Below are 143,846 nucleotides of genomic sequence, written 5' to 3'. Positions count from 1 at the left end.
CGAGGTTTCTGTTTGTGTTTCAGTGCCTTCCCATCGTGATCACTAAGGCCTTTTTTAAGAGAGTAGGCAGGAGTATTTTGGGGTTTGTGTGGGCGAATAAGACCCCGACAGTAAGGAGACGGTTCCTGGGACGCAGTAGGGACCGAGGAGGGTTGGCGCTGCCAAACCTGGGGAGCTACTGCTGGGCAGCAAATGTGGTGATGATCCGCAAGTGGGTTATGGAGGGAGAGGGGGCGGCATGGAAGAGGATGGAGATGGCGTCCTGTAAAGGAATGAGCCTGGGGGCGTTGGTGACGGCACCGCTGCCGCTCTCGCCGACAAAGTATACCACGAGCCCGGTGGTGGCGGCAACGCTAAGGATCTGGGACCAGTGGAGATGGCACCGGGGTGCAATGGGAGCATTGGTGTGGTCCCCGATCAGGGGTAACCACCGGTTTGTCCCGGGGAAGATGGACGGGGGGTTCCAGAGCTGGCATCGGGCGGGGATTGGAAGAATGGGGGCCCTGTTCATCGACGGGACGTTTGCGAGCCTAGGGGCACTGGAGGAGAAGTTCGAGTTACCCCCGGGAAATGCCTTTAGATATATGCAGGTGAGGGCCTTTGTGAGGTGACAGGTGAGGGAATTCCCGTTGCTCCCGGCACAAGAAGTTCAAGATAGGGTGATCTCGGGTGTATGGGTCGGGGAGGGCAAGGTGTCGGAAATACACCAGGAGTTGAAAGAAGAGGGGGAAGTGCTGGTAGAAGAGTTGAAGGGTAAATGGGAGGAGGATCTGGGGGAGGCGATCGAGGAAGGTCTGTGGGCTGATGCCCTGGGTAGGGTTAATTCCTCCGCCTCATGTGCCAGGCTCAGCCTGATACAATTTAAGGTGGTCCACAGAGCGCACTTGACGGGGGCGAGGTTGAGTAGGTTCTTTGGGGTAGAGGACAGATGTGGAAGGTGCTCAGGGAGCCCGGCGAACCATGTCCATATGTTTTGGTCATGCAGGGTTTCTGGAGAGGAGTGGCGGGAGCAATGTCTCAGGTGGTGAAAGTCCGGGTCAAGCCAAGCTGTGGGCTCGCAATATTTGGAGTAGTGGACGAACCGGGAGTGCAGGAGGCGTCCTAGTAGCCCGGCGAAGGATCTTGCTAATGTGGAAGGAGGCGAAGCCCCCCAGCCTGGAGGCCTGGATAAATGATATGGCTGAGTTCATAAAGTTGGAGTGGATTAAGTTCGCCTTGAGAGGGTCTGCGCATTGGTTCTACAGGCGATGGCAACCGTTCCTAGACTATCTCGCGGAGCGTTAGAGGAAGGTTGGTCAGCAGCAGCAGCAACCTTGGGGGGGGGGGGGCTGGTGGAGGGGACATCCTGGGAGGGGGGGGAGGGGGGGGGAAGGGGGGACTGCCTGGGAGGGTGGATGAGCAAGAGATAACATGAAGGGTTGGGGAAACTGGCATGTACGGGTGAGGGCCAGTGTACAAAGCTGTGTAAATATATCATTTTGCCATGTATATATCTTGCTCTGCGCGATTTCTCAGTTTTTTTTTGTTACGAGGGGGGGGGGGGGGGCTTATTGTTTGTAAGGGAGAAAAATTGCGTTAAAAAACTTTAATAAATATATATTTTTTTAAAAAGGTCAAGCTGACCACCGCCCCGGTACTGGCGTTTTTCGATCCTGGAAGGGAGACGAAAATCTCGACTGACGCCAGCCAGTCCGGCATTGGGGCAGTCCTCCTGCAACGAGATGACGCCCCATCATGGGCCCCAGTCGCTATGCGAAAAGGGCCATGACCCCCACAGAGCAGCGCTATGCGCAGATTGAGAAGGAGTGCCTAGGCCTGTTGACTGGCGTTGATAAGTTCCACGACTATGTGTATGGCCTTCCCCAGTTCACTGTGGAGACTGACCATCGCCCGCTGGTTGGCATCATTAAAAAGGACCTCAATGATATGACCCCTCGCCTCCAGTTCAAACTCCGGAGGTACGACTTTCAACTTGTCTACACCCCGTGTAAGCACCTCATCATAGCAGATGCTCTTTCCAGGGCAGTCAACACATCATCCGACCCTGAGGGGTTCGTTTGCCAAGTCGACGTATATGTAGCCTTCACTTCTGCTAATCTGCCGGCCACTGATGCACGCCTGGCCCACATTTGACGTGAGACTGCGGCCGACCCCTTTCTGCAACGTGTGATGCGCCACATGACGGACGGGTGGCTCAAGGGACAATGCCCATAGTTTTACAACATTCGGGACGACTTGGCAGTCGTTGATGGTGTCCTCCTGAAGCTGGACCGCATCGTGATCCCACACAGCATGCACCGGCTTGTTTTAGAACAACTGCACGAAGGCCATCTCGGCGTTGAGAAGTGCCGGCGGAGGGCCCGAGAGGCTGTGTACTGGCCGGGAATAAGTGAGGACATTGCTAACACTGTGCTCGATTGCCCCACCTGTCAGAACTACACCTAGCACGACTGTTCGCCCTTACTACCATCTCCCACACGGCCACCTGCTGGTTGGAGGCCGCATGCCATCCAGCTGTGATATTGCTTACAGGCATATCACCACACCTATCCTTTTGTAAAACAAACCCCTCCAGAATTGTGGGGCCCTGCCCGCCCAAATAAAAGAAGTGATCATCTTATTGACTCTCGCGAAGAAAGATTTTGGAAGGAAAACTGGAAGGCACGGGAACAAAATTAGAAATCATGGAAGATATTCATTTTAACCGGCTAAAACCTTCCCTCCAAAGTCAGCGGGAGGCTATAATGGAAGCTGGACCTAGCCAAGCTTTGTAAGGGCCACGAAGAATCCAGCACGAGTTTTAGGGATACAAAGTAATAACATTTATTTACTATAACGTATATACATAACAGTAGCAGTAACTTCCCTTGCTACATACTCCTTCCTGCTGGTTCCTGAACTGGCCAGCTTTATTTATACTAGGAGTTTACTAGTGGTTTCTCCGCCCCCCTCATTGGGGAAGCTCATACTCCCACAGGATTGTGGGATAGTCATTAGTCCCCAGCCAATGGTAAGTAGGCAGGTTATAACATTCCTCCCCCCCAAAGTCCAAGGAATCCACAGAAGACCCTGGCGAAGGAAGGTGTCGGACTCGTTTGGCCGCAGGCCGGACACCATTTCCATGCGGCGCTGGATCAGGTGGTGTGTAACGAGACGGAGACCGGCGCTTCCATGATGAACGGCGCAACGGTTGTACATCCACGGCCTGTGAACCCGAGGATTCCCCCTCTGATGCATCCTGTGTCTCCATCTCGGAGTAAGAGTCTGCTGCCTCCGTCATGTCAGCGTCTCTATCTCCATTCGGTCCCGTAACGACCTGCGCAGGCTTCGAGTGAGGCACCAGTGGAAGATTATGAGGACTACTTTCCCTTGTCTCTGGTCTCTGCGGCTGTAGAAATGAGCTCCGGGGGCGGGGAATCTTTTGAGGGGATAGTCTTCTGGACCGAACGTGGTCTACATGTTTTCGCTGGAGACGGCCCTGGGCTTGCACTTAACATAGAACATAGAAAATACAGCACAGAACAGGCCCTTCGGCCCACGATGTTGTGCCGAACCTTTGTCCTAGATTAATCATAGATTTTCATTGAATTTACAGTGCAGAAGGAGGCCATTCGGCCCTTTGAGTCTGCACCGGCTCTTGGAAAGAGCACCCTACCCAAACTCAACACCTCCACCCAACACCAAGGGCAATTTGGACATTAAGGGCAATTTATCATTGGCCAATTCACCTAACCCACACATCTTTGGACTGTGGGAGGAAACCTGAGCACCCGGAGGAAACCCACGCAGGCACGGGGAGGACGTGCAGACTCCGCACAGACAGTGACCCAAGCCGGAATCGAACCTGGGACCCTGGAGCTGTGAAGCAATTGTGCTATCCACAATGCTACCGTGCTGCCCTTGAGAACAAATAAATCTACACTATATCATTTTACCGTAATCCATGTACCTATCCAACAGCTGCTTGAAGGTCCCTAATGTTTCCGACTCAACTACTTCCACAGGCAGTGCATTCCATGCCCCCACTACTCTCTGGATAAAGAACCTACCTCTGATATCCCTCCTATATCTTCCACCTTTCACCTTAAATTTATGTCCCCTTGTAATGGTTTGTTCCACCCGGGGAAAAAGTCTCTGACTGGCTACTCTATCTATTCCCCTGATCATCTTATAAACCTCTATCAAGTCGCCCCTCATCCTTCTCCGTTCTAATGAGAAAAGGCCTAGCACCCTCAACCTTTCCTCGTAAGACCTACTCTCCATTCCAGGCAACATCCTGGTAAATCTTCTTTGCACCTTTTCCAAAGCTTCCACATCCTTCCTAAAATGAGGCGACTAAAACTGTACACAATACTCCAAATGTGGCCTTACCAAAGTTTTGCACAGCTGTATCATCACCTCACGGCTCTTAAATTCAATCCCTCTGTTAATGAACGCGAGCACACCATAGGCCTTCTTCACAGCTCTATCCACTTGAGTGGCAACTTTCAAAGATGTATGAACATAGACCCCAAGATCTCTCTGCTCCTCCACATTGCCAAGAACTCTACCGTTAACCCTATATTCCGCATTCATATTTGTCCTTCCAAAATGGACAACCTCACACCTTTCAGGGTTAAACTCCATCTGCCACTTCTCAGCCCAGCTCTATCAACAACTCCACCAATCTTCGTATCGTCTGCAAATTTACTGACCCACCCTTCAACTCCCTCATCCAAGTCATTAATGAAAATCACAAACAGCAGAGGACCCAGAACTGATCCCTGCGGTACGCCACTGGTAACTGGGATCCAGGCTGAATATTTGCCATCCACCACCACTCTCTGACTTCTATCAGTTAGCCAGTTCGTTATCCAACTGGCCAAATTTCCCACTATCCCATGCCTCCTTACCTTCTGCATAAGCCTACCATGGGGAACTTTATCAAATGCCTTACTAAAATCCATGTACACTACATCCACTGCTTTACCTTCATCCACATGCTTGGTCACCTCCTCAAAGAATTCAATAAGATTTGTAAGGCAAGACCTACCCCTCACAAATCCGTGCTGACTATCCCTAATCAAGCAGTGTCTTTCCAGATGCTCAGAAATCCTATCCTTCAGTACCCTTTCCATTACTTTGCCTACCACCGAAGTAAGACTAACTGGCCTGTAATTCCCAGGGTTATCCCTAGTCCCTTTTTTGAACAGGGGCACGACATTCGCCACTCTCAATCCCCTGGTACCACCCCTGTTGACAGTGAGGACGAAAAGATCATTGCCAACGGCTCTGCAATTTCATCTCTTGCTTCCCATAGAATCCTTGGATATATGCCGTCAGGCCCGGGGGACTTGTCTATTCTCAAGTTTTTCAAAATGCCCAACACATCTTCCTTCCTAACAAGTATTTCCTCGAGCTTACCAATCTGTTTCACACTGTCCTCTCCAACAATATCGCCCCTCTCATTTGTAAATACAGAAGAAAAGTACTCGTTCAAGACCTCTCCTATCTCTTCAGACTCAATACACAATCTCCCGCTACTGTCCTTGATCGGACCTACCCTCGCTCTAGTCATTCTCATATTTCTCACATATGTGTAAAAGGCCTTGGGGTTTTCCTTGATCCTACCCGCCAAAGATTGTTCATGCCCTCTCTTAGCACTCCTAATCCCTTTCTTCAGTTCCCTCCTGGCTATCTTGTATCCCTCCAATGCCCTGTCTGAACCTTGTTTCCTCAGCCTTACATAAGTCTCCTTTTTCCTCTTAACAAGACATTCAACCTCTCTTGTCAACCATGGTTCCCTCACTCAACCATCTCTTCCCTGCCTGACAGGGACATACATATCAAGGACACGTAGCACCTGTTCCTTGAACAAGTTCCACATTTCACTTGTGTCCTTCCCTGCCAGCCTATGTTCCCAACTTATGCACTTCAATTCTTGTCTGACAACATCGTATTTACCCTTCCCCCAATTGTAAACCTTGCCCTTTTGCACGTACCTATCCCTCTCCATTACTAAAGTGAAAGTCACAGAATTGTGGTCACCATCTCCAAAATGCTCCCCCACTAACAAATCTATCACTTGCCCTGGCTCATTACCCAGTACTAAATCCAATATTGCCCCTCCTCTGGTCGGACAATCTACATACTGTGTTAGAAAAGCTTCCTGGACACACTGCACAAACACCACCCCATCCAAACTATTTGATCTAAAGAGTTTCCACTCAATATTTGGGAAGTTAAAGTCGCCCATGACTACTACCCTATGACTTCTGCACCTTTCCAAAATCTGTTTCCCAATCTGTTCCTCCACATCTCTGCTACTATTGGGGGGCCTATAGAAAACTCCTAACAAGGTGACTGCTCCTTTCTCTATTTCTGACTTCAACCCATACTACCTCAATAGGGTGATACTCCTCGACCTGCCTTTCTGCAGCTTTTATACTATCTCTAATTAATAATGCCACCCCCCCACCTCTTTTACCACCCTCCCTAATCTTATTGAAACATCTATAACCAGGGACCTCCAACAACCATTTCTGCCCCTCTTCTATCCAAGTTTCCGTGATGGCCACCACATCGTAGTCCCAAGTACCGATCCATGCCTTAAGTTCACCCACCTTATTCCTGATGCGTCTTGCGTTGAAGTATACACACTTCAACCCATCTCCGTGCCTGCAAGTACTCTCCTTTGTCAGTGTTCCCTTCCCCACTGCCTCATTACACGCTTTGGCGTCCTGAATATCGGCTACCTTAGTTGCTGGACTACAAATCCGGTTCTCATTCCCCTGCCAAATTAGTTTAAACCCTCCCGAAGAGTACTAGAAAACCTCCCTCCCAGGATATTGGTGCCCCTCTGGTTCAGATGCAACCCGTCCTGCTTGTACAGGTCCCACCTTCCCCAGAATGCGCTCCAATTGTCCAAATACCTGAAGCCCTCCCTCCTACACCATTCCTGCAGCCACGTGTTCAACTGCACTCTCTCCCTATTCCTAGCCTCGCTATCACGTGGCACAGGCAACAAACCAGAGATGACAACTCTGTCTGTCCTGGCTTTTAACTTCCAGCCTAACTCCCTAAACTTGTTTATTACCTCCACACCCCTTTTCCTACCTATGTCATTGGTACCAATGTGCACCACGACTTCTGGCTGCTCGCTCTCCCCCTTAAGGATCCTGAAGACACGATCCGAGACATCCCTGGCCCTGGCACCCGGGAGGCAACATACCTTCCGGGAGTCTCGCTCGCGAACACAGAATCTCCTATCTATTCCCCTAACCATTGAATCTCCTACAACTATTGCTTTTCTATTCTCCCCCCTTCCCTTCTGAGCCCCAGAGCCAGACTCAGTGCCAGAGACCTGGCCGCTAGGGCCTTCCCCCGGTAGGTCATCCCCCCCAACAGCATCCAAAACGGTATACTTGTTTTGAAGGGGAACGGCCACGAGGGATCCCTGCACTTTCTGCCTGTTTGTTTTTTTCCCCCTGACTGTAACCCAGCTATTCTTGTCCTGTACCTTGGGTGTGGTTACCTCCTTGTAACTCTTCTCAATCACCCCCTCTGCCTCCCGGATGATCCGAAGTTCATCCAGCTTCAGCTCCAGTTCCCTAACACGGTCTTTGAGGAGCTGAAGTTGGGTGCACTTCCCGCAGGTATAGTCAGCGGGGACACCGGTGGTATCCCTCACCACCCACATCCTACAGGAGGAGCATGTAACTGGCCTAGCCTCCATCCCCTCTTACCTGACAGAATATAGCTGCCCTGTGGACTAACTAGATCTCCGCCCTCCGACCCTGCTCCCAGTCAGCTACACTTTCTGTAAACTCCTGGCTCTCTTTGCACTCTTTGCGGAAATGTCGGAAACAAAATGAAACAAGCACCTTACTCCCTCCTCACCTACCTCCCTCGGTCACCAAACTCTCACTATCGCACTCAAATGCACCAAATTCAGCACTCCCTCGGTCACCAAACTCTCACTATCGCACTCAAATGCACCAAATTCAGCACTCAGTGCAAACAAAGTCTGCACTGTAGGGGATCACTTTTATACTGTGAATCTAGCCTCTGAAAACTGGCCTAATCCAATTAACTAATTAACAAGCTCCAGCTGCAAGTGCCTACAAGTAGAAGCCTGTTTAAAGCTTATTGAAAATTCACCTTCTTCTGAACCAAACAGCAACTTTTAAGTTAATTAACTAAATAAAAGAAAGACTAAACTTTAGATAAAAATGAAACCTTATACTCCCTCGGTCACCAAACTCTCACTATCGCACTCAAATGCACCAAATTCAGCACTCAGTGCAATACCACTTGGTAAGATATAGTGTCCGTTTGGCGAAAGATTACACCAGGAACCCATTGGGCACCACCAGCAAAATCCCGAACGAACACTGGGTCACCGGGCGCAAACTGCCGAATCGGCCGATGCCGAGAAAATCCCTGTCCCTGCCGTTCTTGTGTGCGGCGTAGTTTTGCGCCAATGTCCGGGAAAACCATACTAAGGCGGGTGCGAAGTCTCCGGCCCATTAGGAGTTCTGCGGGAGCTACCCCAGTCACTGCATGGGGTGGTCCTGTACGTAAACAAAAAGCGAGCCAGTCTCGTGTCCATTGATCCGGAAGACTGCTTCTTTAGGCCTCTTTTGAATGTCTGCACTGCGCGTTCTGCCAACCCATTTGAAGCCGGGTGGTAAGGGGCAGTGCGGATATGATGTCTGCCGTTCATCTTCGTGAATCTCGCAAACTCCTCACTCGTGAATGGAGTGCCGTTATCCGTGACCAGCACCTCGGGGAGGCCATGCGTACTAAACGACAAACGCATCTTTTCAGTTGTTGCTCAGGACGTTGTCGCCTGCATCTTATGCACCTCTAGCCATTTAGACTGGGCGTCAATTAGTAGAAGGAACATGGATCCTAGAAAAGGGCCTGCAAAATCCGCATGCAAGCGTGCCCAAGGCCGCCCTGGCCATTCCCAGTGATGTAGGGGCGCGGCCGGCGGAAGCTTCTGATGCTCCTGGCAAATGGAGCAGTTTTGGGCCACCTTCTCAATATCGGTGTCGAGGCCTGGCCACCAGACATAACTCCGGGCCAACATTTTCATTTTGGTCATGCCTGGATGCCCATTGTGCAAGTCTGTTAGTATCAGCTCCTGGCCTTTTTCCGGGACAATCACACGCGTCCCCCACAAGAGGATGCCGTCTTCCACGCTGAATTCTGACAGCTTGGAGGAAAATGCCCGCAACTCGCCTGGGAGCTGTCTATGCTGCCCACCATACAGGACTATGTGCCGAACCTTTGACAGGACTGGCTCCATCTGGGTCCACTCACGGATCTGTGATGCCGTGACAGGCAAGGTGTCCATAAAGTTTAGGGTTGCAACCACCTCACCGGTCGTGGGGGTCGACATGGGGCCGGTCGATAAAGGCAATCGGCTCAGTGCGTCAGCATTTGCTATCTGCGTACCTGGTTTGTGCTCCAGAGAATACTCGTATGCAGCAAGCAACAAAGCCCAGCGCTGGATCCGCGCAGAAGCAATGGGCGGTATTGGCTTATCCTCTCTGAAAAGTCCCAGCAGGGGCTTATGATCAGTCACGATAGTGAAATGGCGGCCGTACACGTACTGGTGGAAGCATTTCACCGCAAAAACCACTGCCAGGCCCTCCTTCTCGATCTGCGCGTACTTTTTCTCCGCTGCAGTCAATGTGCAGGAGGCGAAAGCTATCGGTCGCTCGGCCCCGTTCTCCATCTTGTGGGACAGGACGGCCCCAATACCATACGGGGATGCATCACATGTGACGAGCAAAGGCTTTCCAGGATCATAGTGGGTTAGTAACCCAGACGACGACAATTGTTGCTTTACCCGCCGGAAAGCGGTTTCTTGCGGCTGACCCCAAACCCAGGTGTGATTTTTCTTTAGCAGCAGGTGCAAGGGGACCAGCGTAGTTGCCAGATTGGGGAGGAACTTCCCGTAATAGTTTACAAGACCGAGAAAAGAACGAAGATGCGAAGTGTCAGTCGGGGTGGGGGCCTGTTGAATTGCACGCACCTTCTCTGCGACAGGGTGCAGACCTTCGCGGTCCACCCGATAACCTAGGTAGACTACTTCCTTTGCCTGAAATACGCACTTTGTGCGACGTAAACGGACTCCAGCCTCCGAAAGGCGTCTAAGGACAGCCTCCAGATTTTCCAAATGTTCCTGCTCCGACGTCCCTGTAATCAAAACGTCATCTCGGTAGACAGCCACACATGGTAAACCTCTCAAAATGCCCTCCATAACACGTTGAAAAATTGCGCAGGCAGAGGATACTCCAAAGGGCAACCGTGTATATTCATACAGGCCCCGGTGTGTATTAATCGTTACATATGGTCGGGAGGCAGGGTCCAGCTCCAACTGCAGGTAGGCGTGACTCATATCTAATTTTGTGAATGAGAGTCCACCTGCAAGTTTCGCGTAGAGATCCTCTATGCGAGGCATTGGATATCGGTCGAGTCGGGAAACCGTATTCACTGTAAGTTTATAGTCGCCACACAAGCGAACTGTGGCATCTGGCTTCATTACAGGTACAATTGGTGCTGCCCAGTCAGCAAAACGGACGGGCCTGATAATGCCCAAACTCTCCAAACGAGTGAGCTCCCCTTCTACCTTCTCGAGCAAGGCATAAGGCACTGGGCGCGCCCGGAAATAGCGTGGCGTGGCTCCTGGTTCAACTTGGATATGGGCTACGGCCCCTTTTATTTTCCCCAAACCAGGCTAGAATACATCTGGGTATCGTCCTAGCACCTCAGTCAACCCTTCAGAAACTGTTTGGAGGATGTGCTGCCATTGCAACCACAAATGGCGCAACCAGCCCCGACCCAACAGGCTGGGCCCATGGCCGCGCACCACGATAAGTGGGAAACGCCCCTCCTGGCGTCCATAGACAACAGGGGTCATTGTAGTTCCTGCAATGTCCTGTGGTTCCCCCGTGTAGGTGGCCAACCTGGCCTGTGAGTCGGTTAATGTAAGGGTCTGTATACCCTGCTTGATGCGGTCGAATGTCCTCTGGGCGATCACGGAGACCGCTGCGCCAGTATCCAACTCCATCTCAAGCGGGTGGCCATTGACCCGTACTGTCACCTTAATGGGGGCCACACGGGGAGCTGCCACACAATGCAGCTGCAGGCAGTCGTCCTCCGTCTCCACGTCCTCAGGAGTAGTCGCCGCAGGTTCATCCACATGGAAGGTACGGCCTCTGGGCTGGTCCCAGTTACGGCCCCTGGGCTGGTCCCAGTTTCGGTCGGAACGACGGCGCCTCTGGCGTCCCCAGGACCGCCGTCCGTGACGGGGTCGGCGCCTACAAGTCTGACACGGACAAGGCTCCTCATCCATTGGCTCTGGAGAAGACTCCCTTCGGGGAGGAATGTCCGACGGCCACTGGCGTCGGTCCGGACGTTGCCTCGCCCAAGGTACCGGAGGAGTGCGGGGGGACGTTTTTGGGCGGAAAGGGTAGCGCCCCAAGGCATGCACTTCCATTCCCTGTAGCTCCTGTACTCCTCGCTCTGCGCTCTCTCGGGACAATACTATTTGAATGGCCTGTTGAAAAGTCAATGTTGGCTCCGCTAACAACTTTCTCTGGGTGGCCGCATTGTTAATACTGCAAACCAAACGGTCGCGTAACATTTCTGACAAGGTCTCACCATAATCACAGTACTCCGCAATCCTGTGTAGCCTGGATAGAAAATCGGCAAGGGATTCTCCAGGGGTCCTCTCAGCAGTATTAAACCGGTAACGTTGGACTATCGTGGACGGGGTTGGGTTAAAATGTTGCCCCACTATATTCACAAGTTCATCAAACGTTTTGGTGTCCGGCGCAGCTGGGTACGTAAGGCTCCTAATCACCCCAAAGGTATGCGGGCCGCAGGCGGTGAGCAATATGACCACCTGGCCCTCGTTTTCGGTGATATTGTTTGCCCGGAAATAGTAACGCATCCGTGTGTGTACTGGTTCCAGCTTTCCAGCGCAGCATCAAAAACATCCAAACGTCCGTACAGAGGCATGGTCTAATAGAAAACACTTCCAACCTGTATCCAATAAAAATCCAGAGAGGTGGCTTCAGCAGTGTAGACAGCTATTCACTTTAACCTTCGTCGCCAGTTTTGTAAGGGCCACGAAGAATCCAGCACGAGTTTTAAGGATACAAAGTAATAACATTTATTTACTATAACATATATACATAACAGTAGCAGTAACTTCCCTTGCTACATACTCCTTCCTGCTGGTTCCTGAACTGGCCAGCTTTATTTATACTAGGAGTTTACTAGTGGTTTCTCCGCTCCCCTCATTGGGGAAGCTCATACTCCTACAGGATTGTGGGATAGTCATTAGTCCCCAGCCAATGGTAAGTAGGCAGGTTATAACACCAAGCGAAAAGGCTACTTCCCCAGGTGGGCCCCCCTCCCTGGAAGACACACCGGAAAGCATTTGCTGTTACCCAGGCTCAATGTTTACTCCGAGAAGGAATCAAACGTCTCAAGCACCTTCGTTGTTTCACCTGCACTGGAGAGAGGGTCCGTCACATTCAGCAACAGATCGTCCGCATACAATGGCACCCTATGCTCCCTTCCCCCTCTCTCTGTCCCCCCCCCAATTGGCGGATGACCCCAATGCAAAGGCCATGAGCTGTGCGATCACACGAAAGGTGGCTCCTGCCTGGAAACTCCCACCTGGACCTTTTTCACCCAAAGAACAGGCACCAAACCAACCGACCCCCCTGTCAGCAACTCACCAGATTGGACATGCCGGAGAAGCAACAGACACGTCGCAAGGGGAGCAGAAGCAGAGAGGGAAAGACCCCAACATCAGATCCGGGGTACCCACGTGGCAGCGTGAATCCGAACATGGCGGACCCAGCAGAGTCACCAACGCCATCCCTGTCATTGTTGGAGGGGCTGATGAAGTTCATCTCAACTGTGCAAGGCTCTGGTCAGGCCCCATTTGGAGCATTGTGAGCAGTTTTGGGCCCCGTATCTAAGGAAGGATGCGCTGGCCTTGGAAAGGGTCCAGAGGGGCTTCACAAGAATGATCCCTGGAATGAAGAACGTGTCGTATGAGGAATGGTTGAGGACTCTGGGTCTGTACTCGTTGGAGTTTAGAAGGATGAGGGGGATCTTAATGAAACTTACAGGATACTGCGAGGCCTGGATAGAGTGGATGTGGGGGGATGTTTCCATTGGTAGGAAAAACTAGAATCAGAGGACACAGTCTCAGACTGAAGGGACGATCCTTTAAAACAGAGATGAGGAGGAATTTCTTCAGCCAGAGGGTGGTGAATCTGTGGAACTCTTTGCCGCAGAAGGCTGTGGAGGCCAAATCACTGAGTGTCTTTAAGACAGAGGTAGATAGGTTCTTGATTAATAAGGGATCAGGGGTTATGGGGAGGAGGCAGGAGAATGGGGATGAGAAAATATCAGCCATGTTTGAATGGGGGAGCAGACTCGATGGGCCGAGTGGCCTAATTCTGTTCCTATGTCTCATGGTCTTATCTCAACAGAACTCCAAAAGCAGAGGGAGGAGACAAAGGAGGATCTCCTGTCAGCAATCGGGACTGTGCTGGCCCCCTTCGGGGAATGGTGGACAGGGTGGAGCAACAACTGGAGACCCAAGGAACGATGATCCGGGAAGTGGAGAAAGCGGCCACCGAGCAGGACGATCGGATCGCCTCACTCAAGGCTGAGATATTGAGGTTCGTGGAACCCAAAAGACACTAAAGGCCAAGCATGATGACCAAGATGGTTTGAGTTATAAGGAGAGGCTGGATAGACTGGGACTTTTTTCCCTGGAGCGTAGGAGGCTTCGGGGTGATCTTATAGAGGTCTATAAAATAATGAGGGGCATAGATAAGGTAGATAGTCAACATCTTTTCCCAAAGGTAGGGGAGTCTAAAACTAGAGGGCATAGGTTTAAGGTGAGAGGGGAGAGATTCAGAAGGGCCCAGAGGGGCAATTTCTTCACTCGGAGGGTAGTGAGTGTCTGGAATGTGCTGCCAGAGGTAGCAGTAGAAGCGGGTACAATTGTGTCTTTTAAAAAGCATTTAGATAGTTACATGGGTAAGATGGGTATAGAGGGTTATGGGCCGTGTGGGCAACTGGGACTAGCTTAATGGTAAAAACTGGGCGGCATGGACTGGTTGGGCCGAAGGGCCTGTTTCCATGCTGTAAACTTCTATGATTCTAGGACAGGTCCCGGTGTCAAAACCTGGGGCTACTAGAGGGCACGGAAGCTAGGAGCCCAACCGAGTTCATATCAAAGATGCTTGGGAAACTAGTCAGGCAGGAGGGCTTCACCAGACTCTTGGAGGTAGGCCGGCCCACAGGTTGCTCCGCCAAAAGCCGAGATCGAGGGAACCACCGCTGGTAGTATCCATAATACTGCACAAGTACAGGATAAAGGGGTGGGGGGGGGGCGTTCACGTTTCGCTCCATGGTTGTTGAGTAGGTATTGTCACGGGGATTGTCACTGTGAACTAGTGCACAGAGCTCGTGGGACATCAGGGGTTCGAGCCATATGGCGGGATCCTATACACAGCAGGGTCAGGCCAGCGGGCCTAGGAGGGCACTCCTCCTTGGGCATCAAGGCTGCCCCCTCCGCAAGCTTCAGACAGGGCATTGCTAAGGAGAGGGAGGGCAAAGAGGCACGGCCGGGGAGGGGTCAGAAGGGTTGGGATTATAGGGTTCCTTTTCCACATTAGTGAACATAATAATAATAATCTTTCTTATTGTCCCAAGTAGGCTTACATTAATGCAATGAAGTTACTGTGAAAATCCCCTAGTCACCACATTCCGGCGCCTGTTCGGGTACACAGAGGGAGAATTCAGAATGTCCAATTCACCTAACAGCACGTCTTTCGGGACGAGCGGGAGGAAACCCCAGCTTCCAGTTCCTCTCTTTCCTCCCGTTCCACCACCGGAACAGCCAAACCGTCCAAACACTCTAATGTTGAGAATGCATCATCTAAGAGCTCCGACTCGTAAAGTTTCCGCTAAAATGCCTTAGAAGGGGCAGCACGGTGGTGCAGTGGTTAGCACTGCTGCCGAGGTGCCAGGTTCGATCCCGGCTCCGGGTCACTGTCCGTGTGGAGTTTGCACATTCTCCCCGTGTTTGCGTGGGTTTTGCCCCCACAAGCCAAAGATGTGCAGGGTAGGTGGATTGGTCACGCTAAATTGCCCCTTAATTGGGAAAAATTAATTGAGTACTCAAAATTAAATGTTAAAAATGCTTCAGAAGCCTCATTAACCTTGGCGGGAGCAGAGACCACTCTTGCCCCCCCCCACCCCCCCACCCACCCCCCCACCCCCCTGCCACAGAAAGGGAGAATGCATCGGACACCAGGAAAATCGCCCTCCTCCTCTCCACGGCAGGGCAACACGCCATCCACATCTACAACTCCCTGGTGTTCGCGGAAGGTGAGGACAAGACGAAGTACAAGACGGTCCTTCTAAAACTTGAGCAACACTTCAGCGTCGAAGTGAATGAGAGCTTCGAGAGGTACCTCTTCCAGCAGCGCCTGCAGGGTAAGGATGAGCCTTTTCAATCTATTTTGACACACCTCCGTACACTCGCGCAGTCCTGCGGCTATGAGGCCACCTCCGATTCCATGATTCAGGACCAGATAGTTTTTGGGGTCACCTCGGACACCCTACGCCAGCAGCTGCTCAAAATTAAGAGCCTCACCCGAGCCACCGCCATCGAAACCTGCGTCCTCCACGGAAATGCGACCAGCCGGGACTCCCAATTCCAGGCAGGGGTCCTACGAGGCCGAGCGGGTCCAGTCGATCGAGTTCCTCCCGGCCTGTGGCCCGGATGAGGGCGGCCATTTCGCGCGCTTTCCGCGGCCTCCCACGCTTGTACGCAGGACCGAACTGTGCATGCGAGGTGGCACAACGAACGCCATGACGTCACGACATGCGGCAACCGTGGATCCGCACATTTAAAGCGGCAATGTCGGCAAAAAAAAGCGGCAAAGAATCGACAATGCCTCCGCTGTGGCAAGATGGGCCACGACGCTCCTGCTGTCGAGCAGCTCAGCCTGCCAACGTTCCCCAATTCCGCCAGCCTCGCAGGGACGTGCGGGCCATTCAGCCTCCATACACCGAGTCATACCCTGACGATGTACAGACCGGTGATACCGACGACCGGGAAGCCTTCCGTGTTGTGGTCATTGACAGGAATCGGATGTCCCCAAACAGGGCCCACCAGCTGATGCCAGTGAACAGCGTCAATCCGGGTGATGAATGGTGTGCCACCCTAACGGTCAACCGATCACCAATCACATTCCGTTTAGACACTGGTGCCTCCGCCAATCTCATTGCATGGTCAGCCTTCTACGCCTTGAAGGTCAGACCACCAATTCGGCCATCCCGCTGTCAGTTGGTCGATTACAACAGCAATGTTATCCCGGCCATGGGATCTTGCCAGCTCGAGGTCACACACAATGCATACACAGCCACACTGTCCTTTGAGATAGTTGGATCCTCGAAGGACTCCCAGCTAGGCGCACAGGCGTGCAAGGTTCTCCACCTCGTTCGGCGGGTACACACTGGATGCAGACTTTAGGGCACAGCTCCACTCGCTCCTCGCCCACAACCAGGAGGCTTTCGAGGGCATGGGCACACTGCCCTACACTTACAGAATACGGCTCAAACCAGACGCCACCACGGTTATTCACGCACCTTGTAGAGTCCCAGCACCACTCAAGGACCGCCTCAAGCAGCAGCTGCAGGATCTCCAGGACCAAGGAGTGCTTTCCCGGGTCACGGAGCCTACGCCATGGGTCAGCTCCATGGTGTGCGTTAAAAAGCCCCCTGGCGAACTCCGGATCTGCATCGACCCGAAAGACCTGAACAACAACAACATGAGGGAACACTACCCCATACCCAAACGGGAAGAGATCACGAGCGAGATGGCCCGGGCTAAAATCTTTACAAAGCTTGATGCATCAAAGGGTTTTTAGCAGATTCAACTGGATCAGTCCAGCAGGAAGCTGTGTACTTTCAACACTCCCTTTGGCAGATACTGCTACAATAGGATGCCGTTTGGCATCATATCGGCATCCGAGGTGTTTCACAGAATCATGGAACAGGTGATGGAGGGCATCGAAGGGGTGCGCGTCTATGTTGACGACGTCATCATCTGGTCCACCACACCACAGGAGCACATCAGTCGTCTCCAGCGCATCTTTGCTCGGATACGAGAACACGGCCTGCGCCTCAACCGAGCCAAGTGTTCTTTTGGCCAAACTGAGCTAAAGTTTCTGGGGGACCACATATCCCGGTCAGGAGTGCTTCCGGATGCAGACAAAGTGACAGCTATTACAGCCATGCTGCAGCCGGCAGACAAGAAGGCAGTGCTCCGCTTTCTCGGGATGGTCAACCTCCTGGGGAATATCATTCCCAACCTTGCCTCCCACACAACGGCTCTTCGCCACCTGGTGAAGAAGTCCACGGAGTTCCAGTGGCTGCCCGCACACCAGAAGGAATGGGAGGAGCTCAAGATTAAGCTCACCACAGCCCCGGTCTTGGCGTTCTTCGACACTGCTCGAGATACGAAGATCTCGACTGATGCCAGCCAGTCCGGCTGTGTGGGGCGGTACTCCTGCAACGGGACGACACTGCATCATGGGCCCCGGTCGCCTATGCCTCGCGGGCCATGACCCCCACAGAACAGCGCTATGCGCAGATTAAGAAGGAGTGCCTGGGTTTGTTAACCCGCATAGATAAATTCCATGACTATGTGTATGGTCTCCCTCAGTTCACCGTGGAGACCGACCATCGTCCCCTGGTCAGCATCATACAAAAGGACCTGAACGAGATGACCCCTCGCCTCCAGCGCAATCTGCTCAAGCTCCGGAGGTACGACTTCCAACTGGTCTACACCCCGGGAAAGGACCTCATCATCGCGGATTCCCTGTCCAGAGCAGTGAGCACACCGCCCGAATCGGGGGGGTTCGTCTGTCAGGTCGAAGCGCAGATGGCCTTCACATCAGCCAATCTGCCAGCTACTGACGCACGTCTGGCCCACATTCGCTGTGAGACTGCGGCTGACTCCCTTCTACAACGTGTGATGTGCCACATGACGGAAGGGTGGCTCAAAGGACAGTGCCCACAATTCTACAATGTCCGGGACGACTTGGCCGTCATTGACGGTGTCCTCCTAAAGCTGGACCGGATTGTGATCCCACACAGCATGCACAGACTGGTCCTCCAACAATTACACAAAGGCCATCTTGGGGTTGAGAAGTGCAGGCGGAGGGCCCGAGAAGCTGTGTACTGGCCGGGCATCAGTGACGACATCGCCAACATGGTGCTCAACTGCCCCACCTGCCAAAGGTTTCAGCCGGCGCAACCCCCTGAGACGCTTCAGCCCCATGAGTTGGTAACGTCCCCCTGGGCGAAGGTGGGTGTGGACCTTTTTCATGCGCTTGGCAGGGACTACGTCATCATTATTCCTAAACTCGGCCATGCTCCAGTACTGTAGTAGCATTGTGGATAGCACAATTGCTTCACAGCTCCAGGGTCCCAGGTTCGATTCCGGCTTGGGTCACTGTCTGTGCGGAGTCTGCACGTCCTCCCCGTGTGTGCATGGGTTTCCTCCGGGTGCTCCGGTTTCCTCCCACAGTCCAAAGATGTGCAGGTGAGGTGGATTGGCCATGATAAACTGCCCTTAGTGTCCAAAATTGCCCTTAGTGTTGGGTTGGGTTACGGGGATAGGGTGGAGGTGTTGACCTTGGGTAGGGTGCTCTTTCCAAGAGCCAGTGCAGACTCGATGGGCCGAATGGCCTCCTTCTGCACTGTAAATTCTATGATAATTGATTATTTTTCAAATTATCCAGAGGTCGTACGCCTACACGATTTGACATCGTCAGCTGTCATCAGGGCATGCAAGGAAATCTTCGCTTGCCATGGCATTCCGTTTACCATCATGTCGGACAATGGGTCCTGTTTTGTGAGCCAAGAATGGTCTTCTTTTGCCGCTTTGTATGGCTTCACATACGTGTCGTCCAGCCCTCTGCATCCCCAATCAAATGGCAAGGCGGAAAAGGGCGTCCATATTGTCAAGCGGCTTCTCTGCAAGGCTGCTGATGCCGGATCTGACTTCTGTTTAGCCCTGCTGGCCTATCGCTCGGCCCCACTGTCCACGGGCCCCTCACCAGCCCAGCTGTTGATGGGTCGCGCCCTCAGGACCACTGTGCCACCCATTCATGTTCCTAAACCCGGCCATGCTCCAGTACTGCAGAGGATGTGACAGCAGCGTGCTCAGCAGAAGGTGGCACATGACACTCGGGCAACTGATATTCCTGCCTTGGCGCCTGGAGACAACGTCCCCATCCACCTACCAGAACTGGTCGGCAACTGCCGAGGTTCTCCGCCGCGTGGCTCCCCGCTCATTCCTGGTTCGCATGCCTGATGGCTCCATTCGCCGGCGCAATCGGCGGGCCCTTCGGCTGCTTCCGCGCTCGCTACGTGATCATGCACCGGTGCCACGCCCTCCTGTTGTCCCTGATGTCGACTTCGTTGAGCTTCCTGCCACTCTGCCTTTTCCTCTCTCGCCCGTGGCCAGGCCCATTCCTCAGCCGGTGGATCCTAACCCACACTTGAGTCAACCCAAATTTGTCGCCCACCTACTAGGCTGGACTTATGAGCCTGTTTGCACATTGGACTCACTAAAGTGTTATGCCACAATGTTAATGTGTTTTTCTTTTTGTCGTTACAGGAGTTCGTTTTCGATGTTTGATGATTGTACTTGTTTTGTTAGTGGTACAACCTCGTTGCTCTGTTGTACCTGACACCTTCCTATGTATATAGTTTAGCCTCATGTACATGTTGTAGATATTGCACACACATACTCAGATGCACTCAGTGCACACCAATATTTATTACCATGTAGGCACATATTCTTGTAAAAAAGGGGGGATGTCATGATATTCAGATAAACATATCATGGTGCAAACACACATACACACTGATGGAGAGATCAACGGACCAATCAACACACACGCAACATCCCAGCCAATCTCCAGTGAGAGCATACGCACTATAAAACGGGGAACACCACAGTTCCCGCTCATTCCAGCAGGAGACAGCACAGAGCACAGAGGTCACAGCAAGCCACTCAGACATCCACCACGTGCTGAGTGCCTCTCTAAGATAGTGTTAGGGCTGGGTCCACAGGTTAACGGGTAATGAACGAACCACAGTAACAAGTTTACAGATGTTGTTGTTAAAAGTAATAAAACAGAGTTGTACCATCTACAACCGTGTTGGTTCATCTGTATAGCGGAACACCCAACACGACACTAACCTCCGCGGGGGACACAGACCTGAGCCCGGCCCAACCACCACATCCACATAATGCAGAGCGCGCTCAGAAATCACTATCGCCGATTAACCCCCCCCCCCCCCGGGAGGCACAGACACCCGCACCACAGTCTTCAGCCCAAATTTCCTGTGCTGTCTGGCGCAAGGAGCTTAAACAACGGTCTCTGGCAGATTGCGGCCACATCATGTGCGACCATCATGCAGAGGGAGTCCAGTACTGACCCTCTGACAGTGCAGCGCTCCCTCAGTACTGACCCTCTGACACTGCAGCACTCCCTCAGTACTGGCCCTCTGACAGTGCAATACTCCCACAGTACTGACCCTCTGACAGTGCAGCACTCCCTCAGTACTGACCCTCTGACAGTGCAGCGCTCCCTCAGTACTGACCCTCTGGCAGTGCAGCACTCCCTCCGTACTGACCCTCTGACAGTGCAGCACTCCCTCAGTACTGGCCCTCTGACAGTGCAACACTCCCACAGTACTGACCCTCTGACAGTGCAGCACTCCCTCAGTACTGACCCTCTGACAGTGCAGCGCTCCCTCAGTACTGACCCTCTGGCAGTGCAGCACTCCCTCCGTACTGACCACCTTGACAGTGCAGCACTCCCTCAGTACTGACCCTCTGACAGTGCAGCACTCCCTCAGTACTGACACTCTGACAGTGCAGCACTCCCTCAGTACTGACCCCTGACAGTGCAGCACTCCCTCAGTACTGACCCTCTGACAGTGCAGCACTCCCTCAGTACTGACCCTCTGACAGTGCAGCCCACCCTCAGTACTGGCCGTCTGGCAGTGCAGCACTCCCTCAGCACTGACCCTCTGACAGTGCAGCATTCCCTCAGTACTGACCCTCTGACAGTGCAGCACTCCTTCAGTACTGACACTCTGACAGTGCGGCACTCCCTCAGCACTGACCCTCTGACAGTGCGGCACTCCCTCAGTACTGACCCTCTGACAGTGCAGCGCTCCCCCAGTACTGACCCTCTGACAGTGCAGCCCACCCTCAATACTGACCCTCTGACAGTGCAGCACTCCCTCAGCACTGACCCTCTGACAGTGCGGCACTCCCTCAGCACTGACCCTCTGACAGTGCAGCACTCCCTCAGTACTGACCCTCTGATAGTGCGGCACTCCCTCAGCACTGACCCTCTGATAGTGCAGCACTCCCTCAATACTGACCATCTGACAGTGCAGCACACCCTCAGTACTGACCCTTTGACAGTGCAGCACTCCCTCAGTACTAACCCTCTGACAGTGCAGCACTCCCTCAGTACTGACCCTCTGACAGTGCAGCACTCCATCGGTACTGACCCTCTGACAGTGCAGCACTCCCTCAGTACTGACCCTCTGACTGCAGCATTCTCTCAGTACTGACCGTCTGACTGTACAGCACCCTCTCAGTACTGACCCTCTAACAGTGCAGCGCTCCCTCAGTACTGACCCTCTGACAGTGCAGCACTCCCTCAGTACTGACACTCTGATCGTGCAGCACTCCCTCAGTACTGACCCTCTGACAGTGCAGCACTCCCTTAGTACTGACCCTCTGACAGTGCAGCCCACCCTCAGTACTGGCCCTCTGGCAGTGCAGCACTCCCTCAGCACTGACCCTCTGACAGTGCGGCACTCCCTCAGCACTGACCCTCTGACAGTGCGGCACTCCCTCAGTACTGACCCTCTGACAGTGCAGCCCACCCTCAATACTGACCCTCTGACAGTGCAGCACTCCCTCAGCACTGACCCTCTGACAGTGCGGCACTCCCTCAGCACTGACCCTCTGACAGTGCAGCACTCCCTCAGTACTGACCCACTCTCTCCCTGTGTAGGGAGCAAATTTGGGGCAGGTAGTGACCCAGGGAGAATTGGTAATGGTGGGTGGTTGATTTTGGGTTGTGGGAACGAGTGCGATGCCATCTCGAGGGAGGTGTGTACAGGGGGCGGTGCTTAGTCAGGTCCTGCCCCTGGGTTTGGATTGGATTTTCACATCTGCCGATCTGTGTGTATGCGAGCAGACTGTTTGCTGCAATACACTGCCACCTGCAGACATGCCGAGCACTCGGAGACAGCAGTGTATATTCCTCCTGCTGGCTTCCATCGCTGGTGAGTGGATTTCTGAGGCCTCTGCTCATTAGTGGTGAATGATATCGTGCACAGATTGAGAGGGAGTGGGAGATAGTGTCACAGAGTGGGGCGGAGAGAGACAGAGAGAATGAGGACATTTGAGAGTGGGTGAGTGAGTGAGGGAAAAAGGCAGAGACAGCTTGATGGAGGGGCAGAGGGAGCAAGCGAGATATCAAGGGGAGCGACAGAGAGGGAAACAGCGAGGGGGAGACAGCGAGACAGGGGGAGAGTGAGCATGAGAAGATGATAAAGAGTCAGGTCAAGACGGAGGAGGGAGAGAGAGTAAGCGAGGGAGGGAGCAAGAGAAAGCGAGAGAGACAGAGAGGGGAGTGAGAGGGCGAGAGTGTGAGGGAAAGTGAGAGAGAAAGACAGAGAGATCCAGAGAGAGGAGGGGACAGAGAAGCGGACAGGCAGAGATAGTGTGAGTAAGGGAGTGACAGCTGACAGATTGAGGGAGGGAGCGCTGACAGATTGAGGGAGGGAGAGCTGACAGATTGAGGGAGGGAGAGCTGACAGATTGAGGGAGGGAGCGCTGACAGATTGATCGAGGGAGAGCTGACAGATTGAGGGAGTGACAGCTGACAGATTGAGGGAGGGAGAGCTGACAGATTGAGGGAGTGACAGCTGACAGATTGAGGGAGGGAGCGCTGACAGATTGAGGGAGGGAGCACTGACAGATTGAGGGAGGGAGATCTGACAGATTGAGGGAGGGAGAGCTGACAGATTGAGGGAGGGAGAGCTGACAGATTGAGGGAGGGAGAGCTGACAGATTGAGGGAGGGAGCGCTGACAGATTGAGGGAGGGAGCGCTGACAGATTGAGGGAGGGAGCGCTGACAGATTGAGGGAGGGAGAGATTGAGGGAGGGACAGCTGACAGATTGAGGGAGGGAGAGCTGACAGATTGAGGGAGGGAGAGATTGAGGGAGGGAGAGCTGACAGATTGAGGGAGGGAGAGATTGAGGGAGGGAGGGAGCGCTGACAGATTGAGGGAGGGAGCGCTGACAGATTGAGGGAGGGAGCGCTGACAGATTGAGGGAGGGAGCGCTGACAGATTGAGGGAGGGAGAGATTGAGGGAGGGAGAGCTGACAGATTGAGGGAGGGAGAGATTGAGGGAGGGAGAGCTGACAGATTGAGGGAGGGAGAGCTGACAGATTGAGGGAGGGAGAGCTGACAGATTGAGGGAGGGAGCGCTGACAGATTGAGGGAGGGAGAGCTGACAGATTGAGGGAGGGAGAGCTGACAGATTGAGGGAGGGAGAGCTGACAAATTGAGGGAGGGAGAGCTGACAGATTGAGGGAGGGAGAGCTGACAGATTGAGGGAGGGAGCGCTGACAGATTGAGGGAGGGAGCGCTGACAGATTGAGGGAGGGAGAGCTGACAGATTGAGGGAGGGAGCGCTGACAGATTGAGGGAGGGAGCGCTGACAGATTGAGGGAGGGAGAGCTGACAGATTGAGGGAGGGAGAGCTGACAGATTGAGGGAGGGAGAGCTGACAGATTGAGAGAGGGAGAGCTGACAGATTGAGGGAGGGAGCGCTGACAGATTGAGGGAGGGAGCGCTGACAGATTGAGGGAGGGAGAGCTGACAGATTGAGGGAGGGAGCGCTGACAGATTGAGGGAGGGAGCGCTGACAGATTGAGGGAGGGAGAGCTGACAGATTGAGGGAGGGAGAGCTGACAGATTGAGGGAGGGAGAGCTGACAGATTGAGGGAGGGAGCGCTGACAGATTGAGGGAGGGAGCGCTGACAGATTGAGGGAGGGAGCGCTGACATATTGAGGGAGGGAGCGCTGACAGATTGAGGGAGGGAGCGCTGACAGATTGAGGGAGGGAGCGCTGACAGATTGAGGGAGGGAGCGCTAACAGATTGAGGGAGGGAGCGCTGACAGATTGAGGGAGGGAGCGCTGACAGATTGAGGGAGGGAGAGCTGACAGATTGAGGGAGGGAGCGCTGACAGATTGAGGGAGGGAGAGCTGACAGATTGAGGGAGGGAGCGCTGACAGATTGAGGGAGGGAGCGCTGACAGATTGAGGGAGGGAGCGCTGACAGATTGAGGGAGGGAGCGCTGACAGATTGAGGGAGGGAGAGCTGACAGATTGAGGGAGGGAGCGCTGACAGATTGAGGGAGGGAGAGCTGACAGATTGAGGGAGGGAGCGCTGACAGATTGAGGGAGGGAGCGCTGACAGATTGAGGGAGGGAGCGCTGACAGATTGAGGGAGGGAGCGCTGACAGATTGAGGGAGGGAGCGCTGACAGATTGAGGGAGGGAGCGCTGACAGATTGAGGGAGGGAGCGCTGACAGATTGAGGGAGGGAGCGCTGACAGATTGAGGGAGGGAGAGCTGACAGATTGAGGGAGGGAGAGCTGACAGATTGAGGGAGGGAGCGCTGACAGATTGAGGGAGGGAGCGCTGACAGATTGAGGGAGGGAGAGCTGACAGATTGAGGGAGGGAGAGATTGAGGGAGGGAGAGCTGACAGATTGAGGGAGGGAGAGCTGACAGATTGAGGGAGGGAGAGCTGACAGATTGAGGGAGGGAGAGCTGACAGATTGAGGGAGGGAGCGCTGACAGATTGAGGGAGGGAGCGCTGACAGATTGAGGGAGGGAGAGCTGACAGATTGAGGGAGGGAGAGCTGACAGATTGAGGGAGGGAGCGCTGACAGATTGAGGGAGGGAGAGCTGACAGATTGAGGGAGGGAGAGCTGACAGATTGAGGGAGGGAGCGCTGACAGATTGAGGGAGAGTGCGCTGACAGATTGAGGGAGAGAGCGCTGACAGGTTGAGGGAGGGAGAGCTGACAGATTGAGGGAGGGAGAGCTGACAGATTGAGGGAGGGAGAGCTGACAGATTGAGGGAGGGAGAGCTGACAGATTGAGGGAGGGAGAGCTGACAGATTGAGGGAGGGAGCGCTGACAGATTGAGGGAGGGAGAGCTGACAGATTGAGGGAGGGAGAGCTGACAGATTGAGGGAGGGAGAGCTGACAGATTGAGGGAGGGAGCGCTGACAGATTGAGGGAGGGAGCGCTGACAGATTGAGGGAGGGAGCGCTGACAGATTGAGGGAGGGAGCGCTGACAGATTGAGGGAGGGAGCGCTGACAGATTGAGGGAGGGAGCGCTGACAGATTGAGGGAGGGAGAGCTGACAGATTGAGGGAGGGAGCGCTGACAGATTGAGGGAGAGAGCGCTGACAGATTGAGGGAGGGAGAGCTGACAGACTGAGGGAGGGAGAGCTGACAGATTGAGGGAGGGAGCGCTGACAGATTGAGGGAGGGAGAGCTGACAGATTGAGGGAGGGAGCGCTGACAGATTGAGGGAGGGAGCGCTGACAGATTGAGGGAGGGAGCGCTGACAGATTGAGGGAGGGAGCGCTGACAGATTGAGGGAGGGAGCGCTGACAGATTGAGGGAGGGAGCGCTGACAGATTGAGGGAGGGAGAGCTGACAGATTGAGGGAGGGAGCGCTGACAGATTGAGGGAGAGAGCGCTGACAGATTGAGGGAGGGAGAGCTGACAGACTGAGGGAGGGAGAGCTGACAGATTGAGGGAGGGAGCGCTGACAGATTGAGGGAGGGAGCGCTGACAGATTGAGGGAGGGAGCGCTGACAGATTGAGGGAGGGAGAGCTGACAGATTGAGGGAGAGAGCGCTGACAGATTGAGGGAGGGAGCGCTGACAGATTGAGGGAGGGAGCGCTGACAGATTGAGGGAGAGAGCGCTGACAGATTGAGGGAGGGAGAGCTGACAGATTGAGGGAGGGAGCGCTGACAGATTGAGGGAGGGAGCGCTGACAGATTGAGGGAGGGAGCGCTGACAGATTGAGGGAGGGAGCGCTGACAGATTGAGGGAGGGAGCGCTGACAGATTGAGGGAGGGAGAGCTGACAGATTGAGGGAGGGAGCGCTGACAGATTGAGGGAGGGAGAGCTGACAGATTGAGGGAGGGAGCGCTGACAGATTGAGGGAGGGAGCGCTGACAGATTGAGGGAGAGTGCGCTGACAGATTGAGGGAGAGAGCGCTGACAGGTTGAGGGAGGGAGAGCTGACAGATTGAGGGAGGGAGCGCTGACAGATTGAGGGAGGGAGCGCTGACAGATTGAGGGAGAGAGCGCTGACAGGTTGAGGGAGGGAGAGCTGACAGATTGAGGGAGGGAGTGCTGACAGATTGAGGGAGGGAGCGCTGACAGATTGAGGGAGGGAGCGCTGACAGATTGAGGGAGCGAGAGCTGACAGATTGAGGGAGGGAGAGCTGACAGATTGAGGGAGGGAGCGCTGACAGATTGAGGGAGGGAGAGCTGACAGATTGAGGGAGGGAGCGCTGACAGATTGAGGGAGGGAGCGCTGACAGATTGAGGGAGGGAGAGCTGACAGATTGAGGGAGGGAGGGAGCGCTGACAGATTGAGGGAGGGAGCGCTGACAGATTGAGGGAGGGAGAGCTGACAGATTGAGGGAGGGAGCGCTGACAGATTGAGGGAGGGAGAGCTGACAGATTGAGGGAGGGAGAGCTGACAGATTGAGGGAGGGAGAGCTGACAGATTGAGGGAGGGAGAGCTGACAGATTGAGGGAGGGAGCGCTGACAGATTGAGGGAGGGAGCGCTGACAGATTGAGGGAGGGAGAGCTGACAGATTGAGGGAGGGAGCGCTGACAGATTGAGGGAGGGAGAGCTGACAGATTGAGGGAGGGAGGGAGCGCTGACAGATTGAGGGAGGGAGAGCTGACAGATTGAGGGAGGGAGCGCTGACAGATTGAGGGAGGGAGCGCTGACAGATTGAGGGAGGGAGCGCTGACAGATTGAGGGAGGGAGCGCTGACAGATTGAGGGAGGGAGAGCTGACAGATTGAGGGAGGGAGAGCTGACAGATTGAGGGAGGGAGCGCTGACAGATTGAGGGAGAGTGCGCTGACAGATTGAGGGAGAGAGCGCTGACAGGTTGAGGGAGGGAGAGCTGACAGATTGAGGGAGGGAGAGCTGACAGATTGAGGGAGGGAGAGCTGACAGATTGAGGGAGGGAGAGCTGACAGATTGAGGGAGGGAGAGCTGACAGATTGAGGGAGGGAGCGCTGACAGATTGAGGGAGGGAGAGCTGACAGATTGAGGGAGGGAGAGCTGACAGATTCAGGGAGGGAGAGCTGACAGATTGAGGGAGGGAGCGCTGACAGATTGAGGGAGGGAGCGCTGACAGATTGAGGGAGGGAGCGCTGACAGATTGAGGGAGGGAGCGCTGACAGATTGAGGGAGGGAGCGCTGACAGATTGAGGGAGGGAGCGCTGACAGATTGAGGGAGGGAGCGCTGACAGATTGAGGGAGGGAGCGCTGACAGATTGAGGGAGAGAGCGCTGACAGATTGAGGGAGGGAGAGCTGACAGACTGAGGGAGGGAGAGCTGACAGATTGAGGGAGGGAGCGCTGACAGATTGAGGGAGGGAGCGCTGACAGATTGAGGGAGGGAGCGCTGACAGATTGAGGGAGGGAGCGCTGACAGATTGAGGGAGGGAGCGCTGACAGATTGAGGGAGGGAGAGCTGACAGATTGAGGGAGGGAGCGCTGACAGATTGAGGGAGGGAGAGCTGACAGATTGAGGGAGGGAGCGCTGACAGATTGAGGGAGGGAGCGCTGACAGATTGAGGGAGGGAGCGCTGACAGATTGAGGGAGGGAGCGCTGACAGATTGAGGGAGGGAGAGCTGACAGATTGAGGGAGGGAGCGCTGACAGATTGAGGGAGGGAGAGCTGACAGATTGAGGGAGGGATCGCTGACAGATTGAGGGAGGGAGCGCTGACAGATTGAGGGAGGGAGCGCTGACAGATTGAGGGAGGGAGCGCTGACAGATTGAGGGAGGGAGCGCTGACAGATTGAGGGAGGGAGCGCTGACAGATTGAGGGAGGGAGCGCTGACAGATTGAGGGAGGGAGCGCTGACAGATTGAGGGAGGGAGCGCTGACAGATTGAGGGAGGGAGCGCTGACAGATTGAGGGAGGGAGAGCTGACAGATTGAGGGAGGGAGCGCTGACAGATTGAGGGAGGGAGAGCTGACAGATTGAGGGAGGGAGCGCTGACAGATTGAGGGAGGGAGAGCTGACAGATTGAGGGAGGGAGAGCTGACAGATTGAGGGAGGGAGCGCTGACAGATTGAGGGAGGGAGAGCTGACAGATTGAGGGAGGGAGAGCTGACAGATTGCGGGAGGGAGAGCTGACAGATTGAGGGAGGGAGAGCTGACAGATTGCGGGAGGGAGAGCTGACAGATTGAGGGAGGGAGAGCTGACAGATTGAGGGAGGGAGAGCTGACAGATTGAGGGAGGAGGAGCTGACAGATTGAGGGAGGGAGATCTGACAGATTGAGGGAGGGAGAGCTGACAGATTGAGGGAGGGAGCGCTGACAGATTGAGGGAGGGAGAGCTGACAGATTGAGGGAGGGAGCGCTGACAGATTGAGGGAGGGAGCGCTGACAGATTGAGGGAGGGAGCGCTGACAGATTGAGGGAGGGAGAGCTGACAGATTGAGGGAGGGAGAGCTGACAGATTGAGGGAGGGACAGCTGACAGATTGAGGGAGGGAGCGCTGACAGATTGAGGGAGGGAGAGCTGACAGATTGAGGGAGGGAGCGCTGACAGATTGAGGGAGGGAGAGCTGACAGATTGAGGGAGGGAGAGCTGACAGATTGAGGGAGGGAGAGCTGACAGATTGAGGGAGGGAGAGCTGACAGATTGAGGGAGAGAGCGCTGACAGACTGAGGGAGGGAGAGCTGACAGATTGAGGGAGGGAGAGCTGACAGATTGAGGGAGGGAGAGCTGACAGATTGAGGGAGGGAGCGCTGACAGATTGAGGGAGGGAGCGCTGACAGATTGAGGGAGGGAGCGCTGACAGACTGAGGGAGGGAGAGCTGACAGATTGAGGGAGGGAGAGCTGACAGATTGAGGGAGGGAGAGCTGACAGATTGAGGGAGGGAGCGCTGACAGATTGAGGGAGGGAGCGCTGACAGATTGAGGGAGGGAACGCTGACAGATTGAGGGAGGGAGCGCTGACAGACTGAGGGAGGGAGCGCTGACAGATTGAGGGAGGGAGAGTTGACAGATTGAGGGAGGGAGAGCTGACAGATTGAGGGAGGGAGCGCTGACAGATTGAGGGAGGGAGAGCTGACAGATTGAGGGAGGGAGAGCTGACAGATTGAGGGAGGGAGCGCTGACAGATTGAGGGAGGGAGCGCTGACAGATTGAGGGAGGGAGAGCTGACAGATTGAGGGAGAGAGCGCTGACAGATTGAGGGAGGGAGAGCTGACAGATTGAGGGAGGGAGAGCTGACAGATTGAGGGAGGGAGCGCTGACAGATTGAGGGAGAGAGCGCTGACAGATTGAGGGAGGGAGAGCTGACAGATTGAGGGAGGGAGCACTGACAGATTGAGGGAGGGAGAGCTGACAGATTGAGGGAGGGAGAGCTGACAGATTGAGGGAGGGAGAGCTGACAGATTGAGGGAGGGAGAGCTGACAGATTGAGGGAGAGAGCGCTGACAGATTGAGGGAGGGAGCGCTGACAGATTGAGGGAGGGAGCACTGACAGATTGAGGGAGGGAGAGCTGACAGATTGAGGGAGGGAGCGCTGACAGATTGAGGGAGGGAGCGCTGACAGATTGAGGGAGGGAGAGCTGACAGATTGAGGGAGGGAGCGCTGACAGATTGAGGGAGGGAGAGCTGACAGATTGAGGGAGGGAGCGCTGACAGATTGAGGCAGGGAGCGCTGACAGATTGAGGGAGGGAGAGCTGACAGATTGAGGGAGGGAGCGCTGACAGATTGAGGGAGGGAGCGCTGACAGATTGAGGGAGGGAGAGCTGACAGATTGAGGGAGGGAGCGCTGACAGATTGAGGGAGGGAGAGCTGACAGATTGAGGGAGGGAGAGCTGACAGATTGAGGGAGGGAGAGCTGACAGATTGAGGGAGGGACAGCTGACAGATTGAGGGAGGGAGAGCTGACAGATTGAGGGAGGGAGAGCTGACAGATTGAGGGAGGGACAGCTGGCAGATTGAGGGAGGGAGAGCTGACAGATTGAGGGAGGGAGCGCTGACAGATTGAGGGAGGGAGAGTTGACAGATTGAGGGAGGGAGCGCTGACAGATTGAGGGAGGGAGCGCTGACAGATTGAGGGAGGGAGCGCTGACAGATTGAGGGAGGGAGCGCTGACAGATTGAGGGAGGGAGAGCTGACAGATTGAGGGAGGGAGAGCTGACAGATTGAGGGAGGGAGAGCTGACAGATTGAGGGAGGGAGAGCTGACAGATTGAGGGAGGGAGAGCTGACAGATTGAGGGAGGGAGCGCTGACAGATTGAGGGAGGGAGAGCTGACAGATTGAGGGAGGGAGCGCTGACAGATTGAGGGAGGGAGAGCTGACAGATTGAGGGAGGGAGAGCTGACAGATTGAGGGAGGGAGAGCTGACAGATTGAGGGAGGGAGAGTTGACAGATTGAGGGAGGGAGAGTTGACAGATTGAGGGAGGGAGAGCTGACAGATTGAGGGAGGGAGAGCTGACAGATTGAGGGAGGGAGAGCTGACAGATTGAGGGAGGGAGCGCTGACAGATTGAGGGAGGGAGAGTTGACAGATTGAGGGAGGGAGAGTTGACAGATTGAGGGAGGGAGAGTTGACAGATTGAGGGAGGGAGAGCTGACAGATTGAGGGAGGGAACGCTGACAGATTGAGGGAGGGAGAGCTGACAGATTGAGGGAGGGAGCGCTGATAGATTGAGGGAGGGAGAGCTGACAGATTTAGGGAGGGAGAGCTGACAGATTTAGGGAGGGACAGCTGACAGATTGAGGGAGGGAGAGCTGACAGTTTGAGGGAGGGAGAGCTGACAGATTGAGGGAGGGAGAGCTGACAGATTGAGGGAGGGAGCGCTGACAGATTGAGGGAGGGAACGCTGACAGGTTGAGGGAGGGAGCGCTGACAGATTGAGCGAGGGAGAGCTGACAGATTGAGGGAGGGAGAGCTGACAGATTGAGGGAGGGAGCGCTGACAGATTGAGGGAGGGAGAGCTGACAGATTGAGGGAGGGAGATCTGACAGATTGAGGGAGGGAGCGCTGACAGATTGAGGGAGGGAGCGCTGACAGGTTGAGGGAGGGAGAGCTGACAGATTGAGGGAGGGAGAGCTGACAGATTGAGGGAGGGAACGCTGACAGGTTGAGGGAGGGAGCGCTGACAGATTGAGCGAGGGAGAGCTGACAGATTGAGGGAGGGAGAGCTGACAGATTGAGGGAGGGAGCGCTGACAGGTTGAGGGAGGGAGCGCTGACAGATTGAGCGAGGGAGAGCTGACAGATTGAGGGAGGGAGCGTTGACAGATTGAGGGAGGGAATGCTGACAGATTGAGGGAGGGAGCGCTGACAGATTGAGTGAGGGAGTGCTGACAGATTGAGGGAGGGAGCGTTGACAGATTGAGGGAGGGAGCGCTGACAGATTGAGGGAGGGAGCGCTGACAGATTGAGGGAGGGAGAGCTGACAGATTGAGGGAGGGAGCGCTGACAGATTGAGGGAGGAGGAGCTGACAGATTGAGCGAGGGAGCGCTGACAGATTGAGGGAGGGAGTGTTGACAGATTGAGGGAGGGAGCGCTGACAGATTAAGGGAGGGAGAGCTGACAGATTGAGGGAGGGAGAGCTGACAGATTGAGGGAGGGAGCGCTGACAGATTGAGGGAGGGAGCGTTGACAGATTGAGGGAGGGAGCGCTGACAGATTAAGGGAGGGAGAGCTGACAGATTGAGGGAGGGAGCGCTGACAGATTGAGGGAGGGAGCACTGACAGATTGAGGGAGGGAGAGCTGACAGATTAAGGGAGGGAGAGCTGACAGATTGAGGGAGGGAGCGCTGACAGATTGAGGGAGGGAGCGTTGACAGATTGAGGGAGGGAGCGCTGACAGATTAAGGGAGGGAGAGCTGACAGATTGAGGGAGGGAGAGCTGACAGATTGAGGGAGGGAGAGCTGACAGATTGAGGGAGGGAGAGCTGACAGATTGAGGGAGGGAGCGCTGACAGATTGAGGGAGGGAGAGCTGACAGATTGAGGGAGGGAGCGCTGACAGATTGAGGGAGGGAGCGCTGACAGATTGAGGGAGGGAGAGCTGACAGATTGAGGGAGGGAGCGCTGACAGATTAAGGGAGGGAGCGCTGACAGATTGAGGGAGGGAGCGCTGACAGATTAAGGGAGGGAGCACTGACAGATTGAGGGAGGGAGCGCTGACAGATTGAGGGAGGGAGCGCTGACAGATTGAGGGAGGGAGAGCTGACAGATTGAGGGAGGGAGCGCTGACAGATTGAGGAAGGGAGAGCTGACAGATTGAGGGAGGGAGCGCTGACAGATTGAGGGAGGGAGCGCTGACAGATTGAGGGAGGGAGCACTGACAGATTGAGGGAGGGAGAGCTGACAGATTGAGGGAGGGAGAGCTGACAGATTGAGGGTGGGAGAGATTGAGGGAGGGACATCTGACAGATTGAGGGAGGGAGAGCTGACAGATTGAGGGAGGGAGAGATTGAGGGAGGGAGAGCTGACAGATTGAGGGAGGGAGAGATTGAGGGAGGGAGAGCTGACAGATTGAGGGAGGGAGAGATTGAGGGAGGGAGAGCTGACAGATTGAGGGAGGGAGAGCTGACAGATTGAGGGAGGGAGAGCTGACAGATTGAGGGAGGGAGAGTTGACAGATTGAGGGAGGGAGAGCTGACAGATTGAGGGAGGGAGAGCTGACAGATTGAGGGAGGGAGCGCTGACAGATTGAGGGAGGGAGTGCTGACAGATTGAGGGAGGGAGCGCTGACAGATTGAGGGATGGAGCGCTGACAGATTGAGGGAGGAGGAGCTGACAGATTGAGGGAGGGAGCGCTGACAGATTGAGGGAGGGAGAGATTGAGGGAGGGAGAGCTGACAGACTGAGGGAGGAGGAGCTGACAGATTGAGGGAGGGAGAGCTGACAGATTGAGGGAGGGAGAGCTGACAGATTGAGGGAGGAGGAGCTGACAGATTGAGGGAGGGAGCGCTGACAGATTGAGGGTGGGAGAGATTGAGGGAGAGAGCGCTGACAGATTGAGGGAGGGAGAGCTGACAGATTGAGGGAGGGAGAGCTGACAGATTGATGGAGAGAGCGCTGACAGATTGAGGGAGGGAGCGCTGACAGATTGAGGGAGGGAGCGCTGACAGATTGAGGGAGGGAGAGCTGACAGATTGAGGGAGGGAGCGCTGACAGATTGAGGGAGGGAGAGCTGACAGATTGAGGGAGGGAGCGCTGACAGATTGAGGGAGGGAGAGCTGACAGATTGAGGGAGGGAGCGCTGACAGATTGAGGGAGGGAGCGCTGACAGGTTGAGGGAGGGAGCGCTGACAGACTGAGGGAGGAGGAGCTGACAGATTGAGGGAGGGAGCGCTGATAGATTGAGGGAGGGAGAGCTGACAGACTGAGGGAGGGACAGCTGACAGATTGAGGGAGGAGGAGCTGACAGATTGAGGGAGGGAGCGCTGACAGGTTGAGGGAGGGAGCGCTGACAGACTGAGGGAGGGACAGCTGACAGATTGAGGGAGGGAGCGCTGACCGATTGAGGGAGGGAGAGCTGACAGATTGAGGGAGGGAGAGTTGTCAGATTGAGGGAGGGAGAGCTGACAGATTGAGGGAGGGAGAGCTGACAGATTGAGGGAGGGAGAGCAGACAGATTGAGGGAGGGAGAGCTGACAGATTGAGGGAGGGACAGCTGACAGATTGAGGGAGGGACAGCTGACAGATTGAGGGAGGGAGAGCTGACAGATTGAGGGAGGGAGCGCTGACAGGTTGAGGGAGGGAGCGCTGACAGACTGAGGGAGGAGGAGCTGACAGATTGAGGGAGGGAGCGCTGACAGATTGAGGGAGGGAGAGCTGACAGATTGAGGGAGGGAGAGTTGACAGATTGAGGGAGGGAGAGCTGACAGATTGAGGGAGGGAGAGCTGACAGATTGAGGGAGGGAGAGCTGACAGATTGAGGGAGGGAGAGCTGACAGATTGAGGGAGGGAGAGCTGACAGATTGAGGGAGGGAGCGCTGACAGATTGAGCGAGGGAGAGCTGACAGATTGAGGGAGGGAGCGCTGACAGATTGAGGGAGGGAGCACTGACAGATTGAGGGAGGGAGAGCTGACAGATTGAGGGAGGGAGCGCTGACAGATTGAGGGAGGGAGTGCTGACAGATTGAGGGAGGGAGAGCTGACAGATTGAGGGAGGGAGAGCTGACAGATTGAGGGAGGGAGAGCTGACAGATTGAGGGAGGGAGAGCTGACAGATTGAGGGAGGGAGAGCTGACAGATTGAGGGAGGGAGAGCTGACAGATTGAGGGAGGGAGAGTTGACAGATTGAGGGAGGGAGAGCTGACAGATTGAGGGAGGGAGAGCTGACAGATTGAGGGAGGGAGCGCTGACAGATTGAGGGAGGGAGAGCTGACAGATTGAGGGAGGGAGAGCTGACAGATTGAGGGAGGGAGAGCTGACAGATTGAGGGAGGGAGTGCTGACAGATTGAGGGAGGGAGAGCTGACAGATTGAGGGAGGGAGCGCTGACAGATTGAGGGAGGGAGAGCTGACAGATTGAGGGAGGGAGAGCTGACAGATTGAGGGAGGGAGCGCTGACAGATTGAGGGAGGGAGAGCTGACAGATTGAGGGAGAGAGCGCTGACAGATTGAGGGAGGGAGCACTGACAGATTGAGGGAGAGAGCGCTGACAGATTGAGGGAGGGAGCGCTGACAGATTGAGGGAGGGAGCGTTGACAGATTGAGGGAGGGAGAGCTGACAGATTGAGGGAGGGAGAGCTGACAGATTGAGGGAGGGAACGCTGACAGATTGAGGGAGGGAGAGCTGACAGATTGAGGGAGGGAACGCTGACAGATTGAGGGAGGGAGAGCTGACAGATTGAGGGAGGGAGCGCTGACAGATTGAGGGAGGGAGAGCTGACAGATTGAGGGAGGGAGCGCTGACAGATTGAGGGAGGGAGAGCTGACAGATTGAGGGAGGGAACGCTGACAGATTGAGGGAGGGAGAGCTGACAGATTGAGGGAGGGAGAGCTGACAGATTGAGGGAGGGAGAGCTGACAGATTGAGGGAGGGAGCGCTGACAGATTGAGGGAGGGAGCGCTGACAGATTGAGGGAGGGAGAGCTGACAGATTGGGGGAGGGAGAGCTGACAGATTGAGGGAGGGAGAGCTGACAGATTGAGGGAGGGAGAGCTGACAGATTGAGGGAGGGAGAGATGACAGATTGAGGGAGGGAGAGCTGACAGATTGAGGGAGGGAGAGTTGACAGATTGAGGGAGGGAGAGATGACAGATTGAGGGAGGGAGAGTTGACAGATTGAGGGAGGGAGAGCTGACAGATTGAGGGAGGGAGAGTTGACAGATTGAGGGAGGGAGAGCTGACAGATTGAGGGAGGGAGCGCTGACAGATTGAGGGAGGGAGCGCTGACAGATTGAGGGAGGGAGCGCTGACAGATTGAGGGAGGGAGAGCTGACAGATTGAGGGAGGGAGAGCTGACAGATTGAGGGAGGGAGAGCTGACAGATTGAGGGAGGGAGAGCTGACAGATTGAGGGAGGGAGCGCTGACAGATTGAGGGAGGGAGCGCTGACAGATTGAGGGAGGGAGAGCTGACAGATTGAGGGAGGGAGAGCTGACAGATTGAGGGAGGGAACGCTGACAGATTGAGGGAGGGAGAGCTGACAGATTGAGGGAGGGAGAGCTGACAGATTGAGGGAGGGAGAGATGACAGATTGAGGGAGGGAGAGCTGACAGATTGAGGGAGGGAGAGTTGACAGATTGAGGGAGGGAGAGATGACAGATTGAGGGAGGGAGAGTTGACAGATTGAGGGAGGGAGAGCTGACAGATTGAGGGAGGGAGAGTTGACAGATTGAGGGAGGGAGAGCTGACAGATTGAGGGAGGGAGCGCTGACAGATTGAGGGAGGGAGCGCTGACAGATTGAGGGAGGGAGCGCTGACAGATTGAGGGAGGGAGAGCTGACAGATTGAGGGAGGGAGAGCTGACAGATTGAGGGAGGGAGAGCTGACAGATTGAGGGAGGGAGAGATTGAGGGAGGGAGAGCTGACAGATTGAGGGAGGGAGAGCTGACAGATTGAGGGAGGGAGCGCTGACAGATTGAGGGAGGGAGCGCTGACAGATTGAGGGAGGGAGAGCTGACAGATTGAGGGAGGGAGAGCTGACAGATTGAGGGAGGGAGAGCTGACAGATTGAGGGAGGGAGAGCTGACAGATTGAGGGAGGGAGCGCTGACAGATTGAGGGAGGGAGAGCTGACAGATTGAGGGAGGGAGCGCTGACAGATTGAGGGAGGGAGAGATTGAGGGAGGGAGAGCTGACAGATTGAGGGAGGGAGAGCTGACATATTGAGGGAGGGAGCGCTGACAGATTGAGGGAGGGAGCGCTGACAGATTGAGGGAGGGAGAGCTGACAGATTGAGGGTGGGAGTGCAGACAGATTGAGGGAGGGAGAGCTGACAGATTGAGGGAGGGACAGCAGACAGATTGAGGGAGGGAGAGATTGAGGGAGGGAGAGCTGACAGATTGAGGGAGGGAGAGCTGACAGATTGAGGGAGGGAGAGATTGAGGGAGGGAGAGCTGACAGATTGAGGGAGGGAGAGCTGACAGATTGAGGGAGGGAGCGCTGACAGATTGAGGGAGGGAGCGCTGACAGATTGAGGGAGGGAGAGCTGACAGATTGAGGGAGGGAGCGCTGACAGATTGAGGGAGGGAGAGATTGAGGGAGGGAGAGATGACAGATTGAGGGAGGGAGCGCTGACAGATTGAGGGAGGGAGAGTTGACAGATTGAGGGAGGGAGAGTTGACAGATTGAGGGAGGGAGAGTTGACAGATTGAGGGAGGGAGAGCTGACAGATTGAGGGAGGGAGAGCTGACAGATTGAGGGAGGGAGCGCTGACAGATTGAGGGAGGGAGAGATTGAGGGAGGGAAAGCTGACAGATTGAGGGAGGGACAGCTGACAGATTGAGGGAGGGAGGGCTGACAGATTTAGGGATGGACAGCTGACAGATTGAGGGAGGGAGAGCTGACAGATTGAGGGAGGGAGCGCTGACAGATTGAGGGTGGGAGAGCTGACAGATTGAGGGAGGGAGAGCTGACAGATTGAGGGAGGGAGCGCTGACAGATTGAGGGAGGGAGCACTGACAGATTGAGGGAGGGAGAGCTGACAGATTGAGGGAGGGAGCGCTGACAGATTGAGGGTGGGAGAGCTGACAGATTGAGGGAGGGAGCGCTGACAGATTTAGGGATGGAGCGCTGACAGATTGAGGGTGGGAGAGATTGAGGGAGGGAGCGCTGACAGATTGAGGGAGGGAGAGCTGACAGATTTAGGGATGGACAGCTGACAGATTGAGGGAGGGAGCGCTGACAGATTGAGGGAGGGAGCGCTGACAGATTGAGGGAGGGAGAGCTGACAGATTGAGGGAGGGAGCGCTGACAGATTGAGGGTGGGAGAGATTGAGGGAGGGAGCGCTGACAGATTGAGGGAGGGAGAGCTGACAGATTTAGAGATGGACAGCTGACAGATTGAGGGAGGGAGAGCTGACAGATTGAGGGAGGGAGCGCTGACAGATTGAGGGAGGGAGAGCTGACAGATTGAGGGAGGGAGAGCTGACAGATTGAGGGAGGGAGCGCTGACAGATTGAGGGAGGGAGAGCTGACAGATTGAGGGAGGGAGCGCTGACAGATTGAGGGAGGGAGATCTGACAGATTGAGGGAGGGAGAGCTGACAGATTTAGGGATGGACAGCTGACAGATTGAGGGAGGGAGCGCTGACAGATTGAGGGAGGGAGCGCTGACAGATTGAGGGAGGGAGAGCTGACAGATTGAGGGAGGGAGAGCTGACAGATTGAGGGAGGGAGCGCTGACAGATTGAGGGAGGGAACGCTGACAGATTGAGGCAGGGAGCGCTGACAGATTGAGGGAGGGAGAGCTGACAGATTGAGGGAGGGAGCGCTGACAGATTGAGGGAGGGAGAGCTGACAGATTGAGGGAGGGAGCGCTGACAGATTGAGGGAGGGAGCGCTGACAGATTGAGGGAGGGAGCGCTGACAGATTGAGGGAGGGAGAGCTGACAGATTTAGGGAGGGAGATCTGACAGATTGAGGGAGGGAGAGCTGACAGATTTAGGGATGGACAGCTGACAGATTGAGGGAGGGAGCGCTGACAGATTTAGGGATGGACAGCTGACAGATTGAGGGAGGGAGAGCTGACAGATTGAGGGAGGGAGCGCTGACAGATTGAGGGAGGGAGCGCTGACAGATTGAGGGGGGGAGCGCTGACAGATTGAGGGAGGGAGAGCTGACAGATTGAGGGTGGGAGTGCAGACAGATTGAGGGAGGGAGAGCTGACAGATTGAGGGAGGGAGTGCAGACAGATTGAGGGAGGGAGCGCTGACAGATTGAGGGAGGGAGAGCTGACAGATTGAGGGAGGGAGAGCTGACAGATTGAGGGAGGGAGAGATTGAGGGAGGGAGAGCTGACAGATTGAGGGAGGGAGCGCTGACAGATTGAGGGAGGGAGCGCTGACAGATTGAGGGAGGGAGCGCTGACAAATTGAGGGAGGGAGCGCTGACAGATTGAGGGAGGGAGCGCTGACAGATTGAGGGAGGGAGCACTGACAGATTGAGGGAGGGAGAGCTGACAGATTGAGGGAGGGAGCGCTGACAAACTGAGGGAGGGAGACCTGACAGATTGAGGGAGGGAGCGCTGACAGATTGAGGGAGGGAGCGCTGACAGATTGAGGGAGGGAGCGCTGACAGATTGAGGGAGGGAGCGCTGACAGACTGAGGGAGGGAGAGCTGACAGATTGAGGGAGGGAGCGCTGACAGATTGAGGGAGGGAGCGCTGACAGATTGAGGGAGGGAGAGCTGACAGATTGAGGGAGGGAGAGCTGACAGATTGAGGGAGGGAGAGCTGACAGATTGAGGGAGGGAGAGCTGACAGATTGAGGGAGAGAGCGCTGACAGACTGAGGGAGGGAGAGCTGACAGATTGAGGGAGGGAGCGCTGACAGATTGAGGGAGGGAGAGCTGACAGATTGAGGGAGGGAGAGCTGACAGATTGAGGGAGGGAGAGCTGACAGATTGAGGGAGGGAGCGCTGACAGATTGAGGGAGGGAGAGCTGACAGATTGAGGGAGGGAGCGCTGACAGATTGAGGGAGGGAGAGCTGACAGATTGAGGGAGGGAGAGCTGACAGATTGAGGGAGGGAGCGCTGACAGATTGAGGGAGGGAGCGCTGACAGATTAAGGGAGGGAGAGCTGACAGATTGAGGGAGGGAGAGCTGACAGATTGAGGGAGGGAGCGTTGACAGATTGAGGGAGGGAGCGCTGACAGATTGAGGGAGGGAGAGCTGACAGATTGAGGGAGGGAGAGCTGACAGATTGAGGGAGGGAGCGCTGACAGATTGAGGGAGGGAGAGCTGACAGATTGAGGGAGGGAGCGCTGACAGATTGAGGGAGGGAGCGCTGACAGATTGAGGGAGGGAGAGCTGACAGATTGAGGGAGGGAGAGCTGACAGATTGAGGGAGGGAGCGCTGACAGATTGAGGGAGGGAGAGCTGACAGATTGAGGGAGGGAGAGCTGACAGATTGAGGGAGGGAGCGCTGACAGATTGAGGGAGGGAGCGCTGACAGATTGAGGGAGGGAGAGCTGACAGATTGAGGGAGGGAGAGCTGACAGATTGAGGGAGGGAGCGCTGACAGATTGAGGGAGGGAGCGCTGACAGATTGAGGGAGGGAGCGCTGACAGATTGAGGGAGGGAGAGCTGACAGATTGAGGGAGGGAGAGCTGACAGATTGAGGGAGGGAGAGCTGACAGATTGAGGGAGGGAGCGCTGACAGATTGAGGGAGGGAGCGCTGACAGATTAAGGGAGGGAGAGCTGACAGATTGAGGGAGGGAGAGCTGACAGATTGAGGGAGGGAACGCTGACAGATTGAGGGAGGGAGAGCTGACAGATTGAGGGAGGGAGCGCTGACAGATTGAGGGAGGGAGCGTTGACAGATTGAGGGAGGGAGAGCTGACAGATTGAGGGAGGGAGAGCTGACAGATTGAGGGAGGGAGAGCTGACAGATTGAGGGAGAGAGAGCTGACAGATTGAGGGAGGGAGAGCTGACAGATTGAGGGAGGGAGAGCTGACAGATTGAGGGAGGGAGCGCTGACAGATTGAGGGAGGGAGAGCTGACAGATTGAGGGAGGGAGCGCTGACAGATTGAGGGAGGGAGAGCTGACAGATTGAGGGAGGGAGAGCTGACAGATTGAGGGAGGGAGCGCTGACAGATTGAGGGAGGGAGAGCTGACAGATTGAGGGAGGGAGCGCTGACAGATTGAGGGAGGGAGCGTTGACAGATTGAGGGAGGGAGAGCTGACAGATTGAGGGAGGGAACGCTGACAGATTGAGGGAGGGAGAGCTGACAGATTGAGGGAGGGAGCGCTGACAGATTGAGGGAGAGAGAGCTGACAGATTGAGGGAGGGAGCGCTGACAGATTGAGGGAGGGACAGCTGACAGATTGAGGGAGGGAGAGCTGACAGATTGAGGGAGGGAGAGCTGACAGATTGAGGGAGGGACAGCTGACAGATTGAGGGAGGGAGAGTTGACAGATTGAGGGAGGGAGCGCTGACAGATTGAGGGAGGGAGAGCTGACAGATTGAGGGAGGGAGCGCTGACAGATTGAGGGAGGGAGCGCTGACAGATTGAGGGAGGGAGAGCTGACAGATTGAGGGAGGGACAGCTGACAGATTGAGGGAGGGAGCGCTGACAGATTGAGGGAGGGAGCGCTGACAGATTGAGGGAGGGAGAGCTGACAGATTGAGGGAGGGAGAGCTGACAGATTGAGGGAGGGAGCGCTGACAGATTGAGGGAGGGAGCGCTGACAGATTGAGGGAGGGAGAGCTGACAGATTGAGGGAAGGAGCGCTGACAGATTGAGGGAGGGAGAGCTGACAGATTGAGGGAGGGAGCGCTGACAGATTGAGGGAGGGAGCGCTGACAGATTGAGGGAGGGAGAGCTGACAGATTGAGGGAGGGAGCGCTGACAGATTGAGGGAGGGAGCGCTGACAGATTGAGGGAGGGAGCGCTGACAGATTGAGGGAGGGAGAGCTGACAGATTGAGGGAGGGAGCGCTGACAGGTTGAGGGAGGGAGAGCTGACAGATTGAGGGAGGGAGCGCTGACAGATTGAGGGAGGGAGCGCTGACAGATTGAGGGAGGGAGAGCTGACAGATTGAGGGAGGGAGAGCTGACAGATTGAGGGAGGGAGAGCTGACAGATTGAGGGACGGACAGCTGACAGATTGAGGGAGGGAGAGCTGACAGATTGAGGGAGGGAGTGCTGACAGATTGAGGGAGGGAGCGCTGACAGATTGAGGGAGAGAGCGCTGACAGATTGAGGGAGGGAACGCTGACAGATTGAGGGAGGGAGCGCTGACAGATTGAGGGAGGGAGAGCTGACAGATTGAGGGAGGGAGAGCTGACAGATTGAGGGAGGGAGAGCTGACAGATTGATGGAGGGAGAGCTGACAGATTGAGGGAGGGAGACCTGACAGATTGAGGGAGGGAGCGCTGACAGATTGAGGGAGGGAGAGCTGACAGATTGAGGGAGGGAGAACTGACAGATTGAGGGAGGGAGTGCTGACAGATTGAGGGAGGGAGAGCTGACAGATTGAGGGAGGGACAGCTGACAGATTGAGGGAGGGAGAGCTGACAGATTGAGGGAGGGAGTGCTGACAGATTGAGGGAGGGAGAGCTGACAGATTGAGGGAGGGAGAACTGACAGATTGAGGGAGGGAGTGCTGACAGATTGAGGGAGGGAGAGCTGACAGATTGAGGGAGGGACAGCTGACAGATTGAGGGAGGGAGAGCTGACAGATTGAGGGAGGGAGTGCTGACAGATTGAGGGAGGGAGCGCTGACAGATTGAGGGAGGGAGAGCTGACAGATTGAGGGAGGGAGAGCTGACAGATTGAGGGAGGGAGAGCTGACAGATTGATGGAGGGAGAGCTGACAGATTGAGGGAGGGAGAGCTGACAGATTGAGGGAGGGACAGCTGACAGATTGAGGGAGGGAGAACTGACAGATTGAGGGAGGGAGAGCTGACAGATTGAGGGAGGGAGAGCAGACAGATTGAGGGAGGGACAGCTGACAGATTGAGGGAGGGAGAGCTGACAGATTGAGGGAGGGAGCGCTGACAGATTGAGGGAGGGAGAGATTGAGGGAGGGAGAGATGACAGATTGAGGGAGGGAGCGCTGACAGATTGAGGGAGGGAGAGTTGACAGATTGAGGGAGGGAGAGTTGACAGATTGAGGGAGGGAGAGTTGACAGATTGAGGGAGGGAGAGCTGACAGATTGAGGGAGGGAGAGCTGACAGATTGAGGGAGGGAGCGCTGACAGATTGAGGGAGGGAGAGATGACAGATTGAGGGAGGGAGCGCTGACAGATTGAGGGAGGGAGAGTTGACAGATTGAGGGAGGGAGAGCTGACAGATTGAGGGAGGGAGAGCTGACAGATTGAGGGAGGGAGAGCTGACAGATTGATGGAGGGAGAGCTGACAGATTGAGGGAGGGAGAGCTGACAGATTGAGGGAGGGACAGCTGACAGATTGAGGGAGGGAGAGCTGACAGATTGAGGGAGGGAGAGCTGACAGATTGAGGGAGGGACAGCTGACAGATTGAGGGAGGGAGAGCTGACAGATTGAGGGAGGGAGTGCTGACAGATTGAGGGAGGGAGCGCTGACAGATTGAGGGAGGGAGCGCTGACAGATTGAGGGAGGGAGAGCTGACAGATTGAGGGAGGGAGCGCTGACAGATTGAGGGAGGGAGAGATTGAGGGAGGGAGAGATGACAGATTGAGGGAGGGAGCGCTGACAGATTGAGGGAGGGAGAGTTGACAGATTGAGGGAGGGAGAGTTGACAGATTGAGGGAGGGAGAGTTGACAGATTGAGGGAGGGAGAGCTGACAGATTGAGGGAGGGAGAGCTGACAGATTGAGGGAGGGAGCGCTGACAGATTGAGGGAGGGAGAGATTGAGGGAGGGAAAGCTGACAGCTTGAGGGAGGGACAGCTGACAGATTGAGGGAGGGAGAGCTGACAGATTGAGGGAGGGAGCGCTGACAGATTGAGGGTGGGAGAGCTGACAGATTGAGGGAGGGAGCGCTGACAGATTTAGGGATGGACAGCTGACAGATTGAGGGAGGGAGAGCTGACAGATTGAGGGAGGGAGCGCTGACAGATTGAGGGAGGGAGCACTGACAGATTGAGGGAGGGAGAGCTGACAGATTGAGGGAGGGAGCGCTGACAGATTGAGGGTGGGAGAGCTGACAGATTGAGGGAGGGAGCGCTGACAGATTTAGGGATGGAGCGCTGACAGATTGAGGGTGGGAGAGATTGAGGGAGGGAGAGCTGACAGATTGAGGGAGGGAGCGCTGACAGATTGAGGGAGGGAGAGCTGACAGATTTAGGGATGGACAGCTGACAGATTGAGGGAGGGAGAGCTGACAGATTGAGGGAGGGAGAGCTGACAGATTGAGGAAGGGAGCGCTGACAGATTGAGGGAGGGAGAGCTGACAGATTGAGGGAGGGAGAGCTGACAGATTGAGGGAGGGAGAGCTGACAGATTGAGGGAGGGAGCGCTGACAGATTGAGGGTGGGAGAGATTGAGGGAGGGAGCGCTGACAGATTGAGGGAGGGAGAGCTGACAGATTTAGAGATGGACAGCTGACAGATTGAGGGAGGGAGAGCTGACAGATTGAGGGAGGGAGCGCTGACAGATTGAGGGAGGGAGAGCTGACAGATTGAGGGAGGGAGAGCTGACAGATTGAGGGAGGGAGCGCTGACAGATTGAGGGAGGGAGCGCTGACAGATTGAGGGAGGGAGAGCTGACAGATTTAGGGAGGGAGATCTGACAGATTGAGGGAGGGAGAGCTGACAGATTGAGGGAGGGAGCGCTGACAGATTGAGGGAGGGAGAGCTGACAGATTTAGGGAGGGAGATCTGACAGATTGAGGGAGGGAGAGCTGACAGATTGAGGGAGGGAGAGCTGACAGATTTAGGGATGGACAGCTGACAGATTGAGGGAGGGAGCGCTGACAGATTTAGGGATGGACAGCTGACAGATTGAGGGAGGGAGCGCTGACAGATTGAGGGAGGGAGCGCTGACAGATTGAGGGAGGGAGAGCTGACAGATTTAGGGAGGGAGATCTGACAGATTGAGGGAGGGAGAGCTGACAGATTTAGGGATGGACAGCTGACAGATTGAGGGAGGGAGCGCTGACAGATTTAGGGATGGACAGCTGACAGATTGAGGGAGGGAGAGCTGACAGTTTGAGGGAGGGAGCGCTGACAGATTGAGGGAGGGAGCGCTGACAGATTGAGGGGGGGAGCGCTGACAGATTGAGGGAGGGAGAGCTGACAGATTGAGGGTGGGAGTGCAGACAGATTGAGGGAGGGAGAGCTGACAGATTGAGGGAGGGAGTGCAGACAGATTGAGGGAGGGAGCGCTGACAGATTGAGGGAGGGAGAGCTGACAGATTGAGGGAGGGAGAGCTGACAGATTGAGGGAGGGAGAGATTGAGGGAGGGAGAGCAGACAGATTGAGGGAGGGAGCGCTGACAGATTGAGGGAGGGAGCGCTGACAGATTGAGGGAGGGAGCGCTGACAGATTGAGGGAGGGAGCGCTGACAGATTGAGGGAGGGAGCGCTGACAGATTGAGGGAGGGAGCACTGACAGATTGAGGGAGGGAGAGCTGACAGATTGAGGGAGGGAGCGCTGACAAACTGAGGGAGGGAGACCTGACAGATTGAGGGAGGGAGCGCTGACAGATTGAGGGAGGGAGCGCTGACAGATTGAGGGAGGGAGCGCTGACAGATTGAGGGAGGGAGCGCTGACAGACTGAGGGAGGGAGAGCTGACAGATTGAGGGAGGGAGCGCTGACAGATTGAGGGAGGGAGCGCTGACAGATTGAGGGAGGGAGAGCTGACAGATTGAGGGAGGGAGAGCTGACAGATTGAGGGAGGGAGAGCTGACAGATTGAGGGAGGGAGAGCTGACAGATTGAGGGAGAGAGCGCTGACAGACTGAGGGAGGGAGAGCTGACAGATTGAGGGAGGGAGAGCTGACAGATTGAGGGAGGGAGAGCTGACAGATTGAGGGAGGGAGCGCTGACAGATTGAGGGAGGGAGAGCTGACAGATTGAGGGAGGGAGAGCTGACAGATTGAGGGAGGGAGAGCTGACAGATTGAGGGAGGGAGCGCTGACAGATTGAGGGAGGGAGAGCTGACAGATTGAGGGAGGGAGCGCTGACAGATTGAGGGAGGGAGAGCTGACAGATTGAGGGAGGGAGCGCTGACAGATTGAGGGAGGGAGCGTTGACAGATTGAGGGAGGGAGAGCTGACAGATTGAGGGAGGGAACGCTGACAGATTGAGGGAGGGAGAGCTGACAGATTGAGGGAGAGAGAGCTGACAGATTGAGGGAGGGAGCGCTGACAGATTGAGGGAGGGACAGCTGACAGATTGAGGGAGGGAGAGCTGACAGATTGAGGGAGGGAGAGCTGACAGATTGAGGGAGGGAGCGCTGACAGATTGAGGGAGGGACAGCTGACAGATTGAGGGAGGGAGAGCTGACAGATTGAGGGAGGGAGCGCTGACAGATTGAGGGAGGGAGAGCTGACAGATTGAGGGAGGGAGAGCTGACAGATTGAGGGAGGGAGCGTTGACAGATTGAGGGAGGGAGCGCTGACAGATTGAGGGTGGGAGAGCTGACAGATTGAGGGAGGGAGAGCTGACAGATTGAGGGAGGGAGCGCTGACAGATTGAGGGAGGGACAGCTGACAGATTGAGGGAGGGAGCGCTGACAGATTGAGGGAGGGAGCGCTGACAGATTGAGGGAGGGAGAGCTGACAGATTGAGGGAGGGACAGCTGACAGATTGAGGGAGGGAGCGCTGACAGATTGAGGGAGGGAGCGCTGACAGATTGAGGGAAGGAGAGCTGACAGATTGAGGGAGGGAGAGCTGACAGATTGAGGGAGGGAGAGCTGACAGATTGAGGGAGGGAGCGCTGACAGATTGAGGGAGGGAGAGCTGACAGATTGAGGGAGGGAGAGCTGACAGATTGAGGGAGGGAGCGCTGACAGATTGAGGGAGGGAGAGCTGACAGATTGAGGGAGGGAGCGCTGACAGATTGAGGGAGGGAGAGCTGACAGATTGAGGGAGGGAGAGCTGACAGATTGAGGGAGGGAGCGCTGACAGATTGAGGGAGGGAGAGCTGACAGATTGAGGGAGGGAGAGCTGACAGATTGAGGGAGGGAGAGCTGACAGATTGAGGGAGGGAGAGCTGACAGATTGAGGGAGGGAGCGCTGACAGATTGAGGGAGGGAGAGCTGACAGATTGAGGGATGGAGAGCTGACAGATTGAGGGAGGGAGCGCTGACAGATTGAGGGAGGGAGAGCTGACAGATTGAGGGAGGGAGTGCTGACAGATTGAGGGAGGGAGCGCTGACAGATTGAGGGAGGGAGCGCTGACAGAATGAGGGAGGGAACGCTGACAGATTGAGGGAGGGAGCGCTGACAGATTGAGGGAGGGAGAGCTGACAGATTGAGGGAGGGAGAGCTGACAGATTGAGGGAGGGAGAGCTGACAGATTGATGGAGGGAGAGCTGACAGATTGAGGGAGGGAGAGCTGACAGATTGAGGGAGGGAGAGCTGACAGATTGAGGGAGGGAGAGCTGACAGATTGAGGGAGGGAGAACTGACAGATTGAGGGAGGGAGAGCTGACAGATTGAGGGAGGGAGAGCTGACAGATTGAGGGAGGGAGTGCTGACAGATTGAGGGAGGGAGAGCTGACAGATTGAGGGAGGGACAGCTGACAGATTGAGGGAGGGAGAGCTGACAGATTGAGGGAGGGAGCGCTGACAGATTGAGGGAGGGAGAGCTGACAGATTGAGGGAGGGAGAGCTGACAGATTGAGGGAGGGAGAGCTGACAGATTGAGGGAGGGAGTGCTGACAGATTGAGGGAGGGAGAGCTGACAGATTGAGGGAGGGACAGCTGACAGATTGAGGGAGGGAGAGCTGACAGATTGAGGGAGGGAGCGCTGACAGATTGAGGGAGGGAGAGCTGACAGATTGAGGGAGGGAGAGCTGACAGATTGAGGGAGGGAGAGCTGACAGATTGAGGGAGGGAGCGCTGACAGATTGAGGGAGGGAGAGCTGACAGATTGAGGGAGGGAGAGCTGACAGATTGAGGGAGGGAGAGCTGACAGATTGAGGGAGGGAGAGCTGACAGATTGAGGGAGGGAGAGCTGACAGATTGAGGGAGGGAGAGCTGACAGATTGAGGGAGGGAGCGCTGACAGATTGAGGGAGGGAGCGCTGACAGATTGAGGGAGGGAGAGCTGACAGATTGAGGGAGGGAGCGCTGACAGATTGAGGGAGGGAGAGCTGACAGATTGAGGGAGGGAACGCTGACAGATTGAGGGAGGGAGAGCTGACAGATTGAGGGAGGGAGCGCTGACAGATTGAGGGAGGGAGAGCTGACAGATTGAGGGAGGGAGCGCTGACAGATTGAGGGAGGGAGAGCTGACAGATTGAGGGAGGGAGCGCTGACAGATTGAGGGAGGGAGCGCTGACAGATTGAGGGAGGGAGAGCTGACAGATTGAGGGAGGGAGCGCTGACAGATTGAGGGAGGGAGAGCTGACAGATTGAGGGAGGGAGCGCTGACAGTGTGATGGAGAGTTGAAGTGGGGGGTACATAGCTGTTTGCAGTGTGACTCAGTGGGGGAAAGAAGGGAGGGGTGCTAGAATAGCGGGGGGAGGGTGCAGTCACATAGTGGAGTTTGCGGTTCCCCCATAGATCAGTCACCTCACCAAACACTGACACTGCTAGAATTATATCTCAAGCCAACCCTCCAACCCCCTACCTCCAACCCTGGCTCCTCTAATCCCCCTACCTCTAATTTCACTTCCGTCCAGCCCCCTTGCCTCCAAACCCCCTTCCCTCAAACCCCCTTCCCTCGAACCCCATTCCCTCCAATCCCCCTTCCCTCCAACCCCCTTATCTCCAACCCCCTTCCATCCAAACCCTTCCCTCCAGTCCCCCATCCCTCAATAGGGGCTGCTTTAGTTGTAATGCAGAACAAGCCCAGCAGCACGGGTTCAATTCCCGTACCGGCCTCCCCGAAGAGGCGCTGGAATGTGGCGACTAGGGGCTTTTCACAGTAACTTCAATAATAAGCGATTATTATTATTACCCTTCCCTCCAATCCCATCTCCTACAAACCCCTCCCCTTCAAACCACCTTCCCTCCTCTCCACTCCCTTTTACTTTAAAAGCCACTTCCAAACACCCTCCCCTCCAACCCCCCTCCCCCCAATCCCCCCCCTCCATTCCTCCCTTCCCTCCAATTCCCCTCCCCCAATACCCTCCCCCCAATCCCCATCCCCCCAATCCCCCGCCCCTCCATCCCCCCACCCACCAATCCCCCACTCCCCCAATCACCCTCCCCCCATCCCCCTCCTCTCCAATCCACCTCCCCCAAATCCCCCTTCCCTCCAAACCCTTTCCCTTGAAGCTTTCTCTCCAATCCCCCCACCAGTGTGTGTGTGTCAGGGTGAGTGTGTGACAGGGTGAGTGTGTGTGTGTCAGGGTGAGTGTGTGTCAGGGTGAGTGTGTGTGTGTCAGGGTGAGTGTGTCTGTCAGGGTGAGTGTGTCTGTCAGGGTGAGTGTGTGTCATGGTGTGTGTGTGTGTGTCAGGGTGAGTGTGTGTCAGGGTGAGTGTGTGTCAGGGTGAGTGTGTGTGTGTCACGGTGATTTTGTGTCACGGTGATTGTGTGCAAGGGTGAATGTGTGCCAGGGTGAGTGTGTGTCAGGGTGAGTGTGTGTCAGGGTGTGTGTGTGTCAGGGTATGTGTGTGTCAGGGTGAGTGTATATCAGGGTGAGTGTGTGTCAGGGTGAGTGTGTGTCAGGGTGAGCGTGTGTCAGGGTGTGTGTGTGTCAGGGTGTCTGTGTATCAGGGTGAGTGTGTGTCAGGGTATGTGTGTGTCAGGGTGTGTGTGTGTGTCAGGGTGTGTGTGTGTCAGGGTGTCTGTGTATCAGGGTGAGTGTGTGTCAGGGTGTGTGTGTGTCAGGGTGTGTGTGTGTCAGGGTGTATGTGTGTGTCAGGGTGTGTGTGTCTCAGGGTGTGTGTGTGTCAGGGTGAGTGTGTGTCAGGGTGTGTGTGTGTCAGGGTGTATGTGTGTGTCAGGGTGTGTGTGTGTGAGGGTGTGTGTGTGTCAGGGTGAGTGTGTGTCAGCGTGAGTGTGTGTCAGGGTGAGTGTGTGTCAGCGTGAGTGTGTGTCAGGGTGAGTGTGTGTCAGGATGAGTGTGTGTGTGTCAGGGTGAGTGTGTGTCAGGGTATGTGTGTGTCAGGGGGTGTGTGTGTGTGTCAGGGTATGTGTGTGTCAGGGTGAGTGTGTGTGTCAGGGTGAGTGTGTGTGCCAGGGTGAGTGTGTGTGTGTGTCAGGGTGAGTGTGTGTGTGTCAGGGTGAGTGTGTGTCAGGGTGAGTGTGTGTGTGTCAGGGTGGGTGTGTGTCAGGGTGAGTGTGTGTCATGGTGAGTGTGTGTCAGGGTGAGTGTGTGTGTGTCAGGGTGAGAGTGTGTCATGGAGTGTGTGTGTCAGGGTGAGTGTGTCAGGGTGAGTGTGTGTCAGGTTGTGCATGTGTCAGGGTGAGTGTGTGTGTGTCAGGGTGAGTGTGTGTCAGGGTGAGTGTGTGTGTGTGTCAGGGTGAGTGTTTGTCAGGGTGTGTGTGTGTCAGAGTATGTGCGTGTCAGGGTGAGTGTGTGTGTGTCAGGGTGAGTGTGTGTCAGGGTGAGTGTGTATGTGTCAGGGCGAGTGTGTGTCATGGAGTGTGTGTGTCAGGGTGAGTGTGTGTCAGGGTGAGTGTGTCAGGGTGAGTGTTTGGCAGGGTGTTTATGTGTCAGGGTGAGTGTGTGTCAGGGTGTGTATGTGTCAGGGTGTGTATGTGTCAGAGTGAGTGTGTGTCAGGGTGTGTGACAGGGTGAGTGTGTATCAGGGTGAGTGTGTGTCAGGGTGTGTGTGTGTCACGCTGTGTCTGTGTCAGGGTGAGTGTGTATCAGGGTGTGTGTGTGTCAGGGTGAGTGTGTGCCAGGGGGAGTGTGTGTCAGGGTATGTGTGTGTCAGGGTGAGTGTGTATCAGGGTGAGTGTGTGTCAGGGTGTGTGTGTATCAGGGTGAGTGTGTATCAGGGTAAGTGTGTATCAGGGTGTGTGTGAGTGTGGGTCAGGGTGTGTATGTGTCAGGGTGTTTATGAGTCAGGGTGTGTATGTGTCAGGGTGTGTGAGTGTCAGGGTGTGTTTGTCAGGGAGAGTGTGTGTCAGGGTATGTGTGTGTCAGTGTGTGTATGTGGCAGGGTGTTTGTCAGAGCGAGTGTGTGTCAGGGCGAGTGTGCGTCTTTGTGTGTGAGTCAGGGTGAGTGTGTGTCAGGGTGTGTGTGTGTCAGGGTGAGTGTGTGTCAGGTTGTGTATGTGTCAGGGTGTGTGTGTATGAGGGTGAGTGTGTGTCAGGGTGTGTGTGTGTCAGGGTGTGTGTGTGTCAGGGTGAGTGTGTGTCAGGGTGTGTGTGTGTCAGGGTTTGTTTGTTGCAGGGTGTGTGTGTGTCAGGGTGTGTATGTGTCAGGGTGAGTGTGTGTCAGGGTGAGTGTGTGTCTGTGTGTGTGTGTCAGGGTGAGTGTGTGTCAAGGTGTGTGTGTGTGTGTGTCAGGGTGAGTGTGTGTCAGGGTGTGTGTGTGTCAGGGTGAGTGTGTGTCAGGGTGAGTGTGTGTCAGGTTGTGTATGTGTCAGGGGGTGTGTGTGTCAGGGTGTGTGTGTGTCAGGGTGTGTGTGTGTCAGGGTATGTGTGTGTCAGGGCGACTGTGTGTCAGGGCGAGTGTGTGTCAGGGTTTGTTTGTGTCAGGGTTTGTTTGTGTCAGGGTGAGTGTGTGTCTGTGTGTGTGTGTGTCAGGGTCTGTATGTGTCAGGGTGAGTGTGTGTCTGTGTGTCAGGGTGAGTGTGTGTCTGTGTGTGTGTGTCAGGGTGATTGTGTGTCAGGGTGATTGTGTGTCAGCGTGTGTTTGTGTCAGGGTGAGGTTTCAGGGTGAGTGTGTGTCAGGGTGAGTGTGTATATCAGGGTGAGTGTGTGTCAGGGTGTGTGTGTATCAGGGTGTGTGTGTCAGGATGAGTGTGTGCCATGGTGTGTATGTGTCAGGGTGAGTGTGTATCAGGGTGAGTGTGTATCAGGGTGAGTGTGTGTCCGGATGAGTGTGTGTGTGTCAGGGTGAGTGTGTGTCAGGGTGTGTGTGTGGCAGGGTGTGTGTGTGTGTCAGGGTTTGTTTGTGTCAGGGTGAGTGTGTGTCAGGTTGTGTATGTGTCAGGGTAAGTGTGTGTCAGGGTTTGTTTGTGTCAGGGTGAGTGTGTGCCAGGGTGAGTGTGTGCCAGGGTGAGTGTGTGCCAGGGTGAGTGTGTGTCAGGGGGAGTGTGTGTCAGGGGGAGTGTGTGTCAGGGTGAGTGTGTGTCAGGGTGAGTGTCAGGGTGTGTGTGTCAGGGTGAGTGTGTGTCAGGGTGAGAGTGTGTCAGGGTGAGTGTGTCAGGGTGAGTGTGTGTCAGGGTGAGTGTCAGGGTGTGTGTGTCAGGGTGTGTGTGTGTCAGGGTGTTTGTGTGTCAGGGTGTGTGCGTCGGGGTGAGTGTGTCGGGGTGAGTGTGTCGGGGTGAGCGTGTGTCAGGGTGTGTGTGTGTCAGGGTGAGTGTGTGCCAGGGTGTGTGTGCAAGGGTGAGTGTGTCGGGGTGAGTGTGTCGGGGTGAGTGTGTCAGGGTGAGTGTGTCTCTGTGTATGAGATTGAGAGAGTCAGGCTGATTCTATTTTTGATGGCTTCACTCCAGGGAGCTGGGACAATCAGAACAACATAAATAACAGCTGGTGAGTGACTCATCACCCTCATTAATCTGCACAGTGTTCATTTGACATTGATTCTTGTCAACATCCTTCAATAGTATAGATTTTTATAGTCAGAGAAAAGCTCCCTCTACACTGTCCCCATCGAACACTCCCAGGACAGGTACAGCACGGGGTTAGATACAGAGTAAAGCTCCCTCTTCACTGTCCCCATCAAACACTCCCAGGACAGCTACAGCATGGGGTTAGATACAGAGTAAAGCTCCCTCTGCACTGTCCCCATCAAACACTCCCAGGACAGGTACAGCACGGGGTTAGATACAGAGTAAAGCTCCCTCTTCACTGTCCCCATCAAACACTCCCAGGACAGGTACAGCACGGGGTTAGATACAGAGTAAAGCTCCCTCTACACTGTTCCCATCAAACACTCCCAGGACAGGTACAGCACGGGGTTAGATACAGAGTAAAGCTCCCTCTACACTGTCCCCATCAAACACTCCCAGGACAGGTACAGCACGGGGTTAGACACAGAGTAAATGTGAGTATCGAGAGATGTTAAGGATAATATCAAATTAAGGGGGAGGCAAAAGCGTTGCAATATGTAGTTGTCCTGAGGTTTACGAGGCTTATAAAAATCAACAAAGAAGCAGAATATTGATAAAAGAAAGAGAAAATAGATTATGACATTAAACTAGCGAGGAGGCTAACAACGGACTGGAAAAGCTTTTCTCGGTACGGAAGAAGGTAATGATTAGTCGAGACAAATGTGGGCCCATTAGGAAGTAGAATTGAGATTTTACAATTGTGAATACGGAAATTACAAATAACATTTGTGCCAGACAAGTGCCAGGCAATGACCATCTCCAAGAGAGGATCTAACCATCCCCCTTGACATTCAATGAGATTACCATCACTGAATCCCCCACAATCAACATCCCCGTGCTGTGAGCCAGGCCCCCGTGCTGTGAGCCGGGCCCCCGTGCTGTGAGCCGGGCCCCTGTGCTGTGAGCCGGGCCCCCGTGCTGTGAGCCGGGCCCCCGTGCTGTGAGCCGGGCCCCTGTGCTGTGAGCCAGGCCCCTGTGCTGTGAGCCGGGCCCCTGTGCTGTGAGCCAGGCCCCTGTGCTGTGAGCCAGGCCCCTGTGCTGTGAGCGAGGCCCCCGTGCTGTGAGCCGGGCCCCCGTGCTGTGAGCAAGGCCCCTGTGCTGTGAGCCGGGCCCCTGTGCTGTGAGCCGGGCCCCCGTGCTGCGAGCAGGGCCCCCGTGCTGTGAGCCGGGCCCCCGTGCTGTGAGCCAGCCCCCGTGCTGTGAGCTGGACCCCGTGCTGTGAGCCGGGCCCCCGTGCTGTGAGCAAGGCCCCTGTACTGTGAGCCGGGCCCCTGTGCTGTGAGCCGGGCCCCAGTGCTGTGAGCCGGGCCCCCGTGCTGGGAGCGAGGCCCCCGTGCTGTGAGCCAGGCCCCCGTGCTGCGAGCCAGGCCCCGTGCTGTGAGCCAGGCCCCCGTGCTGTGAGCCAGGCCCCCGTGCTGTGAGCCAGGCCCCCGTGCTGCGAGCCAGGCCCCCGTGCTGTGAGCCAGGCTCCGTGCTGTGTGCCAGGCCCCCGTGCTGTGAGCCAGGCCCCTGTGCTGTGAGCCAGGCCCCCGTGCTGAGAGACAGGCCCCCGTGCTGTGAGCCAGGCTCCGTGCTGTGAGCCAGGCCCCCGTGCTGCGAGCCAGGCCCCCGTGCTGCGAGCCAGGCCCCCGTGCTGCGAGCCAGGCCCCGTGCTGAGAGCGAGGCTCTTGTGTGCGAGCCGGGCCCCCATGCTGCGAGCCAGGCCCCGTGCTGTGAGCCAGGCCCCCGTGCTGTGAGCCAGGCCCCCGCGCTGCGAGCCAGGCCCCGTGCTGAGAGCGAGGCTCTTGTGTTGCGAGACACGCCCCCGTGCTGCGAGCAGGGCCCCCGTGCTGTGAGCCAGGCCCCCGTGCTGCGAGCCAGGCCCCGTGCTGCGAGCCAGGCCCCCGTGCTGTGAGCCAGGCCCCCGTGCTGTGAGCCAGGCCCCCGTGCTGTGAGCAAGGCCCCTGTGCTGTGAGCCGGGCCCCTGTGCTGTGAGCCGGGCCCCAGTGCTGTGAGCCGGGCCCCCGTGCTGGGAGCGAGGCCCCCGTGATGTGAGCCAGGCCCCCGTGCTGCGAGCCAGGCCCCGTGCTGTGAGCCAGGCCCCCGTGCTGTGAGCCAGGCCCCCGTGCTGTGAGCCAGGCCCCTGTGCTGTGCACCAGGCCCCCGTGCTGCGAGCCAGGCCCCCGTGCTGAGAGACAGGCCCCCGTGCTGTGAGCCAGGCTCCTTGCTGTGAGCCAGGCCCCCGTGCTGCGAGCCAGGCTCTGTGCTGTGTGCCAGGCCCCCGTGCTGTGAGCCAGGCCCCCGTGCTGTGAGCCAGGCCCCCGTGCTGCGAGCCAGGCCCCCGTGCTGAGAGACAGGCCCCCGTGCTGCGAGCCAGGCTCCGTGCTGCGAGCCAGGCCCCCGTGCTGTGAGCCAGGCCCCTGTGCTGTGCACCAGGCCCCCGTGCTGCGAGCCAGGCCCCCGTGCTGCGAGCCAGGCCCCCGTGCTGTGAGCCAGGCTCCGTGCTGTGTGCCAGGCCCCTGTGCTGCGAGCCAGGCCCCGTTCTATGAGCCAGGCCCCCGTGCTGAGAGACAGGCCCCCGTGCTGCGAGCCAGGCCCCTGTGCTGTGAGCCGGGCCCCCGTGCTGTGAGCCGGGCCCCTGTGCTGTGAGCCGGGCCCCCGTGCTGTGAGCAGGACCCCCGTGCTGTGAGCAGGACCCCGTGCTGTGAGCCAGGCCCCTGTGCTGTGAGCCGGGCCCCCGTGCTGTGAGCTGGACCCCGTGCTGTGAGCCAGGCCCCCATGCTGCGACACAGGCCCCGGTGCTGCGAGACAGGCCCCCGTGCTGCGTGAGAGGCCCCCGTGCTACGTGAGAGGCCCCCGTGCTACGTGAGAGGCCCCCGTGCTACGTGAGAGGCCCCCGTGCTGTGAGCCGAGCCCCCGTGCTGTGAGCTGGACCCCGTGCTGTGAGCTGGAACCCGTGCTGTGAGCCGGGCCCCCGTGCTGTGAGCCAGGCCCCCATGCTGCGACACAGGCCCCGGTGCTGCGAGACAGGCCCCCGTGCTGCGTGAGAGGCCCCCATGCTGCGAGACAGGCCTCTGTGCTGTGAGCCAGGCCCCCGTGCTGCGAGCCAGGCCCCCGTGCTGCGAGCCAGGCCCCCGTGCTGCGAGCCAGGCCCCCGTGCTGAGAGACAGGCCCCCGTGCTGCGAGCCAGGCCCCGTTCTGAGAGCCAGGCCCCCGTGCTGTGAGCCGGGCCCCCGTGCTGTGAGCTGGACCCCGTGCTGTGAGCCAGGCCCCCATGCTGCGACACAGGCCCCGGTGCTGCGAGACAGGCCCCCGTGCTGCGTGAGAGGCCCCCGTGCTACGTGAGAGGCCCCCGTGCTACGTGAGAGGCCCCCGTGCTACGTGAGAGGCCCCCGTGCTGTGAGCCGAGCCCCCGTGCTGTGAGCTGGACCCCGTGCTGTGAGCTGGAACCCGTGCTGTGAGCCGGGCCCCCGTGCTGTGAGCCAGGCCCCCATGCTGCGACACAGGCCCCGGTGCTGCGAGACAGGCCCCCGTGCTGCGTGAGAGGCCCCCATGCTGCGAGACAGGCCTCTGTGCTGCGAGCCAGGCCCCCGTGCTGCGAGCCAGGCCCCCGTGCTGCGAGCCAGGCCCCCGTGCTGCGAGCCAGGCCCCCGTGCTGAGAGACAGGCCCCCGTGCTGCGAGCCAGGCCCCGTTCTGAGAGCCAGGCCCCCGTGCTGTGAGCCAGGCCTCCGTGCTGTGAGCCAGGCCTCCGTGCTGTGAGCCAGGCCCCCGTGCTGCGAGCCAGGCCCCCGTGCTGCGAGCCAGGCCCCCGTGCTGCGAGCCAGGCCCCCGTGCTGCGAGCCAGGCCCCCGTGCTGAGAGACAGGCCGCCGTGCTGCAAGCCAGGCCCCCGTGCTGCGAGCCAGGCCCCCGTGCTGCGAGCCAGGCCCCCGTGCTGCGAGCCAGGCCCCGTGCTGTGAGCCAGGCCCCCGTGCTGTGAGCCAGGCCCCCGTGCTGTGAGCCAGGCCCCCGTGCTGCGAGACATGCCCCCGTGCTGAGAGCCAGGCCCCCATGCCGAGAGCCAGGCCCCTGTGCTGTGAGCCAGGCCCCCGTGCTGCGAGCCAGGCCCCCGTGCTGAGAGCCAGGCCCCCATGCCGAGAGCCAGGCCCCCGTGCTGTGAGCCAGGCCCCCGTGCTGCGAGCCAGGCCCCCGTGCTGAGAGCCAGGCCCCCATGCCGAGAGCCAGGCCCCCGTGCTGTGAGCCAGGCCCCCGTGCTGCGAGCCAGGCCCCCGTGCTGCGAGCCAGGCCCCGTGCTGAGAGCCAGGCCCCCGTGCTGTGAGCCAGGCCCCCGTGCTGAGAGCCAGGCCCCCGTGCTGCGAGCCAGGCCCCCGTGCTGAGAGCCAGGCCCCCATGCCGAGAGCCAGGCCCCCGTGCTGTGAGCCAGGCCCCCGTGCTGAGAGCCAGGCCCCCGTGCTGAGAGCCAGGCCCCCGTGCTGCGAGCCAGGCCCCCGTGCTGCGAGCCAGGCCCCCGTGCTGTGAGCCAGGCCCCCGTGCTGCGAGCCAGGCCCCCGTGCTGCGAGCCAGGCCCCGTGCTGAGAGCGAGGCTCTTGTGTTGCGAGCAACTCAGATTTACTAGACTGATTCCTGTGATCAGAGGATATGCCGCTAGAGGAGAGATTGACTGTATTTTGCTCTATGGAGTTTAGCAAAATGAGAGGGAGCAGTTAAAATTGAGAGCATAGCTGCTGACTGCTACCACACCCTGGGCTCGTGCATGGTCAATCCCGACCCACGTGTCCCTGAGTCACATCGCAAGGGAATTAACCAACAATTCTTATAAAAATACCCAAAGGATTTTGCCCTTGGCTACTAGGTTTGTAAATGTAAATACAATTCCAGTTTATTTATAACAAGAATGATAATAGAATACGTAGCAGATACAGTTGGTTAACGATAAACTAACTCCCACTAGAAATCTACATGCACACATACACACACAAGACAGACAAAGACAGAAGGGTGGGAAGGGTTAAAGATCGTAAGTGAAAGGAAAAATAAACTTTCTTTCACATGATGATTCTTAGCACACATTTCTTCACAGTAAGCTTGCAGATAATAGTCTTTGGTTTACAGCCTGTAATGATCTTCTGCTTGAATTAAAGATACAGGCTTCATGCCTTAAAGGGACATGTCCGCTAATCATCCATGGATCAAAATATGAATGGCAAAATAAAATAAAGGGGACACAAGGGGAAGAAACAGAAAGAACCCTGACATGAGAGACTCTTTCTCTCCTGGTTGGGGAATCTAGAACTGGGTGACTCACTGTCTCAGGCTGGGGAGATAAGGGGGTGGCCATTTTGGACTGGGACGAGGAGCAATCCTTTCACTCGGAGAGTTGGGAATCTTTGGAATTCTCTACCTCAGAGAGCTGTGAATGCTCTGTCAATGAGTAGATACGAGACCAAGAGCTTTCCAATACTGGGAGAATACAGGGAACTGTGGAGTGAGTGTGGAGGTGGGCCTGACGCAGAGGATAAGCCACAAGCTTGTCCACGGGGGAGGGCGGGACAGGAGCTACGGGCCGCAATCTGCTCCGATCTCTTGCGCTCTTTCTCTGTTTCAGTACATGTGATATTGTTCATGCCCACAGGAATATCGAGCATCCGGCTGGTTCGTGTCCCCAGGGGGCCTCTCTACAGGGTCGAGGGGGCCCACACTATCATCCCGTGCAATGTGACGAATGACGAGAGGAGTGGCGATCAGGACTTCTGGTGGTCAGTCTTCAAGCACAATGCCGCCATTGCCTCGGTCGGAGTGATCAGCACGCGGGACTCAGAATACCCGGACTCCAGCTACGTACCCCGTGTGAGGGCGAAAGAGATCTACATCCAGAAGCTGTCACGCACCTCCGTGCAGCTACACCTCGTGCACCTTCAGAAGGACGATGAGGGAGAGTATGAGTGCAGGACGGACAAGAATTCCAGGGTCTACCTGGCCTCACCCAATGCCAAGGTGGAACTGAAAGGTTGGAATGGGAACCGGGCGGCAAGTGAATTGGGTCCATTGGCATTGTGGACAGTGGGAGTGAATGGGAAGGGCTTTGGGTCCATTGGGATTGTGTACAGTGGCAGTGAATGGGAAGGGGTTGGATCCATTGGGATTGTGCACAGTGGGAGTGAATGGGAAGGGGTTTGGGTCCATTGGGATTGTGTACAGTGGGAGTGAATGGGAAGGGGTTTGGGTCCATTGGGATTATGTACACTGGGAGTAAATGGGAAGGGGTTTGGGCCCTTTGGGATTGTGTACAGTGGGAGTAAATGGGAAGGGGTTTGGGTCCATTGGGAATGTGTACAGTGGGAGTGAATGGGAAGGGGTTTGGGTCTATTGGGATTGTGTGCAATGGGAGTGAATGGGAAGGGGTTTGGGTCCATTGGGATTGTGTACAGTGGCAGTGAATGGGAAGGGGTTTGGGTCCATTGGGATTGTGTACAGTGGGAGTGAATGGGAAGGGGGGTTGGGTCTGTTGGGATTGTGTACAGTGGGAGTGAATGGGAAGGGGTTTGGGTCCATTGGGATTGTGTACAGTGGGAGTGAATGGGAAGGGGTTTGGGTCTATTGGGACTGTGTGCAATGGGAGTGAATGGGAAGGGGTTTGGGCCCATTGGGTTTGAGTACAGTGGGAGTGAATGGGAAGGGGTTTGGGTCCATTGAGATTGTGTACAGGAGTGAATCGGAAGGGGTTTGGGTCCATTGGGATTGTGTGCAATGGGAGTGAATGGGAAGGGATTTGGGTCTATTGGGATTGTGCACAGTGGGAGTGAATGGGAAGGGGTTTGGGTCCATTCGGATTGTGTGCAATGGGAGTGAATGGAAAGGGGTTTGTGTCCATTGGGACTGTGTACAGTGGGAATGAATCGGAAGGGGTTTGGGTCCATTGGGATTGTGTGCAATGCGAGTGAATGGGAAGGGGGTTGGGTCTATTGGGATTGTGCACAGTGGGAGTGAATGGGAAGGGGTTTGGGTCCATTGGGATTGTGTGCAACCGGAGTGAATGGGAAGGGGTTTATGTCCATTGGGATTGTGTACAGTAGGAGTGAATGGGAAGGGGCTTGGGTCCATTTGGATTGTGTGCAATGGGAGTGAATGGGAAGGGGTTTGGGTCCATTGGGATTGTGTACAGTGGGAGTGATTGGGAAGGGGTTTGGGTCCATTGGCATTGTGTACAGTGTGAGTGAATGGGAAGGGGTTTGTGTCCATTGGGATTGTGTGCAATGGGAGTGAATGGGAAGGGGTTTGGGTCCATTGGGATTGTGTTCAGTGGGAGTGAATGGGAAGGGGTTTGGGCCGATTGGGATTGTGTGCAATGGGAGTGAATGGGAACGGGTTTGGATTTATTGCGATTGTGCACAGTGGGAGTGACTGGGAAGGGGTTTGTGTCCATTCGGATTGTGTGCAATGGAAGTGAGGGAAGGGGTTTGTGTCCATTGGGACTGTGTACTGTGGGAGTGAATCCGAAGGGGTTTGGGTCCATTGGGATTGTGTGCAGTGGGAGTGAATAGGAAGGGGGGTTGGGTCCATTGGGATTGTGTCAGTGGGAGTTAATGGGAAGGGGTTTGGGTCCATTGGGATTGTGCACAGTGGGAGTGAATGGGAAGGGGTTTGGGTCCATTGGGATTGTGTGCAATCGGAATGAATGGGAAGGGGTTTGGGTCCATTTGGATTGTGAGCAATGGGAGTGAATGGGAAGGGGTTTGGTTCCATTGGGATTGTGGGCAATGGGAGTGAATGGGAAGGGATTTGGGTCTATTGGGATTTTGCACAGTGGGAGTGAATGCGAAGGGGGTTGGGTCCATTTGGATTGTGTGTAATGGGAGTGAATGGGAAGGGGTTTGGGTCCATTAGGACTGTGTATAGTGGGAGTGAATGGGAAGGGGTTTGGGTCCATTGGGATTGTGCACAGTGGGAGTGAACGGGAATGGGTTTTGGTCCATTGGGATGTGTGCAATTGGAGTGAATGGGAAGGGGTTTGGGTCCATTGGGTTTGAGTACAGTGGGAGTGATTGGGAAGAGGTTTGGGTCCATTGGGATTGTGTACACTGGGATTGATTGGAAAGGGGTTTGGATCCATTGGCATTGTGTACAGTGTGAGTGAATGGGAAGGGGGTTGGGTCCAGTGGGATTGTGTGCAATGGGAGTGAATGGGAAAGGATTTGGGTCTATTGGGATTGTGCACAGTGGGAGTGAATGGGAAGGGGTTTGGTTCCTTTGGGATTGTGTACAGTGGGAGTGAATGGGAAGGGGTTTGGGTCTATTGGGATTGTGTGCAATGGGAGTGAATGGAAAGGGGTTTGGTCCCATTGGGATTGTGTACAGATGGAGTGAATGGGAAGAGAGAGTCGGTCCATTGGGATTGTGTACAGTGGGAGTGAATGTGAAGGGGTTTGGGCCCATTGGGATTGCGTACAGTGGGAGTGAATGGGAAGGGGTTTGGGTCCATTGAGATTGTGTACAGGAGTGAATCGGAAGCGGTTTGGGTCTATTGGGATTGTGTGCAATGGGAGTGAATGGGAAGGGGTTTGGTCCCATTGGGATTGTGTACAGATGGAGTGAATGGGAAGGCGGGTTGGGTCCATTGGGATTGTGTACAGTGTGAGTGAATGGGAAGGGATTTGGGTCCATTGGGATTGTGCACAGTGGGAGTGACTGGGAAGGGTTTTGGGTCTGTTGGGAATGTGTACAGTGGGAGAGAATGGGACGGGATTTGGGTCCATTAGGATTGTGTGGAATGGGAGTGAATGGGAAGGGATTTGGGTCGATTGGGACTGTGTGCAATCGGAGTGAATGGGAAGGGGTTTGGGTCAATTGGGATTGTGAGCAATGGGAGTGAATGGGAAGGGATTTGTGTCTATTGGGATTGTGCACAGTGGGAGTGAATGGGATGGGGTTTGGGTCCATTGGGATTGTGAGCAATGGGAGTGAATGGGAAGGGGTTTGGGTCCATTGGGATTGTGAGCAATGGGCGTGAATGGGAAGGGGTTTGGGTCCATTGGGATTGTGTACAGTAGGAGTGAATGGGAAGGTCTTTGGGTCCATTGGGATTGTGTGCAATGGGAGTGAATGGGAAGGGGTTTGGGTCCATTGGGATTGTGTACAGTGGGAGTGAATGGGAAGGGGTTTGGGCCCATTGGGATTGTGTACAGTGGGAGTGAATGGGAAAGGGTTTGGGTCCATTGAGATTGTGTACAGGAGTGAATCGGAAGGGGTTTGGGCCCATTGGGATTGTGTACACTGGGAGTGAATGGGAAGGGGTTTGAGTCCATTGGGATTGTGTACAGTGGGAGTGAATGGGAAGGGGTTTGGGCCCATTGGGATTGTGTACAGGAGTGAATCGGAAGGGGTTTGGGTCCATTGGGATTGTGTGCAATGGGAGTGAATGGGAAGGGGTATGGTTCCATTGGGACTGTGTACAGTGGGAGTGAATGGGAAGGGGTTTGGGTCCATTGGGATTGTGTGCAATGGGAGTGAATGGGAAGGGGGTTGGGTCTATTGGGATTTTGTACAGTAGGAGTGAATGGGAAGGGGTTTGGGTCCATTGGGATTGTGTACAGGAGTGAATGGGAAGGGGTTAGGGTCCATTGGGGTTGTGTGCAATGGGAGTGAATGGGAAGGGATTTGGGTCTATTGGGATTGTGCACAGTGTGAGTGAATGGGAAGGCGTTTGGGTCTATTGGGATTGTGTACAGTTGGGGTGAATGGGAAGGGGTTTGGGCCCATTGGGATTGTGCACAGTGTGAGTGAATGGGAAGGCGTTTGGGTCTATTGGGATTGTGTACAGTGGGAGTGAATGGGAAGGGGTTAGGGTCCATTGGGGTTGTGTGCAATGGGAGTGAATGGGGAGGGATTTGGGTCTATTGGGATTGTGCACAGTGTGAGTGAATGGGAAGGCGTTTGGTTCCATTGGGACTGTGTACAGTGGGAGTGAATGGGAAGGGGTTTGGGTCCATTGGGATTGTGTGCAATGGGAGTGAATGGGAAGGGGGTTGGCACTATTGGCATTGTGTACAGTGTGAGTGAATGGGAAGGGGTTTGGGTCCATTGGGATTGTGTACACTGGGAGTGAATGGGAACGAATTTGGGTCTATTGCGATTGTGCACAGTGGGAGTGAATGTGGAGGGGTTTGGGTCCATTAGGATTGTGTGCAATGGGAGTGAATGGGAAGGGTTTTGGGTCTATTGGGATTGTGCACAGTGGGAGTGAATGGGAAGCGTTGAGGTCCATTGGGATTGTGTGCAATGGGAGTGAGTGGGAAGGGATTTGGGTCCATTGGCATTGTGTACAGTGTGAGTGAATGGGAAGGGGTTTGTGTCCATTGGGATTGTGTCCAATGGGAGTGAATGGGAAGGGGTTTGGGTCCATTGGGATTGTGTGCAATGGGAGTGAATGGGAAGGGGGTTGGGTCTATTGGCATTGTGTACAGTGTGAGTGAATGGGAAGGGGTTTGGGTCCATTGGGATTGTGTACACTGGGAGTGAATGGGAACGAATTTGGGTCTGTTGCGATTGTGCACAGTGGGAGTGAATGGGGAGGGGTTTGGGTCCATTAGGATTGTGTGCAATGGGAGTGAATGGGAATGGTTTTGGGTCTATTGGGATTGTGCACAGTGGGAGTGAATGGGAAGGGGTTGAGGTCCATTGGGATTGTGTGCAATGGGAGTGAGTGGGAAGGGATTTGGGTCCATTGGGATTGTGTGCAGTGGGAATGAATGGGAAGGGGTTTGTGTCCATTGGTATTGTGTACAGTGGGACTGAATGGGAAGTGTCTTGTGTCCATTTGGATTGTGCACAGTGTGAGTGAATGGGAAGGGGTTTGTGTCCATTGGTATTGTGTACAGTGGGACTGATTGGGAAGTGGCTTGTGTCCATTGGGATTGTGCACAGTGTGAGTGAATGGGAAGGGGTTTGGGTCCATTGTGATTGAGTGCAATGGGAGTGAATGGGAAGCGGTTTGTGTCCATTGGGATTGTATACAGTAGGACTGAATGGGAAGTGGCTTGTGTCCATTGGGATGGTGTGCAGTGGGCGTGAATGGGAAGGTGTTTGGGTCCATTGGGATTGTGTACAGTGTGTGTGAATGGGAAGTGTTTTGGGTCCATTGGGATTGTGTACAGTGGGAGTGAATGGGAAGGGGTTTTGGGTCCATTGGGATTGTGTGCAATGGGAGTGAATGGGAAGGGATTTGGGTCGATTGGGATTGTGCACAGTGTGAGTGAATGGGAAGGGGTTTTGGGTCCATTGGGATTGTGTGCAATGGGAGTGAATGGGAAGGGATTTGGGTCGATTGGGATTGTGCACAGTGTGAGTGAATGGGAAGGGGTTTTGGGTCCATTGGGATTGTGTGCAATGGGAGTGAATGGGAAGGGATTTGGGTCGATTGGGATTGTGCACAGTGGGAGTGAATGGGAAGGGGTTTGAGTCCATTGGAATCGTGTACAGTGGAAATATATAATGATACATTTTCCCTTGCTGACTTTTATTCTTGTCCTGTCTAACCTTGTCCCTGTGTATCTGTCTCTTGTTCCCTGAATTATGTCTTTGTCTTCCTCTCCACCTCTCTCTTTCTCCCAATATCTTCCTATCCCACGCAGTTCTGACAGATACCCTGCTTCTCACCGGGCCCTCGGACGAGCCCCCCAGACTCGCACTGCGTGAGGGGGAGCCTCTTGCCCTCCAGTGTCGAGCCGCAGCCCTGACAGCGCTGCACACCCACCTCTCGGTCACCTTCAGCCTCAGCAGGACCGGCCACCGAGGCCGCGAGACGGTCATCGGCATCGGACGGGACCTAACGGTGCAGAGCCAGGAACAGGGGATGTATTGGGCCCGGTACGCACGAGGTCAGATCGGAGTCGAGAAGGTCAAAAGTGATGCCTACCATCTGAGGGTGGACCACGTGAAGCCGCAGGACGCAGGACTGTACCACTGCACGGCAGCAGAGTGGATAGAAGACCCTGATGGCAGGTGGAACAAAATTCTTGAAAGGACAATCCCTTTGGCAGAGGTCTCCGTACAGGCAAATGGTGAGAGAGAGACAGACCTGTTCCTCCGAGGTCAGGTATAGCACAGACTATCAAATGGTGCAGGGAGTGAAGAGGGAGAATGCGATTAGACTGGGTGGGATATTAAAGTGAGGGGGGTGAGTGGGATTAGACTGGGTGGGATATTAAAGGGTGTGCGGAGTGAGGGGGTGAGTGGGATTAGACTGGGTGGGATATTAAAGGGAGTGGGGAGTGAGAGGGGTGAGTGGGATTAGACTGAGTGGGATATTAAAGGGTGTGGGGAGTGAGGGCGAGAGTAGGATTAGACTGGGTGGGATATTAACGGGTGTGGGGAGTGAGGGGGAGAGCGGGATTAGACTGGGTGGGATATTAACGTGTGTGGGGAGTGAGGGGGAGAGTGGGTTCAGACTGGGTGGGATATTAAAGGGTGTGGGGAGTGAGGGGGAGAGTGGGATTAGACTGGGTGGGATATTAAAGGGTGTGTGGAGTGAGGGGGAGAGTGGGATTAGACTGGGTGGGATATTAAAGGGAGCGTGAAGTGAGGGGGAGAGTGGGATTAGACTGGGTGGGATATTAAAGGGTGTGGGGAGTGAGGGGGAGAGTGGGATTAGACGGGGTGGGATATTAAAGGGAGCGGGGAGTGAGGGGGAGAGGGGGATTAGACTGGGTGGGATATTAAAGGGTGTGCGGAGTGAGGGGGAGAGGGTGATTAGACTGGGTGGGATATTAAAGGGTGTGTGGAGTGAGGGGGAGAGGGGGATTAGACTGGGTGGGATATTAAAGGGTGTGGGGAGTGAGGGGGAGAGTGGGATTAGACTGGGTGGGATATTAAAGTGTGTGCGGAGTGAGGGGGAGAGGGGGATTAGACTGGGTGGGATATTAAAGGGAGCGGGGAGTGAGGGAGAGAGGGGGATTAGGCTGGGTGGGATATTAAGGAGTGTGCAGAGTGAGGGGGAGAGGGGGATTAGACTGGGTGGGATATTAAAGGGTGTGGGGAGTGAGGGGGGTGAGTGGGATTAGACTGAGTGGGATATTAAAGGGTGTGGGGAGTGAGGGGGAGAGTGGGATTAGACTGGGTGGGATATTAAAGGATGTGCGGAGTGAGGGGGAGAGGGGGATTAGACTGGGTGGGATATTAAAGGGTGTGCGGGGAGAGGGGGATTAGACTGGGTGGGATATTAACTGGTGTGGGGAGTGAGGGGGAGAGTGGGATTAGACTGGGTGCGATATTAAAGGGTGTACGGAGTGAGGGGGAGAGTGGAATTAGACTGAGTGGGATATTAAAGGTTGTGGGGAGTGAGGGAGAGAGTGGGTTTAGACTGGGTGGGATATTAAAGGGTGTGCGGATTGAGGGAGAGAGTAGGTTTAGACTGGGTGGGATATTAAAGGGTGTGCGGAGTGAGGGGGCGAGGGGGATTAGACTGGGTGGGATATTAAAGGGTGTGGGGAGTGAGGGGGAGAGTGGGATTAGACTGGGTGGGATATTAAAGGGTGTGGGGAGTGAGGGGGAGAGGCGGATTAGACTGGGTGGGATATTAAAGGGTGTGGGGAGTGAGGGGGGAGAGTGGGATTAGACCGGGTGGGATATAGAATGGTGTGCGGAGTGAGGGGGAGAGGGGGATTAGACTGGGTGGGATATTAAAGGGTGTGGGGAGTGAGGGGGGAGAGTGGGATTAGACTGGGTGGGATATAGAAGGGTGTGGGGAGTGAGGGGGGAGAGTGGGATTAGACTGGGTGGGATATAGAAGGGTGTGCGGAGCGAGGGGGAGAGTGGGATTAGGCTGGGTGGGATATTAAAGTGTGTGGGGAGTGAGGAGGAGAGTGGGATTAGGTTGGCATAGATATTGAATGAAAGCCGCCAGAATCCCAGACAGGCTGCTCCTGGCTTTAGGGCAGCACGGTAGCATTGTGGTTAGCACAATTGCTTCACAGCTCCAGGGTCCCAGGTTCGATTCCTGCTTGGGTCACTGTCTGTGCGGAGTCTGCACATCCTCCCCGTGTGTGCGTGGATTTCCTCCGGGTGCTCCGGTTTCCTCCCACAGTCCAAAGATGTGCAGGTTAGGTGGATTGGCCATGATAAATTACCCTTAGTGTCCAAAAATTGCCCTTAGTGTTGGGCGAGGTTACTGGGTTATGGGGATCGGGTGGCGGTGTTGACCTTGGGTAGGGTGCTCTTTCCAAGAGCCGGTGCAGTCTCGATGGGCCGAATGGCCTCCTTCTGCACTGCAAATTCTATGTTAATCTATGTCTTTGAGAGCTGGCTGGTGGTAACCTGAGGATCACCACATATTGGGCGAGGTGCAAGGTTGAGAAGGCATGGGTAACTTCCGTCGGTACGGGAACTGAACACAAACTGTCACGTATCTGCCATCCAGCCAATGGGCTACGTTGGATATTAAAGGGTGCGGGGAGGGAGTGGGCTGCTGTGGTTGGAATGCAGACAGACCTGTGATTGTGATGGGATCTTACTGTGCCTGATGCCTCTGTCCCCTCGCCCGCCAGATGTGAAACTGGGCGCTGTGGCTTCAGTTGCCCCCGCCACCTTCTATCGGGGAGATTCCGTGGACCTGCACTGTAACGTGACCTTGGGGCCTGAGCAAGAGGACGCAGTGCTGCTGTTGTCGGTGGGCTGGTGGGGAGCGGACGAGGAGCCACTGGCACTGGTGGACCACCGGGGTGTCAGCCTGCCCACTGTCCTGCGCGGGATGAGCGCAGCGGGGAGCGAGGTCAGCACGGACCGCCCGTCACCCCTCTGCTTCCGCCTCCGTATTCACAGAGCCAAGAAGGGGGACCAGGGCCTCTATCGCTGTGAGGTCACCTGCCGGGCACAGCGGCAAGGCACAAGTGGGTACCAGGTGGCATTTGCCCGGTCAGAACCCGTCACCCTCTTCCTCTACTTGTCAGGTGAGTATCGACACACCCTCTGTGTCATGCAGCTTGTGGGGTGTCCCACACCTTCGGGGGTGTTGGGGGGGTGAAGAGACCCACAGTTTGAGTGGGGGTGGTGAGGAGTCTCACAGTTTGAGGGGGGGGTGAGGAGTCCCACAGTTTGAGGGGGGGTGGTGAGGAGTCTCACAGTTTGGGGGGGTGGGTGAGGAGACTCACAGTTTATGGGGGGGGGGTGAGGAGTCCCACAGTTTGGGGGGGTGGTGGTGAGGAGTCCCACAGTTTGGGGGGGGGGTGGGTGGTGAGTAGTCCCACAGTTTGAGGGGTGGTGGTGAGGAGTCCCACAGTTTGGGGGGGGGTGGTGAGGAGTCCCACAGTTTGAGGTGGTGGTGAGGAGACCCACAGTTTGGGTGGGGGGGGGTGGTGAGGAGTCCCACAGTTTGAGGGGTGGTGGTGAGGAGTCTCACAGTTTGAGGGGGGGGGGTGGTGAGGCGTCCCACAGTTTGGGGGGGGAGGGTGGTGAGGAGTCCCACAGTTTGGGGGGGGCAGGGTGGTGAGGAGTCCCACAGTGTGGGGGGGAGGGTGGTGAGGAGTCCCACAGTTTGGGGGGGTGGTGGTGAGGAGTCCCACAGTTTGGGGGGGTGGTGGTGAGGAGTCCCACAGTTTGGGGGGGTGGTGGTGAGGAGTCCCACAGTTTGGGGGGGGGTGGGTGGTGAGGAGTCCCACAGTTTGAGGGGTGGTGGTGAGGAGACCCACAGTTTGGGGGGGTTGGTGGTGAGGAGTCCCACAGTTTGAGGTGGTGGTAAGGAGACCCACAGTTTGGGTGGGGGGGGGGGGGTGAGGAGTCTCACAGTTTGGGGAGGGGGGGGTGAGGAGTTCAAGTTTGGGGGGGGATGAGGTGTCCTACAGTTTGAGGGGGGGTGGTGAGGAGACCCACAGTTTTTTGGGGGGAGATGAGGTGTCCTACAGTTTGAGGGGGGGGGGGTGAGGAGTCCCACAGTTTGGGGGGGGGTGTGGTGAGGAGTCCCACAGTTTGAGGGGTAGTGGTGAGGAGACCCACAATTTGGGGGGGGGGGGGGTGAGGAGTCCCACAGTTTGAGGGGGGGGGGATGGTGTGGAGTCTCACAGTTTGGGTGGGGTTGGTGGTGAGGAGTCCCACAGTTTGAGGGGTGGTGGTGAGGAGTCCCACAGTTTGAGTGGGGGGATGGTGAGGAGTCCCACAGTTTGAGGGGGTGGTGGTGAGGAGTCCCACATTTTGGGGGGGGGGGCGTCGTGAGGAGTCCCACAGTTTGAGGGGGGGTGGCGAGGAGACCCACAGTTTGGGAGGGGGGGTGGTGAGGAGTCCCACAGTTTGAGGGGTGGTGGTGAGGAGTCCCACAATTTGAGGGGGGGGGTGGTGAGGAGTCCCACAGTTTGAGGGGGGGGGTGGTGAGGAGTCCCACAGTTTGGGGGCAGGGTGGTGAGGAGTCCCACAGTTTGAGAGGGGGGTGGTGAGGAGACCCACAGTTTGGGGGAGGGGGGGTGAGGAGTCCCACAGTTTGGGGTGTGGTGGTGGTGAGGAGTCCCACAGTTTAAGGAGGGGGTGGTGAGGAGACCCACAGTTTGAGGGGGTGGTGGTGAGGAAACCCACAGTTTGAGGGGGGGGGGGGGTGGTAAGGAGACCCACAGTTTGAGGGGGTGGTGGTGAGGAGTCCCACAGTTTGGGGGGAGGGGGGGTGAGGAGTCCCACAGTTTGAGGGGGGGTGGTGGTGACGAGTCCCACAGTTTGGGTGGTGGTGGTGAGGAGACCCACAGTTTGGGGGGAGGGGGGGTGAGGAGTCCCACAGTTTGGGGGGAGGGGGGGTGAGGAGTCCCACAGTTTGGGGGTGGGGGGTGGTGAGGAGACCCACAGTTTGGGTGGTGGTGGTGAGGAGTCCCACAGTTTAAGGGGGGGGGGGGGGTGGTGAGGAGACCCACAGTTTTGGGGGGGGGAGTGAGGAGTCCCACAGTTTGGGGGGGGCGGGGTGGTGAGGAGTTCCACAGTTTGAGGGGTGGTGGTGAGGAGACCCACAGTTTAAGGGGGGGGGGGGTGGTGAGGAGACCCACAGTTTTGGGGGGGGGAGTGAGGAGTCCCACAGTTTGGGGGGGGCGGGGTGGTGAGGAGTTCCACAGTTTGAGGGGTGGTGGTGAGGAGACCCACAGTTTGAGGGGGGGCTGAGGAGACCCACAGTTTGGGGGTGTTGCAGGAATTTCACACCTATTTAACAGTGTTTCCCGCTCTCCAACTGACCAGATAACGCTCAGAGCTTCAGTTCAAGAAATTTATTCCTGCCATAGCAGGGGAGCTAAACACCCCCCAGGTGGCATGTCAGCTCTCTCTCTGATCATAGAAAATACCTTTCTTTATCTCCCAAGTAATTAGCATGCACCACTTAGAATAATATAAATGTTTAAAAGTCATCTATGTTCATTCACAACTAATAATTAGGATTACGTGATGCATTACATATGAGTATAATTATCAATTATAATCAATGCACCTATGTGATATGAAATGAAATTTGCTTATTGTCACAAGTAGGCTTCAAATGAAGTTACTGTGAAAAGCCCTTAGTTGCCACATTCCGCCACCTGTTCGGGGAGGCTAGTGCGGGAATTGAACCGTGCTGCTGGCCTGCCTTAGTCTGCTTTCAAAGCCAGCGATTTAGCCCTGTGCTAAACAGCTATCTAACAGTTATTGTAATATTGCCGAGCACATATTTATCTTGACTTATCTACTAACTGCTAGACATAAATAAGATAAAGATTGCCTGAACTGTGTGTCCCATACTCCCATCCCATTATCCAGTGTTTATTCTTTATTTTTAACATTTTGAGTACGCAATTCATTTTTTCCAATTAAGGGGCAATTTAGCGTGGCCAATCCACCTACTTTGCACATCTTTGGGTTGCGGGGGTGAAACCCACGCAGGCACGGGGAGAATGTGCAAACTCCACACGGACAGTGACCCAGAGCCGGGATCGAACCTGGGAACTCGGTGCCGTGAGGTGGCAGTGCTAACCACTGTGCCCCCTTATTGGCCAGTGTTTTTAAGACACACAAGCTGCAGCTGCATAATGTTTCATTGATTTTTTTGTGTGCACGCTGTGTGACGGCATCCTTGCTATAATGAATATAGCAAGGGTCCTTGAATGTTTATCTGCAGATGGTCTGTGCTGCAGCAACTGGCTGCTTCATTACTTGTTTCTGTCTGTGGGAATCCACCAGTTCGCTTGTGCAAGCCTCTTAGGTTTCATTTAAACCTGTATGATTTTTAAAAACTCTTTTAGTTCCCCCCTCCCTTTTGGCCTTAGGGTTACTCAAACAAGCCCAATTTTATGTTGATGTTGCCCTCCACATCCTTCAGATGTCAGGACACACCCTGAACAGTACTGCTGTAAATGCCAGCCTTTAACCTTTCCCCTTCTCCAGGTTGTAAGGGCTCCATCGCAGCGCAGACATGTGTCCTGGGTGTTGGCCGGACGTTTTAGCCGGCAGCACGCAATGGTTGCCCAAAGGAGTAAAATCACTGTGGCAACAGTCATCCCCATTCTAGTCATTTCCCAACAACTAGTTTGACCGTTCCCTGCTGTTCCAGGAACAATTATATCCGGCAATGGTGTGTCCCTGATTGTTTTAGTTTGGTGGCAGCTTGGAGTTACTAGGTTCAACTGTATCCGCCCCTTACTTAATTTAATTCTTTTTAATAATCTCTATTGTCACAAGTAGGCTTACATTAACGGTGCAATAAAGTTACTGTGAAAAGCCCCGAGTCGCCACATTCCGGCGCCTGTTCAGGTACACGGAGGGAGAATTCAGAATGTCCAATTCACCCAACAAGCACGTCTTTCGGGACTTGTGGGAGGAAACCGGAGCCCCCGGAAACCCACGCAGACACAGGGAGAACGTGCAGACTCCGCACAGACAGTGACCCAAGCCGGGAATCGAACCCGGGACCCTGGAGCTGTGCAGCAACAGTACTAACCACTGTGCTACCGTGCTGCCCACAGGTCTGTTCTTTGGAACGTCTGACATACTCTCGAGCAATTTCTTCAGCTCTCGGCAGGGCTTGTCGGAATACTTGCCCTGGGGTTTTGTCGAGATAATCCGGAAGTCTTCCCGGACAGGTGGAATTCTCCCACAGTTAATACATCTGTAATTTGCAAACGGAAACTGTGTTTACTTCCACATATCAAGCCTCCAGAGATTATCTCTGTCCCTGGTGTGATTAAGCACCACTCTGTGGGGCCCACCAGTATGGTTTTAAAATCCCCTTTGCTGCTCGGTTAAGTGTTTGTAAGAGCCCCTTCACCCTGTAAATCTACAGCACTCAGTGCACACATGGGGCGAAATTCTCCCCAAACGGCGCGATGTCCGCCGACTGGCGCCCAAAACGGCGCCAGTCAGACGGGCACCGTGCCGGCCCAAAGGTGCAGAATGCTCCACATCTTTGGGGGCTGAGCCTCAACATTGAGGGGCTAGGCCGACACCGGAGGGATTTCCGCCCCGCCAGCTGGCGGAAACGGCCTTTGTTGCCCCGCCAGCTGGCGCGGAAATGACATCCCCGGGCGGCGCATGCGCGGGAGCGTCAGCGGCCGCTGACAGTTTCCCGCGCATGCGCGGTGGAGGGAGTCTCTTCAGCCTCCGCCATGGTGGAGACCGTGGCGGAGGCGGAAGGGAAAGAGTGCCCCCACAGCACAGGCCTGCCCGCGGATCGGTGGGCCCCGATCGCGGGCCAGGCCACCGTGGGGGCCCCCCCGGGGCCAGATCGCCCCGCGCCCCCCCCCAGGACCCCGGAGCCCGCCCACACCGCCTTGTCCCGCCGTTCAAAAGGTGGTTTAATCCACGCCGGCGGGACAGGCAATTTATCGGTGGGACTTCGGCCCATCCGGGCCGGAGAATCCAGCGGGGGGGCCCGCCAACCAGCGCGGCCCGATTCCCACCCAACGAATATCCGGTACCGGAGACTTCGGCAACCGGCAGGGGCGGGATTCACGGCAGCCCCCGGCGATTCTCCAACCCGGCGGGGGGTCGGAGAATGACGCCCATGGTCCCGTAAGGTCCATTCTGTAGCCCCTTCCCTCCTTCTGTGGAGACCCAGGAGGAGTAACTGTCCAATTCGGACAGTTCTACTGTATTGATTACCGAGTTTACACTTTCAAATAATCCCCCAGTAGCGCCCAATATACTCCTGTTTCTAATTTGGGACTCAGGAGCAATTCTGTAGGTATAATCATCAATGAGTTTCTGGAGCTGGGCTCGAGCTCATTGTACAGCTTTGGCGTGGTCACTGCACTTGGAATGTAAATAATCTAATAACCCGGAAACATTGTAGTTATCCCTCAGGACACATTGTCACATCATGTCGCAAGACCCTTCCCAATTCGAGCTAACCCATCTGTGGGGAGTTCTACCATATCTTGGGGTCTATGTTCATAGAACTTTGAAAGTTGCCACTCAAGTGGATAGAGCTGTGAAGAAGGCCGATGGTGTGCTCGCGTTCATTAACAGAGGGATTGAATTTAAGAGCCATGAGGTGATGATGCAGCTGTACAAAACTTTGGTAAGGCCACATTTGGAGTATTGTGTACAGTTCTGGTCGCCTCATTTTAGGAAGGATGTGGAAGCTTTGGAAAAGGTGCAAAGTAGATTTACCAGGATGTTGCCTGGAATGGAGAGTAGGTCTTATGAGGAAAGGTTGAGGGTGCTAGGCCTTTTCTCATTAGAGCGGAGAAGGATGAGGGGAAACTTTGTAGAGGTTTATAAGATGATCAGGGGAATAGATAGAGTAGACAGTCAGAGACTTTTTCCCCGGGTGGAACAAACCATTACAAGGGGACATAAATTTAAGGTGAATGGTGGAAGATATAGGAGGGATACCAGAGGTAGGTTCTTTACCCAGAGAGTAGTGGGGCATGGAATGCACTGCCTGTAGAAGTAGTTGAGTCGGAAACATTAGGGACCTTCGAGCGGCTATTGGATAGGTACATGGATTACGGTAGAATGCTGGGGTGTAGATTGATTTGTTCTTACTCTCGGACAAACGTTCGGCACAACATCGTGGGCCGAAGGGCCTGTTCTGTGCTGTATTTTCTATGGACTATATTCGGGCATTGGGTAGGTTTTTGGTAACCACAGGTAGGGGCAGCACGGTAGCACAAGTGGATAGCACTGTTGCTTCACAGCGCCAGGGTCCCAGGTTCGATTCCCGGCTTGGGTCACTGTCTGTGCGGAGTCTGCACGTTCTCCCCGTGTGTGCCTGGGTTTCCTCCGGGTGCTCCGGTTTCCTCCCACAGTCCAAAGACGTGCAGGTTAGGTGGATTGGCCGTGATAAATTGCCCTTAGTGTCCATAAGGGTTGGGAGGGGTTATTGGGTTGCGGGGATAGGGTGGAAGTGAGGGATTAATGTGGGTCGGTGCAGACTCGATGGGCCGAATGGCCTCCTTCTGCACTGTATGTTCTATGTAATCTATGTAATCTAACTTCATTGAAGTGTTAATGTAAGCCTACTTGTGACAATAACAAAGATTATTATTAAGATTATAACATCAACACAATCAAGTCTATAAAGTACATGAGTACACAATTCTTGACAATAACTACCATCCAATCTGGATTCCCACTCAAAAGGGGGAAGATTAGTGCACCCAGCCATCACAGTAACACCAGACGTCAGGATCACTCTAGTTCTCAGATGAACCGAATCATTATGAACACAATAGCAGGACCATCTTCCTAAACTTGATACAGGCTGGTAGGCTGGGGGAGGTAGATATTCGGAAGGAAGATGTGTTAGAAATTTTGAGAAACCTGAGGATAGATAAGTCCCCTGGGCCTGCTGGGATATATCCTAGGATTCTTTGGGAGGCGAGGGGTGAGATTGCAGAGCCTTTGGCTTTGATCTTTATGTCCTCACTGTCTACAGGAATAGTGCCAGAAGACTGGAGAGAGGCGAATGTTGTCCCCTTGTTCAAGAAAGGGAATAGGTATAACCCTGGGAATTATAGGCCGGTTAGTCTCACTTCGGTCATAGGTAAATTATTGGAAAGGGTCCTGAGGGATAGGATTTATGATCATTTGGAAAGACACAGCTTAATCCAGGATAGTCAGCACAGATTTGTGAGGGGTAAGTCTTGCCTCACAGGTTTGATTGTATTCTTTGAGGAGGTAACTAAGTACATAGATGAAGGTAGAGCAGTTGATGTTGTATACATGGATTTTAGTAAGGCGTTTGATAAGGTGCCCCATGGTCGGCTCATGCAGAAAGTAAGGAGGCATGGCATAGAGGGAAATTTGGCCGATTGGATCAGTAACTGGCTATCACATAGAAGACAGAGGGTGGTGGTAGATGGTAAATTTTCATCATGGAGCCCAGTCACCAGCGGTGTACCACAGGAATCAGTGCTGGGTCCTCTGCTATTTGTGATTTCTATCAATGACTTGGATGATGGAGTTGAAGGTTGGGTTAGTAAATTTGCTGATGACACCAATATTGGTGGAGTAGTGGATAATGTGGAGGGCTGGTGTCGGCTGAAAACAGACATTGAGAGGATGCAGAGCTGGGCTGAAAAGTGGCAGATGGAGTTTAACCCTGATAAGTGTGAGGTGATTCATTTTGGTCGGACAAATTTGAATGCGGATTACAGGGTTAACGGCAGGGTTCTGAATAATGTGGAGGAGCAGAGAGATCTCGGAGTTCATGTCCATAGATCTCTGAAAGTTGCCACTCAAGTGGATAGAGCCGTGAAGAAAGCCTATAGTGTGTTAGTGTTTTATTAACAGGGGGCTTGAGTTTAAGAGCCGTGGGGTTATGCTGCAACTGTACAGGACCTTGGTTAGACCACATTTGGAGTATTGTATGCAGTTCTGGTCACCTCATTTTCGGAAGGGTGTGGAAGCATTGGAAAGGGTGCATAGAGATTTACCAGGATACTGCCTGGATTGGGGGTAGGTCTGATGAGGAAAGGTTGAGGGAGCTCGGGCTTTTCTCATTGGAGCGAAGGAGGATGAGAGGTGACTTAATTGAGGTGTATAAGATGATGGGAGGGATAGATAGAGTGGACGTTCAGTGACTTTTTCCTCGGGTGGATGTAGCTGTTACAAGGGGGCATAACTATAAGGTTCATGGTGGAAGATATAGGAGGGATGTCAGGGGTAGGTTCTTTACTCAGAGAGTGGTTGGGGCGTGGAACGCACTCCCAGCTATGGTAGTGGAGTCGGACACTTTAGGAACTTTCAAGCGGTTATTGGATAGGCACCTGGAGTGCACTGGAATGATTGGGAGTAGGTTGATTTGATCTTAGTTTCAGACTAGTTTGGCACAACATCGTGGGCCGAATGGCCTGTACTGTGCTGTACAGTTCTATGTTCTATGGTTGTATGTATTTTTAACGTCCAAATTATTGCCTATGTATTTCTCATCAGTGATATTAAAGCCTGAATATTAAGCCTCCACCCCACTTAATGGATTGTTCTGCTCTCCACCATTAGCCACTTATTGGCCTATCTGCACCCAGGATTGCTGAGTCGGATTGGGCTCCCTGGCTTGGGTGGGACGATGTCTTTCACACCATGGGTAGTTGTGGACCCTCGATGATGGACCCCATGGCAGGGTGACTGCCCTAGTTCTGTGGTTCTTCAACGTTCCCTATCCCACATCCAGATCTTGGGTTTCTTGATCCTCCTCCGGCTCCTCCAGTTGGAAACTGAACATATTGTCCGGGGTGCAGGCTGTTGTAGTTCATTACATTCACCATCGGTGCCTTCCATCAGCTCACCAATGGCACCAAAGTGAATAGAAACCTGTGAAAACATTATCCGTGTTCCCCACCCCCAGTTGGGTGGTTGTTGGTTTTCTTAAAATGCTCGTACATTTTTAGTGAGCAGAATACTTCCACTGATTTCCCATCGCTGTAACAATGTTTGTTTCTTTTTGTTTGTTTTATTGTCATGTGTACCGAGGTAGAGTGAAAAGTATTGTTCTGAATACAGTCCAGACAGACCATTCCATACATGTATTACATAGGATATACATAAATACACAATGGGCAGCACGGTAGCATTGTGGATAGCACAATTGCTTCACAGCTCCAGGGTCCCAGGTTCGATTCCGGCTTGGGTCACTGTCTGTGCGGAGTCTGCACGTCCTCCCCGTGTCTGCGTGGGTTTCCTCCGGGTGCTCCGGTTTCCTCCCACAGTCCAAAGATGTGCGGGTTAGGTGGATTGGCCATGATAAATTGCCCTTAGTGTCCAAAATTGCCCTTAATGTTGGGTGGGGTTACTGGGTTATGGGGATAGGGTGGAGGTGTTGACCTTGGGTAGGGTGCTCTTTCCAAGAGCCGGTGCAGACTCGATGGGCCGAATGGCCTCCTTCTGCACTGTAATTTCTATGATAATCTATGAAACACAGGCATCGGGTGAAGCATACGGAGTGTAGTACGACTCAGTAGAGAAGATGTTTGAAGAGATCATTTCAGTCCATATGAGAGTCATTTAGGAATCTGGTGACCGTGGGGAAGAAGCTGTTTTTGAGTCTGTTCGTGCGTGTTCTCAGACTTTTGTATCTCCTGCCCGATGGAAGAAGTTGGAAGAGTGAGTAAGCCGGGTGGGAGGGGTCTTTGATTATACTGCCTGCTTTCCCCAGGCAGCAGGAGGTGTAGATGGAGTCAATGGATGGGAGGCAGTTTTGTGTGATGGGCTGGGCGGTGTTCACGACTCTCTGTCGATTCTTGCGGTCCTGGGCCGAGCAGTTGCCATACCAGGCTGTGATGCAGCCAGATAGGATGCTTTCTATGGTGCATCTGTAAAAGTTGGTAAGAGTTAATGTGGACATGCCGAATTTCCTGAGGAAGGCGAGGCGCTGTTGTGCTTTCTTGGTGGCCATGTCGATGTGGGTGGACCAGGACAGATTGTCGGTGATGTGTACTCCTAGGGATTTGAAGCTGTCAAACATATCCACCTCGGCCCCGTTGATGCAGGGGCCATGGGTGTGTACGATACATAGAACATTACAGCACAGTACAGGCCCTCGATGTTGCGCCGACCTGTGAAACCACTCTAAAGCCCATCTACACTATTCCCTTATTGTCCATATGTCTATCCAATGACCATTTGAATGTCCTTAGTGTTGGCGAGTCCACTACTGTTGCAGGCAGGGCATTCCACGCCCTTACTACTCTCTGAGTAAAGAACCTACCTCGGACATCTGTCTTATATCTACCTCCCCTCAATTTAAAGGTATGTCCCCTCGTGCTAGACATCACCATCCGAGGAAAAAGGCTCACTGTCCACCCTATCCAATCCTCTGATCATCTTGTATGCCTCAATTAAGTCACCTCTTAACCTTCTTCTCTCTAACGAAAACAGCATCAAGTGCCTCAGCCTTTCCTCATAAGATCTTCCCTCGATACCAGGCATCATTCTGGTAAATCTCCTCTGCACCCTTTCCAATGCTTCCACATCCTTCCTATAATGCGGCGACCAGAATTGCACGCAATACTCCAAATGCTGCTGCACCAGAGTGTTGTATAGCTGCAAAATGACCTCATGGCTCCTAAACTCAATCCCTCTACCAATAAAAGCTAACACACCGTATGCCTTCTTAACAACCCTCTCAACCTGGGTGGCAACTTTCAGGGATCTATGTACATGGACACCGAGATTTCTCTGCTCATCCACACTGCCAAGAATCTTACCATTAGCCCAGTACTCAGTCTTCCTGTTATTCCTTCCAAAATGAATCACCTCACACTTTTCTGCATTAAACTCCATTTGCCACCTCTCAGCCCAGCGCTGCAGCTTATCTATGTCCCTCTGTAACTTGTAACATCCTTCCGCACTGTCCACAACTCCACCGACTTTAGTGTCATCTGCAAATTTACTCACCCATCCTTCTACGTCCTCCTCCAGGTCATTTATAAAAATGACAAACAGCAGTGGCCCCAAAACAGATCCTTGTGGTACACCACTAGTAACTGGACTCCAGTCTGAACATTTCCCATCAACCACCACCCTTTGTCTTCTTCCAGCTAGCCAATTTCTGATCCAAACTGCTAAATCACCCTGAATCCCAGGCCTCCGTATTTTCTGCAGGAGTCTACCATGGGATACCTTATCAAACGCTTTACTGAAATCCATATACACCACATCAACTGCTTTACCCTCATCCACCTGTTTGGTTACCTTCTCAAAGAACTCTATAAGGTTTGTGAGGCACGATCTACCCTTCGCAAAACCGTGTTGACTATCTCTAATCAAATTATTCCTTTCCAGATGATTATACATCCTATCTCTTATAAACCTTTCCAAGATTTTTCCCACAACAGAAGTAAGGCTCACTGGTCTATAGTTACCGGGGTTGTCTCTACTCCCCTTCTTGAACAATGGGACAACTTATGCTATCCTCCAGTCTTCTGGCACTATTCCTGTAGACAAAGATGACTTAAACCCGTGGGGCAGCACGGTAGCCTTGTGGATAGCACAATTGCTTCACAGCTCCAGGGTCCCAGGTTTCGATTCCGGCTTGGGTCACTGTCTGTGCGGAGTCTGTACATCCTCCCCGTGTGTGCGTGGGTTTCCTCCGGGTGCTCCGGTTTCCTCCCACAGTCCAAAGATGTGCAGGTTAGGTGGATTGGCCATGCTAAATTGCCCTTAGTGTCCAAAATTTCCCTTAGTGTTGGGTGGGGTTACTGGGTTATGGGGATAGGGTGGAGGTGTTGACCTTGGGTAGGGTACTCTTTCCAAGAGCCGGTGCAGACTCGATGGGCCGAATGGCCTCCTTCTGCACTGTAAATTCTATGATAAACATCAAGGCCAAAGGCTCAGCAATCTCCTCCCCAGCTTCCCAGACAAAACTAGGATAAATCCCATCCAGCCCAGGTGACTTATCTATTTTCACACTTTCCAGAATTGCTAACACCTCCTCCTTATGAACCTCAAGCCCTTCTAGTCTAGTAGCCTGAATCTCAGTATTCTCCTCGACAACATTGTCTTTTTATGTGTGAATACTGACGAAAAATATTCATTTAGCACCTCTCCTATCTCCTTGGACTCCAAGCACAACTTCCCACTACTGTCCTTGACTGGCCCTACTCTTACCCTAGTCATTCTTTTATTCCTGACATATCTATAGAAAGCTTTAGGGTTATCCTTGGTCCTACCACCAAAGACTTCTCATGACCCCTCCTGGCTCTTCTTAGCTCTCTCTTTAGATCCTTCCTAGCTAACTTGTAACTCTCGAGCGCCCTAACTGAACCTTCATGTCTCATCTTTACATAAGTCTCCTTCTTCCTCTTGACAAGTGTTTCGACTGCTTTAGTAAGCCACGGTTCCCTCACTCGACCACTTCCTCCCTGCCTGACAGGTACATACGTATCAAGGACACGCAGTAGCTGTTCCTTGAACAAGCTCCACATTTCCATTGTGCCCATCCCCTGCAGTTTTCCTCTCCATCCGATGTATCCTAAGTCTTGCCTCATCGCATCATAATTGCCTTTCCCCCAGATATAACTCTTGCCCTGCAGTATATACCTATCCCTTTCCATCACTCCCTCCTGCACCATCCCTGTAGCCACGTGTTCAAATCCTCTCTCTCCCTATTCCTCGTCTCGCTATCACGTGGCACGGGTAACAACCCAGAGATAATAACTCTGTCCTAGATCTAGGTTTCCACCCTAGCTCCCTGAATTCCTGCCTTACATCCCCATCCCTTTTCCTACTTATGCCGTTGGTACCTATGTGGACCACGACTTGGGGCTGCTCCCCCTCCCCCTCCCCCTTAAGGATCCCGAAAACACGATCCACAACATCACGCACCCTGGCACCTGGGAGGCAACACACCAACCGTGAGTCTCTCTCGTTCCCACAGAATCTCCTATCTATCCCCCTAACTATGGAGTCTCCAATGCTAATGCTCTACTCATCTCCCACCTTCTCTTCTGAGCAACAGGGACAGACTCTGTGCCAGAGACCTGTACCCCATGGCTTAACCCTGGTAAGTCCCCCCCCAACAGTATCCAAAGCGGTATACTTGTTACTAAGGGGAACGGCCGCAGGGGAATCCCTGTACTGACTGCTTCCTCCCAGACCCTCTCACCGTCACCCATCTATCTTTATTCTTCGGAGTAACTACATCCCTGAAGCTTCTATCTATGACCACCTCTGCCTCCCGAAAGATCCGAAGTTCATCCAACTCCAGCTCCAGTTCCCTAACGCGGTTTCTGAGGAGCTGGAGATGGGTGCACTTCCCACAGATGAAATCAGCAGGGACACTGATGGCGTCCCTCACCTCAAACATTCTGCAGGAGGAACATTGCATTGCCTTCCCTGCCATCCCCTCTAGATAAAAAAAGGAAAGAGTTTACCTGCTATTCACTCCCCTTCTCAGCAAGCACTCACTCAGCAACGTCTGCGTCCCGCACGATAACACCTGAGGGAAAATAAATAAAAACTACTTACCAGTCACCAGCCAATCCCTTACCTGCAGGCTGTGACTTCACGGTCCAGCCTCTCCCTGCCCTCAAGCCTTCCTCTTGATCCTTACAGTGGTTGTTTTTTTTTGGTTAGAGGAGGGGGTAGGGAGGGAAACATTGAAGAAGTGTTTCGGGTTTAAGTGTCACTTGACAAGAGCTCCTCCACAAACCACCTCCAAGTTAGGGTGAGCACACGGATGTATGCATATTTCCCCTGCAACGGCCAATCAGCAGCTCTGCTCTACTGCCCTCTGCTGGATGCTTGCCTTCATTTGAACAGCTAGGGTCTCTTGTTCAGGTACGCCTCCAAGTTAGGGTGAGCACACGGACGTATGCATATTTCCCCTGCAACGGCCAATCAGCAGCTCTGCTCTACTGCCCTCTGCTGGATGCTTGCCTTCATTTGAACAGCTAGGGTCTCTTGTTCAGGTACGCCTCCAAGTTAGGGTGAGGGAACTTCCGGAAGTCATTGACCAGCTCCTTAGTTTTGCTGATGCCGAGGGAGAGATTATTGTCGTCACACCACTCCACCAAGTTTTCTATCTCCCCCTGTACTCTGTACAATAAGTGCGCAGATATCACCTGTCAGAATGACCGCGTACAGTTCCTGCCATCGCGGTTGAAATCCGCTGCGCTCCGATCCTACCTGAAGCATCACCCTATTGCCGATACGTGGTATTTGTGATCTTTCAAGGTGCTGATCTGGCTCTGAGTCCTGCACCGCCAGCCGATCTCTGACTTCTTTCTCAATCAAGTGCATCTACTAGCTCAATTAGAACATAGAACATAGAACAATACAGCGCAGTACAGGCCCTTCGGCCCACGATGTTGCACCGAAACAAAAGCCATCTAACCTACACTATGCCATTATCATCCATATGTTTATCCAATAAACTTTTAAATGCCCTCAATGTTGGCGAGTTCACTACTGTAGCAGGTAGGGCATTCCACGGCCTCACTACTCTTTGCGTAAAGAACCTACCTCTGACCTCTGTCCTATATCTATTACCCCTCAGTTTAAAGTTATGTCCCCTCGTGCCAGCCATATCCATCCGCGGGAGAAGGCTCTCACTGTCCACCCTATCTAACCCCCTAATCATTTTGTATGCCTCTATTAAGTCTCCTCTTTACCTTCTTCTCTCCAACGAAAACAACCTCAAGTCCATCAGCCTTTCCTCATAAGATTTTCCCTCCATACCAGGCAACATCCTGGTAAATCTCCTCCGCACCCGTTCCAAAGCCTCCACGTCCTTCCCATAATGCGGTGACCAGAACTGTACGCAATACTCTAAATGCGGCCGTACCAGAGTTTTGTACAGCTGCAACATGACCTCATGACTCCGGAATTCAATCCCTCTACCAATACAGGACAACACTCCATAGGCCTTCTTCACAGCCCTATCAACCTGGGTGGCAACTTTCAGGGATCTATGTACATGGACACCTAGATCCCTCTGCTCATCCACACTTCCAAGAGCTTTACCATTAGCCAAATATTCCACATTCCTATTATTCCTTCCAAAGTGAATCACCTCACACTTCTCTACATTAAACTCCATTTGCCACCTCTCAGCCCAGCTCTGCAGCCCTCTGTAACCTGCTGCATCCTTCCACACTGTCGACAACACCACCGACTTTAGTGTCGTCTGCAAATTTACTCACCCACCCTTCTGCGCCTTCCTCTAGGTCATTGATAAAAATGGCAAACAGCAACGGCCCCAGAACAGATCCTTGTGGTACGCCACTTGTAACTGAACTCCATTCTGAACATTTCCCATCAACCACCACCCTCTGTCTTCTTTCAGCTAGCCAATTTCTGATCCACATCTCGAAATCACCCTCAATCCCCAGCCTCCGTATTTTCTGCAATAGCCTACCGTGGGGAACCTTATCAAACGCTTTACTGAAATCCAAATACACCACATCAACTGCTCTACCCTTGTCTACCTGTTCAGTCACCTTCTCAAAGAACTCGATAAGGTTTGTGAGGCATGACCTACCCTTGACAAAGCCATGCTGACTATCCCTGATCATATTATTCCTATCTAGATGATTATAAATCTTGTCTCTTATAATCCCACTACAGACGTGAGGCTCACCGGTCTATAGTTGCCGGGGTTGTCTCTGCTCCCCTTTTTGAACAAAGGGACCACATTTGCTATCCTCCAGTCCTCTGGCACTATTCCTGTATCCAATGATGACATAAAAATCAAAGCCAAAGATCCAGCAATCTCTTCCCTGGCCTCCCAGAGAATCCTAGGATAAATCCCATCAGGCCCCGGGGACTTATCTATTTTCAGCCTGTCCAGAATTGCCAACACCTCTTCCCTACATACCTCAATGCCATCTATTCTAATAGCCTGGGTCTCAGCATTCTCCTGCACAACATTATCTTTTTCCTGAGTGAATACTGACGAAAAATATTCATTTAGTATCTCGCCTATCTCTTCAGACTCCACACACAACTTCCCATCCCTGTCCTTGACTGGTCCTACTCTTACCCTAGTCATTCGCTTATTCCTGACATACCTACAGAAAACATTTGGGTTTTCCTTGATCCTACCTGCCAAATACTTCTCATGTCCCCTCCTTGCTCGTCTTAGCTCTCTCTTTTGATCCTTCCTCGCTACCTTGTAACTATCCATCGCCCCAATTGAAACTTCACACCTCATCTTCACATAGGCCTCCTTCTTCCTCTTAACAAGAGATTCCACTTCTTTGGTAAACCACGGTTCCCTCGCTCTACGCCTTCCTCCCTGCCTGACCGGTCCGTACTTATCAAGAACACGCAGTAGCTGATCCTTAAACAAGCTCCACTTATCCAGTGTGCCCAACACTTGCAGCCTACTTCTCCAACCTATCCCCCCCCAAGTCACGTCTAATGGCATCATAATTGCCCTTCCCCCAGCTATAACTCTTGCCCTGCGGTGTATACTTATCCCTTTCCATCACTAACGTAAACGTCACCGAATTGTGGTCACTGTCCCCAAAGTGCTCTCGTACCTCCAAATCCAACACCTGGCCTGGTTCATTACCCAAAACCAAATCCAACGTGGCCTCGCCTCTTGTTGGCCTGTCAACATATTGTGTCAGGAAACCCTCCTGCACACACTGTACAAAAAACGACCCATCTAATGTACTCGAACTATATCTTTTCCAGTCAATATTTGGGAAGTTAAAGTCTCCCATAATAACTACCCTGTTACTTTCGCTCTTATCCAGGATCATCCTTTCCTCTACATCCCTAGAACTATTTGGAGGCCTATAGAAAACTCCCAACAGGGTGACCTCTCCTTTTCTGTTTCTAACCTCAGCCCATACTACCTCGGAAGATGAGTCCCCATCTAGCATCCTCTCTGCCACCGTAATAATGCTCTTGACTACCAGCGCCACACCTCCCCCTCTTTTGCCTCCTTCTCTGAGCTTACTAAAACACCTAAACCCCGGAACCTGCAACATCCATTCCTGTCCCTGCACTATCCATGTCTCCGAAATGGCCACAACATCGAAGTCCCAGGTACCAACCCATGCTGCCAGTTCCCCTACCTTATTTCGTATACTCCTGGCATTGAAGTAGACACACTTCAAACCACCTACCTGAACACTGGCCCCCTCCTGCGACGTCAAATCTATGCTCCTGACCTCTATACTCTCATTCTCCCGTACCCTAAAACTACAATCCAGGTTCCCATGCCCCTGCTGCATTAGTTTAAACCCCCCCAAAGAGCACTAACAAATCTCCCCCCTAGGATATTTGTGCCCCTCAGGTTCAGATGTAGACCATCCTGTCTGTAGAGGTCCCACTTTCCCCAGAAAGAGCCCCAGTTATCCAGAAATCTGAATCCCTCCCGCCTGCACCATCCCTGTAGCCACGTGTTTAATTGCTCTCTCTCCCTATTCCTCATCTCATTATCACGTGGCACGGGCAACAACCCAGAGATAACAACTCTGTTTGTTCTAGTTCTGAGCTTCCATCCTAGCTCCCTGAAAGCCTGCCTGACATCCTTGTCCCCTTTCCTACCTATGTCGTTAGTGCCAATGTGGACCACGACTTGGGGCTGCTCCCCCTCCCCCTTAAGGACCCGGAAAACACGATCCGAGACATCACGTACCCTTGCACCTGGGAGGCAACATACCAAACGTGAGTCTCTCACGCTCCCACAAAATCTCCTATCTGTGCCCCTGACTATCGAGTCCCCAATTACTAATGCTCTGCTCCTCTCCCCCCTTCCCTTCTGAGCAACAGGGACAGACTCCGTGCCAGAGGCCCGTACCCCATGGCTTACCCCTGGTAAGTCACCCCCCCCACAAGTATCCAAAGCGGTATACTTGTTTCTCAGGGGAACGACCGCAGGGGATCCCTGCACTGACTGCTTCTTCCCAGTCCCTCTTACAGTTACCCAGCTATCTCCAATCTTTGGTGTAACTAATTCCCTGAAGCTGCTATCTATGACCCCCTCTGCCTCCCGAATTCTCTCACATACTCCCGGATCCTACCTCGAAGTGTATCAGTTCCTCCGGAAATGATTCCCTCAGGCAATTCCATGGCTCAGCCAGTCATTAACTCAAAGAGTGTGAATCCAGTACTCCGATTCGGAATGGCCCGTAGACGCATCAAAATTCCCGGCAAGACTGTCGCCCAGCCTTTCCCGCTATCCTGCCTTTTCTATTGATATTTTAAGAGTTCGGTTCATTCGCTCAACCATCTCAGAGTTTTGCGGGTGATTGGGGTCTATGAGATTTGCTTACACACTTCCTTAATAGCTTTCCCAATAAAATGTGTCCCGTGATCCAAGTCCATTTGAACAGACACCCCCATCTCGGTATGATTCTTCCGATAGTATTTTTGCTACGGGAAGGTGGAGCAGTCCTGAGGAGGCATGCTTCTACCCACCACGTAAATTGGCCTATAATTACTAAACAATACATCTTGCCCTTTGACGGGGGAAATGGATCTGTAAAATCGATCTGTAGCAGTTCCCAAGGTCCTCTGGGATGAGGCCGGTGTAGTCTTATTTGTCCTGGGTACAGGTGATCTACTGTTGACAGAATTGATCTGTATCTTTTCCCATCCCCTTCCACCACCAGCATTGATCCATGAGGTCCAGCATATTATTCCGTCCGGTGTACTGTATCCTGTATCCTATTAACATTCTTCCATTACTACTTGGTGCAATTATGTTCCCTTCTTTCCACATCCACACCCCTTCACTATCTGACTTAACCCATCTACAAACAATGCTAGGTCCATCCTTCCAATGGTTCCTGTCTCTGACCATATTCACTTCCCCACCTTCCTCTTGTATATCACATGATCCTTTCCTTTAACATTTAAATATTCTTCTCGGTTAATCCATAAGACCATAAGACATAGGAGCAGAATTAGGCCACTCGGCCCATCGAGTCTGCTCCGCCATTCAATCATGGCTGATATTTTCCTCATCCCCATTCTCCTGCCTCCTCCCCATAACCGCTGATCCCCTTATTAATCAAGAACCTATCTACCTCTGTTTTAAAGACACTCCGTGAATTGGCCTCCACAGCCTTCTGCGGCAAAGAGTTCCCCAGATTCACCACCCTCTGGCTGAAGAAATTCCTCCTCATCTCAGTTTTAAAGGATCGTCCCTTTAGTCTGAGATTGTGTCCTCTGGTTCTAGTTTCCCACTGTCCCTGACTGCTAATCCGTCCATTTAAGTAATAGACGCTCCCCTTGAGCCCTTTTAGCGTCTGAGATAGTTTTCAATCTTTCCATGTTTAGAATCTGCACCAAGGGGTGTTCTATATGGATTTTCAATATCCAGCAGCAACTGCTAGTTACCTGTTGGAGTAATCGGCTTCATTGCTTATAATCTCTATATTGTTGGGTCACTACGGAAATGTAGTAATTCCCATTATAATGGCGTATATGTGGAAGGGGGCAAGTCAAATCTGGCAGCCCTAATGCCGGTTCTGTCGTTCGGACTTGTTTAAGACTGGTGAATATGGTCTTGCGCTTCTCCATCTATTCTGTCTTTTGTAACTACAAAGAACATAGAACAAAGAACAGTGCAGCACAGGAACAGGCCCTTCGGCCCCCCAAGCCTGTACCGGCATGATACCACCCTTGGCCAAAACCCTCAGCACTTCCTTGTGCTGTATCCCTCTGTACCCATCCTATCCATGTATTTGTCAAGATGCCTTTAGAACGCCGCTAATGTATCTACTTCCACAACCTCCCCTGGCAACGCGTTTCAGGCACTCACCACCCTCTGCGTAAAAATCTGCCTCACACATCTCCTCTAAATTGTGCCCCATGGACCTTAAACCCCCTGGCGGCTGACCCCTCCACCCTGGGAAAGAGTGCCTGCCCATCCACTCTATCCATGCTCCTCATCATCTTGTAGACCTCTATCAGGTCACCCCTCAACCTCTGTTGTTCTAATGAAAACAGTCCGAGTCTATTCAGCTTCTCCGCATAGCTAACACACTCCAGACCAGGCAACATCCTGGTAAACCTCCTCTGCCCCCTCTCCAAAGCCTCCACATCCTTCTGGTGGTGTGGCGACCAGAATTGTGCGCAATATTCCAAGTGCGGTCTTACCAAGGTTCTATACAACTGTAGCATGACTTGCCAGTTTTTATACTCTATGCCCCGTCCAATGAAGGCAAGCATTCCGCATGCTTTCTTGACTACTCTCACTAGCTGTCCGCTGCCCACCCCTGCTTTCGCTAGCTATTAAATCCGGCCGACTGCTACAAATTGAAAGTCTTCTCAAATTCCTGAAGTGCTGCAAATCTTATTCCACTTGCAGTACCTGTAAAATAAAACACAAAAAATCCATTCCGCTTGGGGCAAGACGGGTTAATTAGTCTGAACATATCTGACAATTCAAACTTAAAATTTGTCATTCTCGATTCCTGCAGAAATATAAATACATTTTCAGCTGTTAACTGGTTAGGGTTAATTCTCTGCTCGTTTGAAAAAGGGTGGAGTAAAGGTTTTCAACTGGATACCAGCCTCTGTTTCGACCGAACCAGAAACACGATCAGGGACCCATTCTATTTAATCATCTCTACTTTACACCTTTTTAATTTTTTGTCTGCCCCCCCCCCGCCGGGTGGGAGAATCACCGGGGCGCCGCGCGAGTCCCGCCTCGCCACCCCGGCACCCGCACGCGATTCTCCCACCCCCCCGTGTCAAACCGGCGCGGCGAGAATCACGGCTGGCCGCTGGGAGAATCGCCGCTCGCCATTTGTAACGGGCGAGCGGCGATTCGCTGGCCCGGATGGGCCGAGCGGCCTGCCCAACACGACGGCTTCCCGCCGGCGCCGTCCACACCTGGTCGCTGCCGGCAGGAACAGCGCGGGAATGCTGGGGGGACGGCCTGTAGGGGGAGGGAGGGGGGATCCTGCACTGGGGGGGGGGGGGGCCTCAAAAGGGGTCTGGCCCGCGTTCGGTGCCCACCGATCGGCGGGCCGGCCTCTCTGAAGGAGAACCTCCTTTCCTCCGCCGCCCCACAAGATCCATCCGACATCTTCTTGCGGGGCGGCCTCGGGGAGGACGGCAACCGCGTATGTGCGGGTTGGCGCTGGCCGCGTAAATGACGTGACGCCGCTCCGAGCCCCCCGGGGGCGGGAGAATAGGGGGCTGGGAGCAGCCTCCGACGCCGGAGTGAAACACTCCGGTTTTCACTCCGGCATCGGGACTCCCGATGGGAGAATTGCGCCCACTATCTTTTTTTTCCAATATGTTTAGAGTACCCAATTATTTTTTCCAATTGAGGGGCAATTCAGCGTGGCCAATCCACCTACCCTGCACATCTTTGGGTTGTGGGGGTGAAACCCACGCAGACACGGGGAGAATGTGCAAACTCCACACAGACAGTGACCCAGAGCCGGGATCGAACCTGGGTCCTCGGCGCCGTGAGGCAGCAGGGCTAACCACTGCGCCACCGTGCTGCCTTGCCAGAATCAATTATGTAAGTGTCCTTGCGGTTTCGGTTCTAAACTTCTACTCAGGAAATTTGGCATGTCAGCTATGACTCTCACCAACCTCTACAGATGCACCATAGAGAGCATTCTTTCTGGTTGTATCACAGCTTGGTATGGAGCCTGCTCTGTCCAAGACCGCAGGAAACTACAAAAGGTTGTGAATGTAGCCCAGTCCATCACGGAAACCAGCCTCCCATCCATTGACCCTGTCTACAATTCCCACTGCCTCGGAAAGGCAGCCAGCATAATTAAAACCCCACGCACCCCGGACATACTCTCTTCCACCTTCTTCCTTCAGGAAAAAGATACAAAAGTTTGAGATCACGTACCAACCGACTCAAGAACAGCTTCTTCCCTACTGCCATCAGACTTTTGAATGGACCTACCTCGTATTAAGTTGATCTTTTCTCTACACCTTGCTATAACTGTAACATTATATTCTGCAGTCTCTCCTTCCTTCCTTGTGTACGGTATGCATTGTCTGTGTATCATGCAAGAAACAATACTTTTCACTGTCTACTAATACATGTGACAATAATAAATCAAATCAAATATTATCTCAAATCAAATCAAATATTCTAAAGTGTCTGTAATGATTCTCCCCGTGTACCCGAACAGGCGCCGGAGTGTGGCGACTAGGGGATTGTCACAGTAACTTCATTGCAGTGTTAATGTAAGCCTACTTGAATAAGCGGCACGGTGGCAGAGTGGTTAGCACTTTTCCCTCATGGCGTTGAGGACCCGAGTTCGATCCCGGCTCTGGGTCACTGTCCGTGTGGAGTTTGCACATTCTCCCCGTGTCCCAATCCAAAGATGTGCAGGTTAGGTGAATTGGCCAGGCTAAATTGCCCCTTAATTGGAACAAATAATGATTGGCCACTCTAAATTTATTTTTAAAAATGTAAGCCTACTTGTGGCACTAACAAAGATTAATTATTATTAATGAAAACGCAAGGTTAATTCCTCAGAAAGATAAACCTGAACAAATGTAGTCCAAAACAACAATAACATTAATCCATGAACATCCGCGTAAAACAAACATGCCCAGGTAACACCAGCAGTGCCAAGGTACCGCCCTGCCAGAGGAGACCCCCATGAGCGCTGTTCCGTGTGATCCTCGCTTGTGGAGCTCAGCACTGAATGGTGCTCACTTGTGGTCTCCAAGGCACGGGAGTTAGATCCCACACCTAGGTTAGACCTCAGCAATGCATATTAGTGTGAGACTAGCTGTCTCATTCTAATATGTTGATTATTCCAGAGCGTGATCTCACGTTAGATCTCGCAGGGCGAGGTCAGCCGGGTAGATTCCGGAAGTGGGATTTCCCGGCATCAACTGGCTGCGTTGCGCCGCACTGATTTTCGTGTGTAACGCAACCGGGGGAGTCCGCCCAAGTTTCAGTCCAAGAACTTTACTCCAAGCTAGAGCAGGGGACCTAAGCATCCACTAGGTGGCTTTCCAGCTGCCTGATCATAGAAAATACAGAGAAATTATATCTTAGTTTATCTCCCAAGTAATTAACATACACCAATCAAACCAATCAAAACTGCATTCATTTCAATGCAAGGGGCCTGACGGGCAAAGCGGATGAACTCAGGGCATGGATGGGCACATGGGACTGGGATATTATAGCTATGACTGAAACATGGCTAAGGGAGGGGCAGGACTGGCAGCTCAATGTTCCAGGGTACAGATGCTATAGAAAGGATAGAACAGGAGGTAAGAGAGGAGGGGGAGTGGCGTTTTTGATTAGGGAGAACATCACGGCAGTACTTAGAGGGGATATATCCAAGGGTTCGCCCACTGAGTCTATATGGGTGGAACTGAAAAATAAGAAGGGAGAGATCACCTTGATAGGACTGTACTACAGGCCCCCAAATAGTCAGCGGGAAATTGAGGAGTGAATATGTAAGGAGATTACAGATAGCTGCAAGAAAAATAGGGTGGTAATAGTAGGGGACTTTAACTTTCCCAACATTGACTGGGACAGCCATAGCATTAGGGGCTTGGATGGAGGGAAATTTGTTGAGTGTATTCAGGAGGAATTTCTCATTCAGTATGTGGATGGACCGACTAGAGAGGGGGCAAAACTTGACCTCGTCTTGGGAAATAAGGAAGGGCAAGTGACAGAAGTGTTAGTGAGGGATCACTTTGGGACAAGTGACCATAACTCCATTAGTTTTAAGATAGCTATGGAGAATGATAGGTCTGGCCCAAGAGTTAAAATTCTTAATTGGGGCAAGGCCAATTTTGAGGATATCAGACAGGAACTTTCAGAGGTAGATTGGGGGAGACTGTTGGCAGGCAAAGGGACAGCTGGTAAATGGGAGGCTTTTAAAAATGTGTTAACCAGGGTTCAGGGTAAGCACATTCCCTTTAGAGTGAAGGGCAAGGCTGGTAGAAGTAGGGAACCCTGGATGACTCGAGATATTGAGACTCTGGTCAAAAAGAAGAAGGAGGCATATGACGTACATAAACAACTGGGATCAAGTGGATCCCTTGAAGAGTATAGAGATTGTCGAAATAGAGTTAAGAGGGAAATCAGGAGGGCAAAAAGGGGACATGAAATTGCTTTGGCAAATAATGCAAAGGAGAATCCAAAGAGCTTCTACAGATACATAAAGGGAAAAAGAGTAACTAGGGACAGAGTAGGGCCTCTTAAGGATCAACAAGGACATCTATGTGCAGAGCCACAAGAGTTGGGTGAGATCCTGAATGAATATTTCTCATCGGTATTCACGGTGGAGAAAGGCATGGATGTTAGGAAACTAAGGGAAATAAATAGTGATGTCTTGAGAAGTGTGCGTATTACAGAGGAGGAGGTGCTGGAAGTCTTAAAGCTCATCAAGGTAGATAAATCCCCGGGACCTGATGAAATGTATCCCAGGATGTTGTGGGAGGCTAGGGAGGAAATTGCGGGTCCCCTAACAGAGATATTCGAATCATCGGCAGCCACAGGTGAGGTGCCTGAAGATTGGAGAGTGGCGAATGTTGTGCCCTTGTTTAAGAAGGGCAGCAGGGAAAAGCCTGGGAACTACGGACCGGTGAGCCGAACGTCTGTAGTAGGTAAGTTGCTAGAAGGTATTCTGAGAGACAGGATCTACAAGCATTTAGAGAGGCAAGGACTGATTCGGGGCAGTCAGCATGGCTTTGTGCGTGGAAAATCATGTCTCACAAATTTGATTGAGTTTTTTGAGGGGCTGACCAAGAAGGTAGATGAGGGCAGAGCAGTAGACGTTGTCTACATGGACTTTAGCAAAGCCTTTGACAAGGTACCGCATGGGAGGTTGTTGCAGAAGGTTAAAGCTCACGGGATCCAGGGTGAGGTTGCCAATTGGATTCAAAATTGGCTGGACGACAGAAGACAGAGCGTGGTTGTAGAGGGTTGTTTTTCAAACTGGAGGCCTGTGACCAGTGGTGTGCCTCAGGGATCGGTGCTGGGTCCACTGTTATTTGTGATTTATATTAAGGATTTGGATGAGAATTTAGGAGGCATGGTTAGTAAGTTTGCAGATGACACCAAGATTGGTGGCACAGTGGATAGTGAAGAAGGTTATCTAGGATTGCAACGGGATCTTGATCAATTAGGCCAGTGGGCCGACGAATGGCAGATGGAGTTTAATTTAGATAAATGTGAGGTGATGCATTTTGGCAGATCGAATCAGGCCAGGACCTACTCAGTTAATGGTATGGCGTTGGGGAGAGTTATAGAACAAAGAGATCTAGGAGTACAGGTTCATAGCTCCTTGAAGGTGGAGTCGCAGGTGGACAGGGTGGTGAAGAAGGCATTCGGCATGCTTGGTTTCATTGGTCAGAAAATTGAATACAGGAGTTGGGATGTCTTGTTGAAGTTGTACAAGACATTGGTACGGCCACACTTGGAATACTGTGTGCAGTTCTGGTCACCCTATTATAGAAAGGATATTATTAAACTAGAAAGAGTGCAGAAAAGATTTACTAGGATGTTACCAGGACTTGATTGTTCGAGTTATAAGGAGAGGCTGGATAGACTGGGGCTTTTTTCCCTGGAGGTGATCTTATAGAGGTCTATAAAATAATGAGGGGCATAGATAAGGTAGATAGTCAACATCTTTTTCCAAAGGTAGGGGAGTCTAAAACTAGAGGGCATAGGTTTAAGGTGAGAGGGGAGAGATTCAGAAGGGCCCAGAGGGGCAATTTCTTCACTCAGAGGGTAGTGAGTGTCTGGAATGTGCTGCCAGAGGTAGTAGTAGAGGCGGGTACAATTGTGTCTTTTAAAAAGCATTTAGATGGTTACATGGGTAAGATGGGTATAGAGGGTTATGGGCCGTGTGGGCAACTGGGACTAGCTTAATGGTAAAAACTGGGCGGCATGGACTGGTTGGGCCGAAGGGCCTGTTTCCATGCTGTAAACTTCTATGATTCTATGAATACATTTGTTTAGAAATTATCTATGTCCGTTCACAACTGATAATTAGGGTGACATAATGCATGTATATGAGTATAATTACCAATAATAATCAAGGCTGGATTGTTCCAGCTAAGGCTGGATAGGCTGGGGTTGTTTCCACAGAGAAGGCCTAATTGTGGTTTATAAAATTATGAGGGATGTAGATAAGGTGGATAGGAAAGTACTTTCCCTTTAGTGGAGGGATCAGTAACCAGGGGGCATAGATTTACGGTAAGGGGCAGGAGATCTAGAGGCTATGTGAGGGAAACCTTTTCACCCAGAGGGTGATGGGAATTTGGAACTCGCTGCCTGAAAGCGGGTAGAGGCGGGAACCCTCACAACATTTCAGAATTATTTAGCTCAGCAATTGAAACGCTATAGCATACAAGGCTATGGGCCAAGTGCTGGAAAATGGGAGAAGACAATGGGAAATGCAGGGCGGCACAGTCGCGAGCACTGCTGCCTGATGGCGCTGAGGACCCGGGTTCGATCCCGGCCCCGGGTCACTGTCCGTGTGGAGTTTGCACTTTCTCCCCGATTCTGCGTGGGTCTCAACTGGGGAAAGCGGGCAACAAAATCAAAGAGCCCTCCCGCCCGGCTTACTCACTCTTCCAACTTCTTCCATCGGGCAGGAGATACAGAAGTCTGAGAACACGCACGAACAGACTCAAAAACAGCTTCTTCCCCGGAGTTACCAAACTCCTAAATGGCCCTCTTATAGACTGACCTCATTAACACGACACCCTGTATGCTGATGTGTTCGGCAGGTAGGTTTGATGTGGACTGCACTCGACGCAGGGAAGCTAGAAACAGACGTCTAACACTGGAGAAGATCCAACACTGTTTTATTCAACGATAGAACTGATATACATATTCAGCTGTGTGTCGACACTATACTGAACTGACTGGAGACCTTGTAGTAGCCTGATCAGACTTACTAGCTATCGCATGGTGTTTGCACTGGCTAGCTCGTGCACTCTGACTGTCTCAGTGGCTGGGTCTCAAGGGAGAGGGAAACCTAGTGCCCTCTGGCTTTGTAGTGGTAGTGTTCTGTCTGGTGATTGGCTGTGCTGTGTTGTATGCTTACTGGTCATCCTATGTGTCAATCACTGTCTGTCTGCATCTCATTATATACATGAGTGGATATTATGACATTTGCTTCACCCGATGTCTATTTATTTGCATTGTGTACCTTGTGTTGCCCTATTATGTATTTTCTTTTTATTTTATTTTATTTTCATGTACTTAATGATCTGCTCGCAGAAAATACTTTTCACTGTACATTGGTACACGTGACAATAAACAAATCCAATACAATCCAATCCAACCCAAAAGGATGTGCAGGGTAGGTGGACTGGCCACGCCAAATTGCCCCTTAATTGGAAATCAAAAGAATTGGGCCCTAAAATGGAAAGAGGAGGTGCTTGATGATCGTCACGGATGCCATAGGTCTCATTCCATGCTGTAAAACTCAGAGTCATGACACGTATGTTATATAATATCGGCAAGCATTTGTTTCTACTTATCTACTAACTGTTAGACACAAATAAGATAAAGATGAGGAGACCCACTGTTTGGGGAGGAGGAGGGGTGTGAAGTCCCACAATTTTGAGAGACGGGGAGACCCAAAGTATTTTGCGGGGGGGGGGGGGGGGGGGGGGGGGATGGTGTGGAGGCCCACAGTGTGTGCGGGGGTGGGGGAGGGGGCGATGGTGACGTGCGTGCCCGAGGCGAAGAGGCTGAAAGTCTTTTGTTGACGTTCTACTGTTTAAGGATCATCTTTCCTGTTTCTCAGCCTCTGATACACTCTTGATCCCAATGGTGACTGGAGTGGCCGTCTCCCTCACTGTCACCATCACCATCATTGCTTCCGTCACCTGCTGCTTCCTCCGGAGACTTGCCAAGAGGTAGAGACGGGGGCGCGCGAGGATTTGGAGGTGAGTGCTTCCCGCCAGCCCCCCCCCACCCCCCTCTCCGAACAGAGCCGCGTGGCCTCGAGCAGCCGTGAGCTGCATCGGCAAAGCAGCATCCCGAAATTCGGCCCTGCTGTGACGTTCTCTCTCTGCTCTCTTCACAGAATCACCGGCCGCTCTGCGAGTGGAAACCGATGGGGGCCACACAACGGTTTCGCAAGGCAAAGCAAAACCCCCAAACTCTCAGCTTCCAGAAACTGCCCCTTACAAAAATCCTGACATCGAACAACCTGACATTGACCCCTTGAATCCTCTGACCCCCCAAACCTCTGACCCCCCAAACCTCTGACTCCCCAAACCTCTGACCCCCCAAACCACTGACTCCCCAAACCTCTGACCCCCAAACCTCTGACCCCAAACCTCTGACCCCCAAACCACTGACCCCCAAACCTCTGACCCTCCAAACCACTGACCCCCCAAACCACTGACCCCCAAACCACTGACCCCCAAACCTCTGACCCCCCAAACCGCTGACCCCCCAAATCTCTGACGCCCCAAACCACTGACCCCCCAAACCACTGACCCCCAAAGCTCTGACCCTCCAAACCACTGACTCCCCAAACCTCTGACCCCCAAACCTCTGACCCCAAACCTCTGACCCCCAAACCACTGACCCCCAAACCTCTGACCCTCCAAACCACTGACCCCCCAAACCACTGACCCCCAAACCACTGACCCCCAAACCTCTGACCCCCCAAACCGCTGACCCCCCAAATCTCTGACGCCCCAAACCACTGACCCCCCAAACCACTGACCCCCAAAGCTCTGACCCTCCAAACCACTGACTCCCCAAACCTCTGACCCCCCAAACCTCTGACCCCAAACCTCTGACCCCCCAAACCACTGACCCCCCACATCTCTGACCCCCCAAACCACTGACCCCCCAAACAACTGACCCCCAAACCTCTGACCCCCAAACCTCTGACCCCCCCAAACCTCTGAACGCCCAAACCACTGACCCCCCAAACCACTGACCCCCAAACCTCTGACCCCCCAAACCGCTGACCCCCCAAATCTCTGATGCCCCAAACCTCTGACCCCCCCCAAACCTCTGACCCCCCAAACCTCTGACCCCCCAAACCTCTGACCCCCCAAACCTCTGACCCCCCAAACCTCTGGCCCCCCCAAACCTCTGACCCCCAACAAACCACTGACCCCCCAATCCACTGACCCCCAAACCACTGACCCCCAAACCTCTGACCCCCAAACCTCTGACCCCCAAACCACTGCCCCAAACCACTGCCCCAAACCACTGATCCCCAAACCTCTGACCCCCAAATCTCTGACCCCCAAACCTCTGACCCCCAAACCTCTGAGCCCCCAAGCCACTGACCCCCCCAAACCTCTGACCCACCAAACCACTGACCCCCCCAAACCACTGACCCCCCCAAACCTCTGACCCCCCAAACCTCTAACCCCCCAAACCTCTGACCCCCCAAACCTCTGACCCCCCAAACCTCTGACCCCCCAAACCTCTGACCCCCAAAACCTCTGACCCCCCAAACCTCTGACCCCCCCAAACCTCTGACACCCCAAACCTCTGACCCCCTATACCTCTGACCCTCCCCAAACCTCTGACCCTCCCCAAACCTCTGACCCTCCCCAAACCTCTGACCCCCCAAACCTCTGACCCCCAAAGCACTGACCCCCCAAACCTCTGACCCCAAAGCACTGACCCCCCAAACCTCTGACCCCAAAACACTGACCCCCCAAACCTCTGACCCCCCAACCACTGACCCCCCCAAAGCAATGACCCCCCAAACCTCTGACCCCCTAACCTCTGACCCCCAACCACTGACCCCCCCAAAGCACTGACCCCCCAAACCACTGACCTCCCAACTACTGACTCCCCAAAGCACTGACCCCCCAAACCTCTGACCCCCCAAACCACTGACCCCCAAACCTCTGACCCCCCAAACCTCTGACCCCCCAAACCACTGACCCCCAAACCACTGACCCCCAAACCTCTGACCCCCAAACCTCTGACCCCCCAAACCTCTGACCCCCAACCACTGACCCCCCCAAAGCACTGACCCCCCAAATCTCTGACCTCCCAACTACTGACCCCCCAAAGCACTGACCCCCCAAACCTCTGACCCCCCAAAGCACTGACCCCCCAAACCTCTGACCCCCAACCTCTGACCCCCAACCACTGACCCCCCCAAAGCACTGACCCCCCAAACCTCTGACCCCCTAACCTCTGACCCCCAACCACTGACGCTCCCAAAGCACTGACCCCCCAAACCACTGACCTCCCAACTACTGACTCCCCAAAGCACTGACCCCCCAAACCACTGACCCCCAAACCACTGACCCCCAAACCTCTGACCCCCCAAACCATTGACCCCCAAACCATTGACCCCCAAACCACTGACCCCCAAACCTCTGACCCCCCAAACCTCTGACCCCCCCAACCTCTGACCCCCAACCACTGACCCCCCCAAAGCACTGACCCCCCAAACCTCTGACCTCCCAACTACTGACCCCCCAAAGCACTGACCCCCCAAACCTCTAACCCCCCAATCCTCTGACCCCCCAAAGCACTGACCCCCCAAACCTCTGACCCCAAACCACTGACCCCCCAAACCTCTGACCCCCAAACCTCTGACCCCCCAAACCACTGACCCCCAAACCACTGACCCCCAAACCTCTGACCCCCAAACCTCTGACCCCCCAAACCTCTGACCCCCAACCACTGACCCCCCCAAAGCACTGACCCCCCAAATCTCTGACCTCCCAACTACTGACCCCCCAAACCACTGACCCCCCAAACCTCTGACCCCCCAAAGCACTGACCCCCCAAACCTCTGACCCCCAACCACTGACCCCCCCAAAGCACTGACCCCCCAAACCTCTGACCCCCTAACCTCTGACCCCCAACCACTGACGCTCCCAAAGCACTGACCCCCCAAACCACTGACCTCCCAACTACTGACTCCCCAAAGCACTGACCCCCCAAACCACTGACCCCCAAACCACTGACCCCCAAACCTCTGACCCCCCAAACCATTGACCCCCAAACCATTGACCCCCAAACCACTGACCCCCAAACCTCTGACCCCCCAAACCTCTGACCCCCCAAACCTCTGACCCCCAACCACTGACCCCCCCAAAGCACTGACCCCCCAAACCTCTGACCTCCCAACTACTGACCCCCCAAAGCACTGACCCCCCAAACCTCTAACCCCCCAATCCTCTGACCCCCCAAAGCACTGACCCCCCAAACCTCTGACCCCAAACCACTGACCCCCCAAACCTCTGACCCCCCAACCACTGACCCCCCCAAAGCACTGACCCCCCCAAACAAAGAACAAAGAACAAAGAACAAAGAAATGTACAGCACAGGAACAGGCCCTTCGGCCCTCCAAGCCCGTGCCGACCATACTGCCCGACTAAACTACAATCTTCTACACTTCCTGGGTCCGTATCCTTCTATTCCCATCCTATTCATATATTTGTCAAGATGCCCCTTAAATGTCCCTATCGTCCCTGCCTCCACTACCTCCTCCGGTAGAGAGTTCCAGGCACCCACTACCCTCAGCGTAAAAAACTTGCCTCGTACATCTACTCTAAACCTTGCCCCTCTCACCTTAAACCTATGCCCCCTAGTAATTGACCCCTTTACCCTGGGGAAAAGCCTCTGACAATCCACTCTGTCTATGCCCCTCATAATTTTGTATACCTCTATCAGGTCGCCCCTCAACCTCCTTCGTTCCAGTGAGAACAAACCGAGTTTATTCAATCGCTCCTCATAGCTTATGCCCTCCATACCAGGCAACATTCTGGTAAATCTCTTCTGCACCCTCTCTAAAGCCTCCACATCCTTCTGGTAGTGTGGCGACCAGAATTGAACACTATACTCCAAGTGTGGCCTAACTAAGGTTCTATACAGCTGCAACTCTGACCTCCCAACCACTGACCCCCCAAAAGCACTGACCCCCCAAGCCTCTGACCCCCCAAACCACTGACCCCCAAACCTCTGACCCCCCAAACCTCTGACCCCCCAAACCTCTGACCCTCCCAAATCTCTGACCCCCCAAACCTCTGACCCCCCCAAACATCTGACCCCCAACCTCTGACCCCCCCCAAAGCACTGACCCCCCAAACCTCTGACCTCCCAACCACTGACCCCCCCAAAACACTGACCCCCCAAACCTCTGACCCCCCAAACCTCTGACCCCCCAAACCTCTGACCCCCCAAACCTCTGACCCCCCAAACCTCTGACCCCCCCAAACCTCTGACCCCCCAAACCTCTGACCCCCCAAACCTCTGACCCTCCCAAATCTCTGACCCCCCAAACCTCTGACCACCAGCAATCCTCTGACCCCCCCAAAGCAATGACCCCCCAAACCTCTGACCCCAAAGCATTGACCCCCCAAACCGCTGACCCCCCGAACCGCTGACCCCCTGAACCACTGACCCCCCCCAAACCCTTCTTCTTCCTGGGCAGTTTCTCAGGGTCGAGGCTGATTTGCTTCCACTCCGGGGAAGGTGGGTTCCACGGTGGTGAATAGTCCGATCCTGGATCCGCAGACTCGGCCACTGGTTTGGCAGATGGTGTTTGGTGAGGTGGGTGGGTGGGGCGCTCTGGATTCTGCGCTCTCTTTCCGCTGTTTACGCTTGGCCTCCATGTGCTCCACCCGGTGACGTTTGAGGTGATTGGCGCCGTCACGGATGCTTCTTGTCCAGTTTGTGCGTTCTGAAACCAGCTATTCCCACGTGTCGATGGGGATGTTGCATTTATTTCAGAGTGTCGTTTCCTCTGCCCTCCTAGGGATCGCTTGCCATTGCGGGGCTCGGAGCACTTCCTTTGGGAGTCTTGTGTCAGGCAAGCGGATAGTGTGCCCACCCAGCGCAGCTGGTCGAACGTGACCAGTGCCTCAGTACTGGAATACTGGCCTGGGAGAGGACCTCACATTGGTACAGGGTTTTGCAGAGGAAAGGTTGGTGATTCCCCCTCTGGCCCACCAAATCACTTGACGACAAAACCAGGTACCACCAAAACACTGACCCCCCCCCCCCCACCTCCCCCCCAACACTGAACAGCCTGAAACACTGACCCCAAATCACTGACCCTCCCATATCAGACCCCTCCAAAATATGGACCCCGCAGAACACTGACCCCCCAGAACACTGACCCCCCAGAACACTGACCCCCCAGAACACTGAACCCCCAGAACACTGAACCCCCAGAACACTGACCCCCCAGAACATTGACCCTCCCAGAACACTGACCCCCAGAACACTGACCCTCCCAGAACACTGACCCCCCAGAACACTGACCCCCCAGAACACTGAACCCCCAGAACACTGACCCCCCAGAACACTGACCCCCCAGAACACTGACCCCCCCCGAACACTGACCCCCCCAGAGCACAGACCCCCCAGAACACTGACCCCCCAGAACACTGACACTCCCAGAACACTGACCCCCAGAACACTGACCCCCCCAGAACACTGACCCCCCAGAACACTGACACCCCAGAACACTGAACCACCAGAACACTGACCCCCAGAACATTGACCCTCCCAGAACACTGACCCCCCAGAACACTGACCCCCCAGAACACTGACCCCCCAGAACACTGACCCCCCCAGAACACTGACCCCCCCGAACACTGACCCCCCCAGAGCACAGACCCCCCAGAACACTGACCCCCCAGAACACTGACCCCCCAGAACACTGACCCTCCCAGAACACTGACCCCCAGAACACAGACCCCCCAGAACACTGACCCCCCAGAACACTGACCCCCCAGAACACTGACCCCCCAGGACACTGACCCCCCAGAACACTGACCCCCAGGACACTGACCCCCCAGGACACTGACCCCCCAGGACACTGACCCCCCAGAACACAGACCCCCCAGAACACTGACACACCCAGAACACTGACCCCCAGGACACTGACCCCCCAGAACACTGACCCCCCCAGAACACTGACCCCCCAGAACACTGACCCCCCAGAACACTGACCCCCCCGACCCCCCCAGAATACTGACCCCCCCAGAACACTGACCCTCCCAGAACACTGACCCCCCAGAACACTGACACCCCCAGAACACTGACCGCCTCAGAACACTGACCCCCCCCGACCCCCCCAGAACACTGACGCCCCCGACCCCCCCCAGAACACCGAACCCCAGGACACTGACCGCCCCGACCCCCCCAGAACACTGACCCCCCCGACCCCACAGAACACTGAAACCCCCCGACCCCCCCAGAACACTGAACATCCCAACCCCCCCAGAACACTGACCCCCCCGACCCCCCCAGAACACTGACCCCCCGACCCGTCCAGAACACCGACTCCCCCAGAACACTGACCCCCCACCCCCCAGAACACCGACCCCCCGATCCCCCCAGAACACTGAACCCCCCAACCCCCCAAAACACTGACCCCCCCAGAACACTGGCCCTCCCTGCCCCCCAGTACACTGACCCCCCAGGTGCCCCCAGAAAACTGACCCCCCTTCCCCCCCAGAACACCGTCTCCCCCAGAACACTGGCCCCCCGCCCCCCCAGAACACCGACCCCCCCCAGAACACCGACCCCCCCAGAACATTTACCCGACCCTCCCAGAACACTGACCCTCCAGAACACTGACCCCCCAGAACACTGACCCCCCAGAACACTGACCCCCAGAACACTGACCCCCCCAGAACACTGACCCCCCAGAACACTGACCCCCCTCCAGAACACTGACCGCCCCAGAAAACTGACCCCCCAGAACACTGACCCCCCCAGAACACTAACCCCCCAGAACACTTACCCCCCAGAACACTGACCCCCTGACTCCCCCAGAACACTGACCCCCTGACCCCCAGAACACTGACCCCCGACTCCCCCAGAACACTGACCCCCCGACCCCCAGAACACTGACCCCCCCCGACCCCCCCAGAACATTTACCCCCACTGACCCTCCAGATCACTGACCCCCTAGAACACTGACCACCCCCCCGCTTCTCCCCCCCCGTGGGTGATGTGCATTAGACCAGCTCTCAACTAGTCCCCACCGAGTCAACAGTTAATTGATCAGATTGTGATTCCAATGAGCTAGTGACTGGTTAATGGCTGTGAGGCTCTGATACCTGGTTAACAGCAACCCGTAACAGCGACCAGCAATGGCTCGTGGGCGAACACAAATGGAAATGGTTTGCCGTTGACTAGGTGTTGACACTGGTTAGTGATTAGTTAACGAAAACTGTCACCGCTTCTTGGTTAACACTGGATGACTGGTTAAACGATAATCCACTTGACAATAGCGGATAGGTTTTGAGTAAATGCATAGCAGTGATTTGTTAATGGTTAACTGGGAGTAGTTAAGCATGTCTGAGACTCTACTATTTTTAGTAAACAGCCAGCTAATTGTTGATTGGAAGTCTGGAACATTAGAATGATTACTTAATCCCCGCCAGAAGTAATGGGACGGTTAACATGTTCTCAATTCTCTGATATTTATCCATAGGGTGCGACTCTTGGATTTACTCAGATCTTTTGCACTGAAAACGAATAAATGTATTTACGAAATGAAAGCGACTAGTTTGTTTTTTATCCCCCCAGTTATCGCATTGAATTTACAGCACACATTGAGGCAACTCTGTCCAACCCATGTCTCAATGGAGTCAGTTGAAGGGTGGCCATGTTGGAATCACTGGGAGTGGCCATGTTTTAATGGAGTTACTTGAGGGGTGCCATGTTGGAATGACTGAGGGGCTGGCCATGTTTTAATGGAGTCACTTGTGGGGCGGCCATGTTGGAATCACTGGGAGTGGCCATGTTTTAATGGAGTTACTCGAGGGGTGCCATGTTGGAATGACTGAGGGGCTTGGCCATGTTTTAATGGAGTCACTTGTGGGGCGGCCATGTTGGAACCACTGGGAGTAGCCATGTTTGGATGACGTCACTCGAGAGGCAGCCATGTTGGAACAGCTGAGGGGGTGGCCATGTTTTAATGGAGTCAATCAAGGGGCTGCCATGTTGGAATTGAAGAATCCATCGGGAGAGACAACAGGAACGCACGGTAGGGTAGAAATGAACAAAAGGTTAATTACGGTATACACTAAATAATGAAACTACAACTCCTCTCCCGAAGGGCCACGCTCCCTGCCCTGCACTCAGGTCAGGATTTTTATACTGTGGTTCCCCTTGTTAAGGGAAAGCCCCACCCCGATTACCAGAGGAGTTCATTTTTCGCTGTGTAAGGGGGAAATCAATATCGAGCACAGTCCTTGGCCCCCAAAGGGGTCGTAACAGGAATCACAGAGACTGGCCATGTTTTAATGATCTCACGGTGGGAGGGGGTAACGTGCAAATGTTTTAATGATATCACTGGGGGTTGACCATGTTTTAATGGCAACCTTGGGGGGGGAGAGTGGTGACCATGTTTTTAATTGTATTCTTGGAGGGACTGCACATGTTTTAATCGTATCATAGGGTGGTGGCCATGTCTTAATGGTATTCTTGGAAAGGGTGACCAGATTTTAATGGTATTCTTTGTGGGGGGGGGGGTGGCCATATTTTAATGGTATTCTTGGAGGTGGTGACCATTTTTTAATGGTACAAGGAGGGTGACCATGTTTTATTGGTATCATAGGGGGTGGCCACATTTTAATGGTATCATAGAGGGCAATGGTATTCTTGGAGGGGGTTGGCCATGTTTTAATTGTATTCCTGAGGGAGTGGCCATGTTTTAGTGGTATCATTTAGGGGTGGCCATATTTTACAACAACAACGAAGAACAAAGAAATGTACAGCACAGGAACAGGCCCTTCGGCCCTCCAAGCCCGTGCCGACCATGCTGCCCGACTAAACTACAATCTTCTACACTTCCTGGGTCCATATCCCTCTATTCCCATCCTATTCATGTATTTGTCAAGATGCCCCTTAAATGTCACTATCGTCCCTGCTTCCACCACCTCCTCCGGTAGAGAGTTCCAGGCACCCACTACCCTCTGTGTAAAAAAACTTGCCTCGTACATCTACTCTAAACCTTGCCCCTCTCACCTTAAACCTATGCCCCCTAGTAATTGACCCCTCTATCCTGGGGAAAAGCCTTTGACTATCCACTCTGTCTATGCCCCTCATAATTTTGTAGACCTCTATCAGGTCTCCCCTCAACCTCCTTCGTTCCAGTGAGAACAAACCGAGTTTATTCAATCGCTCCTCATAGCTAATGCCCTCCATACCAGGCAATATTCTGGTAAATCTCTTCTGCACCCTCTCTAAAGCCTCCACATCCTTCTGGTAGTGTGGCGACCAGAATTGAACACTATACTCCAAGTGTGGCCTAACTAAGGTTCTATACAGCTGCAACATGACTTGCCAATTTTTATACTCAATGCCCCGGCCAATGAAGGCAAGCATGCCGTATGCCTTCTTGACTACCTTCTCCACCTGTGTTGCCCCTTTCAGTGACCTGTGGACCTGTACACCTCTATCTCTCTGACTTTCAATACTCTTGAGGGTTCTACCATTCACTGTATATTCCCTACCTGCATTAGACCTTCCAAAATGCATTACCTCACATTTGTATCATTTGGGGGTGACCATGTTTTAATGGTATTCATGAGGGGGTGGTGGCAATCTTTTAATAGTATTCTTGAGGGGATGATGGCAATGTTTTAATGGTATTCTTGAGGGGGTGGCCATGTTTTAATGGTATTCTCAGGGGGTGGCCATGTTTTAATGGTATTCTTGAAGGGGTGGCCATGTTTTAATGGTATAATTGGGGGGAGGCCGTGTTTTAATGGTATTCCTGAGGGGTGGCCTTGTTTTAAAAGTATTCTTGCTGGGAATGACCATGTTTTAATGGTATTCTTGAGGGGGTGGCCATGTTTTAATGGTATTCTTGAGGGGGTGGCCATGTTTTAATGGTATTCTTGAGGGTGTGGCTATCTTTTAATGGTATTCTTGAGGGGATGGTGGCCATGTTTTAATGGTATTCTTGAGGGGGTGGCCATGTTTTAATGCTATTCTTGAGGGTGTGGCTATCTTTTAATGGTATTCTTGAGGGGATGGTGGCCATGTTTTAATGGTATTCTTGAGGGGGTGGCCATGTTTTAATGCTATTCATAAGGGGATAGCCATGTTTTATTGGTGTTCGTGAGGGGATGGTGGAAATCTTTTAATGGCATTCTTGAGGGGGTGGCCATGTTTTAATGGTATTCTTGAGGGGGTGAACGTATTGTAATGGTATTCTTGGTGGGGTGACCTCGTTTTAATGGTATTCGTGAGGGGCTGGTGGCAATAATTGAATGGTATTCTTGAGAGGGTGGCCAGGTTTTAATAGTATCATTGGGGGAGGGTGACCATGTTTTAATGATCTTCTTGAGGGTGGTCACTATGTTTTAATGGTATTCTTGGGGGGTGGCTATGTTTTAATGGTATTCTTGGAGGGAGTGGCAATGTTTTAATGGTATTCTTGACGCGGGTGAGTATGTTTTAATGGTATTCTTGAGGGGGTGGCCAACTTTTAATGCTATTCTTGAGGGGTGTGACCATGTTTTATGGTATAGAGGGGGTGGCCATCTTTTAATGGTAACATAGAGGGGTGGCTATGTTTTAATGATATCACTGGGAGGTGTCCATGTTTTAATGGTATTTGTGAGGTTGGCGGCCATGTTTTAATGTTATTCTTGACGGGGGTGGGTATGTTTTAATAGGATTCTTGAGGGTGGTTGGCCATGTTTTAATGGTATTCTTGAGGAAGTGGCCATGTTTTAATGGCATTCTTGAGGGGGGATGGCCATGTTTTAATGGTATTCTTGAGGGGGTTGGCCATGTTTTAATGGTATTCTTGAGGGGGTGGCCATGTTTTAATGGTATTCTTGAGGGGATGGCCATGTCTTAATGATATTCCTGAGGGTGGCGGCCATGTTTTAATGATATTCCTGAGGTGGCGGCCATGTTGTAATGGTATTCTTGAGGGGGTGGCCATATTTTACTGGTATCATGGGGGATGTCCATGTTTTAATGGCATTCTTGAGGGGGTGGCCATGTTTCGATGATATTCCTGAGGGTGGCGGCCATGTTTTAATGGTATTCTTGAGGGGATGGACATGTTTTAATGGTGTTCTTGAGAGAGGTTGGCCATGTTTTAATCATTGGGGAGGCCTCGGAATCACAGAATAATACAGTGCAGAAGAGGCCCTTCGGCCCATCAAGTCTGCACCGATGCATGAAAAACACCTGACCTACCTACCTAATCCCATTTTCCAGCACTAGGCCCATAGCCTTGAATGTTAAGATGTGCCAAGTATCATCCAGGTATTTTGTAAAGGATGTGAGGCATCCCGCCTCTACCACCCTCCCACGCAGTGCATTACGGACTGTCACCACCCTCTGGGTAAAAAGGTTTTCCTCAAATACCCCCGAAACCTCCTGGCTCTCACTTTGAAATTGTCCCCCCCCTTGGAACTGACCCTTCAAATATGGGGAACAGTTGCTCCCTATCCACCCTGTCTTGTACACCTCGATCAGGTCACCCCTCAATCTTCACTGCTCCAGCGAAAACAACCCAAGCCTATCCAACCTCTCTTCAGAACTTCAGCACGGTAGCACAATGGTTAGCACAGTTGCTTCACAGCTGCAGGGTCCCAGGTTCGATTCCCGGCTTGTCTTTGCGGAGTCTGCACGTTCTCCCCGTATCTGCGTGGGTTTCCTCCGGGTGCTCCGGTTTCCTCCCACAGGCCAAAGATGTGCAGGTTTGGTAGGTTGGCCATGATAAATTGCCCTTAGTGTCCAAAAGAAAAGGTTAGGTGGGGTCACGGGGATAGGGTGGAGGTGTGGGATAGGGTGGGGCGCTCTTTCCAAGGGCCGGTGCAGGCTCAATGGGCCGAATAGCCTCCTTCTGCACTGTAAATTCTGTGATTCTATGAAATGTTCCATCCCAGGCAACATCCTGGTGAATCGCCTCTGCGCCCCCTCCAGTGCAATCACATCCTTCCTATAATGTTGCGACCAGAATTGCACACAGTACTCCAGCTGTGGCCTCACCAAAGTTCTATACAACTCCAACATGACCTCCCTGCTTTTGTAACCTAGGCCTCGATTGATAAAGGCAAGTGTCCCATATGCCTTTTTCACCACCCTATTAACCTGCCCTTCTGCCTTCAGAGATCTGTGGACAAACACACCAAGGTCCCTTTGTTCCTCGGAACGTCCCAGTGTCAGGCCACTTATTAAATACTTCCTCGTCACATTACTCCTACCACCACCTCTCACCTTTCAGAGTTAAATTCCATTGGCCACTTATCTGCCCATTTGACCATTGCGTCTATATCTTCCTGTAACCCAAGGCTCTCAACCTCACTGTTAACCACCCGGCCAATCTTTGTGCCATCCACAAACTTACTGATCCTACCCCCCACATAGTTGTTTATATAAATGACAAACAATAGGGGCCCAGCACGGATCCCTGTGGTACGCCACTGGACACTGGCTTCCAGTCTCTAAAGCAGCCGTCTGTCATCACCCTCTGCCTCCTCCAGCTGAGCTAATTTTGAATCCACCTTATCAGGTTACCCTGTATCCCATGTGCATTTGCCTTCTTTCTCAGTCTTCCATGTGGGACCTTGTCAAAGGCTTTACTGAATCCATGTTAACTACATCAACTGCACTCCCCTCATCTACACACCTGGTCACATGCTCAAAAAATTCAGTCAAACTTGTTAGGCACGACCTCCCTCTGCCAAAGCCATGCTGACTATTCCTCATCAGTGTTCCTCAGAAGAGGAGGGTGAGGGATTGACTTAATTGAGATATGCAAAATTATGAGGGGCCTAGACGGTGTAGACAGGAAATACTTGTTTCCCCCCCGAGCTGAGGGGGTCAAATACCAGGGGTATTTCAGGTGATTGGTGGTGGAAGGATTACAAGGGACATGAGGAAGATGTTTTCACCTAGAGGGTGGAATTCACTGCCTAGATTGGTGTTCTGGACCTGCAGCCGGAATGCTGTAACCTACAAGGCTACGGGGCCAGCGCGGGAAAGTGGGATTAAAATGAGTGGCTTGTTTATTTTTAAAACTCTTTTGTGGCCGGCGCGGGCCCGATGGGCTGATGGCCTCATTCTGTGCGGTAACTCTTCTGTGATCTGTCTACAGTCGCACTACTCCATGGGTAACTCCAGATATTTAAATGAAAACTGATATTGCCAGTGTATTTTTAGAGGTGGTGACACTGGGATTCCTGAAGCCCGAGGCTTTGCTGCATTCAGTTTGCCCCTGGGATCATTGGCTTCCCAGATTTTAACCGGGCACTGACGGGTAAGGCCACGTGAAATGTGGTCCATGGCCATCCTCTCCACCTGCTGATCGCCTCCCATCACGCCATCCTGTCTGGCCAGGACCGTCGTGCCAAGTACTAACAGCAGAGGCACTGTGGCAGGAGGAATGGAACTAACACACCAGCATTAAAAGCCACGTCCTCATCGCAGATCCCACAGCCACGCTCGCCCTGCTTCAACCCGCCAAGGGCCAACATCGGGCTCTCCTCAGCTGTCTCCGCCAAGGCCAACATCGGGCCCTCCTCAGCTGCCTCCGCCAAGGCCAACATCGGGCCTTCCTCAGCTGTCTCCGCCAAGGCCAATATCGGGCCTTCCTCAGCTGCCTCCGCCAAGGCCAACATCGGGCCTTCCCCAGCTGCCTCCGCCAAGTCCAACATCGGGCCTTCCTCAGCTGTCTCCACCAAGGCCAACATCGGGCCTTCCTCAGCTGTCTCCGCCAAGGCCAACATCGGGCCTTCCTCAGCTGTCTCCGCCAAGGCCAACATCGGGCCTTCCTCAGCTGCCTCCGCCAAGGCCAACATCGGGCCTTCCTCAGCTGTCTCCGCCAAGGCCAATATCGGGCCTTCCTCAGCTGCCTCCGCCAAGGCCAACATCAGGCCTTCCCCAGCTGCCTCCGCCAAGGCCAACATCGGGCCTTCCTCAGCTGCCTCCGCCAAGGCCAATATCGGGCCCTTCCTCAGCTGCCTCCGCCAAAGCCAACATCAGGCCTTCCCCAGCTGCCTCCGCCAAGGCCAACATCGGGCCTTCCTCAGCTGTCTCCACCAAGGCCAACATCGGGCCTTCCTCAGCCGTCTCCGCCAAGGCCAACATCGGGCCTTCCTCAGCTGCCTCCGCCAAGGACAACATCGGGCCTTCCTCAGCTGTCTCCGCCAAGGCCAACATCGGGCCTTCCTCAGCTGTCTCCTCCTGGAAACTTAAATTCGGTGTTTTCAGCCCAAAATAGCCCGCTAAAACCTGGAGAAAAATCCCTGACCCTCCTCCAACACCATCAAGACAAGACATGCCAAGAAGCAGCACTCCCAGGGGCTGGAATGTCGGCAATAAGAGCCTTGAGAGAAGGACTGAGTCGATGGTAAGCACGCGGGTCGACGAGAACCCGGGAAGGAGCGGCAGACTACACACAGGGCTCCCCCCCCTCCCCCAGTGAACGAATAAAAGAAGTTCCTAACGCAGGAGCTCCAGGAGCTTAAGGATGCCATTAAAACAGAGATGAGGGCAATGGTAAAAGTGGCGGTGGTGGAGGCGCTGGTCACCCTGCGAGCGGCAATGGAAAAGGCAGAAAGGCGGCTGGAGATCCAGGAGGCGATGGTCAGGGAGCTGGAGAAGGCCTCGGCTGACCAGAGCGATCGGATCGCCGTACTGGAGACTGAGATGGCAAGGTGGGTGGCGATGCAACGGACACTAAAGGGGAAGGCCGAGGACCAAGAAAATCAGTCGCGCCGCCAGAACCTCGGCATTTTGGGGCCCTCCCAGAGGGAACTGAGGGCAGGAGCCCTTCGGAATACGTGGCCCAAATGCTGGGTAACGTGGTGGGAAGGGAAAGCTTCCCCGAGCAGCCAGAAGTAGACAGAGTCCACAGGTCACACCGGCCCAAGGCCAAGGTACCGCCGCGGGCCATTATCGCAAAGCTGCACTGGTATCAAGTCCGGGAAGGGATCTTAAATTGGTTGAGAACAAGGTCCTGCAACTGGGAGGGTCTCTCGATCTGGGTGTATCAGGATCTTGGGCAGCACAGTAGCACAGTGGGTAACACTGTGGCCAGGGTCTCAGGTTCAATTCCCTTCTGGGTCACTGTCTGTGCGGCGTCTGCATGTCCTCCCCGTGTGTGCGTGGGTTTCCTCCGGGTGCTCCGGTTTCCTCCCACAGTCCAAAGATGTGCAGGTTAGGGGGATTGGCCACGCTAAATTGCCCCTTAGGAGGTTAGGAGGGGTTATTGGGTTAAGGGGATAGGGTGGAAGTGAGTCGGTGCAGATTCGATGGGCCGAATGGCCTCCATCTGCACTGTATGTTCTATGTCTATGTCAAAACCTGGCCAAGCGCCAGGCAGAAATTAGCAAAGCCCTTTACAAAAACAATGTGGGGTTTGGAATGCTACACCCAGCCGAGCTCTCGCCGACGTTCCAGAGCCGGCGGACGCAGGTGAGTTTGTCCACAAAATGGGCCGGGAAGACAACAACGTAACCAGCATTGAACCAGATACCCCAGCGTATCGAGTCACTGAGAGACGATTTGTGCGGGACTGACCCGCCTCGTTTTAAATCCTGGAGGGGCGAGAGCAGTAGTGTGCATGAGGGGTGAGGGGGAGGAAAGGGGAATGGGCACGCAGCGATCGGGGGGGGGGGGGGTGGCACAGATCGACCCCAGGGGGAGGGGGCAGCACACGTGGGTAAGCTAGCACTGTGAAGAACAAGCGAGGAGCGGAAGGGGGGGGATGTGGAGAGGGTGCCTGGTGACATGGGGGAGAACACTACAGACAGAGGATAAAAGACTGGAAGGGACTCGCAGGGATGAGGGGGAATGGGGGGCGGACTAAGGCCCAGGGGGATAACAGAGAGACAGGGAGGGGAAGGGTACGACGCAAGCTACGACAGATCGCACATGGCAGCAAGGAACACAGGCACCACCACCAGCCACTTTGGAGGGCCCCAGGGGGATACTCCAGAGTGCAGGGGCTTACCCACATGGTTAACATACAGTGGGCGGCCATGTTGGGTGGCCCCTGGATAAAGGGAAACCCCGAGCGCAAGGGCCCGGCCTCATGGGGAGAAAGGTGACTGCGGCCATTTTGGACGGCCCCTGAACAAATGGAAACCCCGGAAAGCAGGGGCGTGTCCACCAGGTAAGTATGGTAATCCCGCAGGAGCGGGGGCAACAGAAACCCTCCACCAGGATAGTCACCTGCAACGTCAGGGGACTTAATGGCCCAGTGAAAAGATACAGAATCTTCACCCACCTGAAAAGTATGAAAGCCGACATAGTCTTCCTCCAGGAGACGCACCTGAGGGAGAAGGACCGACTGGGGCTAAGAAAGGGCTGGGTGGGACAGACCTACCTTTCAACCGATGGGACGAGAGCTGGGGGAGTGGCCATGCTGAATAAGAGGGGTCGAGGATGGTCACGGACCCAGGGGACGGTACGTCATGGTTAGTGGTGTCCTGTGGTCCTTGTTAATGTGTACACTCCCAACTGCGACGACACGCAATTCATGAAAAAGACCATGGCAGAAATCCCCAACATGGACACACACTGACTGAACATGGGGGTGGGCGGGGGGGTGGGGGGGGGGGGGGGGGGGGGGTGGCAGGGGGGCTTTAACTATGTACAGGGCCCATGGACAGACAAAAAAAATCCAAATCGGGGGGAAAACAAATAATTTTTCTTTCTTACTTTATCAGAGTTCCAAAGCCAGGGCTGAGTGCGGACGGGGACGAACCCCTAATCCAGCTCCTTGTCTGCTCCAAAAAACAATTCAAATTGAATCCAATTCATGGTCCCCACAAGAGACACATACCAGATCCAGGCATTACACCTGATCACACGCTCACATCGTAGCCAAAAGGCCGAGAAATTATGAAAAAAAATCAAACTGGGAGAGTTCATGGAACAGATGGGAGTAGTGGTCCCATGGAAGCTCACACACCCAGAGTCTACACCAGGATCAACTTTAGAAAGTGGTGCTTCCTGGGGTAGTAGGAGTGGAGTACTCCGCAATCGTAAGCTCAGGCCATAATAATATAATCTTTATTGTGTCAAATGGGCTACATTAACAGTGCAATGAGGTTACTGTGAAAATCCCCCAGTCGCCACATTCCGGCGCCTGTTCGGGTACACGGAGGGAGAATTCAGAATGACCAAATTACCTAACAGCACATCTTTCGGGACTTCTGGGAGGAAACCGGAGCACCCGGAAGAAACCCACGGGAGAATGTGCGGGCTCCGCACAGACAGTGACCCAAGCCGGGAATCGAACCAGGCGCTGTGAAACAACAACTGTGCTACCGTGCTGCCCTATGCTCTACACTACGTGGATGTGAGGTTGGAGACAGGCCGGGCCCAACTCTCCCCCCCCTCCCCCATGGAGACTGCACATGGCCCTCCTGGCCGGCAAGGCATTGTGCGAACGGATGTTACAGATTGGTACATTACCAACAACCACAATGGGGAGTTCTCACCCTCCACGTACTGGGGGGCGCTGAAGGCAGTGACAAAGGGGCACATTTTTGTTTACAAGGCATACTGAGATAGGAAGGAGAGGGCGGCCAGGCAACAGCTAGTCGACTCCATTGCTGGAGGTAGATGGGTGATACTCCACGCCCCTGATTGTAGAATGTCTGGCAGAGAGGAAGGAGCTACAAATGCACTTTAACCTGCTGTCCACGAGGAAGGCAGTGCAGCAGCTCCGCCAGACAATGGGGGAACTTGTACGAACACAAAGACAAAGCCAAACGCCTGCTGGCTCACCAGCTGAGAAAGCAGGCAGCCACGAGCGAAATAGCTCAGGTTCGGGACAACAATGGCAGACTGGTCGCTGTGCCCGAAAAGTCAACGAGGCCTTCGAGACCTTCTACCGGGGGCTGTTCACCTCCGAGTCCCCTGAGGGGGAGACGGGGATTAAGCAGTTCCTTGAAGGGCCGGACATACCGCTCATGGGGGAAGATAGGAGACGGGGCATGGAAGCACCATTAGAACTGGGAGAGATCATGGAGAGAATCAACTTCATGCAGGCGGGAAAGGCATGATGCATTCCCGGCGGACTTCTGGAAAACATTTGTGACAGCACTGGCCTTGGCACCTGCGGGAGATGTTCACAGACTAAGGGGTTCCTTGTTGCCAACACGGGCACAAACCTTAATATTGCTGAGACCCAACAAAAACAAAGGCCTGGTCGAATGCGGGTCATTCTGGAAGAAAAGACAAAGAATACAACATCTTACCAATCGTGGCAATATAACATTACCGGCTCAGCATCACTCTTCAGCTGAATGCGATAAGTGAACGGTAACGAGCCCATTCTATACATCTGGGAATTTGCAAACGATCTCCTCTATCTCATCACTGAGAGAACCAATAGGTTGGCTGGCAGTATGGATTCTCTGCACTATATTTAGCTGTGTTTGTGCATCCACACCTATCAATGACGATTTAGTTGAGTCAACTATCTCAAACTTTTTGCAATTTTGTTTCCATTGGCGTCAGTTAGATTGTAGACATTTGGATGATTGTATCCTCGGAGACGTTTTGATTAGTGTCAGGTCAGTAATTAGATTAGCATGAGAACCTGTGTCAAGCTGAAATAAAACATTTGAACCATTCAATGGAACAGTCCAGTCCTTCTTCTGATCTGTAGTTTACATTTTTTATTTTTATCAGTGTCCAATTGAATAACCCTGGTAACTGCATCAACTGTGAAAGTGCGTTGTAGAGTATACTTGGGTGTTTCTAAACTTGAATGGGAAATTTTTTCTTCTGCACCTCTGTTTCGCACACTCTGCACTTTCTTATGGTACTTGGACGATTGTTTGGAGTCAAACACTGGTTTCGCGGAGGTTGGCCGACATTGGGAGGCAAAATGATTTGATTTACCGCATTGGGAGCATTTTGTTTCCAAGTGCAGGGCAATCTTTCTAAAGTGGGCGTGTCCACAACGCGTAACTGTCATCACGCTGCTTGCCTCACGTTCAAAATGGCCGCCTGCAGTGGAGCGCTGGTTTCTGAACTGCGTCACCGAGTTAATGGCGTCGGCCAAGTTCTCTGATCTTGCGCCCTTTTCCTGAGCCTTAAACTCCGCATATTGGTTTTTCGCATGTTCGCTTCATCTAAAGACAACGTTACACGCCAAAGTAAACGTGATGCAATTCGCATACCGCTGCAGCCGGTCCACATCAGACGCCATTTCCCTGGCCCTACACTCATCCCTGGAGCATCTCGCCAACAAGGACTGCTACATCAGACTCTTATTGATAGACTACAGCTCCGCCTTCAACACCATAATCCCAGCCAAGCTCATATCAAAGCTCCAAAACCTAGGACTTGGCTCCCCACTCTGCAACTGGATCCTCGATTTTCTGACCTATAGACCACAATCAGTAAGAATGAACAACAACACCTCCTCCACAATAGTCCTCAATACCGGGGCCCCGCAAGGCAGCATACTTAGCCCCCTACTCTACTCCCTGTACACACACGACTGGGGGGCAAAACTTGGTTCCAACTCCATCTACAAGTTTGCTGACGATACGACCACAGTGGGCCGGATCTCGAATAATGATGAGTCCGAATACAGGCGGGAGATAGAGAACTTAGTGGAGCGGTGCAGCGACAACAATCTCTCCCTCAATGCCAGCAAAACTAAAGAGCTGGTCATTGACTTCAGGAAGCAAAGTACTGTACACACCCCTGTCAGCATCAACGGGGCCGAGATGGAGATGGTTAGCAGTTTCAAATTCCTAGGGGTGCACATCTCCAAAAATCTGTCCTGGTCCACCCACGTCGACGCTACCACCAAGAAAGCTCAACAGCGCCTATACTTCCTCAGGAAACGAAGGAAATTCGGCATGTCCACATTAACTCTTACCAACTTTTACAGATGCACCACAGAAAGCATCCTATCGGGCTGCATCACAGCCTGGTATGGCAACTGCTAAGCCCAGGACCGCAAGAAACTTCAGAGAGTCGTGAACACCGCCCAATCCATCACACAAACCTGCCTCCCATCCATTGACTCCATCTACACCTCCCGCTGCCTGGGGAAAGCGAGCAGCATAATCAAAGATCCCTCCCACCCGGCTTACTCACTCTTCCAACTTCTTCCATCGGGCAGGAGATACAGAAGTCTGAGAACACGCACGAACAGACTCAAAAACAGCTTCTTCCCCACTGTCACCAGACTCCTAAATGACCCACTTATGGACTGACCTCATTAACACTACACCCTGCCTGCTTCACCCGATGCCAGTGCTTATGTAGTTACATTGTATATGTTGTGTTGCCCTATTATGTATTTTCTTTTTGTCCCTTTTCTGCCCATGTACTTAATGATCTGCTGAGCTGCTCGCAGAAAAATACTTTTCACTGTACCTCGGTACACGTGACAGTAAACAAATCCAATCCAATCCAATCCATGCAATCGCTCATCATTAACAGCAAAAGCGATTTGATCACGGATGGGTGAATCCGTCACTGACGAAAAATCGCAAGTCTCAGCTCGCAGTCTTCGATGAGTAATAAATGAATCAATCGATTTGCCTTGTTGCTGCATCCTTTTTTAAAATATGCAACGCTCAGAGGTTTCATTAACCTGGGCTTTGCAGTGGATGTCGAATTGTTTCATTACCAGCTCAAATTTGTTTTTATCATTACTATCTTCAAATTGGAAAGAATTGTACAACTTAATTGCTTGTGGGTCCAGTTACAGTTAGGAGAAGCGCAATTTTGCCTGGTCAGTGGCAGACTCTAGCGCGGAGGCAGATAAATACAATTCAAACTGTTTGAAAGTTCTCCAATTGAGATCGAGTTTACCAGTTGTCTTGAAGTGCCTGGGCTTCTGCAAACCTTCCAGCTTACAGGCTGGAACTCAGTGCTGTCGACGGGATCTGGTCAGTAGTGCGATGGTCCTCCTTTTCTTTCAACTAATCTCTCCAGCTAACAGTTTGCTATGCTTTCAGGAATCACTCCTAGGTACCATGTGGTGTTTTTTGTGTTGCTAATTCTCAGGGTGGATTCTGGGTGTAGACCACAAAGGTAAGTTAAATTAACAAATTTTATTACACTACTTATTATACAGTTCGAACACTATTCCTAAAGCTAGCAATATGATAAACTATAATTACAATCTACACTATACTAACATCTATCTCACACACACGATCTCTACTTGTTCTCTGCTCTCCTCCTACTTTCTCTAACCTTCTCCCGCCTTCTGCCAGAAGTCTGAGAGCCATTCCGTTTTATAGGTCTGCTCCCCAGCTCCATCTGGTGGTAGGATAAAACATGGCGTTAACTCTTAATGTGCTAGACATTAAACATAATGCCACAGTGGTGAAGGAACCGGGAGCGGAATGGGTAAGGATGGAGGAAGGTTCCTGCACGGGGACATCCCTCCAAGCCTTAGTCACACCCGCACTCCCATCCCCTCCGCCCAGACACTCAAAAGCCCAGTGCAGGTAGCCACGCTCCGAAAGTGGGGCGGGATACTCTCAGCCCATGCCGGTTCGGAGAATTGCCCGGCCGGGCGCGATTCGCGTGACGGCGCCCCAATGCCGGTCCACTGATTCTCCGGTGACCAGAGAATCTGGCGCCGATGAGGTGCTGGTCGGCGCGGCGCCGGTCGGGGGGCCGCCAAAAAGCCTGAGTCCCGCTGACGGCGTTCACATCTGGTCTTACCCAGCGGGACCTCGGGGTCCATCCTGGTGGGGGGCCTACCAATCGGCGGGCTGGTCTCTCCTGGTGGAGGCCTCTTTTACTCCGCGCCGGCCCCTATAGCCCTACGCTATGTTGTGCGGGCTGGCGCGGAGAAGGAGGCTACCGCGCATTTGCAGACCCGCAGCGCCCATTTGACGCCGGTATCGGCAGCTGTAGTGGTGTGGGTCACTCCAGTGCCGTGCTGGCCTCCTGGAGGGCAGAGGACCGCTACACCTAGCGGTCCGATGACGCCGTCGTTAAACTCTCCAGTTTCTATGACGGCGTCAACACTCTGCTGTCAGAAGGGAGAATCCCGCCAGTGGTATCAGATGAGGAAACACTTCAGCCGAACCAAAATGTCCACTATGGCTCCCATCTGTAACAACAACAGGTTTACAGCAACAATGTCCACTATGGCTCCCATCTGTAACAACAACAGGTTTACACCAGCAACAATGGACGTCACCTTCAAAAGGTGGAGACAGGACACTGACGGTTAGGGACATGAACACAGACGACAGAATAGCGACCCTGGAGGAACTCACGGAGAAGTTCCAACTACCAAAAGTAAATGAACTGAGGTCAAAAACTTCCTCCTCCTTCAGCCCCTTCTTCAATCTTCAATCGGCGGGTGAGGGAGGAGAATCTAACTATGGTAGCTGGTCCCTGGAAGGGGTTCGGCCCTTTAAGGGACTTTCTGTGAAGGAGGAGTCATGTGACCCTCTAGTCCATTCAGGGAAGTCACTGGGATGTGTTGCGCCTTGTCCCAGAAGTTAGGCCATCAAGCTGAGTATGGAAAAACTGTTTTAAAGCACTCTGTAATTAATTGTACATAGATCTAATAAATCGCTGTGTTTTATAAGGTAACTGGTGGAGTCAATTCTTTAAGTTATTACGCTAACCATCATCCCTTGACATTAATGGCATTGCTATCGCTGAATTCCCCACGATCAACATCCTGGGCGTTACCATTGAGCAGAGACTGAACTGGGCTAACCATTGATTGCTCCCCCTTCCACAAACATTCAGTCCCTCCATCACCGACGCACAGTGACAGCCGTGTGGACCATCTCCAACGGTCATTTTTGAACCTAGGGTCACGACCCATCGTGTGGTTCCCAGGCGGGTGTCGGGAAGGTCATGGGGCCATGCGTCCTGGGTGTTTCCGATCGCAGGAGGAAGTGCTCAATGGCTTTCCGCGCAAGCGTGCTGCCTCAGCAGTATGCAGGCCCGGAGCCCAATGGGCCGAATGCCTCCTCCTGGTGTCAGTGCGGTGGCTTGGGCTCCAGGGCCTCTGGTGAACACCCCATGGAGAAGAAGCTGAAAACAGGACCAAACCAGCTTAAGATGATTACTTGAGGTGTGGGTTAGTAATTGTGCCGCTGAAAGTCAGGATGCAAAGTTCATGTGTGTTATATGAAGGGAAGTTCCAGCAAATAAAAGTTTAAAACCCTCAAAACTTCAAAGACATTTGAAGACTAAGCATGGCGAGTTCGAGGATAAACCTCTTGATTTTGTTCAAGGATGCAGCGAGAACGACTTCCGGTGGCATTTGCAAGCAGGGCGGCCGCATCGAGAAGTGCTCCCTCCGGTGGCCACGAATTGCGACGCTTTCGGGGATTTTCCCGATTTTTCGATCTCCCCCCTGACTATCGTCGGCCTTGGGGGCCGGTTCGAAAACCGGCGAGGAACCCCGCGCGGGTGTCGGGTGGCTGAGACGCTCGCGCTCAAAGGACAGAGCAGCGGGGGCGGAGCCAAACGTAAGCAGCAGGCCCAAAGCCAGGGCGCGATGTAGGTGGGATGGCCCACATCGGATGGCTCCCACCTAGAATGGAGTAAGAAGGCTGAAGTCCGGTCCCAGGGGCAATCTGGAGGAACGTAAAAGGGAAGAGAAAGAAGCTTGGTGAAAGTTTTTTTTTCTCCCCTTTTTTTTGTGTGAGGGAAGAAAAATTGTTTGTTTTTTAAAAAAAAAACAGATTGAAGAAGGACAGAAGGGTGAAAAGGGGAAAAAAGAAAGGGAAAACTGCTAAAGAATGCGAAGAGCAGCGTCGAAGGAAGGAGGAAACGCGGGCTCGCCGCTGATGGAGGGAAGATCAACCACGGGCTGGATAAAGGGAGGGTCACCCACAAGCTGGATAAAGAGAGGATCAGCCGCAGGCTTGAGAAAGGGGGGATCAGTCACAGGCTGGATTAAGATGGGATCAGCCACAAACTGGATAAAAAGAGGATCAGCCACAGGTTGGAGAAAGAGAGGTTCCGACACAGTTGGATAAAGAGAGGATCAGTCAAAGGCTGGATAAAGAGAGGATCAGTCACAGGCTGGATAAAGAGAGGATCCAAAACAGGCTGGATAAAGAGGGGATCAGCCACAGGCTGGATAAAGAGAGGATCAGCCACATGCTGGATAAAGAGAGGATCAGCCACAGGCTGGATAAAGAGAGGATCAGTCACAGGCTGGATAAAGAAAGGATCAGTCACAGGCTGGATAAAGAGAGGATCAGTCACAGGCTGGATAAAGAGAGGATCAGTCACAGGCTGGATAAAGAGAGGATCAGCCACAGGCTGGATAAAGGGAGGGTCACCTACAGGCTGGATAAAGGGAGGATCAGTCACAGGCTGGATAAATTGTGGATCAGCCAAAGGCCGGATAAAGAGAGGATCAGCCACAGGCTGGATACAGAGAGGATCAGCCACAGGCTGGATAAAGGGAGGGTCACCTACAGGCTGGATAAAGAGAGGATCACCCACAGGCTGGATAAAGGGAGGATCAGTCACAGGCTGGATAAATTGTGGATCAGCCAAAGGCCGGATAAAGAGAGGATCAGCCACAGGCTGGATACAGAGAGGATCAGCCACAGGCTGGATAAAGGGAGGGTCACCTACAGGCTGGATAAAGAGAGGATCACCCACAGGCTGGATAAAGGGAGGGTCACCTACAGGCTGGATAAAGAGAGGATCAGTCACAGGCTGGATAAAGAGAGGATCAGCCACAGGCTGGATAAAGAGAGGATCAGCCACAGGCTGGATAAAGGGACGATCAATCACGGGCTGGATAAAGAGAGGATCAGCCACAAGATGGATTAATATGGGATCAGACTCAAACTGGATAAAGGGAGGATCAGCCACAGGCTGGATAAAGAGAGGATCAGCAACAAGATGGATTTAGATGGGATCAGGTTCAAATTGGATACAGAGAGGATCAGTCACAGGCTGGATTAAGATGAGATCAGCCACAGGCTGGATAAAGGGAGGATGAGCCAGGGGCAGATAAAGGGAGGATCAGCCACAGGCTGGATAAAGGGAAGGTCACCCACAGGCTGAATTAAGAGTGGATCAGCCGCAGGCTTGAGAAAGGGAGGATCAGGCACAGGCTGGATTAAGATGGGATCAGCCACAAACTGGATAAAAAGAGGATCAGCCACAGGTTGGAGAAAGAGAGGTTCTGACACAGTTGGATAAAGAGAGGAACAGCCAAAGGTTGGATAAAGAGAGGATCAGCCACAGGCTGGATAAAGAGAGGATCCAAAACAGGCTGCATAAAGAGAGGATCAGCCACAGGCTGGATAAAGAGTGTATCAGCCACAGGATGGATAAAAAGAGGATCAGCCACAGGATGGATAAAGGGACGATCAACCACGGACTGGATTAAAAAGAGGATCAGCCACAGGCTGGATAAACAGAGGATCAGCCACAGACTGGATAAAGAGAGGATCAGCCACAGGCTGAATAAAGGGAGGATCAGCCACAGGCTGGATAAAGAGAGGATCGGCCACAGGCTGGAGAATGAGAGGATCAGCCACAAGATGGATTAAGATGTGATCAAGCTCAAACTGGATAAAGGGAGGATCAGCCACAGGCTGGATAAAGAGAGGATCGGCCACAGGCTGGATAAAGAGAGGATCGGCCACAGGCTGGATAAAGAGAGGATCAGCTGCTGGCTTGAGAAAGGGGGGATCAGCCACAGGATGGATTAAGATGGGATCAGCCACAGGCTGGATAAAAAGTGGATCAGCCAAAGGCCGGATATAGAGAGGGTCAGCCACAGGCTGGATAAAGGGAGGGTCACCCACAGGCTGGATAAAGGGAGGATCACCCACAGGCTGGATAAAGAGAGGGTCAGCCACAGGCTGGATAAAGGGAGGGTCACCCACAGGCTGGATAAAGGGAGGATCACCCACAGGCTGGATAAAGAGAGGATCACCCACAGGCTGGATAAAGGGAGGGTCAGCCACAGGCTGGATAAAGAGAGGATCAGCTGCTGGCTTGAGAAAGGGGGGATCAGCCACAGGATGGATTAAGATGGGATCAGCCACAAACTGGATGAAAAGAGGATCAGTCACAGGTTGGAGAAAGAGACGTTCCGACACAGTTGGAGAAAGAGAGGATCAGCCAAAGGCTGGGAAAAGATAGGATCAGTCAATGGATGGATAAAGATAGGATCCAAAACAGTCTGGTTAAAGAGAGGATCACCCACAGGCCGGATAAAGGGAGGATTAGCCACAGGCCGGATAAAGAGAGGATCAGCCACAGGCTGGATAAAGAGAGGATCAGTCACAGGCTGGATAAAGGGAGGATTAGCCACAGGCTGGATAAAGAGAGGATCAGCCACAGGCTGGATAACGAGAGGATCAGCTAAAAGTTGGATTAAGAGAGGATCAGTCACAGGCCGGATAAAGTGAGGATCCAAAACAGGCTGGATAAAGAGAGGATCAGCCACAGGCTGGATAAAGAGAGGATCAGCCACATGCTGGATAAAGAGAGGATCAGCCACAGGCTGGATAAAGAGAGGATCAGCCACAGGCTGGATAAAGCGAAGACCAGCCACAGGCTGGATAAAGAGAGGATCAGCCACAGGCTGGATAAAGAGAGGATCAGCCACATGCTGGATAAAGAGAGGATCAGCCACAGGCTGGATAAAGAGAGGATCAGCCACAGGCTGGATAAAGCGAAGACCAGCCACAGGCTGGATAAAGCGAAGACCAGCCACAGGCTGGATAAAGTGAGGATCCAAAACAGGCTGGATAAAGAGAGGATCAGCCACAGGCTGGATAAAGAGAGGATCAGCCACATGCTGGATAAAGAGAGGATCAGCCACAGGCTGGATAAAGAGAGGATCAGCCACAGGCTGGATAAAGCGAAGACCAGCCACAGGCTGGATAAAAAGAGGATCGGCCACAGGCCGGATAAAGAGAGGATCAGCCGCAGGCTGGATAATGAGAGGATCAGACACAGGCTGGATAAAGAGAGGATCAGCCACAGGCTGGATAAAGGAAGGGTCACCCACAGGCTGGATAAAGAGAGGATCGGCCACAGGCCGGATAAAGAGAGGATCAGCCACAGGCTGGATAATGAGAGGATCAGCTGCTGGCTGGATAAAGAGAGGATCAGCCACAGGCTGGATAAAGAGAGGATTAGCCACAGGCTGGATAAAGAGAGGATCAGCCACCGGCTGGATAAAGAGAGGATCAGCCACAGGCTGGATAAAGAGAGGATTAGCCACATGCTGGATAAAGAGAGGATCAGCCACAGGCTGGATAAAGAGAGGATCAGCCACAGGCTGGATAAAGCGAAGACCAGCCACAGGCTGGATAAAAAGAGGATCGGCCACAGGCCGGATAAAGAGAGGATCAGCCGCAGGCTGGATAATGAGAGGATCAGACACAGGCTGGATAAAGAGAGGATCAGCCACAGGCTGGATAAAGGAAGGGTCACCCACAGGCTGGATAAAGAGAGGATCGGCCACAGGCCGGATAAAGAGAGGATCAGCCACAGGCTGGATAATGAGAGGATCAGCTGCTGGCTGGATAAAGAGAGGATCAGCCACAGGCTGGATAAAGAGAGGATTAGCCACAGGCTGGATAAAGAGAGGATCAGCCACCGGCTGGATAAAGAGAGGATCAGCCACAGGCTGGATAAAGAGAGGATTAGCCACAGGCTGGATAAAGAGAGGATCAGCCACAGGCTGGATAAAGAGTGGATCAGCCACCGGCTGGATAAAGAGAGGATCAGCCACAGGCTGGATAAAGAGAGGATTAGCCACAGGCTGGATAAAGAGAGGATCAGCCACAGGCTGGATAAAGAGTGGATCAGCCACCGGCTGGATAAAGAGAGGATCAGCCACAGGCTGGATAAAGAGTGGATCAGCCACCGGCTGGATAAAGAGAGGATCAGCCACCGGCTGGATAAAGAGAGGATCAGCCACAGGCTGGATAAAGAGAGGATTAGCCACAGTCTGGATAAAGGGAGGGTCACCCACAGGCTGGATAAAGAGAGGATCACCCACAGGCTGTATAAAGAGAGGATCACCCACAGGCTGGATAAAGAGAGGATCACCCACAGGCTGTATAAAGAGAGGATCACCCACAGGCTGTATAAAGAGAGGATCACCCACAGGCTGGATAAAGAGAGGATCACCCACAGGCTGTATAAAGAGAGGATCAGCCACAGGCTGGATAATGAGAGGATCAGGCTCAAACAAGATAAAAAGAGGATCAGCCACAGGCCGGATAAAGGGAGGGTCACCCACAGGCTGGATAAAGGGAGGGTCACCCACAGGCTGGATAAAGGGAGGGTCACCCACAGGCTGGATAAAGAGAGGGTCAGCCACAGGCTGGATAAAGAGTGGATCAGCCACAGGCTGGATAAAGGGAGGATTGGCCACAGTCTCAATAAAGAGATGATCAGCCACAAGATAGATTAAGATGGGACCAGGCTCAAACTGGATAAAGAGAGGATCAGTCACAGGCTGGAGAAAGAGAAGATCAGCCACAGGCTGGATAAAGGGAGGGTCACCCACAGGCTGTTTAAAGAGAGGATCAGCCGCAGGCTTGAGAAAGGGAGGATCAGCCACAGGCTGGATTAAGATGGGATCAGCCACAAACTAGATAAAAAGAGGATTAGCCACAGGTTGGAGAAAGAGAGGTTGCGACACAGTTGGATAAAGAGAGGATCAGCAAAAGGCTGGATAAAGAGAGGATCAGTCACAAACTGGATGAAAAGAGGATCTGCCACAGGTTGGAGAAAGAGAGGTTCCGACACAGTTGGATAAAGAGAGGACCAGCTAAAGGCTGGATAAAGAGAGGATCAGTCACAGGCTGTATAAAGAGAGGATCCAAAACTGGCTGGATAAAGAGAGGATAAGCCACAGGCTGGATAAAGAGTGGATCAGCCACAGGCTGGATAAAGGGAGGATCGGCTTCAGGCCGGATAAAGAGAGGATCAGCCGCAGGCTGGATAAAGGGATGATCAGCCACAGGCTGGATAAAGGGAGGATCAGTCACGGGCTGGATAAAGGGAGGGTCACCCACAGGCTGGATTAAGATGGGATCAGCCACAAACTGGATATAAAGAGGATCAGCCACAGGTTGGAGAAAGAGAGGTTCCGACACAGTTGGATAAAGAGAGGATCAGCAAAAGGCTGGATAAAGAGAGGATCAGTCACAAACTGGATGAAAAGAGGATCAGCCACAGGTTGGAGAAAGAGAGGTTCTGACACATTTGGATAAAGAGAGGATCACCCAAAGGCTGGATAAAGAGAGGATCCAAAACAGGCTGGATAAAGAGAGGATCACCCAAAGGCTGGATAAAGAGAGGATCCAAAACAGGCTGGATAAAGAGAGGATCCAAAACAGGCTGGATAAAGGGAGGATCAGCCACAGGCTGGATAAAAAGAGGATCACCCACAGGCTGGATAAAGTGTGGATCAGCCACAGGCTGGATAAAGGGAGGATCAGCCACAGGCTGGATAAAGGGAGGATCAGCTACAGGCTGGATGAAAAGGGGATCAGTCACAGGCTGGATAAAGGGAGGATCAGCCACAGGCTGGATAAAAAGAGGATCACCCACAGGCTGGATAAAGTGTGGATCAGCCACAGGCTGGATAAAGGGAGGATCAGCCACAGGCTGGATAAAGGGAGGATCAGCCACAGGCTGGATAAAGGGAGGATCAGCTACAGGCTGGATGAAAAGGGGATCAGTCACAGGCCGGATAAAGGGCGGATCAGCCACAGGCCGGATAAAGAGATGATCAGCCGCAGGCTGGATAAAGAGAGGATTAGCCACCGGCTGGATAAAGGGAGGATCAGCCACAGGCTGGATAAAGAGAGGATCAGCCACGGGCTGGATAAAGGGAGGGTCCCCCACAGGCTGGATAAAGGGAGAATCAGGCACAGGCCGGATAAAGAGAGGATCAGCCACAGGCTGGATAAAGAGTGGATCAGCCACAGGCTGGATAAAGCGAAGACCAGCCACAGGCTGGATAAAGAGAGGATCAGCCACAGGCTGGATAAAGCGAAGACCAGCCACAGGCTGGATAAAGGGAGGATCAGCCACAGGCTGGATAAAGCGAAGACCAGCCACAGGCTGGATAAAGAGAGGATCAGCCACAGGCTGGATAAAGCGAAGACCAGCCACAGGCTGAATAAAAACAGGATCAGCCACGGGCCGGATAAAGGGAGGGTCACCTACTGGCTGGATAATAAGAGGATCAGCCACAGGCTGGATAAAGAGAGGATCAGCCACAGGCTGGATAAAGAGAGGATCAGCCACGGCATGGATAAAGAGAGGATCCAAAACAGGCTGGATAAAGAGAGGATCAGCCACACGCTGGATAAAGAGAGGATCCGAAACAGGCTGGATAAATAGAGGATCAGCCAAAAGCTGAATAAACTTTGCACAGGGATTGACAAGGGCCATGAAGGATTTTGAAAGCAAGATAGAGAGTTTTCAATTTGGGGTTTTGTAACAGTGGTAGCCAATATCCACCTGTGAACAGAGCCTGAACTCATTCATTTTCTCAGTCTGTCTCTCTCCCTGCCCTATGCCCTCATTCTCTATTTCTGTCTCTTCCTCCCTATCTTGTATTTTCTGTCCCTCCCTTTCTCTCTCTTTCTTCCTCTATCTCTCACTGTCTCCGAGTTTCAATTTTGTTGTCTGTCCATCTCAGCCTCTCTTCCTCTTGTGGTGCCCCTCTCTCTCTCCTGCCTTTCATTTTTTTCCTCTATCTTCCTCTCATTGTTTGCTCCTCACTCTCCATCTCTTTGTCTCACTATGACTCTTTCTTTCTGCTCTCACTCAACTTCTGTCTCACCCTGTTTGCCCCACTTCCTCTCTTTGCATTCCTCTCACTTTCTCTCTTGCTCTTTCTTTCTCTTTCTCTGCCTGCCTCTCTCTCACACCCTTTCTCTCTCTCTCAGTCCCCCTTTCTCCCTCTGTCTTTTTCTCTAGCCTCACTTCCAATCTCTCTCTCTTTGTCTCTGTACCTTTCGTGCGCTCGCTCTCTCTCTCTCTCTGTCATTCTCTCAATATTTCTGTCTCCCTTTGTCTCAATCTGTCTCTATCAGTCTCTCTCTGTTTCTCTCTCTCTCTATCTTGCAGTGCGCCTGCCTTGCTACCATAGGACATTTTTCTCCCACCTCCAGTCTCCACATTCCTGAGGTTTGGGCGGGATGCTGGGTTGAGAATTCTCAGATTATTCTGCCTCTCGACGGAAACCGCATCCACAGCTTTGGGCTGGAGTTAGAAACAGACTGGTAAGTGAGATAATGGCACTGAGCATTCTCCACGCACTCACACACACATAGTACACAGGACGATCCCATCCTCTATGTCGATAGTATGGCCTTCTGAAATGGTGGCAGCTTACTGTGAACTACATAGAAAACCAAGAAAGGAAATTGCATTTTCCTGAATCCTCTTTGTGCCTTTTATAATTTAGTCACAGTGCTCCAAGTGTGGTCTAACCGAGGGATATGGAGACCAGAACTGTGCACAGTGCTCCCAGTGTGGTCTAACCGAGGGACATGGAGACCAGAACTGTGCACAGTGCTCCAAGTATGGTCTAACCGAGGGACATGGAGAGCAGAACTGTGCACAGTGCTCCAAGTGTGGTCTAACCGAGGGATATGGAGACCAGAACAGAGCACAGTACTCCAAGTGTGGTCTAACCGAGGGATATGGAGACCAGAACTGTGCACAGTGCTCCAAGTGTGGTCTAACCGAGGGATATGGAGACCAGAACTGTGCACAGTGCTCCCAGTGTGGTCTAAACGAGGGATATGGAGACCAGAACTGTGCACAGTGCTCCAAGTGTGGTCTAACCGAGGGATATCGAGACCAGAACTGTGCACAGTGCTCCCAGTGTGGTCCAACTGAGGGATCTGGAGACCAGAACTGTGTACAGTGCTCCAAGTGTGGTCTAACCAAGGGATATGGAGATTAGAACTGTGCACAGTGCTCCAAGTGTGGTCTAACCGAGGGATATGGAGACCAGAACTGTGCACAGTGCTCCCAGTGTGATCCAACTGTGGGATCTGGAGACGGGAACTGTGCACAGTGCTCCAAGTGTGGCCTAACCGAGGGATATGGAGACCAGCACTGTGCACCGTACTCCAAGTGTGGTCTAACCGAGGGATATGGAGACCAGAACTGTGCACAGTGCTCCAAGTGTGGTCTAACCGAGGGATAGGGAGCCCAGAACTGTGCACAGTGCTCCCAGTGTGGTCTAACTGAGGGATATGGAGACCGGAACTGTGCACAGTGCTCCCAGTGTAGTCTGACCGAGGGCTATGGAGAACAGAACTGTGCACAGTGCTCCAAGTGTGGTCCAACTGAGGGATATGGAGATTAGAACTGTGCACAGTGCTCCCTGTGTGGTCCAACTGAGGGATATGGAGAGCAGAACTGAGCACAATGCTCCCAGTGTGGCCGAACCAAGGGATATGGAGATTAGAACTGTGCACAGTGCTCCAAGTCTGGTCTAACCGAGGGATATGGAGACCAGAACTGTGCACAGTGCTCCAAGTGTGGTCCAACTGAGGGATATGGAGATTAGAACTGTGCACAGTGCTCCCAGTGTGGTCCAATTGAGGGATATGGAGAGCAGAACTGTGCATAGTGCTCCCAGTGTGGTCCAACTGAGGGAAATGGAGATTAGAACTGTGCACAGTGCTCCCAGTGTGGTCTAACCGAGGGATTTGGAGACCTGAACTGTGCACAGTGCTCCCAGTGTGGTCTAACCGAGGGATATGGAGACCAGAACTGAGCATAGTGCTCCCAGTGTGGACCAACTGAGGGTTATGGAGATTACAACTGTGCACAGTGCTCCAAGTGTGGTCTAACCGAGGGATATGGAGATTAGAACAGTGCATAGTGCACCCAGTGTGGCCTAACCGAGGGATATGGAGATTAGAACTGTGCACAGTGCTCCCAGGGTGGTCTAACCGATGGATATGGAGACCAGAACTGTGCACAGTGCTCCAAGTGTGGTCCAACTGAGGGATATGGCGATTAGAACTGTGCACAGTGCTCCAAGTGTGGTCTAACCGAGGGATATGGAGATTAGAACTGTGCATAGTGCACCCATTGTGGCCTAACCAAGGGATATGGAGATTCGAACTGTGCACAGTGCTCCCAGGGTGGTCTGACCGATGGATATGGAGAGCAGACCTGTGCACAGTGCTCCAGGTGTGGTCCAACTGAGGGATATGAAGAGCAGAACTGTGCACAGTGCTCCAAGTGTGGTCTAACCGAGGGATATGGAGATTAGAACTGTGCATAGTGCTCCCAGTGTGGTCCAACTGAGGGATATGGAGATTAGAACTGTGCACAGTGCTCCAAGTGTGGTCTAACCGAGGGATATGGAGACCAGAACTGTGCACGTGCTCCCAGTGTGGTCTAACCGAGGGATACGGAGATTAGAACTGTGCTCAGTGCTCCCAGTGTGGTCTGACCGAGGGATATGGAGATTAGAACTGTGCATAGTGCTCCCAGTCTGGTCTAACCGAGGGATATGGAGATCAGAACTGTGCACAGTACTCCAAGTGTGGTCTAACCGAGGGATATGGAGATTAGAACTGTGCACAGTGCTCCCAGTGTGGTCTAACCGAGGGAGATGGAGATTAGAACTGTGCACATTGCTCCCAGTGTGGTCTAACCGAGGGATATGGAGATTAGAACTGTGCACAGTGCTCCAAGTGCGGTCTAACCAAGGGATTACGGAGACCAGAACTGTGCACAGCAATCCAAGTGTGGTCTAAGCGAGGGATATGGAGACCAGAACTGTGCACAGTGCTCCCAGTGTGGTCTAACTGAGAGATATGGAGACGAGAATTGTGCACAGCGCTCCCAGTGTGGTCTAATTGAGGGATATGGAGATTAGAACTTTGCACAGTGCTCCCAGTGTTGTCTAACTGAGGGGTATGGAGACCAGAACTGTGCACATTGCTCCAAGTGTGGTCTAACCGAGAGATATGGAGATTAGAACTGTGCACAGTGCTCCCAGTGTGGTCTAACCGAGAGATTTGGAGATCAGAACTGTGCACAGTGCTCCAAGTGTGGTCCAACTGAGGGATATGGAGATTAGAACTGTGCATAGTGCTCCCAGTGTTGTCTAACTGAGGGGTATGGAGACCAGAACTGTGCACATTGCTCCAAGTGTGGTCTAACCGAGAGATATGGAGATTAGAACTGTGCACAGTGCTCCCAGTGTGGTCTAACCGAGAGATTTGGAGATCAGAACTGTGCACAGTGCTCCAAGTGTGGTCCAACTGAGGGATATGGAGATTAGAACTGTGCATAGTGCTCCCAGTGTGGTCTAACCGAGGGATATGGAGATCAGAACTGTGCACAGTGCTCCAAGTGCGGTCTAACCAAGGGATTACGGAGACCAGAACTGTGCACAGTGCTCCCAGTGTGGTCTAACCGAGGGATAAGGAGACCAGAACTGTGCACAGTGTTCCCAGTGTGGTATTCCCGAGGGATATGGAGACCAGAACTGCGCACAGTGCTCCCAGTGTGGCCTAACTGAGGGATATGGAGACCAGAACTGTGCACAGTAATCCAAGTGTGGTCTAAGCGAGGGATATGGAGACCAGAACAGTACACGGTGCTCCCAGTGTGGTCTAACTGAGGGATATGGAGACCAGAACTGTGCACAGTAATCCAAGTGTGGTCTAAGTGAGGGATATGGAGACCAGAACTGTGCACAGTGCTCCCAGTGTGGTCTAACTGAGGGATATGGAGTCCAGAACTGTTCACAGTAATCCATGTGTGGTCTAAGCGAGGGATATGGGACCAGAACTGCGCACAGTGCTCCCAGTGTGGTCTAACTGAGGGTTCTGGAGTCCAGAACTGTGCACAGTGATCCAAGTGAGGTCTAATTGAGGGATATGCAGACCAGAACTGTGCACAGTGCTCCCAGTGTGGTCTAACCAAGGGATATGGAGACCAGAACTGTGCACAGTGCTCCCAGTGTTGTCTAATTGAGGGATATGGAGATTAGAACTGTGCACAGTGCTCCCAGTGTGGTCTAACTGAGAGATATGGAGATTAGAACTGTGCTCAGTGCTCCCGGTGTGGTCTAACCGAGGGATATGGAGACCAGAATTGTGCGCAGTGCTCCAAATGTGGTCGAACCGAGGGATATGGAGACCAGAATTGTGGAGAGTGCTCCAAATGTGGCCTGACTGCGGTTCAAGATGGAACCTCTCTGGGCTGTTTTCTAAGTGGAGACAAGTGGTTGGGTCTTGATCTTGGGACCTGGGATCTTACCATGTTTGTATGTCCTGTTTGTAGCTGAAAATGGGGGCAGGACAAGGTCACGCTGTCTGTGGGGATTTGGTGGAGTTTGATTATGGACCTTTCCAGCACTGGGCAATATACGTGGGTGGAGATAAGATCGTCCATTTGACAGTGCCAGGTAGGTGAATGATATTCCATCATCTCCTGAAACTTCACCGGACAATGTTCAAAATGGAAGGAATGGGGAAACGCACAAAGCAACCAACCCATCTGATCAGTGATCAATCCCTACTGCCCACCCCTCCTCCCCAATCCCTACTGCCCACCCCTCCTCCCCAATCCATACTGCCCACCCCTCCTCCCCAATCCCTACTACCCACCCCTCCTCCCCAATCCCTACTGCCCACCCCTCCTCCCCAATCCCTACTGCCCACCCCTCCTCCCCAATCCCTAATGCCCACCCCTCCTCCCCAATCCATACTGCCCACCCCTCCTCCCCAATCCCTACTGCCCACCCCTCCTCCCCAATCCCTACTGCCCACCCCTCCTCCCCAATCCCTACTGCCCACCCCTCCTCCCCAATCCCTACTGCCCACCCCTCCTCCCCAATCCCTACTGCCAACCCCTCCTCCCCAATCCCTACTGCCCACCCCTCCTCCCCAATCCCTACTGCCCACCCCTCCTCCCCAAACCCTACTGCCCACCCCTCCTCCCCAATCCCTACTGCCCACCCCTCCTCCCCAATCCCTAATCCCCACCTCCTCCCCAATCCCTACTGCCCACCCCTCCTCCCCAAACCATACTGCCCCCCTCCTCCCCAATCCCTACTGCCCACCCCTCCTCCCCAATCCCTACTGCCCACCCCTCCTCCCCAATCCCTACTGCCAACTCCTCCTCCCCAATCCCTACTGCCCACCCCTCCTCCCCAAACCCTACTGCCCACCCCTCCTCCCCAATCCCTACTGCCCACCCCTCCTCCCCAAACCCTACTGCCCACCCCTCCTCCCCAAACCCTAATGCCCACCCCTCCTCCCCAAACCCTACTGCCCACCCCTCCTCCCCAATCCATACTGCCCACCCCTCCTCCCCAATCCCTACTGCCCACCCCTCCTCCCCAATCCCTACTGCCCACCCCTCCTCCCCAAACCCTACTGCCCACCCCTCCTCCCCAATCCCTACTGCCCACCCCCTCCTCCCCAAACCCTACTGCCCACCCCTCCTCCCCAATCCATACTGCCCACCCCTCCTCCCCAATCCCTACTGCCCACCCCTCCTCTCCAAGCCCTACTGCCCACCCCTCCTCCCCAAACCCTACTGCCCACCCCTCCTCCCCAATCCCTACTGCCCACCCCTCCTCCCCAAACCCTACTGCCCACCCCTCCTCCCCAATCCCTACTGCCCACCCCTCCTCCCCAATCCCTACTGCCCACCCCTCCTCCCCAATCCCTACTGCCCACCCCTCCTCCCCAATCCCTACTGCCAACCCTTCCTCCCCAATCCCTACTGCCCACCCCTCCTCCCCAATCCCTACTGCCCACCCCTCCTCCCCAATCCATACTGCCCACCCCTCATCCCCAATCCATACTGCCCACCCCTCCTCCCCAATCCATACTGCCCACCCCTCCTCCCCAATCCCTACTGCCCACCCCTCCTCCCCAAACCCTACTGCCAACCCCTCCTCCCCAATCCCTACTGCCCACCCCTCCTCCCCAATCCCTACTGCCCACCCCTCCTCCCCAATCCATACTGCCCACCCCTCCTCCCCAATCCCTACTGCCCACCCCTCCTCCCCAATCCATACTGCCAACCCCTCCTCCCCAATCCCTACTGCCCACCCCTCCTCCCCAAACCCTACTGCCAACCCCTCCTCCCCAATCCCTACTGCCCACCCCTCCTCCCCAATCCCTACTGCCCACCCCTCCTCCCCAATCCCTACTGCCCACCCCCTCCTCCCCAATCCCTACTGCCCACCCCTCCTCCCCAATCCCTACTGCCCACCCCTCCTCCCCAATCCCTACTGCCCACCCCTCCCCCCCAATCCCTACTGCCCACCCCTCCTCCCCAATCCCTACTGCCCACCCCTCCTCCCCAATCCCTACTGCCCACCCCTCCTCCCCAATCCCTACTGCCAACCCCTCCTCCCCAATCCCTACTGCCCACCCCTCCTCCCCAATCCATACTGCCCACCCCTCCTCCCCAATCCCTACTGCCCACCCCTTCTCCCCAATCCCTACTGCCCACCCCTCCTCCCCAATCCCTACTGCCCACCCCTCCTCCCCAATCCATACTGCCCACCCCTCCTCCCCAATCCCTACTGCCCACCCCTCCTCCCCAATCCCTACTGCCCACCCCTCCTCCCCAATCCCTACTGCCAACCCCTCCTCCCCAAACCCTACTGCCCACCCCTCCTCCCCAAACCCTACTGCCCACCCCTCCTCCCCAATCCCTACTGCCCACCCCTCCTCTCCAATCCCTACTGCCCACCCCTCCTCCCCAATCCATACTGCTCACCCCTCCTCCCCAATCCCTACTGCTCACCCCTCCTCCCCAATCCCTACTGCCCACCCCTCCTCCCCAATCCCTACTGCTCACCCCCTCCTCCCCAATCCATACTGCCCACCCCTCCTCCCCAATCCCTACTGCCCACCCCTCCTCCCCATCCATACTGCTCACCCCTCCTCCCCAATCCATACTGCCCACCCCTCCTCCCCAATCCCTACTGCCCACCCCTCCTCCCCAATCCCTACTGCCCATCCCTCCTCCCCAATCCCTACTGCCCACCCCTCCTCCCCAATCCCTACTGCCCACACCGCCTCCCCAATCCATACTGCCCACCCCTCCTCCCCAATCCATACTGCCCACCCCTCCTCCCCAATCCATACTGCCCACCCCTCCTCCCCAATCCCTACTGCCAACCCCTCCTCCCCAATCCCTACTGCCCACCCCTCCTCCCCAATCCCTACTGCCCACCCCTCCTCCCCAAACCCTACTGCCCACCCCTCCTCCCCAATCCATACTGCTCACCCCTCCTCCCCAATCCCTACTGCCCACCCCTCCTCCCCAAACCCTACTGCCCACCCCTCCTCCCCAATCCCTACTGCCCACCCCTCCTCCCCAATCCCTACTGCCAACCCCTCCTCCCCAATCCCTACTGCCCACCCCTCCTCCCCAATCCCTACTGCCCACCCCTCCTCCCCAAACCCTACTGCCCACCCCTCCTCCCCAATCCCTACTGCCCACCCTTCCTCCCCAATCCCTACTGCCAACCCCTCCTCCCCAATCCATACTGCCCACCCCTCCTCCCCAATCCCTACTGCCCACCCCTCCTCCCCAATCCATACTGCCCACCCCTCCTCCCCAATCCCTACTGCCCACCCCTCCTCCCCAATCCCTACTGCCCACCCCTCCTCCCCAATCCATACTGCTCACCCCTCCTCCCCAATCCCTACTGCTCACCCCTCCTCCCCAATCCCTACTGCCCACCCCTCCTCCCCAATCCCTATTGCCAACCCTCCTCCCCAATCCATACTGCCCACCCCTCCTCCCCAATCCATACTGCCCACCCCTCCTCCCCAATCCCTACTGCCAACCCCTCCTCCCCAATCCATACTGCCCACTTCCTCCTCAATCCTTACTGCCTATCTCCTCCTCAATCGCTACTGCTGACATCCTCCCCAATCCCGACTACCCACATCCTCACCAATCCCTAATCCCCACCTCCTCCACAATCCCTACTGCTCACCCCTCCTCCCCAATCCCTACTGCTAACCCCTCCTCCCCAATCCATACTGCCCACCCCTCCTCCCCAATCCATACTGCCCACCCCTCCTCCCCAATCCCTACTGCCCACCCCTCCTCCCCAATCCCGACTGCCCATCCCTCCTCCCCAATCCCTACTGCCCACCCCTCCTCCCCAAACCCTACTGCCCACCCCTCCTCCCCAATCCCTACTGCCCACCCCTCCTCCCCAATCCCTACTGCCCACCCCTCATCCCCAATCCCTACTGCCCACCCCTCCTCCCCAATCCCTACTGCCCACCCCTCCTCCCCAATCCATACTGCCAACCCCTCCTCCCCAATCCCTACTGCCCACCCCTCCTCCCCAATCCATACTGCCAACCCCTCCTCCCCAATCCATACTGCCCACCCCTCCTCTCCAATCCCTTCTGCCCACCCCTCCTCCCCAATCCCTACTGCCAACCCCTCCTCCCCAATCCCTACTGCCCACCCCTCCTCCCCAATCCCTACTGCCCACCCCTCCTCCCCAAACCCTACTGCCCACCCCTCCTCCCCAATCCATACTGCTCACCCCTCCTCCCCAATCCCTACTGCCCACCCCTCCTCCCCAAACCCTACTGCCCACCCCTCCTCCCCAATCCCTACTGCCCACCCCTCCTCCCCAATCCCTACTGCCCAGCCCTCCTACCCAAACCCTACTGCCCACCCCTCCTCCCCAATCCATACTGCTCACCCCTCCTCCCCAATCCCTACTGCCCACCCCTCCTCCCCAAACCCTACTGCCCACCCCTCCTCCCAATCCCTACTGCCCACCCCTCCTCCCCAATCCCTACTGCCAACCCCTCCTCCCCAATCCCTACTGCCCACCCCTCCTCCCCAATCCCTACTGCCCACCCCTCCTCCCCAAACCCTTCTGCCCACCCCTCCTCCCCAATCCCTACTGCCCACCCCTCCTCCCCAATCCCTACTGCCAACCCCTCCTCCCCAATCCATACTGCCCACCCCTCCTCCCCAATCCCTACTGCCCACCCCTCCTCCCCAATCCATACTGCCCACCCCTCCTCCCCAATCCCTACTGCCCACCCCTCCTCCCCAATCCCTACTGCCCACCCCTCCTCCCCAATCCATACTGCTCACCTGTCCTCCCCAATCCCTACTGCTCACCCCTCCTCCCCAATCCCTACTGCCCACCCCTCCTCCCCAATCCCTACTGCCAACCCTCCTCCCCAATCCATACTGCCCACCCCTCCTCCCCAATCCATACTGCCCACCCCTCCTCCCCAATCCCTACTGCCAACCCCTCCTCCCCAATCCATACTGCCCACTTCCTCCTCAAATCTTACTGCCTATCTCCTCCTCAATCGCTACTGCTGACATCCTCCCGAATCGCGACTACCCACATCCTCACCAATCCCTAATCCCCACCTCCTCCACAATCCCAAATCCCCACCTCCCACACGATCCCTACTGCCCACCTCCTCCCGATCCCTACTGCCCACCTCCTACACAATCTCTACTGCCCACCTCCTCAATCCCTAATCCCACCTGCTCCCCAGTCGCTAATCCCCACCTCCTTCCCAATCCCTAATCCCCACCTCCACCTCAATCCCTACAGCCAACCTCCACCCCAATCCCTACTGCCCACCTCCTCCCAAATCACTACTGCCCACCTCCTCCTCAATCCCTAATCCCCACCTCCTGTTCAATCCCTAATTCCCACGTCCTCCTCAATTCCTAATCCCCACCTCCTCCCCAATCCCTACTGCCCACCTCATCCCCAATCCCTAATTCCTACGTCCTCTTCAATTCCTAATCCCCACCTACTCCCCAATCCCTACTGCCCACCTCATCCCCAGTCCCTAATCCCCACCTCATCCCCAATCCCTAATCCCCACCTCCTCCCCAATCCCTATCCCCAACTCGTCCTCAATTCCTAATCCCCACCTCCTCCCCAATCCCGAATGCCCACCCCTCCTCCCCAATCCCTACTGCCCACCCCTCCTCCCCAATCCATACTGCCCACCCCTCCTCCCAAATCCATACTGCCCACCGCTCCTCCCCAATCCATACTGCCCACCCCTCCTCCCCAATCCCTACTGCCCACCCCTCCTCCCCAAACCCTACTGCCAACCCCTCCTCCCCAATCCCTACTGCCCACCCCTCCTCCCCAATCGGTACTGCCCCACCCCTCCTCCCCAATCCATACTGCCCACCCCTCCTCCCCAATCCCTAGTGCCCACCCCTCCTCCCCAATCCCTACTGCCCACCCCTCCTCCCCAATCCCTACTGCCAACCCCTCCTCCCCAATCCCTACTGCCCACCCCTCCTCCCCAATCCCTACTGCCCACCCCTCCTCCCCAAACCCTACTGCCCACCCCTCCTCCCCAATCCCTACTGCCCACCCCTCCTCCCCAATCCCTACTGCCAACCCCTCCTCCCCAATCCATACTGCCCACCCCTCCTCCCCAATCCCTACTGCCCACCCCTCCTCCCCAATCCATACTGCCCACCCCTCCTCCCCAATCCCTACTGCCCACCCCTCCTCCCCAATCCCTACTGCCCACCCCTCCTCCCCAATCCCTACTGCCCACCCCTCCTCCCCAATCCCTACTGCCCACCTCTCCTCCCCAATCCATACTGCTCACCCCTCCTCCCCAATCCCTACTGCTCACCCCTCCTCCCCAATCCCTACTGCCCACCCCTCCTCCCCAATCCCTACTGCCAACCCCTCCTCCCCAATCCATACTGCCAACACCTCCTCCCCAAACCCTACTGCCCACCCCTCCTCCCCAATCCACACTGCCCACCCCTCCTCCCCAATCCCTACTGCCAACCCCTCCTCCCCAATCCATACTGCCCACTTCCTCCTCAATCCTTACTGCCTATCTCCTCCTCAATCGCTACTGCTGACATCCTCCCCAATCCCGACTACCCACATCCTCACCAATCCCTAATCCCCACCTCCTCCACAATCCCAAATCCCCACCTCCCACACTGTCCCTACTGCCCACCCCCTACACAATCTCTACTGCCCACCTCCTCAATCCCTAAACCCACCTCCTCCCCAATCGCTAATCCCCACCTCCTTCCCAATCCCTAATCCCCACCTCCTCCTCAATCCCTACAGCCAACCTCCACCCCAATCCCTACTGCCCACCTCCTCCCAAATCACTACTGCCCACCTCCTCCTCAATCCCTAATCCCCACCTCCTGTTCAATCCCTAATTCCCACGTCCTCCTCAATTCCTAATCCCCACCTCCTCCCCAATCCCTACTGCCCACCTCATCCCCAATCCCTAATTCCTACGTCCTCTTCAATTCCTAATCCCCACATACTCCCCAATCCCTACTGCCCACCTCATCCCCAGTCCCTAATCCCCACCTCATCCCCAATCCCTAATCCCCACCTCCTCCCAAATCCCTATCCCCAACTCGTCCTCAATTCCTAATCCCCACCTCCTCCCCAATCCCGAATGCCCACCTCCTCCCCAATCCCTACTGCCCATCTCATCCCCAATCCGTAATTCCCACCTCCTCATAATCCCTAATCACCCCCTCCTCCCCAATCCCTAATCCCCACCTCCTCTTATATCCCTAATCCTCATCTCCTCCTCAATCCCTAATCCCCACCTCCTCTCCAATCCCTAATCCCCAATCCCTAATCCCCACCTCCTCCTCAATCCCTAATCCCAACCTCCTCCCCAATCCCTAATCCGCACCTCCTCCCCAACCCCTAATCCCCACCTCCTCCTCAATCCCAAATCCCCACCTCCTCCCCAATCCCTAATTCCCACCTCCTCCCCAATCCCTTATCCCCACCTCCTCCCCAATCCCTACTCCCCTCCCCAATCCCTACTCCCCACCACCTCCCCAATCCCAAATACCCACGTCCTATTCAATCCCTAATCCCCACCTCATCCCCAATCCCTACTGCCCAACTCACCCCCAACCCTTAATCCCCACCTCCTCCCCAATCCCTACTGCCCACCTCCTGCCCAATCCCTAATCCCCAGCTCCTCCCCAATCCCCACTGCCCACCTCCTACCCAATCCCTAATCCCCACCTCCTCCCCAATCCCTACTGCCCACCCCTCCTCCCCAAACCCTACTGCCAACCCCTCCTCCCCAATCCCTACTGCCCACCCCTCCTCCCCAATCGGTACTGCCCACCCCTCCTCCCCAATCCATACTGCCCACCCCTCCTCCCCAATCCCTAGTGCCCACCCCTCCTCCCCAATCCCTAGTGCCCACCCCTCCTCCCCAATCCCTACTGCCCACCCCTCCTCCCCAATCCCTACTGCCCACCCCTCCTCCCCAAACCCTACTGCCCACCCCTCCTCCCCAATCCCTACTGCCCACCCCTCCTCCCCAATCCCTACTGCCCACCCCTCCTCCCCAATCCCTACTGCCCACCCCTCCTCCCCAATCCCTACTGCCCACCCCTCCTCTCCAATCCATACTGCCCACCCCTCCTCCCCAATCCCTACTGCCCACCCCTCCTCCCCAAACCATACTGCCAACCCCTCCTCCCCAATCCATACTGCCCACCCCTCCTCCCCAATCCCTACTGCCCACCCCTCCTCCCCAATCCCTACTGCCCACCCCTCCTCCCCAATCCCTACTGCCTCACCCCTCCTCCCCAATCCCTACTGCTCACCCCTCCTCCCCAATCCCTACTGCCCACCCCTCCTCCCCAATCCCTACTGCCAACCCCTCCTCCCCAATCCATACTGCCAACACCTCCTCCCCAAACCCTACTGCCCACCCCTCCTCCCCAATCCATACTGCCCACCCCTCCTCCCCAATCCCTACTGCCAACCCCTCCTCCCCAATCCATACTGCCCACTTCCTCCTCAATCCTTACTGCCTATCTCCTCCTCAATCGCTACTGCTGACATCCTCCCCAATCCCGACTACCCACATCCTCACCAATCCCTAATCCCCACCTCCTCCACAATCCCAAATCCCCACCTCCCACACTGTCCCTACTGCCCACCTCCTCCCGATCCCTACTGCCCACCTCCTACACAATCTCTACTGCCCACCTCCTCAATCCCTAAACCCACCTGCTCCCCAATCGCTAATCCCCACCTCCTTCCCAATCCCTAATCCCCACCTCCTCCTCAATCCCTACAGCCAACCTCCACCCCAATCCCTACTGCCCACCTCCTCCCAAATCACTACTGCCCACCTCCTCCTCAATCCCTAATCCCCACCTCCTGTTCAATCCCTAATTCCCACGTCCTCCTCAATTCCTAATCCCCACCTCCTCCCCAATCCCTACTGCCCACCTCATCCCCAATCCCTAATTCCTACGTCCTCTTCAATTCCTAATCCCCACATACTCCCCAATCCCTACTGCCCACCTCATCCCCAGTCCCTAATCCCCACCTTATCCCCAATCCCTAATCCCCACCTCCTCCCCAATCCCTATCCCCAACTCGTCCTTAATTCCTAATCCCCACCTCCTCCCCAATCCCGAATGCCCACCTCCTCCCCAATCCCTACTGCCCACCTCATCCCCAATCCGTAATTCCCACCTCCTCATAATCCCTAATCACCCCCTCCTCCCCAATCCCTAATCCCACCTCCTCTTATATCCCTAATCCTCATCTCCTCCTCAATCCCTAATCCCCACCTCCTCTCCAATCCCTAATCCCCAATCCCTAATCCCCACCTCCTCCTCAATCCCTAATCCCAACCTCCTCCCCAATCCCTAATCCGCACCTCCTCCCCAACCCCTAATCCCCACCTCCTCCTCAATCCCAAATCCCCACCTCCTCCCCAATCCCTAATTCCCACCTCCTCCCCAATCCCTTATCCCCATCTCCTCCCCAATCCCTACTCCCCTCCCCAATCCCTACTCCCCACCACCTCCCCAATCCCAAATACACACGTCCTATTCAATCCCTAATCCCCACCTCATCCCCAATCCCTACTGCCCAACTCACCCCCAACCCTTAATCCCCACCTCCTCCCCAATCCCTACTGCCCACCTCCTGCCCAATCCCTAATCCCCAGCTCCTCCCCAATCCCCACTGCCCACCTCCTACCCAATCCCTAATCCCCACCTCCTCCCCAATCCCTACTGCCCACCTCCTACCCAATCCCGATTTCCCACCTCTTCCCCAATTCCTAATCCCCATCTCCTCCTCATTCCCTTCTGCCCACCTCCTCCCCAATCCCGACTGCCCACCTCCTCCCTAATCCCGACTGCCCACTTCATCCCCAATCCTTAATCCTCGCCTCCCCCTCAATCTCTACTGCCCACCTCCTCCCCAATCCCTAATCACCACCTCCTCCTCAATACTACTGACCATCTCCTCCCCAATCCCTAATCCCCACCTCCTCCCCAATCCCTACTGCCCACCTCCTCCTCAATCCCTACTGCCCACCTCCTCCCCAATCCCTAATACCCACCTCCTCCCCAATCCCCACTGCCCACCTCCTGCCCAATCCCGACTGCCCACCTCCTCCCCAATCCCTACTGCGCACCTCCTCCTCAATCCCAAATCCCCACCTCCTCCCCAATCCCTAATCCCACCTCTTCCTCTATCCTTACTGCGACCTCCTCCCCAATCCCGACTGCCCACCACATCCCCAAGCCCTACTGCCCACCTCCTCCCCAATTCCTACTGCCCCACCTCCTCCCCAATACATAATTCCCACCACCTCCTCAATACTACTGACCATCTCCTCCCCAATCCCTAATCCCCACCTCCTCCGCAATCCCTACTGCCCACCTCCTCCTCAATCCCTACTGCCCACCTTCTCTCCAATCCCTAATACCCACCTCCTCCCCAATCCCCACTGCCCATCTCCTGCCCAATCCCGACTGCCCACCTCCTCCCCAATCCCTACTGCCCACCTCCTCCTCAATCCCAAATCCCCACCTCCTCCCCAATCTCTAATCCCACCTCTTCCTCAATCCTTACTGCGACCTCCTCCCCAATCCCGACTGCCCACCACATCCCCAAGCCCTACTGCCCACCTCCTCCCCAATTCCTACTGCCCACATCCTCCCCAATCCATAATTCCCACCACCTCCTCAATCCCTAATCCCCGCCTCCTCCCCAATCCCTAATCCCACCTCCTGCTCAATCCCTACTGCGACCTCGTCCCCAATCACTACTGCCCACCTCCTCCCCAATACCTACTTCCCACCTCCTCCTCAATCCCTACTGCCCAACTCCTCCTCAATCCAAATTGCCTACCTCCTCCCCAATCCCTACTACCTCCTCCTCCTCAATCCCTACTGCCTACCTCCTCCCCAATCCCTACTGCCCACCTCCTCCTCAATCACTACTGCGACCTCCTCCCCAATCTCGACTGCCCACCTCATCCCCAATCCCTAATTCCCACCTCCTCCTCAGTCCCTCAACCCAACCTCCTCCCCAATCCCTAAACCCACCTCCTGTTCAATCCCTACTGCGACCTCGTCCCCAATCGCTACTGCCCACCTCCTCCTCAATCCCTACTGCCCACCTCCTCCTCAGTCCCTACTGCCCACCTCCTCCTCAATCCCTACTGCCTACCTCCTCCCCAATTCGTACTGCCCCCTCCTCCTCAATCCCCTCTGCCCACCTCCTCCTCAATTCCAACTGCCCACCTCCTCCCCAACCCCTACTGCCTACCTCCTCCTCAATCCCTACTGCCCACCTCCTTGTCAATCCCTACTGCCCTCCTCCTCCGCAATGTCTAATCACCAACTCCTTCCCAATCCTTAATCCCCACCTCCTCCTCAATCCCTAATCCCCACCTTCTCCTCAATCCCTACTGCCCACCAATTTCCTAATCCCTAATGCGCAACTCCACCCTAATCCCTAATCCCCACCTCCTCCTCAATCCCTAATCCCCACCTCCTCCTCAATCCCTAATCCCCACCTCCTCCACAATCCCTAATCCCCACCTACTCACAATCCCTACTGCCCACCTCCTCCGCAGTCCCGAAACTCCACCTCCTCCCCAATCCCTATTCCCCACTTGCTCCTCAATCCCTAATCCCCACCTCCTCCCCAATCACTACTGCCCACCTCATCCCCAATCCCTAAAACCCACCTCCTCCCCAATCACTAACCCCCACCTCCTACCCGATCCCTACCGCCCACCTCATCTCCAATCCCTGATCCTCACATCCTCCCCAATCCCTAATCCCCATTTCCTCTCCAAGCCCTAATCCCCACCTCCTCCCCAATCACTAATCCCCACATCCTCCCCAATCCCTAATCCCCACCTCATCCACAATTCCTACTGCCCACCTCCTCTACAATCCCTAATCCCCACCGCCTCCCCAATCCCTAACACCCACCTCCTCCCCAATCCCTAATCCCCACCTCCTGCTCAATCCCTAATCCCCACCTCCTCCCCAATCCCTACTGCCCACCTCCACCCCAATCGCTACTGCCCACCTCCTCCCCAATCCCTAATCCCCAACTCCTCCTCAATGCATAATCACCACCTCCTCCCCAATCCCTAATCCCCACCTCCTCACCAATCCCTAATCCCCACCTACACCCCAATCCCTACGGCCCACCACCTCCCCAATCCCAAATGCCCACATCCTATTTAATCCCAATTCCCCATCTCCTCCCCAATCCCTACTGCCCAACTCACCCCAAACCCTAATCCCCACCTCCTCCCCAGTCCGTACTGCCCACCTCCTCCCCAATCCCTAATCCCCACCTCCTCCTCAATGCCTAAACCCCACCTCCTCCGCAATCCCTACTGCCGACCTCCTCCCCAATCCCAAATCCCCACCTCCTCCCCAATCCATACTGCCCACCTCCTCCCCAATCCCTGCTGCCCACCTCCTCCCCAATCCCTAATCCCCACCTCCTCCTCAATCCCTACTGCCCACCTCGTCCCCAATCCCTAATCCCCACCTCCTCCTCAATCCCTACTGCCCACCTCCTCCCCAATCCCTAATGCCCACCTCCTCCCCAATCCCTAATACCGACCTCCTCCTCAATCCTACTGACCATCTCCTCCCCAATCCCTACTGCCCACCTCCTCCCCAATTCCTAATCCCCACCTCCTCCTCAATCCCTTCTGCCCACCTCCTCCCAATCCCGACTGCCCACCTCCTCCCCAATCCCGACTGCCCACTTCATCCCCAATCCCTAATCCCCCTTCGTCCTCAATCCCCACTGCCCACCTCCTCCCCAATCCCTACTGCCCACCTCCTCCACAATCCCTAATCCCCACCTCCTCCTCAATCCCTACTGCCCACCTCCTCCCCAATCCCTAATCCCCACCTCCTCCTCAATCCCTACTGCCCACCTCCTCCCCAATCACGGCTGCCCACCTCCTCACCAATCCCGACTGCCCACCTCCTCCCCAATCCCTAATCCCCCTTCCTCCTCAATCCCTACTGCCCACCTCCTCCCCAATCCCTACTGCCCACCTCCTCCCCAATCCCTAATACCCACCTCCTCCCCAATCTCTACTGCCCACCTCCTCCCCAATCCTGACTGCCCACCTCCTCCCCAATCTTTACTGCCCACCTCCTCCTCAATCCATAATCCCCACTTCCTCCCCAATCCCTAATCCCACCTCCTCCCCAATCCCTCCAGCGACCTCCTCCCCAATCCCTAATCCCCACCTCCTCCCCAATCCCTACGGCCCACCTCCTCCCCAATCCCGAATGCCCACCTCCTATCC

General features: G+C 54.2%; 1 protein-coding gene across 1 annotated transcript; it reads left to right on the top strand.

The window, feature by feature from the left end:
- The first annotated feature begins 22,320 nt into the window (after positions 1-22,320).
- Positions 22,321-102,779, top strand: LOC140410322 (immunoglobulin superfamily member 8-like). Its single transcript, XM_072498316.1, has 6 exons — positions 22,321-22,428; positions 58,096-58,470; positions 64,091-64,519; positions 67,001-67,402; positions 95,066-95,207; positions 95,348-102,779. The coding sequence occupies exons 1-5, from the start codon at positions 22,374-22,376 to the stop codon at positions 95,179-95,181; spliced, it is 1,377 nt and encodes a 458-aa protein (XP_072354417.1). The 5' UTR covers positions 22,321-22,373; the 3' UTR covers positions 95,182-95,207; positions 95,348-102,779.
- Positions 102,780-143,846: the final 41,067 nt, after the last annotated feature.

Source organism: Scyliorhinus torazame, chromosome 4, assembly GCF_047496885.1.
Source record: "Scyliorhinus torazame isolate Kashiwa2021f chromosome 4, sScyTor2.1, whole genome shotgun sequence".
Taxonomy (NCBI): domain Eukaryota; kingdom Metazoa; phylum Chordata; class Chondrichthyes; order Carcharhiniformes; family Scyliorhinidae; genus Scyliorhinus; species Scyliorhinus torazame.
Note: the sequence above shows the minus strand (reverse complement) of the source record. Positions and strands in the feature narration are given on the sequence as shown.

What these genes read in the sequence shown, in the direction of transcription:
- LOC140410322 (XM_072498316.1), top strand. Translation starts at nt 22,374, where the DNA reads ATGCCGAGCACTCGGAGACAGCAGTGTATATTCCTCCTGCTGGCTTCC. An exon ending in CCTGCTGGCTTCCATCGCTG is followed by an intron (nt 22,429 to 58,095) that starts GTGAGTGGATTT and finishes TCATGCCCACAG; the next exon opens with GAATATCGAGCATCCGGCTG. An exon ending in GGTCTCCGTACAGGCAAATG is followed by an intron (nt 64,520 to 67,000) that starts GTGAGAGAGAGA and finishes CTCGCCCGCCAG; the next exon opens with ATGTGAAACTGGGCGCTGTG.